The sequence below is a fragment of the Hakea prostrata genome, chromosome 5 (assembly GCF_041222555.1).
Source record: "Hakea prostrata isolate BN-2017 chromosome 5, UWA_Hpros_2, whole genome shotgun sequence".
Classification (NCBI taxonomy): domain Eukaryota; kingdom Viridiplantae; phylum Streptophyta; class Magnoliopsida; order Proteales; family Proteaceae; genus Hakea; species Hakea prostrata.
The window spans coordinates 27934113-28078291 of record NC_142604.1 but is presented as its reverse complement, the minus strand read 5'-3'; the positions used below and the strand labels follow the sequence as shown (position 1 = coordinate 28078291).

The window sequence follows — 144179 nt, the reverse complement described above, 5'->3', positions numbered from 1 at the left end:
CCAAAATTCTGATTCTTGAAGGCCACTGTCTCGGTTGGTCGACTCATTGGTCGACTGGGGCAGTAGACCAATCCAATAGACCAATGAGTACAGTAACCTCATTTTTGGTCTGTTTTGATTGTTTTGATATCTTTCCTTCTAGGTATCTTTCCTAATATGTTGTATACACTTGTTTAGGACTTTCTTCTCAGGTTTAGTCAAGGTCTTACTTGATTCCCTAAGATTCCTTTGCGAGTTATATAAGGTAAGGACAGTTATTTCCTTAATTACATGGATCGCATACTCTTTGGTTTCTACTTTATGAAACTGAGTTTGTTTACTGTTGTTGTACTTTATACTTCTGATATACTACTGTAAGTACAGTAGCACTTGTTTATGTAATCTTTTTCATTATTCATGCTTATATGAATTGTTTATTAATGCTTGATCGGATTATGCTTTTACATTCTCTTTTATATGATGAATTGTTGGGTGTGTATGTCATGATTGATCTGAGAATGTGTTTGATTAAGTATGGTTTGGGACTGGGAAGTGTCCTTTTGACGCTTCTGTCCTTGGACATCGGAGGGAATAGTATGGGATGTTCTCCGAAGATGCCCATCGACGCTTTCCCAAATCATTGGTTGTCATACCTAGGGCTGTCTAGCAGTGTTTGGCTAGGATACACCCCTGTTATATCAAACCCGATTCGGAAGGGTATTGAGACCGAACAACCCGTGGTAGGAATGGGGATTCACGGGCGCTCAAGACCGGTAACCAACCCATGAGAGGACGGGAATCATGTTGTGGGGGCCATCTATTGGAGGGTTGCATATGGCTAGACTTGGGCTCATGGGCGCTTAAGACTGGTAACCAACCCGTGAGAGGACATGAGAGCTTCCCATTTACCATATGTGGATAACCAATAGGGTTGATGAGTCCATAGTCCGGGACTATTAGGACTCTAGTGGAAAGGATACCAGAAAGGATCGCCCGGGGCGAGGAATGGAAGTATTTGGACCTGAGTTGATGTAACTGAGTAGATGACTTGCATTGGGCTAGGCTTTGACCCTGACATGCGCCGGTACTTAGACCAATGGTGATGTGAGAGAACGATGACTTAACCCCCAGCCATGGATTGTCCCGAGGGATGCCGGACCCACTACCAACCGGAGCCGTGTGTGTGACCTTCCTAAAGAAGTACGGTGCTATGACTTAAAGCATTTCTGCCAATAGAGACCAGCATACATAGAGTTTAGATGCATACATACATTATCTGTTTCATATTGCATTGCATCTTGTTATGTTCTGCCACATGTTATTTATGTTGTTATGGATTAACTACCTTACTGAGTTTCTTCGAAACTCATTCCTTTTTGTACAATCTCTTGTTAGACTATTCTACAAGTACTGACTACTATGACGGACAGTACGATGAAGTGCAAGCCGATGAAGCGTACTACACGCAAGGTGTTGGCGACAATCAAGATTACTCTGATGATCCCTCAGGCGATCAAGATGCGTACTACGATTAAAGGCAATGTGGTGTTGGAGCATCTCTGTTGGATTGAAGTCCACTATTTTGAAGATGTCATCTATAGGATATAAGACTCTTAAGTTTAGTTTATCTTTCTTAGTTCCTTTGATTTAGTTGTAATTCCTTTTAGACTTACATACTACGTTCCGCTGTATTTGTGGAGTGAGTTTCCGCCTCTCTCTCTACTCTATTTTGATATCTTCGGATATCTGGTATCATTTTCTACACTCTGATTATATTGTTTATTCATTTCTTGATTTGAATCTTTGTTTATAACATTTAAACCTTGATTATTTCCTGTTTATGATTATGTTATTGTATATGTGGGAGGATGATTTCCTCGATACTTGATCTTCAGGGCTGTGGATCACACACTCGGGTATGCCAGGTAGGGTACCGGCTAGGTGGATGTGACATGTACTATGTAAGGAAGGGATCTCCGAAAAAGAGATCGGGATCTCTTCTTCACCTGCAAAATCATCTAAAACAAACATTGTCCCTAAAGGGTGAGCTCAAAAGAACTCAGCGAGTAGTTCACATATAAATAACAATTACAATCCAATTCAAGAACATAGCATGATGCAATATGATATGAGACAATATGCAATAATGTAACTAACTCTAATAGATGCTAGACTCTAATGGCGGACACGCATTGAGATGGATCACTAGCCTCCTTTGGGAAGGTCTCGTCACTCTGATCCCTTATGGACTGGCTACCTCTTTTGGGATCCTGGGTAAGGGGTCAAGGCATCCTTCTCAGACTATCACCATGACTAGGGTTTAGGTCACTGCTCTCCACACCATTGGTTTGAGTACTAGCACGTGTTAGGGTTATACCTAGCCTAATGCAAGTCATCTACTAAGTCACATCAACTTAGGGTCAGATACTTGCTCTCATGCCTCTCACAATTGATTCTGGTATCCTTCCCTAGATTCATCGCATCCTATGGCACTAACTAGCTTGAACTACGGACTCTTAACCCTATTGGTCATCCACATATAATAAACGGGAAGCTCCCAGGTCCTCTCATGGGTTGTCTACCGGTCTTGAGTGCCCGTGAGCCCAAGCTTGTTATGATGTGACCCTACGAATGAATGGCCCCCACAATTTGATTGTGTCCTCTCACGGGTTGGCTACTGGTCTTGAGTGTCCACAATCCCCATTGCTGCCACAAGCATTCGGCCTCAATACCCAAGCCGATAGGGTGTGATATAATGGGGTTTTTAACCAAACACTTCTAGACATCCTAGGTATGACATCCAATGATAATGAAAAGTGCCAAGGGGCATCATAGGATTGTGTCCCAAACCACCTCCACTAATGTCCCAAGATAGAAGCACTCAAATGGCATTCTCCAATTCACAATCACAACCTAAGAATTCACATTACAATATGATTCCAATCACATCATCATATCATAATTCATTCTCATTCCAAACATTCACATATCTAACAAATATGCATAACATCATTACTAACTATATTCTGAAATTACAGAGGCATAGTAATCACGTCTAAATCACATAACAACAATATAGAACATGCATTCAAGTCCTATTACAAATAAGAATGTAACTAGGGTTATATGTAAGTAAACGTCCTCACTTTTGTTGTTGATTCGAAACCTTTGAAGAGTAGATCAAAAGATGAGTTCAAACTTGTCAAAGAATCCTAACAATATGATGATTCAATGTTAGAAACAAACTCTAATGGTTTGGAGATGAAAATAGGGCAAAAACTAGACACTTGTTTGTCAGCAACATGCTTGGTTTTAGGTTGGCCATGTGGGGCTGCCAAGCCAATCGACCAAGGCTGCTGTGTATGGACAGTAACCCCAAAATCAATAGAAAACTCATCGTTTGGATTTCAAACCACTCCAAAATTAACTAAAAAATTCTGAAATCAGGGTAGGACATTATCTAGTATGGTTTAAGTATTAATCATGGCAAAAGGAATGGAAATCTAACGAATCCTATATTAGGATTCTTCCGAAATCAAACCACAAATTCACAAATAGACTAGAGTGAATGGAGATTCAATTTAGAGTAAAGAGAGTAGTAGAATAAGGTCTAAAATCATCATAGAATATGATCTAACATGGTTTGAAGATTAGACTAATCAAAGAGAATAAAAATCCAATAGATTTATACTAAGTCTTTATCAAAATCATACCGTGAAGTTCACGAAAGAGCTAGAGTGAATGGAGATTCACTCTAGAACATGGAGAATAGAAAAGTAAGTAATAACAGCAAGTATAAATCTTGTAAAAGGTCTATACAGTAGGTAAAAACAAGAGAAAAAGAATAACTAGAAAGAATATAGTGAATGCTAACCTTTTAGAAGAAGAATTGATAAACGGAAAGCCTGACGGATGCTCCCAAACCTTCCTTCACCTTGGAGAGGGTTCTCTAAGAGTCTCTAACATTCTCGACGGCTTTAGAACATAATGACATGTTCTAGAATGAAAAACGATTAAATAGGGCCTCAAAAACCTAATTTCCCAAGAGACAGGCTTGGTTGCCTGGGTTGGTCTCCAGGGCGACCAAGGCAGGCTGACAACCCCTATACATTTGGTCAAAAAGAGAAATTGGTGCTCTAGAAGCTCTAGCTTCATCTTGGGTCCTTTTCCAAGTTATAGAAAGCTCTTACCAGGTTTTATGGGACCATCCACTTATGTCATTACTGTACTCTTGATCCATCTACCAAGTCTGTCAACGTTCGAGTTAGTTATTCTTCCATAATCTAACAAAGTTCCCAACTTAGCATATATCCATCTACTTCTATTGTTTCGAAGTCAAATCCAATGGTTTCAATTCGGATGGCCCACAATTGCCTTCTTCCCACAATCCGGGTTTTCGGACCTACAATATGGATTTTCGGGTTAGGGTTTTGAGGGATTTCACAATAGGAGAGTTATTGCTTAATTAGACAAGGAAGAAGCTCTCAAATGGGGTTGGTTGGGTTTATAAAGATGGTATTCAATTTCTTGGCCCAACCTCTCAATGGATAGAAATTTTCACCCAGTTTTCAGTCCAGACGGACGTCCATCTATATCAGACGGAGCTCCATCTAGGAAGTAGCCGTTAAGGAATTTTTAAACCGCAACGCGCGGCCAGAGCTAGATGGGTGACCGAGGACTCCGTCCGGAGCAGGGCCAAAGTCCCTCTTGGGACATAGGGGGTTTGGGCCTCGCCATTAGCCTCATCCTCTTTGCTGTCCTGGTCATCTTGCTGTCTGTCTTGGTTTGTTCTGTGGGTCTTGGTGTGTCCTGTCTGTTTTCTGCCTTCTGCTGGCTTCTTGTTTCTTTGTCTTCTTGTCTTCTTCTTCTTGCTTTTTGCTTGTTTCTGTCGTTTGGCTGTCTTGCTTTGCTTCGTTGGGGTTGGGTCCTGGTTGGTTTGGTCCTTTGCTTTGTTTGGCGTTTCTCTCTTGCTTGTCTTGTTTGTTATCATCAAAACTAATGGAGGCTGATGTGGCAATGCTGACATGGGATTTTTCAACACTACCTTTTCGGCAAGAGTATTAAAACTGAGTGATTCATTGGGTCTTGTGAGCATCATGAAGGCCCACTGTTATCATGTAGTGGTTGGTTGCATATGTTAGAGTTGGGCTCATGGGTGTCCAAAAGACGGCTTGAGTTTCATGAGGAGGCATGAGAAACATCCGCCTCAACAAATGTAGATGATCATAGGGTTAAGGAATGGTAGTGCAAAAGACGGCTTGAGTGGCATGAGGAATAACATTAGGTGGGAAGGATACACGGACCAAAATGTCACTAGGAATGAGGGAAGGTATTCATATCACATGTAGGATGAGATGTAGTTGACTTTGCATTTGGGCTAAACTTATCCCTAACACACGTCAGTTCTCAAACCAATGGTGTTGGTGAGAGAGGTGGTCTAATCCCTAGCCATGGTATGATGTGACTTGACCCCATTGCCACGAAGAATCCAAAAGACAACTTGAGTGTCATGAGGGAGAGTGACGAGACTGCCTAGAGGAGGCTGGTGTTGTGACTTAATGTGTGTTTATCATAGAGATTACATTTGTTAGAGTCTAGGATCATATTTGCATCATCCTCATTCATTATTTCATTATAATTATATTGTATATAAATGTGTGTGACTGTTGTACGATGTGTGATTATGTTGACCTCACTCATTCCTTTATGTGTATTTTCTCTTAGATTCTACTACAGGTTATGAGGACTCCTTTTACTTAGAGGGTCCATGCCGACTGAGTCCTACAAGGGACCGGTGGGAGAAGACAGGGAGATACACGGAGAATCTTTTTCCTGCTCGGACTGTGCCTATGGAGTCCACCCTTTCTAAGATTGTGGAAATATCATGGGAGAAAGTAATCACCTTAGTTTCCAGTAGTTTTGTTCTTCATTTATTTGTTAGGCAGGGGCGTTTCTTAAACTCTTAACTCTTCTTCAATAACATTTAGACTTCTGTTGTTGAATAAATTCTTTCTTTTATACTCTGACTTTAACTTTGACTATAAATTAAGGATGATTGTAATAACAATTTGATTATGGATCAGTTATTTTCCTTAAGTAGTTTGAGTGGTTATGGATAGGTAATTATGCATTTCGCCTATAAATACCAATATAATGCATTTGTAAAGAACATCACAATCAAATCCAAATAATAATTATGCTTAATCTTTTATCCTTTTTACCAGGAGTAGTTCTTCTTCTTTAGTCATAGTAGTAGGATGGTATAGTTTAATTTAATAAATTGGATAACAAGCCAAAAATTTCCCAAAAAAGAAATTGTAACCTAACATTTTGGTCTTTTAATGTTTAGTACTCTTAAATGAAAGTAAAATCATTTCATCTCACTTGTGAATTTCAAAAAGCAAATGACAAACAAGATAATGAGAACTATAGAAAATGATATAATGACATCATTGTTGCAACTGATTTTCGCCTTTAACTTATAAATATTTTGGGAACTAGATAATATTAAAAGATGTTACAACAATTCAATTCGAATCCATCCAAGAAAAAGAAAAGAATCCCAATTCCCTACATGATTAAGTTTTAAGTTTTGTTCATACCTAATGATTTTTCTAAACTACAAAAAGGAGACTAATGATTAAGTTTCAAGTTCTAAGTTTTGGTCACCACTGATTAAGTTGAGACCGCTTTTTTCCTAAACAGAAAAAGGAGATTATTATAATATACTGATTAAATTGAGAGAGAGAGAAACAAATAAAGTTTGTGCAGTCCCATATTCATGAATGACCAAAGAATACACCTGATGATGTGCAACCATTGGTGAATGTTTCCCAAATCCATAGAGAGACAATTACACCGACAATTGCAAAGAAATAAAGAATGCGGCCACAAACCTTGCTGGAGAAAACAATCCCTCCCCTCCCCCTCCCCCCCCCCCCCCCCCCCCCCCCTCCCCCACACCACCCAAAAAAAGAAAATTCTGGAAGAAATATTAAAAAAAGAAAAAGAAAAGATGATGTCTATATTAAGCTATTGTGTCCTTGCTTTGGAGGTACACTTTGAGAGGGGCCCAAAAATGGATCTCCAAATGGGTTGGTTGGTTCCATTTGCTGCAAAGGTTGCTGCGGATAGAGGGGGTTATATTGGTATGGTAATGCCATGTGTTGCTGGTTTTGCTGTTGTTGCATCATCATCTGTTGTTGCTGCTGCTGACTCATTAGGGCCATTTGTACATTGGGTGGGGGTGCAATGCTGTTGGACATTGAAAATGGATCCTGTGGATTGAACTGGCTATGAGCACCAAAACCAGCACTATAGCCCTCATTCTGTTGCTGCGCATTTACACTGCCAATTCCATATCCAGCATTCTGTAGTTGTAGTTGTCTCCTGGCTGTATCATCCTCATACAAGCTATCAAGCAAGAGCTTGTCAAATCCACCAGCCTAACCCATATCGTATCACCACCCAATATCAACAAAAGGAGAGGTTAGCTATCTACCACAGCTTTACATGGTTTCACATTCGTCTCATCAACAATAATTTGTGGCATTTACCTAGAAAACTAAGAGAGTAAAAACAAATAAGACTAAGTTAAGACTAAGCAAGGAACACAAACCAATTTGCTTTCTGTAGTGGGGCGGGTACTGTTGGTTGGAGCCGTTACGAGCGCTAGTTCCCATCCTGAACCACCAGCTTCTATCATTGCCAGCCCGTTTGTTGATGATAGTGGATCATCCCCTGCAAGTTTCTCAAATTAATGACTTGGTTTAGATAAACCCCAGAATGGCTCAATTAACAGGTTTAATGGAGAAAAGATGGAAATGACTCTGAATTCTGCAAGAAGGCAACATTAGTTATATAAAACAAGGAATTGTCTGCATGTGAAGCAGGAAGGACCAATAGCAGCAGAAGTGAAGACCCTGTTCTAAATTAGATGAATGATAACATTCATTGTTGGAGTGATAATGACAGTTCTAGTCGCAGTAATGTAGAGCACTCATTTGATGTCAGGGATGTTTTGAGTTTTTATCTCCGATGACACTTTTTTACTTTGGGATAGTAATGGGAACAGTTATCCTATTTGTTTGGATATTGAAAATGAAAATTTTGAGATTGACAATGGTCATTCTTTTCTTAGTGAACTAGGTTCTACAGGTCTGACCCAGGAAATCATTATCCCAAAATCAGGCCACTTTTTGTTCTGATGTTGGAATTCCTTTCAACTAGCCATGGAACAGAACAGGTCCTGGGATCAACCCCTACTATTGTTCAGATCTGTTTGTAGTTACGAAAAATTCACAGGAGAAAATTCTCATAGCATCTTCATCTAGTCATTTCTTTTCTTAAACATTCTTTTGCATTTCCCATGTTCTTCCAACAGCAACATTCCATAGGCATGGATTATGAGATGTCCAATCATGTTAAATTTTTGCAAGAAGATGTTTCAATTAAATCATACTACGGTGGTCCTAAATGAACTGAATGCTTAACATTTGTTTCTATTCCATTCTTAGGAATACTGCCACCCTATTTAACTGATATGTACCCAAGATTTCTTAAACTCACCTGATGGTATGATTGCCAAAGCCATTGCATTGTTTTGCTCTAGCTCTGCAGCTTTAGGGTGTATCTCATGCAAACCCTGCCACAAAAATAATAATAAAAATAATTAAATAAATAATAATAATAATAATAATAATAATAATAATAATAATTAATAAATAAATAAAGGGATGGGTATTATAAGATGAGATCAATTTCAAAGAAAATTTCCTCCTCTCAACTGTAAAAGAGAGAGGGGGGGGGGGGAGGACAAAGTGGGAGGATTAAAAACTCACAAGCAAATCTACAGTATCTGGAGCAGACTCTACTAGTGGAGCTTCAACCTCAATCTCAGGCTGAGGCTCCTCTTCTGGTTCTTCAATTGGCTCTTCAGCCTCTATTTCTTCAACAGGTTCTTCAATTTTCTCAGGCTGAGGTTCCTCTTTCTGCTCCACTTCTTCTTTATCATGATATTCCTGGTTAAGAAACAAGGTACTTAGTTACCCTCAAAAATGAGCATTTTAATAGCTAAACATTTTTCTTCTTAAATAGAAGGTTTGACAGACTATGATTAAGGACTGTAATGCAACACAGCATTCTAACGTGAACTTAATTCCCTAAGATAACTTGATGTATAAAAAGACGTAGTTGGATATCTTTTTCTGATGAATTGGTCAAAAAGGAAAGTACGACTTTAAGAGGAGCACTAGTATGATGTAGAATGAAATGGTTACTTGTACCAAGAAATTTGATAAAAATATCTGGATGAATCAAAAGAAAAACCTGATTCTTTTAGAGAGACTTGGTGGTTAGATGATAAAGTTCAAGTGGATATAGGTGATCTATAAAGGTATAACTTTGCTAGAAATGAAGCTAAACAGATGGTGGAAAAGCAAGGGGCAAAGAAGTGAGGAAAGGAAGAGTGGGTAACCCAAAAATGCTAGATGTACTAAAAATGAAAATGATAAAGTACTAATAAGGGTTGAGGGCATTAAGAAGAGATACAAGATTATTTCTGCAGTAATGGCAATGCTATGAGTACAAGCATTCTGAAAGACTGCATTATCTATCAAGACACCACATGACATAGATATAAACGAAAAATAGTATTTGAATTAAAAGAAGCTTTGAGGACGATGAAAGTAGGCAAGGCACTAAGCCAACATATGGTCTCAATATGGCACCTATGGAGATCTTGGCAAGACAAACTACTTAATAAGATTATGAGCATAATGAAAAAACTAGATGAATGGAGAAGCATCACCGTTCCAATTTACAAAATATAGGTGATATTAGAACTGGAACAACTATAGAGGCAGTGACCTAATGAGTCAGACAAAGAAATTATGGGAGAGATTTAAAACATGATCGAGAAAAGAAACTACTATTATGGAGAACCAATTAGGTTTTATGCTTGGAGGATCCACGACAAAGGCATTTACTTTGGAGATTCACAGAAAGACCTAGAGATTGTAAGTAGTCATCACTGACCTATAAAAAGCTTATCATTGAGTCCTTGGAGATTTAATCTGGTAATTAATAGTTATCAGTATTGTTTCAAGTAAATAAATAGACATATTAAACATATGAATGATGATGGTGCAATAAGTGTAAGTACATGAGGTCAAGGTAGTGAACTCTAAATTGTAATTAGGTTGCATCAAGGATAAATATAAGCTCTTCTTTTTGGCATATTATAAATGATTTAACCAGAGACATTCAAGATGAGCTTCCTTGATGTATGCCTTTTTCTGATGGTGTGTAACTTTGGTTACACTAAAACTGATAATGGGTGGTGAACTTTGAAGAGAGGGAGATTCTACAAAGTGATTATTATCTTAGGTCAACTATAAAAAAGAGAATACTACAGAGGATGAAGTTTGAGAGTTGAGTTGGATGAAGTGGAGAGGTGTGCCTGAGGAATTGTGTGATCAGTGTTTTCCATTAGAACTTGATTTATAAAACAATCAAACAAGCAACTGTGATGTATGGATGTAACTTTGGGACATTAAGAAGTATCATGTAGATAAATTCAAAGTAAGGAAAATGAGGATTTGAAATGGATGAGTGGCAAAAGTAGGAAGGATACAGTAAGGATCTAGTAGTGGCTCCAATATTGACATTAGAAGGAAGTCATTCGAAGTGGCATCACAATGTTCGGTGAATGTCTTTGGATGCCCTAATATGGATGAATAACTTGATTCGAATTAAAGGAACTAAAAGAGCTTAGGGTAGACCTAAAAATGACCTGAGAAGAAGTGGTGTGGAAAGACCTGCAACTTAGGCTTTGTATCAAGTATGGCCTCGACTAGAACAGGTTAGAGGGAAAGGATGGCAACCTCATTTAGTTGGGATAAGGCTGAGTTGTTGTTTATGCTCCTGGTTTACGAAACAACTTGATAAAAACAAATATAAAAAAATGCAAAACAACCTTCTGATTTAGAAACCAAACCCAATGTCAAAATAAACATGAAAAACTTGAAAAATAAAACCCATTTTTGTGCAAGCATTAAATTGACCTAGTGGCCAGACATCCAACACATAGAATTGTCCAACTTCACAATTGATAGTCCCTGAATGAGGAGCTTATTCATGTTTAACCAGCTGGAATAACCCATACCTGGGTTGCCAGATGAAAAGGTCCACCCTTATCTTTTAGGGGGAAAACAGTCATTTCTGATGCAGTAGGTTTTCAAGGAGTGGTAGTTGGTCTTCGATTACTCCACCTTTTTTCTCTAATGGCAACTGGCAACTCTTTATATTCTTAGCAGTTTTGCTTCAGTCTCTATTTTGGAACCAATTGGTTTTAATTTTAAGTTGACTGCTTCCAGTTCAAAATGGAAGCTAAGTGGTTTATTGTTGGAAGCCTATGTGATCAATTTACAATACACATAAATATTTGAATAGATGTGCCAAAATCCAAATATATGAAGCCTAATCTTCACCAAAATAATCTTTATTTTTCGGTGTCTTTTTTGGGCAACTATCTTGAAAAAAATAGTAGTAGGAGGAGGTGGATGAAATTCCTTAAAGATGCTATGCCTTATACGACGAAGTTAGGTTCCACCCACCCCTGCTCATGTTTCCCAGTTTGAGTCTAATCAGATTGTGACATGTGTCAAAAATATGGACCATTGAAAAGAGGAGGGAAAATGTGGAACACAAAGTGGACCACATCATTGAATTAAGCCCCTAAATTTGACCATTGGCTGTTTCATGGATTCCTCTTCGCATTCAACAGTTCAGGTTTTCCCACCTCAAATTCCATGTCGAAGAAGTGGGGTGCAGGAGTTGCTTTCCCTATGAAGCTAATTCCTTCTAGCCAAAAACTAGAACAAGGACTTTGCAAGAAGGAAACAGCCTGGGACTTTGCCGAACTTCACATACAAGAGAGTGTATGACAGGCAGAGGAATCTGACATCCTAAAACAAAAGGAGCCAACAACTCCTGCTGCAGAAGGCCTGAAAATGGCAATAATTTTTCATTGAAATTCTCCTTTTTAGAACAACACAACCGACACACTAATATTAATGTGCTACTGATCTTCACTTTTTGTTTGTTAATATTCTTCATATCTTCTTTTCTCCTCATTTTTCTTTGATAAAATTATTACGTATTATTAGTTGTCCCAAAGCTTTTCAATTAATTCATCTTTGACTACTCCAAAATTTGTCACTGATTTCCTATTCTGTTTTAACTAAAAATTCTCTCACTTTGAACTTCAATCAGCTTTTGTTTTAGTGATGAGTTTCAGATTGTAGGTCTTTCTGCGTCAATCTTAAATCAAATTTCTTTCATCACACAATCAATGTCCTTGCCATTTTTGGCTGTTCTATATCTTCCAAGTGATGCAAAGGAACTTTGAGAAGTGTACCATATTTACTCTTAGATTTCTCAAGTTATTTTTCTACTTTACAACATATGTAAAAGGATGTTAAGAAGTTGGTGGCATCATCCTCTGAGTTTTGTTGTAAGGCTTTAAATTTATGAGTTTCAGATATATGATGAGATGAGCGGGGAAATGGTGAATAGGGTGGCTTTCACCAATATGCTAATTAAGGGCTTTTCAAAAGAGGAAGGTCACTAGGGAGGCATTGAAATATTAGAATGGAGTCGACGAAATCAGCCAACTGATCTGGAGTCAGCTGACTCTGTCCCAGTTAATGAGAATTTTTGGCTTACTGAATCTGACCAAGCTAGGCAGAGACAAACTGATTCTCAGATGATTCCAAGTTTTTACACATTGTCTGAATGGAAGGAATACAAGTTTTTGCAACTGAATGAATGTTATGATTAACAACCAAGCCAATAACAACAACAGTCCTTTTCGCAACTAAATGGGGCAGGCTACATGGATCCTGGCCTTCCAATCAGCTCTATTTGAGGTCATACTTGATACAAGGCCTAACCTATGCATATCCTTTCTCACCACTTCTATTAAGGTTATCTTACGTCTCCCTTAGTTCTAATTCCTTCAATTTGGATTAAATCGTTTTTTCGAACAGGGGCACTAAAGGCCTCCGTTGAATGTGGCCTGACTTTCTCATAGCTTATCATTTATCAAAGCTACTTCAAGTCCAGCTCCAGTATGATCCTTCCTTACCTTATCTTTCCTAGTTTTTCCACTCATCCATCTTAGCATCCTCATTTCCACTACATTGTATCTTTCATAGCCTCTTTGATCTTTTTCACTATATCCATTTATATCAACCCCTATGATAATCTTTTTCCTTGATGAATCCATTGCATTAATCCATCCATATTTTCCCAAAATTGTAAGTTTAGACTTTCATCAAGTTCTACTTAAGGTGCATATGCACTAATTATATTTGTTATCTCTTTCTCCATTACAAGTCTAATAGTTATGATCCCATTGCCTAATTTTTAACATCCACTACATCATTCTTTAAATCTTATCCATTATTATGCCTACTGCACTTTTATTACTTGTATCTACCAATGGCATAAAATTAGCAACCCATAATTGTATCATTGTATGAATAAGTTTACTCACCAATCTCTTTTGTGAAACAGAACCTATGCGAGGTGCTTCCTTTATGTATTCTTCCATTGTTGCAAGAAAGGATGGAGGCGGCTGTTTAGAACAAAAAACAAGATGTTAATAAATTATATCGTAAAACACACATACACACAAGCACAAACACAAACACAAAGAAACAAAGTTATTCTCTCTTCTTAAAATATTTCATTATAGTGAAAGAAAGAACCTGTCTCAAAGTTGGGAACTGAAAGTTCCTAGCAAGGTCCAATCCTTTGCAGAATTCATAAAAATAAGCAAGATTTTCAGCCTGTTATAAGATCAAAAGAGAAAAGCAGCAAACTCTCAATAGGAACTTCTAAATAGAGCAGCTTTGTAGAAAATACAAAAGATACATCTGCAGCTATGCTTCATTATAAAGCATTGAGCAGCCCTTAAAGGACTTGAAAAGGGAATAGGGTTCAAAACCTGCTGCCCTGCTCGTTTGTAGGTATTCAGAGCTTTTACTGCATCATGTCTTGACATGTCAAAGAACTGCAATGAGATACAGAATCTCTGATCAACTTAAACGAAAATATATTAATGAAAATTATCGAGTCCAAAAGCTATCCGTTATAATTAGCATGGTGCAGTATAAACCTTACCACATCTACAAGATTGATAATTCCATCATTGATGGCACAGTATATTTTAAAGCTCTCTTTCAGTACCTACATTAGTAACATAACCAAAATTTAGACCATCTTAATCTCCTTGGCACTAAGAATCAAAATCAATATTTTGAAACCAAGCATTGAACTGAAAAAAAATTCTAGAATCTGTTTCATATAACAAGTTAACATTGATAAGAAATAAAAATAAAAATGCCTTGATTCATAAGATCTTTGATCATATTTAGCACAAATCAACCCACAGACCCAAGTCAGTAAAAGCAGGCAAAAACCACTCATCCAATGAAATCCAAAAGCAGGAACAACACAAAGAACCACACAATGCACCATGAAGCCTATAAATGTCAAATTAGTCTATAAAAGTCTCAAGAAACTGAATGACTCTGTTGATAATGGTGAGGAAAGCATGCTCAATACAAATATGCTCCCTATAGAGTATACTAGTGACTGTCAAATTCTTAGGCTTGAGAAAGTGCATGCACACTGAATCCACCCAACCACACAAATAGATTCACAAACAGATACAAGGACAAATAAAGGAAAAAACAATTCAATTTTCATCTTATAGCCCGCAGCTGTAAAAGAAATATATCCTATTCTGAAAATAATTATATAAATTTGAAATAATAAGCAATAATGCTGTTCTCCTTTTCTTTTCTTTTCTTTTTTCTCTTTTGTTTTTTTCCTTTTCTTTTCTTTTCTTTTCTTTTAAATTCTGCAGTTTCATTTTAAAAGTGTGAAATGACAATTGAAATATTTTGCTACAAAAGACAAGTAGGAATGCAAGGTCATCTGAAAGTGTAAAATGACAGTACTTACTCTTATATATATAAGGGAAAAACAAGTAAAGCTATGATTCTTTTTTTAACTAACAGTAGATATAACAAGATTTCCCCTATAATATATGTGTGCTTGTGTGTAAAAGAACAAATAGATTTCCCAAAGCAAAACCCAACATTGCATAGGATGGAGATTCATTAATCAAAGAAAGAAATGGCATGTCCATATACCAGAGCCAAGGCATACTGTATAAGGTAGTTGCCAAAAGCTGCTCCTTCAGGCTGCAAAAAGTGGCAAAGATTAATGAACTCCCTTTAAATATCAAATGACTTATTGATAGAAATTACTCATTTCATTTATTTTTTTACATTCTTCAGACACACACCTCCATAGTCATTAGTACACTTCGAAAGCTAACATTATCAGACACAAGAAGAAGTTTATATCAACTTTTACCTGACAACCAACCAGGCGATATAGAAGCTGCTGTAAGGCAGGCAACTGCTCCAACAATTCTTCACTACCTAAAACCCTCGTTCTGCTATGCCCCCCCTGTCAAGCAGTGAGAGATTTATGCACTAAGAAATACAGTTGTGGACTCTCACTTTATAATAAGCTGAATGGAACCAAATGAAGCAATGCACAACACACCTTGCCTCCACCATGTGAGAATTTACTCATACGTTCTGCTTCAATATCATACCTCAAAATCCTAAAACACTCAAGCCGTTCCTCCAGAAAAAGTGCATATGAACGGACCCATGCAGAGCAATCCCAAGCTGCAGGGAAAAAATTTTCTCCATCTATGAAAGAGGTAAAAAGGAGATGCAAATTCTTGTCAAGGGAAAACCAATTCAGCCATAACCTGCAAAAAGGGAAATGTTATACCAAGGGGGCTGGAGTCATCCTTGAAATTGGATATTTGAAGTACATGTCCTCTCTGTGAGTAGTTTAGCAGCTCCTCCCTGAAGGTTGGATCACCCTCTCTCAATGTTCTATGAAATACTATCAATGTCTTCAAAGCAACCTGTTGACCATAGCCACCAAAAGGTAAAAATTGAGGAGCATAAATTGCTTAATGCATACAATATGTCAGAAGACAGAGTGCCAAGGAACATAAGTTCTATAACTAAAATGTTTAACCAAGACCCATAGAGTACTGCCTCCTTCCTACTCACATTGAAAGAAGAGGAATAAAATGGAACTGGTACTAAGTAAATATCCAAAAGTCTGGTTTGGGTCAACATTAAAGAGCTAATAAGATTTATCAAGATGATTTATGGAGTGTTTGAACAAACGGTTGGAAAAAAATCTTCTGGTTTCTACATGTTATCCAGAGAGAGCCTTAGCCTAATTAATGATGCATTGTAGTGAGCACAAATTTTATCCAACATTACAAGAAGGGAATGAGTAGATAGAGTACAATCCAGTTACGCGTCTTGGCCAATCTTCTTGCAAGCGCATGAATGCAATAAGCAACATCAGCCCGAGGTTGAACAGCAGAGGTAGCAGCAAATATTTCTGAAACATAACCATCAGATTATCAGAACTCAAAAGATAATAAATAAATTAAATAAACAGAAACTATTCCATTAATTTGAAGAACATGATTACATGTTTATAGTCCAAAATTACCCACATTAAAGGAAGCTTCTCATTTGAACAAGATTCTTAACAAAAACCATACAATGGTTCAATCCAGAGGAGAACTAGCACCAGTTCATTAACTAAGAACCATATTAAAAACCAGAGACTTCTTATATATACAAGGATCAATCTTATAATTCAAATTCAGCGAAATGCAAACAGAATAGAAGGAATATATCAAAAGATAAATAATTCAAACTCACTTCTAACGTGTCGTTCCTTTGGAGGGCACTCGACGTGATTCGTAGCCTTTACAATAGCAATATCCAAATCCTTTCCAGCAAAATGAAACCAAATCAAATAAATCAGTCGGGTTCCAAACACAAGGGTAAAAAATGATTGGGCTGATTGGAAAAATGGCTAAGAATCGAAATGCAGACCTTGAATTCACTGTTGACCTTGGCCAGGCCAACCATTGTGGTATCCTTGAGTGCTCCATAGGCTTTACGCCAGCTCTGAAGCGTTCCCATTTGTTGTACAAGACTCTGATCTCTCCTCTTTCGTTTAATCTGGAGAAGAATTAAGGAAAGAAAGCAGAGGACAAGAAAAGATGAGAAAAGAAGGGAGAGATCGTCTCGTCTCTCTGGTTTTTCCAACTGACTCCTCTCTTGCGACAACAAACTGTTTCCCTCTCTCGTTATTCGCGCTCTCTTCTCTTCCCTCCAAAACGTGCGCATAACTAAGAGAGAACCGGCCCACAAGGGTATTCTTGTCATTTTAAATATACTTCAATCATTTTCATTTGCAATTAATGAAAACCACGTTTTTGCATTTACGTTTAGCCGAGTTTCTTGATAGAATAAAGTCAATAAACGAGGAATCTAGCTGTACCCTGCGGTTTCAAATAACTAAAAAGACGGTTCTACCCTCGGATAATTGTGCCTGACTGCGGGCAAATTTAGTTACAAAAAGTGATCTGAATGTCTTTTTCTTATATTTGGTAGACTTAATGATGATTAGAATGTCAAAGCCTTTGCATGCCAAAATCCAAATTCATTGTTTTATGACGACCAAAAAATAAAAAAATAAAAACATTGTTTGACCCTCTCTACAGTACATGCAATAGTCTCCCACCTTCAATATATATAAAATTGTTAGTTAAGAAAATTTTCGTATTTCATTTATTTCGATAACCATACGATTTGAAATGGACCACGATACTCCTGAATTAGGATCTTTTACCCTTCCCGATAAAGGATTGTACCCTCCTCGTACATTTCCATTATATATTTAGGAGGCAATCCATTTTTGTCCACCTTGTCGGTGCTCAGGGGCTTCCCTTCTAAACTTGTGGAAGGATGTGAAGAGTGCACAATTGTCTACTTATTGTGCGAGTAAAGGATCCGAACTCGACACTCTCCATCTCCTTCTATCCATCTTGTCTCTTTGGACCTATGTCTCCCTTTGGATTCTTTTTTGATAACTAAGATGTCGAGTCCAATTTACATGCAGTTCGACTAATACTCATGCATGTAGGGGCAAAAATCTTCCAACGTATCTCTCCATTTGAAATTAGAAAGAAATCAGTGTAAACATTCAAACTTTGGACCAAGCTGTGGTTAATAATCTGGGTACATAGTGTTCCTCTTATATGAATTATATTATGGTAGTTCGGCTATTATCCTGTGGTTTTGGAAGAAGATGAGAGAAGGAATATGAAAAAGAATATTTGGAATCGACGCTTGTTATTAGTAAATGATAGAATTCCATGTTTGTGGTTTATGCACTTTTCGCTTCAATCAATGCATTCAAGATGCAAGGATATGATATTGAGCATCAAAATGAAGCTGTGGACATGCTTCTAGCATAGTAGTGGCAGACTTCTATATAGAGGCAGTAAGACCAAGGAGGTCTTAAGTTTAACCTTTGTTCCTCCACACCTAGAATAATATTATACCAATTTGTCACTCGTCTTTCTTTGTTGAGTTTGGGTGTCTTATATTCTGCAGGTAAATATAAGTATAGTTTGGTTGTATTTGTAATCGGAATAGGTTTTGGGTCAATTACTTGTACAGGGGTTAAATTATAATTATACAGGGATTAGGGTTTTGGATTTCCCAATAGTGTGTGAGATAACCCAAGTACGATGGGAGCGAAGCAAAGGTAAGGTGTGAGAGTGGTGAGGTTTCCAGTAAATGGCGAAATCCTTCTCTCTAAGGTGGACGTAGGCAATCTTGCTGAACTACATTAAATTCCTTATAGTTGTGAGTGTGTTTTGCTTGTGTTCTTCTTCGTGGTTGTGCATCCGTCCCCAACAAGTGGTATTAGAGCAAGATTTGGTGAATCATTGCCAAAGGAGTGCAAAGATCTAGGAAGGAAAGGAACACCAAAAGGATAACCAAGAAGGCTTCGAGGTTTAAATCGAAGGTATGACCCTCTAATTTGAGATCGTGGAATTGTTTTATTTACTCTTTTCAATTCTTTGTATCATGAAAGAAAAACAATCAATCAAAAGGGATCTTGCTACAGAAGGTGTTTTGGATTCTCCACACATTACTGCAACATAGACACATGGAACACATTACGTACACCGGCCAATGATGATGGTAAGGCTAATCAGTATGCAACTAGTCTGACCTTTTCAATGATCTCATAAGGTCTAATGTATCTAGGGCTAAATTTATCCTTGATATTGAATCTCATCACCCCTTTCATATAGGTGATACCTGCAAAAAACCTTTCTCTCCAACTTGGAAATCAGGATCAATCCTTCTTTTGTCTACATCAGACCATTGCTTGGACTGTGCTGTCTTGATCCTTTCTCTGACCATATCGACCATCACACTTTATGGCTTCAATCATCTCAAGACCGAAAATCGGTTGTTCACCTATTTCATTCCAGTACAAAGGAATCCTGCAAGTCTATCCATACAATGCCTTGAAGGGAGGCATGCCAATAGTTGATTGGTAACTATTGCCATAGGCAAACTCTTCTAAGGCTAGGTGTTCATCCCACTTTCCACCCATATCCACCACATAAGTTCTGAGCATATCTTCTAAGATCTGAATAGTTCGCTCAAAATGTCCATCACTTTGTGGATGATGAGCTGTATTGAGGTTCAACTGGGTTCCCAATGCTTTTTGCAGACTACTTCAAAATTGAGATGTAAACCTTGGATCTCTGTCTGATACAATATTGATTGGTACATCATGCAATCGCATAACGTTATCCACATATAGCCTGGCCAGCTTATCCATGTTTTAGTGATCTTCATGGGAATAAAATGTGTTGACTTGGTTAGTCTATCAACAATCACCCAAACCGTGTCATTTCCTTTACTAGTATGATATAAGCCGATGACAAAATCCATGGGAATGTCTTCCCACTTCCAACTAGGGATAGGAACCGTTGAAGAAGACCTGATGATGGCTGTCTAACGGCTTTAACCCCCTAACACGTGCTACATTTGGTGACAAGAACTTCCATGTCATTCTTTATTCCAACCCACCAATGGCTCTTCCTAATCTCTATACATAGGTACTGCCAAGATGTGTTGTGAACACTGACTGATGTGTGTCACCTAGAATCTCCTTTCTAAGTTCTTCAACAGCAGACATACACAATCTTCCTCTGTAAGTCAAAGCACCATTAGTAGGCATGAGGAAATCTATCTCTTCCTATGGATTTGAAAAAATCTTCTTAATCTTCTCCTTCGATTCTAGATCCGACGATTGCAAGGCTATGATTCTATCTCTCAAGGTTGGACGCGCTAACATAGCTGCAAGTATTACATCAGATTCTTTTGGCACAATCTCAAGTTCTAGCCTCAGAATTGCATTTAGAAGCGGCTTGTTGAGAGGGGCCAAATCTATCTCTTCATGGTACTAAGTGTGTCAGCAACTACATTGGCCTTCCCAAGATGATATTGGATATCACAATCATAATCCTTTACCAACTCTTACCACCTATGTTGCCTCATATTTTATTCATTCTAGGTGAAGAAGTATCTTAGGTTCTTATGATCTATAGATGTCTATCCATTCTCCATATAGATAGTGACGCCAAATCTTCATAGCAAAAACCATAGCTGCCAACTCCAAATCATGAGTTGGATAGTTATGCCCATAATCCTTCAATTGTCTAGAGGAGTAAGCCATCACCTTTCCATGTTGCATTAGAATGATAAGTTGATTTCATGCGTTTTATTTTGGATAAAGAATTGGCTACATTTGCATGTGTTTATAATTGTTTTTATATCAATTTACCCTATTATTGTATGGAAACTTATATATTGCACCCTTTCCTTTTAATTTATGCAATTTTGATGATTTTAAATATTTCCTAGCAAATCCTAATTAGATTTATTACTTGTGTTGTAGGAAATCTACCAACTCTGCAGGGTTATTATTGGAAAATTCTGCGAAGAAAATCTTAAGGACCAAACTGGATTTTATTCCACTTCATAAGGGAAAATCTTTTTCATCAAGTTAGAGAGTTCCACACTCTAGAAGCTTCCTCAAGTCAAAAACGTGGAGAGAAGGACTCCTTACATGCTTCAGGGTTTTATTTCCTTTGTGGGAGTAATTTTGTAATTAGAAAGAGACTAGCTTATAAAAAGGGAAGGGACTATAGGAAAATTGTTTTTTGGGGCTTTGGAGGACTATAGAGGATGAATTTGGAGATGAGTGCTGCTTTGGGGCGAATTTTGAAGAGTTGCTCCTGGAGTCTCTTCTTCTTCAACCCTAGAGTGATGTTTCCCTTGACTATTATTTCTTCGTCTTCTTCTTCTTCTTCTATAATGTTCTAAGTTTCTTTTGCTAGGGTTAGATGGATCCTTACATGAGATAATTATTGATTTTATTATCCTTTCATATAACTCAATCCTCCCTTTTGTTTTCTTCAATTTTATTCTTAATGTCTAAATGCTTGATGAACCTTCATGATTCTCGTAGTGTGTTTTAATCATGTAACAATGAAAAATGCATGCTAAACCTAGGATTGAAGAATAACAAATTACATATAATGCGTATTACGTTAGGTGGTTTGTTTGACTTTGTTATGAGTTTCTTGTATTTAATGCAATATATTAAATTGATCCTCTAAGCATAAATGGTAGGGGGTTTAATATGTTAGGGATCCTCATACGTAACAGAAAGGTAATCTAACCTAGGGAATCTTATCGAGGGAGATTAAATTGGTTATATGAGAAGGGGGGGTATAAATCAATAATCTATATCATGTTTGGTGAAATTGAATCCCTAGTAATTTCATTCATTGAATTTGATTTGAGTTTTTGTTAGCAATATAGTTATTTTTGTTCATGTTTTGTTAATTTAACCAATAGTTTAGTTAATTCTTCATAATTCGTTTAGATATATAATTAAGGGTGTTCTTAAAGCTAGTACGTGATTTTTACTCTTTTTGATCCTCGTGGGAACGATAACCTCTACCTTTATATTACTTAGGCGACCTCGTGCACTTGCCAGTATAGACACAACACTAAACACAACCAAGGCCAATCTTCGAAGCATCAGTATAGACTATCAAGCCTCCAAAGTCATCTAGTACTATCAACACTAGGGTGTTTGTCAATCTTTTCTTTAACACTTGAAAGTTCTTCTCACAAGCTTCACTCCAAATGAACTTCTCTCCTTTCCTAGTTAGCTTGGTCATAGGAGCATCTAGTCTAGAGAAGTTCTCAATAAACCTTCCATAATATCCTGCCACTCCCTAGAAACTTTTGATCTCGGTCACAGTCTAAGGCCTTTCCATTCTACAACTACCTTGACCTTATCAAGATCAACCCACATTCCTTCGGCTAATATAACATGGGCTAAGAACACTAACATCTTCGTTTGATCATACATTATAAAATAGCCTTAACTTTATTAGAACATCTTCGTCCCAATCACTCACAATGTCTCTTAAGTCAATCCTTGCAACTATTCACAAAATCTTCATTTTCCCTCTTTGATCATTTGATGCCTCTTGTTGAAATATCTTCTTTATTTTCTTTTCTTTCTTTCTTTCTTTTTTTTTTTACCAGAGCTACTCACATGGCTTTTTGAGGAGGATGCCATGGACCCATTTGTGGTTGAGGCTATGGACAGGGCCATGGATAGGGTATACAACGTCCAGATATCTTCGACACCATTGACATGGACTTCTTATACCACACTTTCTTTAGAGATTCTCTCATTGAGTATGGGAGACTAGTCATCACTCGGGACTTAGAGGCTTTCTGAGTAGAGGAGAGAATTCAGCCTCTAGGTTGGGAGTGTATGTTGAACCTAGACAAGCCTGTCTACCCAAATTTGGCTAGGTATTTCTATAGTAGCCTAACATACCGAGAGGATGATGATGGCCAAAGCAGTTGATGGTTTGTGATCCACATTGGGTACAAGAGACTCCGATTGTGAAATCCCCCAAGCTCCTAACCCGAAAATCCAGATTGTAGGTCCAAGAACCCAGAGTGTGGGTATAAGGCAATTGTGGGTCATCCAGGTAGAGTCATTGGATTTGAATCTAAACCAATGGAAGTAGATGGAGATGATGCTGTGTTGGGAGTTCTGTCAGAGTTTGGAATGAGATCTAACTCGGACGTTGACAGATTTGGGAGATGGATCAAGTGTTCTGTGATGACACGTGTGGAAGGTCCCAAACATCAGGTAAGACCTTTCTGTAGTATAGAATAAGAACTAGGGTAGAGCATGGGCTTTCAAGGCCTTGATTTTGCTTCTGAAACAAAAGTTCCAAGGGCTAGTCGATTGGCCTAGTCGCCCTAGGCAACTAGCCTAGTTCCGTGAAAAATGGCAAAATCAGAATTTTAGTTTTTGAAGCCCTATTTAAGGTGTGTTTGTACTTAAACGTGTCATTATGATCCAAACTCGTCAGAGCTTGTCAGAGAACTCTTCGTGAAGGTGAAGGACGGTGTGGAAGTCATCCGATACAGTTTCCGAACGACCTTGAAGGTTAGTATTGATCTTCTTCTTTCTAATTCTCTTCTATGATTGATTTCACCTATTGTCTAGACCTAGTTGAAGGTTCCTAGTTACTGTATCAACCTAATCAGAGGCATCGGTATACATTGTCAAACCTCCAGAGTCATATGGTATAGTCAACATCGGAGCATTAGTCAACCTCTTCTTGAGTTCTTGAAAAACACTTTTCACAAGCTTCACTCCACTCAAATTTAACTCCTTTTCTGGTAAGCTTCATCTTAGGAGCCGATAGTCTAGATAAAATCTCAAAGAAGTGCCTAAAATAACCAGCCATACCTTGAAAACTTCTGATCTCAGTGACTGTCTTAGGTAGAGACCCTTTCTGCTGGGTAGAGACCCTTTCTGCCACATCTTTCACCTTAGCAGGGTCAACTTTAATTCTTTCTGCTGATACAATATGACCTAGAAAGACAACCCTGGACAACCAAAACTCACTCTTACTGAATTTAGAAAATAATTTCTTATATCTCAACCGCTGTAAGGAAAAATTCAAGTGCTCAACATGATCTTTCTCATTCTTTGAGTATATGAGAATGTCATTGACAAATACTATAATAAATTTGTCCAAAACATCCTGAAATTCTCGGTTGATTAGATCCATGAATGCTGCTAGCACATTAGTAAGACCAAATGGCATGACTCTGAATTCAAAGTGCCCATATCTGGTCCTAAATGTCATCTTACAGATATCACTAGACTTTACTCTAAGTTGATGGTATCCAAATCTCAAATCAATCTTCGAGAACATAGCAGCACCTTTCAATTGATCAAACAAGTCATCGATCCTAGGAAGAGGATACTTGTTCTCAATCGTTAACTTGATCAAACAAGTCGTCGATCTCCACTCTATGGGATGATCGACGATGCTACACCCCGTGAAACAGTGGGCGGATGATAGATTCGGCACGGATCATCGGTAGCATTGTCGGCCGAAACATTATGCCGAAGGCTGGACATCACCATCGGGTCACAGTGATGGAGGCCTTGGTCATCTACCGCATTTACATGGGCTTCTAGATAGACTTATCTTACATCATTCAGCAGGTAATGTTGGATCTGGTATTGCGTCCTAGTATGCGGAACCTTTGCTATGGGAGGCTTCTGACTTTGATCTTTCGGCACTTTGGAGTGAGTCTTGAGGATACACCGGTAGTCACTGGAGCACTGGGGTATACGATCGGGACTAGGACCATCCGACAGATGAGGCTCACAAAGACAGAGAGATCTCCTGGTCCAGAGGGTGAGGATGATGAAACAAAGGAGGAGAGGGATGAGTCTGATGATGGAGGATTAGGATGTCGGTCCTGATAGTGATGATCAAGCCGGAGATGACACAGAGATGCACGAGGTTGAGCCAGAGCATCACGAGATTCCTCCTTCATCACACTTTGAGGTAGGTGGTCCGTCTCATGCAGTTCCAGAGACTTCAGATCTTGGTGCACAGATGAGATCGATGACTTCCATGCTGGAGAGGATGGGAGTCAGACAGGAGGAGATGTTCAGCACCATGGAGATGAGGCAGGAGAGGATAGAGCATCAGGTGACTCAGCTAGCAGAGGAGTTCAGGGCTTTCAGAGACCAGAGCAGATCACCTAGATAGACTATACTTTAGGATTTCCATTATGCATTATCAGATGTAATCATTGTAAAAGCTTTTAAAATTAATGAAGTTCACCTTGTTTCACTTATTATTGTGTATTATGCACTTTTCTTTTATTGCATTAAGTGACATTTGTTAAAGTATAATTATGGTATGTTATTCCAAAAAGTCCAGTTATGCTTTATTGATTAAATTTCTAATCCAAGTGTCATATTATTCACTTCTAAGAGTAGATGAGTCATTTCAGATCTATGTCTCAGGAATGTTCTGTTATTGTTTCTTGTGGTTAGGATTTCCTTGAACTTTGGGCTCTGATACCACTCTGTCACATCCACCCAGCCGGTACCCTACCTGGCATACCCGAGTGTGTGATCCACCCCAAAGATCAAGTATCGAGGTAATCAACCTCCCACATAGACAATAACATAATCATGAGCATAAATAATCAATGTGCAAAGTATAAATGAGAGATCCAAATAAGGAAGGAATAAATCATATATCATCAGAGTACGAAAGATAATCAAAATGTCAAAATCATAAATTAAAGTGAGGCGGAAATCTCACTCTACCAACAGCGGAAAGTAGTTTCAAAAAGAAAGGGAAAGAGATCAAAACTAATCCCAATAACAAGTACAATGAGTGACTAAATCGTTCTCAATCTTATAGAGGACATCTCTATAAGTATAAATCTCAAAAATGGCGCAAGGGCGCTTCCACTCTATTGTCGGACTAAGCATCGTACGCAGCATAACCACCCGCGAAATCTTCAATGTGATCGTCATAACCACATCACCTTCCTGGAGGTATGTCTCTTCTCCTTGCGCTTCTTCATGCGAGCAGTCATGATACTCAGAACCTGTAGAGAAATCTAACAATACATAGCACAAAAGGAGTGAGTTTCAAAAGAAACCCAGTAAGGCAATTAATCCATAATAACATAAATAGCAGTATTTCAAAGCAAAGTAAGATGCAATGTGATATGAAACATATGATGCAATATGAATCTAACTCTATGTATGCTGGTCTCTATTGGCAGACATGCTTTAAGTCATAGCACCATACTTCTTTAGGAAGGTCTCATCACACAACGCCATTTGGTAGTGGGTTTGGCATCCCTCGGGACATTCCATGGCTGGGGTTTAGGTCATTGCTCTCTCACATCACCATTGGTCTAAGTACTGGCGCATGTCAGGGTTAAAGCCTAGCCAAATGCAAGTCTTCTACTTAGTTACATCAAGTCAGATCCAGATACGTCCATTCCTCGCCCCTGGCGATCCTTTCTGGTATCCTTCACACTAGAGTCCTCATAGTCCCTGACTACGGACTCATCAACCCTATTGATTATCCACATATGGTAAACAGGAAGCTCTCATGTCCCCACACGGGTTGGTTACCGGTCTTGACCACTCGTGAGCCCAAGCCTATCCATATGCAACCCTACCAATGAATGGCCCCCACAATGTGATTTATGTCCTCTCACGGGTTGGTTACCGGTCTTGAGCGCCCATGAATCCCCATTGCTACCATGGGTCGTTCGGTCTCAATACCCCTCCGATTAGGGTCTGACATAACTGGACATCCTAGCCAAACACTACTAGACAGCCCTAGGTATGTCAATCAACAGTTTAGGAAGGTGTCCAAAGGGCATCTCTGGAAACATCCCATAATATTCCCGTAGGTGTCCAAGGACAAAAGTGTCAAAATGACACCTCCCCTTTCCAAACCATATCTAATCATTCACAACCATGAATCAATCATATCACAAATATAGTAACTCCCCATATGGAAAGAAATCAATAACATAATCCAACATGTATATAATTGACAAGTAAAACATATATGAACCAATTAGCATAAACAAATAATGCTACTGTAATTAGAGTAGTTGCATCAGTAGTACATCAATATAGAAATCTATTTATGGAAATAAATCAGTGAGGTTCAAATATAGAAACTAAATCATGCAATCTATGTAATTAAGGAAATAACTATCCTTACCTTATATAACTCGCAAAGGATCTTGGGGATCAAGGAAGATCTTGTCTAAACTTGGAAAGAAAGTCCTAAACAAGTATATATATCATATTAGGAAAGAAACCTAGAAGGAAAGAGATCAAATCATCCAAAACATACCAAATATGAGGTTACTGTCCTCATTGGTCGATTGATTGGTCTACTGACTTAGTCGACCAAGCAGTCGACCAACAATGTCGATCGGATCGACAAAATCAGAGATTTCTGATTCAAAATCCGAATTTCGTGATTCAAAAAGACACCAATCAAGAGGGAATATGCAAGAATAGTATATTGGTCTATAGAGGACTTCAAAACCCTAATAATATCAAGTCTTCATGTTACAAAATAGGAAACAAAAACTTACCATAATTAGATCAATCATGGTTCTTGGAGAAATCATGGACGAGAAACTGTAGAGTGATGGATTACTAATCTGATAAAGAATTCATGAAAAGCATGCATACATCTTCTAGAAAAACAGATCTAAGGTTGAAGAACATTGAATCTAAAAAGGGAAAGAAGACAAATACATGGTTTCCTTCAAAAGCGAGTGATGATCTTGATGAAGATCATCCATCAAGCTTTAAATCCTTAGGAAAAGAGAGAAGATGAGTAGAGTGATGGTTGCAACAAAGATGCAACATCAACTCTACTGTCCTCAAACAGAAAAGGAAAGAAAAACAATGAAGAATCAAAGATAAAGAAGAAAGGAGGATGATCACGTACCTTTTTGTGTAAATGCAAGAGATTTGACGAAGATCTGTCAAGAAAATCACCAAGGATGCAGAGGAGATGACTTGAATAGGGCTCTGGTTCGTTCCAAGGAGTTTGGAGGCAGAAAATACGAAGTAGATTCGAGATTGGACTTAAATAGAGAAAGAAAAGACCTAATCAGCAAAACAGATCTCATTGGTCGATTGATTGGTCAACTGGCCCAATAGACCAATCAAGACAGCAAGTCCAAAACAGGGAAATGAAGGCTCATATCAAATCCAAACTTGAAGGGGTTTTGCACACACACCAAGTGGCTTACCTAGTATGTAGAATTGCCTTCGAACCAAGTCAGAGAGTACTCCAAGTCCATCAACTAAATCCATCTTCATCAGAGAGCAGTTTCCATAAATGGAACACTATCATCAACACTCACGGATTCTAAGCCAAACACCAAGTCTTCCACTGAGATGGCCCATAGTTGACTTCTTGCCTTACTTCGGGTTGTCGGACCTACAAACAACAGGGTTTCCTGGTCAAGGTTAGGACTGGGTTTCACAGTTCAGAACAAACATGATGCAATATGATATGAGACAATGATGCCAATATGCTACTAACTCTATATATGCTAGCCTCTAGTGGCAGACATACGTTAAGTTAGAACATCATACTCCTCTGGGTAGTCTCAGTCATCTCCCTCACGGTTCTTAAGCATGTCTTTTGGGTTCTCCGCGGAAATTGGGTCAAGGCATCCCTCCGACATTCCATGGCTAGGGTTTAGGTCATCACTCTCTCACTCCACCATTGGTATGAGTACTAGCGTGTGTCAAGGTTATTCATAGCCCAATGCAAGTCATCTACTGAGTCATATCAATCTCGAAGTCGGATACTTCCCACTAGATAGTCCGTTCCAGTCTCATTACCTCCCTTCCATGTCTAGGCAGTCCATTCCAGTATCTCCCTCCCTAGAGTCATCATATACTATGGCTCCCAACCACTCAGACTATGGACTCTTAACCCTATTGGTCATCCACATATAATAAACGGAAAGCTCCCATGTCCTCTCACGAGTTGCCTACCGACCTTGAGCGCCCATGAGCCCAGGTTTATTATGTGCGACCCTACCAATGAATAACCCCCATAATGTGATTATGTCCTCTCACGAATTGGACACCAGCCTTAAGTGCCCACAAGCCCCATTGCTGCCACGGGTCACTCGGCATCAATACCCTTGCCAATGGGGTGAGATATGACTTGGGTTTCCTAGCCAAACTCATCTGGATAAATCCTAGGTATGTCATCCAATAATCATGGAAAGCATTCAGGGGCAATATAGGAAAGTGTCCCATACCATCTCCACTGATATTCCAAGACAAAAATGCCAAGAGGGCATTCCCCATTCCATAATTACAACTTAGGCAAACACATCACAATATGATTCCATAGTATATCATATTAAGGTCCAATCATAATAGAATCATTCACAATCATAAAAGCATGCAAGTTTGCATAATAAAACATATTTTGAAATTATAGAAGTATAACAAATATGAATAAGTCCTATAACAGTAGCTAACACATGCATACAAGTTCTATCAATATGGTGAATGTAATCATGTCAATTGTGAGTGAACATACTCACCTTAAACATGATTCGAATACTTCGAAGAAAAGAGATCAAAGGGTAAGTACAAAGTCACCAAAGAAAACCTAAACAAACAAGTATTGATCATAAGGAACAAGCCCTAAAGGATCGGAGACGAAACGGGGTGAAAACAAAGAAAGTTGTTGTCCAGGACACCCTTGGTCACTTGGGGCGACCAAGGCAGTCGACCAAGCATACTATGTACTCCTTGTTTGAGTTCCAATCATTCCGAAATTAAAAGGATAATCTGAAATAGCATATAGAGATATCTATCATGATCTAAGCATCTAACATGGCCAACGGAGTAGAAATCTAATAAATCACACAATAGGCCTAATCCACAGATTTTCACGGATAGACTAGAGTGAATGGGAATTCACTCTAGAGATAAGAAATCAGTAGATCATGATCATAAATCAACCTAGGAATAGATCTAGCATAGATTAGAAGTCAAATCACTTAAAAAGAATAAGGTCAAGAAGATCATGCTAGGTTTAATACCAAAATCACATCGTGTTGCTCAAGAAAGGAAGAGAGTGAATGGGGATTCACTCTAAGACTATGAGGATGAAGAAGTAGGTCATTACAGTAGCATAAGACCTTCCTCATGATCACAATAAAGAGTAGAAACAAAGAGAGAATGGATCTAGAGAGAAAGAGATCAATTACTAACCTTGAAGAAGAGGATTCGACGGAGGAAACTCTTAAGGTTGCTTGGGGATCTTCCTTGGCCTTGAAGAGAGAGCTCTAGGGTTCTTCTCATGTTCCCAATAGCTTAGAAGCAAAGTGTTTCGAATTAGATTGGAGTTTGTATATATAGAGCTCTGGAAACCTAATTTTCCAAAAATACCAAATCTGTCTCGAGGGTTGGTCGCTTGGGGTGACCAAGGCAATCGACCAAGCAATGCCAAATGGTCAAAATAGATTTTTGGTCTCTGAAAGCTTCAAGCTTCACTTAGGTCCTTTTCCAACTTAAGAGAGAGTTTTACCTGATTGTGTAGGACCTTCCAAGGATGTCATCATTGTACTCATGGTCCATCTCCCAAATCAATCATCATTCAAGTTACATCTTCTTTCAAAGTCAAACGGGGTTTCCAAAGTAGGAACTTCATCATCAACCTCCATTGGTTCTAGGTCAAATCCAATGGTTTCAAATGAGAGGGCCCACAGCTGTCTTCTACCTTGACTTCGGGTCTTCGGACCTACATCCTAGATTTTCAGATTAGGGTTTGTGAGAGATTTCACGGCAACACAATTGGGAGATATCGTAAATGGGTTTCCTTGTTGAGGCTGTAGATCAAAATATTGTCGAAGAATACAAACACAAAACAACAGAAAATGGCTAGAATATCAAATTCATTAGACTTTGAAAGGTGGATGGGGCATTTGTCAACCCAACGACATTACTAGAAATCCATAGTGGTCGTCATGAGTTCTGAAAGCCATTTTTGGAACATCTGGGTCATGGATTAACACTTGATGGTAACCCGAATGGAGATCGAGCTTAGAAAATTGGGTAGCCCTTTTCAACTCATCTAGTAACTCGTCCACCATCGGAATAGGAAACCCATCATGAACAGTGACGGCGTTGAGTGCTCTATAATCTACGCAGAACCCTCCAAATGCCATTTTTTCCTTCACCAATAGTATCAAAGAAGAAAAGGGGTTGGTACTAGAATGAGTTATCCAAGTGGCTAACATTTCCTTGACTTGCTATTCAATTTCCGCTTTTTGAGAGTAAGGATAGCGATAAAGATGGACATTTAGAGGATCCGATGTCGGTTTCAAGTGAATCCAATGATTTTGTTAACCATGCAGTGGAAGCCACGTTGATTATGCAAATATAGCGTCAAACTTGTGGAGTAGTTTAGTTACCTCAACGTCATCACAAGCATCTCACCTAGTCAACTCAACTTGCATTTCACAATGGCTGCCGAGAGGCACACCTTATGATATTCCGGTTGGACAAGCACGGTGGGAGGGGGCTCTTTCTAATATGTTAAAGTCAACCATTATAATCAAACTGGACTAGACCCAATTGAGCCAACTACTGAACCCTTAAAATAGGATCCTCTCCAAATAAAGGAAGTGTATACACGTCAGTTGTAATGCAATGAGTTGGTAGCTTCACCATGAGTCCTCGAATTATTCCTTCATATTGCTACCAAAACCGTCACTTCTCACACCTCTTCCATTGAAAGAGACAAGGGCTGAGTGAGGCGACTTTGAAGGAAATTGTGTATACTTTCGCCATCCACCAAAATTTGAATCGAGCTCCGGAAAACTACCCCACAAATCGCAATGTTGTAGGAGAAAATTCTCCAGTCAAAGATAGGAAAGAAAATTTTGTAGAAGATGATTGCAGTGGTTCCCAAGTAGAGTTTCCGGTAGATCCGCAATTGGTTTTTCTTCTAGTCTCTCTTCACTGTCACCAATGTCATCACAATCCAAAAGAACAATTGTTTTGACTTACAACGGTGTCCAGGGGAGTACTTCTCCTCATAATTGTTGCAGAGGCCTTTTTAACGCCTCTGTTGCATCTCCAATGGTGGAAGTCTCTTAATAGGAATTGTTGGCTTTGCCACAAGAGCCGGTAAGAGCACTAGAGGGGGAGTTGGAGGCAGCGGGTGATAATTTTGCCCCTAGAACTGCCTGGAAAAGATCCAACGAGTCTCCTAAAGCTTGGCCTCTTGTAATCCTACCATAGACACCCCTTGTGTTATGGACGTCAAATGAAATGCATGTACTTTTGGTGGATCTCTGGTCGAAGGCCAGATAGGAAACAACTTATGAGGAATGTCATTGGAATTGAAAAAATATGGTTAGCCAAAGCTTCAACCCTTCCCTGGTACTTTGCAACTATAGTTGTTTGCTAGAGTTTTGCAGGCATAACCTGTGGATCTTACAAATCACAAGGTCCAAATTAAACTTCTAAAGCTCTAGTAAATGTTGTCCAAGTGGTGAATTGAGCCTCTTAGTGCATCTATTAGTACTATTGCAATGAAAGGTTGTCCATTTGAACTGAGGCAATCAATAAACGTTGTTCATCAATGGATTTGTGATAACCCCTAGGATCCTAACCCGAAACCCTAATTGTAGGTGTAAGAATCCGAATGACCAGTAGGAAGAAATTGTGGGCCATCCAACTTGGGACCATTGGATTAGTACTAGAACCCACGGTTTTGGATGGTGAAGATGTTGGTCCTACTACTTTGTTGGAAATTGGAAGGAGATTCAATAAGAACTTGGATGGTTTTGGCAGATGGATTTCCAACTAGCGAGTGACAGGGTTGGGAGATGCCCTAGTCCAGGTAAGAGTCTTTAAAATGATCCTAGGCCAATACAAGCATGTGGGTTCAACCGGAATTGAGAAACCACTTTAGTACTAAAAAGTAATATGGGCAATTGATTGACCAATCCACCACCCCTAACCAAATGGTCAATTCCGGACGGGCAATTTTGGGATTTTTGCTCCCGAACACCCCTATTTAAGTTTTTAAAATCATGATTTTGTCATTATTTTACTCTAAGATAGTTGTGTGACCTAAAGGAAGTCAGAGAGCACATGAGTGAGCAATGATAGGCATGTTTCACAGAGGAAATCACGTGTCTTCATCAGATTTCGGATCTTAAAGGTAGGAAACCAACTCTCTTCTCTTTTACTTCATTAAACTATTTGTTTTAGAGAGTCGGTGATGGAGAATCCCTTGCTAGAAGCATGGTATGGTTGGGGAACGTTTGTTTTCCATTAATCCCAATCATATCACGCATTAGGAATAGGATCTGTATCTATTCTAACTATGTATTCTTCCAAAGAAGGATCCTTTCCTTTTAGATCTAATAATTAAATTAGGGTTTAGTATTGTCTCTTGTTTGGGTGTTTTGAATAGTTATCTAGAAACAAAGTCCATGACTAAGATCAACCTAGAACCCATCAAAGTAGTGGGATTGATGGTGTGGAATTCAGATCTAAATTCTGCTTGAGGGCACCTGGCGGTTGATCAGGGCGGTCGATCAGTGACCAATTGGTTTAACCAACTGGCCCTCTTACTGTCTTGGTTTTGAAGTTTGATTTTGTCACATCCACCCAGCCGGTACCCTATCTGGCATACCCGAGTGTGTGATCCACAGCCCCGAAGATCAAGTATCAAGGAAATCATCCTCCCACATATGCAATAACATAATCATGAAGAGAAATAATCAATGTATAATAATATAAATAAGAGATCCAAATAAGGAAAGAAAAGGCAGGTATAATCGAGTGCGGAAAATGATACCAGATGTATATAAAATCAAAAAGGAGTAGAGTGAGGCAGAATCTCACTCCACATTTACAGCGGAAATGTAGCTCGTAAATCTAAAAAGAAACACAACTATTCTTAAAGGAAAGTAAAGGAATGAAAATTAAACGAAACTAAGTGTCTTCTACTTTATAGATAATGTCTTCATAAATATAGACTTCATCAATCCAACTCAAACGTTCCCACTCCACATTAGGTCTAATCGTAGTACACAACGTGATCACTCGTGGGATCATCAATGTGATCTTCATTGTTGCCAATACCTTGCGTGTAGTATGCTTCTTCAACTGGCACTTCTTCATATTGGCCTTCATAGTATTCCGTACCTGTAGAGTAATCTAACAAAAGAGATTGCACAAAAAGGAGTGAGTTCGAATGAACTCAGTAAGGCAAGTTAATCCACAACAACATAAATAACATGATTGCAGAACATAACATGATGCAATGCGATATGAAACAAACAATGAATGTATGAATTTAACTCTATGTATGATGGTCTCTATAGGCAGACATGCTTTAAGTCATAGCACCATACTTCTTTAGGAAGGTCTCATCACACAACGCCGTTTGGCAGTGGGTCCTTCATCCCTCAGGACAATCCATGGTTGGGGTATAAGTCACCGCTCTCTCACATCACCATTGGTCTAAGTATTGGCGCATGAGCCAAATGCAAGTCTTCTACTTAGTTATATCAACTCAGATCCAGATACGTCCATTCCTTGCCCCTGACGATCCTTTCCGGTATCCTTCACACTAGAGTGAGCATAGTCCCTGACTACGGACTCATCAACCCTACTGGTCATCCACAAATAATAGACGGGAAGCTCTCATGTCCCCTCACAGGTTGGTTACCGGTCTTGAGCGCCCATGAGCCCAAGTCTACTATTTGCAACCCTACTAGTAAATGGCCTCTCATGAGTATCCACAATGTCATTCATGTCCTCTCACGGATTGGTTACCAGTCTTGAGCGCCCATGAATCCCCATTGCTACCACGGGTCGTTTGGTCTCAATACCCTTCCGAATCGGGTCTAATATAACGGGGTATTTCTAACCAAACACTGTTAGACAGCCCTAGGTATGACAATCAATAATTCGGGAAAGTGTCAAAGGACATCATTGGAAACATTCTATACTATTCCCACTGATGTGCAAGGACAGAAATGTCAAAGGACACTTCCCAATCCCAAATCATACCTAATCATTCACATTCTCAAATCAGTCACCACATACACAACCAATATCTCATCATATAGAAAGATTCACATAAACATGATCAATCGCATATGTGACTGATAAGAATTAAGTATTCATAATCAAAAGAATACATAGACATGATGCTACTATAGTCAACATACTTACATCAATAATAAAATAATAAGAAAGTACATTTTATAAAGTGAATCCAAGAACAAAAACTAAGATTCACGCAATCTATGTAATTATGGAGATAATTGTCCTTACCTTAAATAGAGTTGATGATTATCCAAAGATCAAAGAGTGATGTTCCAAACCTAGCAAATAAACCCTAAACAATCATAGATACAACATTAGGAAAGAAGCCTAGAAGATTGGAGATCAAACAAATCAAATCAAGCAAAAAACAGAGCTACTGACTTGCTTGGTCGATTGGTTGGTCTACTGGCCCAATCGACCACCTGAGTCAATACGAAGCAAAAACATGAATTTTGACCTGAAACTCCATCTACAAGATTCGAAACTCTACGAAACTTGGAGGAAACCTTTAGAACAGTATTCTAAAACACTACCTACCAATTTGAAATCATGATTCTCTAATTTGGAAAAAAACCCTAGTTTTTGATGAAAAATATACTATGAATCCAAGGGAAAAACTAGAGATGATCAGATCTCATCCTAGTAGAAAATAATCAAAAGTCATACACAATTCCATCATGAAAAATAGATCTAATCATGCTAAGAAATTGAATAGAAAAGGGAGATCATGGTTTCATGAGGGTTTTACAAGGGTTAGGGTTAAGATCATTATGTTGATCATAAATCCTTAAGAATGGAAGGAGAGAAATGAAGTGATGGTTGCTAACAGAGAATGCAGCATCATCTTCATAGTCTCAATCAAGAATAAGATACAGGAGGAGTAGATCAATACAACATAAAAGCGATTACTAACCTTAGATTGAAGAATCGGAGTTGAGAGGCTTGAAATCTTGCAAAAGTTCTTCGAATTTACCAAGGAAAGCTTTGAGAGAGTCTTCCCACGTTCTCTGAGAGTTTTGGAGGCAGAGGATACTAAGAAATACGAAGTTTACTTAAATAGAAAGTGAAAAACCCTAAACAGAGGATTTTCTCGGATTTCTGACTCTGTTGGTTGATTGGTTGGTCGATTGGGCCAATCGACCACCCAGTCGACCAAGCCAGTCAGCAAGGCCAAACACAAGGAATTGAAGGCCCAACTCAAGTCCAAACCTAATGAGCTTCTCCCAATAAAACATATGGCTTACCTAGTATAGAAAAATGCCTTCGAATTATGTCCAACTATACTTCAAGTCCATCAACTTGACTCATCTTCAACAAGCTGCAACTTTCTTTCTAGTTTTGAACAAGCCTCCAAGTATGAACACCATCATCAACTTCCATGGGTTCTAGGTCAAACACCATGTCTTCCACTGAGATGGCCCATAGTTGGCTTCTTCCTTTACTCCTGGTCTTCGAACCTACAAACAACCGGGTTTCCGGTCAAGGTCAGGGTTAGGATAGGGATGGATTTCACAAATTTCGCTAAATTAACTTTAAACCCTAAATGCAATTATATGAACAAATTCTTAGTGTCACATCCACCCAGTCGGTACCCTACCTGGCATACCCGAGTGTGTGATCCACAGCCCCGAAGATCAAGTATCGAGGTAATCAACCTCCCACATAGACAATAACATAATCATGAACATAAATAATCAATGTACAAAGTGTAATCAAAAGATCCAAATAAGGGAAGAATAAATCATATATCATCAGAGTACAAAAGACAATCAATGAATCTAAATCATAAAGTAAAGTGAGGCGAAATCTCACTCTACAAACAGCGGAAAAGTAGTTCGAAAGTCAAAAGAAAGATTACAACTGGTTCTAAAGACAGGAAAGAAAGATAAAACAAACTAAGCTAGAGTCTATTCTACTTTATAAAGAACGTCTTCATAAACATAAACTTCATCAATCACTCTCAGACGTTCCCACTCCACAGTAGGGCTAATCATGATAGCAAGTAAGACCACTCGACGAATCCTCAATGTAATCTTCATGGTTGCCAACACCTTGCGTAAAGTACGCTTCTTCAGTTTGCGCTTCCTCGTATTGACCTTCATATTCATCAATACCTGTAGAGTAATCTAACAAAAGATATTGTACAAAAAAGAGTGAGTTTCAAAGAAACCCAGTAAGGCAGTTAATCCATAATAACATAAATAGCAGGATTTCAAAGCAGAGTAAGATGCTATATGATATGAAACACATGATGCAATATGATTCTAACTCTATGTATGCTGGTCTCTAATGGAAGACATGCTTTAAGTCATAGCACCGTACTTCTTTAGGAAGGTCTCATCACACAACGCCTTTTGGTAGTGGGTCCGGCATCCCTCGGGACATTCCATGGCTGGGGGTTAAGTCACCGCTCTCTCACATCACCATTGGTCTAAGTACTGGAGCATGTCAGGGTCAAAGCCTAGCCAAATGCAAGTCTCCTACTTAGTTACATCAAGTCAGATCCAGATACGTCCATTCCTCGCCCCTGGCGATCCTCTCCGGTATCCTTCACACTAGAGTCCTCATAGTCCCTGACTACGGACTCATCAACCCTATTGGTTATCCACATATCGTAACCTGGAAGCTCTCACGTCCCCTCACGAGTTGGTTACCGGTCTTGAGCGCCCGTGAGCCCAAGTCTATCCATATGCAACCCTACCAATAAATGGCCCCCACAATGTGATTCCTATCCTCTCACGGGTTGGTTACCGGTCTTGAGCGCCCATGAATCCCCATTGCTACCACGGGTTGTTCGATCTCAATACCCCTCCGATTAGGGTCTGACATAACGGGACATCCTAGCCAAACACTACTAGACAACCCTAAATATGTCATCCAACAGTTTAGGAAGGTGTCCGAAGGGCATCTCCGAAAAAATCCCATAATATTCCCGTAGTTGTCCAAGGACAGAAATGTCAAAAGGACACCTCCCCTTTCCAAACCATACTTAATCTTACACAAACATAATTCCATCATATCACATATATGGTAACTTCTTATATGGAAAGAAATCAATAACAACATCCAACTTGTATATAATTGGTAAGTAAATCATACATGAATCAATTTAGCATACACAAGTAATGCTACTGTAATCAAGGTAGTTGCATCAGTAGTATATCAGTGTACGAATCTAATTAAGGAAATAAATCAAAGAGGTTCAAATATAGAAACTAGATCATGCAATCTATGTAATTAAGGAAATAACCATCCTTACCTTATATAACTCGCAAAGGATCTTGGGGGAATCAAGTAAGACCTTGTCTAAACTTGGAAAGAAAGTCCTAAACAAGTATATATAACATATTAGGAAAGATACCTAAAAGGAAAGAAATCAAATCATCCAAAACAAACCAAATATGAGGTTGTTGTCCTCATTGGTCGATTGATTGGTCTACTGCCTCAGTTGACCAATGAGTCGACCAACAGAGACAGTGGTCTACAAAATCAGAGATTTTAGAATATAAAACTGAATTTGGTGGTTCAAAAGGGTACCAAACAAGGGGGAAACTACAAGGATAGTATGCTAGTATATAGAGGACTTCAAAACTCATATCAAGTCTTCAAGTTACAAATTAGGAAACAAAAACTTACCATAATTAGATCAATCATGGTTCTTGAAGAATTCTTAGTAAAAATCATGGACGAGAAACTATAGGATGATGGATCACTAATCCGATGAAGAAATCATGAAAAGCATGCATAGATCCTTAAGAAAAATAGATCTAAGGCTGAAGAACATCAATCTAAATAAGGAAAGAGAATAGATGCATGTTTTCCTTCAAAAGTGAGTGATGATCTTGATGAAGATCATCCACCAAGCTTTGGATCCTTAGGAAAAGAGAGGGAATGAGTAAAGTGATAGTTGCAATAGAGATGCAACATCATCTCTACTGTCCTCAAACAGAAAAGGAAAGAAAAGTAATGAAGAATCAAAGATGAAACATAGAAGAGGATGATCACATACCTTTTTGTGTAAATGCAAGAGATTTGACGAAGATCCGTCAAGAGAATCACCAAGGATGCAAGGGAGATGACTTACAGAGGGCTCTGGTTCGTTCCAAAGAATTTGGAGGCAGAAAATACAAAGTAGACTCGAGATTAGACTTAAATAGAGCAAGCAAAGACCTAATCAGCAAAACCAGATCCCATTGGTCGATTGATTGGTTGACCAATCAGGACAGCAAGTCCAAAACAGGGAATTGAAGGCTCAGATCAAATCCAAACATAAAGGGGTTTTGCACACACACCAAGTGACTTACCTAGTAGGTAGAAATGCCTTCGAACCAAGTCAAAGAGTACTCCAAGTCCATCAACTAATTCCTTCTTCATCAGGGTGCAGTTTCCATAAATGGAACATTGTCATCAACACTAATGGATTCTAAGCTAAACACCAAGTCTTCCATTGGGATGGCCCATAGTTGACTTCTTGCTTTACTTCGGGTTGTCGGACTTACAAACAATAGGGTTTCCAGGTCAAGGTTAGGGCTGGATTTCACACTTAGAACCTATTTTGATCTGGTAGAGTACTGGTTTGGGTGAAATAAAGACCTATAGATGGTTTGGATGTTGATTAGATAAGGAGAACAATGCACTTAGGCTTGGATGGTTTGATATACTATTCTTTTGTTGTCTATTATATACTTATGACGTCGTAGCATACTGGAGTGTACTATTTGCATGATTAATATGTGGGAGTTGTTGGGAATAGTTATTCATTGATGTTCATTATTTTCTATAATAGTATAATGATGTGGAATGTATAATTTTGGGTTGGGGATTGCATGAGCTTGTATACTTATTACCTTTCATCAGGGGTTGTGGCTTAGACCATTGCCCTTAGTGTTTTAAGTACTACATATAGATGTTGTTTATGCATAGCAGGAGGTCTAGATGCATGGTTGGATTTCCCATGTGTATGCTACTACCCATCAGCATGGGTATTGAAGCCGAGTGACCCGTGATGATAGTAGGGCGTTGGTGGGCATCCAACAGTAGGTAACTGATCGTGTCACTAACCAATCAAAAATAAAATCCTATACTAATCTAGCTAGCAAAAAGTACGGGGTCGAACTATGGGGAACTAAAAGGCTAAGTTACTAAGATTGAATTCAACAAAACTAAATTTAAATTAAATCTATTAATTAATGCAAACACTTTAACTATTAATACGTGAAGATCTTTGGGATTTCGAATCCCCAATGCTTTTCCCTAACCGATATAACTCTACACTTCAAAGGAAATTAAGGATGGTCTTCCTAGGTATGCCCTATCTTTGCAAGACTATCGTCCTTCGCCGAAGCTTGGCATGCTTAGTTTGCTGAGCTATAGAACATCTTTGGCTAGACTCAAACACAATCAACTAGAAGATATAGAACAATCAAATAATGAAATAAATATGGTTCATCTACATCCCAAAAAAAAGGAACTAGCTACTCATTATCACAAAGTTCATAAGACAAATAAAGATGAAACATAGAGAGAGAGAGAGAGAGAGAGAGAGAGAGAGAGAGAGAGGTGGTCTTCTTCTTGAGCAATGAGAGAGATGAGAACCAAGATCCGTGTTCGCCGTCTTCTCCTCTTCTCTGTGGCTGGCTTCTCTTTTATGTCTCCCGCACACAATGAATCCCCATTCTTTACCCATCAATTCTACCTTTATTCGTTCAGAATTTGGAAAAACTCAAAGCTCAAAAAGTTGTAGATATTTTTTATATCATTCAATAGCATCTTGAATCACCGCAATCCGAGCTCATACGTGAGTGATATACCCAAAATACTGTTGTTTACCCGATTTTCAGATTTATTACCAATTTTGTTCCTTAGACCTCCACCTATTTCCATTTGGCTAAGATCTCACTTTTCATGATTTCTTGGGCAGCAAGATTGAATGCCATGATTTAAAATCCACCAATATCTAATATATTTGCCAACTTACTCCATATTATCTCTAATAACCAAAATCACATATTTCCTGAAAAATACACAAAAATAATCAATTAGCCTCTTTTAATTAACTAAGTATGGAAAATTAAATCAAGTAAATAATGATAAATGCATGCTTATCAGTAACCATCACGTGAGGAGCCACAGGCCTACTGGCATATCATCATGGTAGGGTTGTGGTCGTCCAACAATTGGTAACCATCCCGTGAGGAGACATGAGAGCCATCCGCCCTATCATATGTGGATGACCATAGTTTTACGCGATGTTAATCCAACAATCAGTAGGGATCCCATGAGGATTAATGCTTCTAGGTGGAGAAGGTTACTTGACCAAAAGGTCACTACACATGAGGGAATGTATCTGGACCAGATGTAGTATGTATGTCAATACTCATACCAATAGTTATGGTGAGAAAGTGTGACCTTATAACCATACCATGGTTAGATTGGACTTGTATCCCTATACCTTGGTCGTGTTGCTGATAACTCTACGAAATAGAGTTAAAATTGATAACTTTATACTTGAGATGGCTTGATTTAGGAATATTTTATCTTTGTTTTAGTGTTAGTATTCATTAGATGTTGTCTTATTGAGTCTTAACATATTGCATCTCATATAGGTCATTATTGTCACTCTTACATGAATTTCCTTCAGATTAATGGATGAATTTGATTAATACTCTTTCTCTTGAAAAATGTAGGTGAAGATCCATAATAGAAGAAGAATATGCATGTCCTCTAACTTTGCTGTAGAGTTTGCTGCAGCAATACGGAGCAGAATATTCTTAGATCCAATTCAAGTAGAAATGACCAAAAAGGGCTAACTTAATGGATTTTCTTCTTGTCATTCCATGAAAGATCTTAGCCGTTGATATCAAAAGAAAATGTTCTAATCCTACAAGCCACTTTTAACCTAGCACTTTTGGGGGGAAAGAAGGGTTCAAAGGAGGCAAAAACGTGAAAGGCAAAGGAGAGGAGGAAAAGAGGAGAAGAGAGGAGAGAGGGCTGGAGCTGAATTCGTGGGAGAGCTGCATTGATGGAGAAGACTATATGTTGGAGAAGAAGGCTGGAGTTCTTGTGGAAGCATTGAAGCTCTTAGTTTCTTTTCCATTTTATAACTCTATCTTCTTATCTTCTAGCTTAATGATAACTATATTTATCTCTTTGTATTTGATTTCTGTTATGGGCTAAACTTGTGTTGTGTTGGGAGGATAGTAGTACCTAAACTTGAATTTTAAGATGTAACTATCATGTGTTCTTTAGTTTTATTGCAATACAATTTATTGTCAATGAATTCAGCATGTTATATCAATTAATTTCAGTTCTTGAATGATCTTTCATGAACGATTATTATGATTTTGTTAACTGGAAAGTTAATGCACTCTAGATGTTTGCTAAATTGTGTGAGTTAGCATAATCTTTAATTAGTTTGTGTTATTTAGTAGGTTGGGTAGGAAGAACAATTACCTCACATTGCCATGATTGGGATTGGGTTTAAATTGCATTCATATTTCAATTCTTCATAGGAATATGCAGATGTTGAATTAGGATGCTAAGCATATGTGTATTGAAAAATACCATTATGCCACTTCATTCCAGGTTCTTGATATATTTTGGGTTGTAATATTACTTTAGTATTTGCATTAAAAAATTCAGGGAAAATGAAACTTGATTCCCAACACTCTTTCCACTCATTAAGTTCCTTCTATTGCTCAATCTCCATTTTAGTTCTTTAGTTTAATTACCTGTAATTTGGTTATTTAGTTAGTCAATCACAAATCAATCTTGTTACTCTTGTTTAAATCAATTTTACTTTTACATTGAAAGTTAAGAATAGAATTCTTTGTAGGATCGATACTCTACTTATCATTTATTACTTGATTGCAACATGTGCACTTGGGTAACATCTTGGTACACAAGCAACAGTCGCCCAAAAGTTGATTGAAGGCCATGAGGGACTACCCAAAGGAGGTTATGTCCAACTTAAAGCTTGTCTATCTAGATAGAGATTGACATGGTAAGCATTCTAGCTGCATACCTAGGACACCTCTACATTTTGCATTTTATATCACCCTAGTATATGTGGATTGTTATACCTTGCGAAGTTCTTTGGAACTAACTCCTATGATTATCTTTCTTTTCTCCAGATTATTCTACAAGTTATGATGGGATGATGGCCCAAGAGTTCTATGCCACAATAGAAACACAGGAGGTTCTTAGGGCTGATGACTATGAGGTGTAGGACAAGTTGTGTGTCTGCATGGAGTGCTCCTATGGTTCAGCATAGTAGAAATAGAGCATATATAGTCCGATTTAGTGATATAGAGAATGAATTTAAAATCACTAGCTACTTTTTGAGATATTGAATTGGAATAGAGGTAACCTTATCAGTTTGAACACTTCCACATAATCTCTTCGTTTTTCTTTCTAGTTTTGATAATAGTTAACTGTACTTTAATTAGTACATTTAATACTTGTTCTTTGCTATTGATTTTGGTGTTGTGTATGATGTTTATTTTTGTGGCTATAACCTGATCTTGTGGCTGTGGATCACATCCATAGGTAGTTGGGGTGGATCCAATACCGTCAGGTGGGGTGTGACATAATCCATGATAAGTGAAGATCCTTTATGCCTTAAAGATCCAATCAGTTGGATCCGTGCCATCAAATCTTGGAAAGTCAAGTTGCAACGTTCTTGTTTAGAACTGTTTAGTGCTTGCACTAGAATCGTAGTTGCAGAGCTCGGTTGCGATGCTATCGGACTTCCTATGACTGTGGAGGTATAAGGAGTTTGTAAGACTCCTGTAGTGCCTTGCAATTCCATTGTAGCTATCATCATGCACATCGCATGATCTATTTTACCATCCATTGTTGTAAATTGGTGAACCAGTTTAGTCACAAATTGATGCTATTCCTCCACGTTCGTCTGCAATGTTGCCAATAACATTCCTTGCTCCTTGGAAGTAGGAGTGGAACCACAATGGGCCCCCCTCATTTAAAAAAAAAATTGTATTATTAATTTATTTTTTCTATTTTTATATTAATTCCCTTAATTTTTCCAATTTTTTTCTCTTCCTATATGTGAAATATCACTATTTGCCCCCCCCCCCCATATTGAGAACAATTTTTAAAGGTAAAATAATGGGTATAAATGTCATTCCTAATTAAAAACTAACTCCTCAATCTCTATTTTTTTCTGCCCTCTTTTCTCTTTATCTTTTATTCCTATTTATTCTCTTCTCTTTTTATAAATGTGGGTTAAAGGAATTTTTTTAAAAAAAAATCCTATTAGGTATTCAAAATGTCATTCCTAACTAACTCCTCAATCCCTATTTATTCTTTGCTATCTCCTCTCTCATCTCTCCTCTTTTCTTCCTATTTATTCTCTTTCCTTTTCAATAACTTTGGGTTAAGGAAAATTTGGGAAAACAAATCTTCTCCACAATTAGGTACTCTTTTTCTTTTTCATCGTTTCTATTTTTTTTATTTTTTTTTTTTTTTTTTATTTTTTTATCTGATTTTATATTCTCTATTTCTTTATTTCTTTTGCAGTTTTTTTGTTTGATTTTATATTGTTAATCAAATGTCTATAGTTAGTAAGGTAGCTAACTACCATTGCTTTACATCTCCTACCTTAGAAAAAAAATGATTGCATCTTCTACCAAAGAAAATTTTGGTTTGCATCTAACTTTTTCGGGTTGAAGTCATGTATGTATATTTTTATATTATTGCTTTAATTTACCTATATTTTGTTGGAAAAAAAATCATTATAAATAATTTACCTTTTTTTTCAATTATGAGTGAGCTTATTCTTTAATATAATAAAATAATTCAGAAATGAGACCCACAACGTGTCTTATAAGGGTTTTGTTGAAAACATGGACTGAGGTTTTTCTAATTAGAATAGGATTATGTTTCCTAATAAGTCTAGAGTTTTGTTTTTATTTGTTTTATATTTCTTTTCCTACTTAGTATAGGACTTAACTAGGTTGTAACTATAAATACCCTATTGGGGTCATGTGAATAATGGACTTTAGAGGAGCAATTCTTCACATACAACATGGTATCAGAGCAAGGTTTTGTTTTTATCCTACGGAGGTGCGGTAGAAATTTTTTTGAAGTCGTTATTCACGTGTTTGTTTTCTTTTCGGGTATCCTGGAAATCTATATTGGATGATTAAGTACATGTCTAGGAAAATTTTGTCTAACGAGTCTGATATTTAAGCGTACCGGTTGTATCCCTCCAATCTTTCCTGGAAACTTTCTTAGTGTACTTTGGTTCAACAATATATCAATTGGAGGTAACCTGGGAGATATTTTTCACATGAATTAGTGGGAATTAATTCTATAATCAACAACATTCGTGATAGAAGCAACTGCAGCTTTTTGCAAATTTGAACAGCCTCCGGTACTATTTCGTAATTTTGAAAATATTTCAAGAATTGTTTTGTAATTCTGAAAACTTCAGGGACTTTTTGCAATTTTCAACAATTTTAGGGACTTTTTCGTAATTTTGAAAAAGTTTAGGGGGCTATTTGTAAATTTGAATATTTTCTCCTTGCGATGATGGCTGATCCCATATCTCCTTTATCTGGTACATCTGAAAAGTCTCCCAAGTCTTCCATTCATAAGGATCGTGAGTTTTCTCCGCTTTAGATAACCACTGTGAAACTTAAGGGACAAATTATCTTAGATGGTCTCATTCAGTTTCCCTCGTTGTTGGTGCTCGTGGTCTTAGTGGCCATCTTGATGGGACTTCTACAAAACCTTCCACACCTAGTCTGCAACTTTTCAAATGGTATACAGATGAATGCTTGGTCATGGATTTTCTCATCAACTCCATTGAATCTAGCATAGTAGAGAGTTATCTTCTCCTTCCTGATACGGTAACTATTTAGAAAGTTACTAAAGATACATACTCCAGAGTTGGCAATGATGCACAATGCTTTGAAATTAGACAAAAAATCAATAAGTTACAGCAAAAGGACCTTCCTCTTTCTCAGTACTATAACACTCTTCGGGAATATTACCAGACTTTAGATTTCTATGGGAAATTTACACCGAAGAATGCTGAAGATGCTATTGCCTATCAACAATGGGAAAATAAACAAAGAATTTATGATTTTTTGGTAGGATTGAATACAGAATTTGATCAAATTAGCGCACAGATCCTTTCTAAAGAGCATTTACCTTCTCTAGCTCAAACCTATACCATGGAAGATACCGAGGACAGTCGAAGGACAGCTATGGTACACACTCAAACATCTGATAGATCTACATTGGTGGCTGGTTATGGCAATAATAAATCTAGTTCTAGTAATTTTTGCCCTCTAGTAAAGTGCGAGTATTGTGGAAAAGAGCGTCATACAAAAGACAAGTGTTGGAAGTTGCATGGACGTCCAACAAATTCCCGTGGAGGAGGTAGAAATGGAATCAAAGGGCAGCTGTCACATCCACCCAGGGGGTACCCTATCTGGATTACCCGGTGGAGGATCCACAGCCCAAAAGATCAAGTTTAGAAACGATCATATCCACTTAGCACAATAATTTAATCAAAAGCAAGAACAAATCAAGATTTTTAAGTAATTTAATAATAAAAGTCAAGGAAAGGATCATAGAGAACATCAGAGTGCGAAAATGATACCAATAAAATAAATAGTCAAAGTGTGAAAAGATGGGGAAACCCACTCTACAATAGCAACAAAAGGTAGATTGAAATAAAGTAAAGGTTACAACATGTTCTCAAAAGAAGGGAAAGAAAAAGGTAAACAACTAAGTTACAGTTTCTTCTAACTTATACAATGTTTCCTCAATAACATAATCATATGAAACTAGACAATGCCGAATCCGCAATGACGAATATCAGTCTCGTACTGATAGTCTTCATCAACGTAGTCACCATGATCAGTAGTGTATGAGTCATCAATTTGGTTTTCATAGTATTGACCATCATAGTCAACAGTAGTAGAACCTGCAGATAAGTCTAACATAAGATGTTGCAAAAAGGAGTGAGTTCAAAAGAACTCAGCAAGGCAGTTATTCCACAATAACACAGATATATGATACAAAGCATAGCATGATGCAAGATGATATGAAACACACGATGCAAGTATGAAACTAACTCTATGTATGCTAGTCTCTAAGGTAGACATGCTTTAAGTCATAGCACCATACTTCTTTGGGTAGGTCTCAAATCACTCTTCCCTCAACCATCTTGGTATCTTGGGTTCTCCGGTGGGAATTGGGTCCTGAAACCTTCTCGGACAATCCATGGCTGGGGTTTAAGTCACCGCTCTCTCACATCACCATTGGTATAAGTATTGGCGCATGTCACGGTAAATCCTAGCCCAATGCAAGTCATCTACTCAGTCATATCATGTCAGATCCAAATACGTCCATTCCTCGCCCCGGGCGATCCTTTATGGTATCCTTCACTCTAGAGTCACGGATATTACTCACCGGACTCATCAACCCTATTGATCATCCACAAATAGTAGACGGGAAGCTCTCACGTCTTCTCATGGATATGACTCACCGATCTTCGAGCGCCCGTGAGCCCAAGTCTAGCTATTTGCAACCCTACCAATAAATGGCCCATTTCGGATATCCGCAATGCGATCTATGTTCTCTCACACAGGATGGTTACCGGTCTTGAGCGCCCACAAATTCCCACACTACTACCATGGGTCGTTCGGTCTCAATGCCCTTCCGATTCGGGTCTAATACGACAGGGACATCCTAGCCATACATCTAGACAAGTCCTATGTATGTCATCCAATAATTCGGGAGAGCGTCGATGGGCACCTTCGGAGAACATCCCATACTATTCCCTCCGATGTCCAAGGACAAAAATGTCAGTAGAACATTCCCCAATCCCAAATTATACCTATTCAATCACATTCCCAATTCCATGACATCATATACAAATGATATTTCATCATATAGAAGACATTGAATAAAACATGATCAATCACATATGTAATTAGCAAGAATGAACATTCAATGATAACAAAGGAATAGATAAACATAGCACTATTGTACTTGAAATACTTACCGTAGTCATATATTGTAAGAAATACGATAAAGAAGGAGAGTATACTAAGTTTCCAATCATAAAAGTAATATTCACATAATCCATGTAATTATGGTAATAACCGTCATTACCTTAATCGAGACGAAACTAATCCCAAAGATCACTTAGAATAGTCCCCAACTTAGTACTTGAACCCTAGACAACATATATGCAACATTAAAGAAGAAAACACTCAAATCGGAGATCAAACGGAGCAAATCGAGCAAAGACAGAGTTGTTGTTCACCTTTGGTCGACTGACTGGTCCACTGGTCAGTCGACCAGAATGAAAAGTAACGGGCTGAATAGAGAATTTGGCCCGAAACCGATCATCCGGGGCTTGGATCGATCCGAAACTTGGAGGGAATGATTATAACAATATAAGAACACTACACAACAAGAATTAGCATGATCCAATGGCTGAATTGAAAACCCCCAAATTGAAACCCTAAGTTCTATATGATAAACATCAAGAATTGAAATGGAAATTGTTGCAATGGCAAGGAATGATGGGGAATTAGCTAAGGAATTGATAAGAATTAGTTTAGAACCATAAACCATCAACAAATCAGACCTAACATACATCTATACATCAGTTGAGATCAATAATACAAGTTGGAATGAAAGGAATCATGGAAATGCAATGCTAAGGATTAAGATGAAGCATAGCATAGCAAGAATTGAAAGGAACTAATGTAAATGAAAGGGGAAACACATGACTAGGTGTTTGCAAGGTTGCAGCACCTTAGTCATGGTCTCATCAGGAAGAAAAGAAGAGGAGAGAGTAGATTAGAGAGAGAATGAGAGAAAACATACCTTGGGGAAGAGATTTGAGAAGAGAGACCATGATTCTTGTAGAAGATCATCACCCAAGCCAAGGAGGAGCCTTCCCACGTCCCAAGAGCGTCCCAACAGTAAATGGGGTGAAAACCACAAATTTCCACATAAATAGAACCCAAAATGACCAAAAACCAGATTTTCTCGGGCTTGTATTCCTTTGGTCGACTGATTGGTTGACTGGCTAGTCGACCAAACAAGAACAGCAACTTCGGACAGGGATTCGGAGGGCTATACGAGGGTCAAATTGAGTGGGGTTTTCTCCTACAAGTCAATCAAGAAGTCTAGTTTCGGGAAATACCTTCGGATTGAGCATGGGAGTTTGTTAGGTCCACCAACTAATCTCATCTTCTTCAGGCTGCAGATTCAAAACAATCACTGACAATGCATCCAAGTATGGAGCACCATCAACCATATCCATGGGTTTCGAGTCAAATATCATGTCTTCCATAAAGAGGGCCCACAAGGACAACTTCCATCACTTCGGGACATGGATCTACACTAAGGGAAAGGTCGGACATGACTTCCTAAGGTTTTCAAGGATCGCAACACTAAAATTAAGGTCCAACTTCAAGGTCTAACATTAAACAAGTCTTTCTTCACCCAAAACAAATAGGGTGCCCCGGGCTAGGTTTGGGTTGGGTTTCACAGCAACAATCAAACATTTGAAAATCAAGCCAGTTCTGACACCTTGAGTACTCCAACACTTCTTTCCTCAAATGAGGTCCAGCACCTTCGCCAGTTGATGTCCAGACTTGACTCATCTTCTCCAGTATCGACTTCCAGTGCGAGTATAGCCTCTATCATTGTTCCTTCTATTGACCACAATTCCCCACAAGTATTTTTAGTTGTCACAATGTCAATTTGACTTATCCCTCCTGGGTGATCGACTCTGGGGCAACCAACCATATGACAGGCTCATCTACTTTGTTTCATACTTATTCATCTATCCCTATTGCTTAGGATGTTCGAACGGCTGATGGGTCTCTCTCCCCCTCTCTCGGGAAAGGATCTATTATATGTTCGCCTTCTCTTACCTTATCTAATGTGTTCCTAAGTTTTCGGCTAATCTTTTATCTATAGTAGCCTTACTCGTGATATGAACTGCAAAATAACTTTCTTTCCTTCTCATTGTGTGTTTCAAGACCAGAAAACGGAGCTTATGATTGGCAGTGGTAGAGAGAAAGGGGGCTCTACTTAATGGATGGGTCCCCGTCAACTCTTTCTACGGTCTTTAGTTCCACCTCTCCTGCACTTTTTTACTTTATTACAGTGGCATAGTCGTCTTGGCCACGTTCCTTTACCTATTTTGTCCAAATTATCTCCTGATTTGATTAAAAGGTGTAATTTGAATGATTTTTATTGTGAGGCATGTATTTTGGCCAAACAGACCATGCATGTTTACCCTATTTTAGATAATCGTAGTAAAATTCCTTTTTCAGTCATTCACTCTGATGTGTGGGGTCCTTCTTGGACCGTGTCTGTATCTAGTCATAGATGGTTTGTTACCTTTATTGACTGTTGTACTAGGAACACATGGATTTACTTATTTCATCAAAAAAGTGATGTTTTCTCGTGCTTTCAAAATTCTCATAATATGATTAGGACTCAGTTTGGGGCGACAGTCAAAATCATTTGTAAGGATAACGGAACTGAGTATTTGGGTGGCGTATTCCCTTCCTACTCAGCAAACCATGGCATCATACCAAGGTTCGACATGTCGACCGATGTCGCCGTGTCGGACCCTGGCGACACGGCGACTCCGGCGCTGTCGCGCTTTGGCCGTTGATGGCCAGTCGACATTGCACCTCTTTCTTTCTCTGCTCTCCTCTTCCGATCGGCTGGGCTTCTCGCCTTGTTTCTTTTACTCTTCCTCTTCCTTTCTGCGGTAGCTCCGGGGTCGCGCTGGGTTAACACCCGCGGGACCCTCCGCGGCGCCCCCTCATTGTGATTCGAGCTGGAGTTTTGGGGTTGTGGTTTGGGTTGGTGGCTTCGCATCCCGCCGCCCGCCCCCTTCCCGGGGGTCTCGCTCTCTTCCGGTGGGTTTCGTCCTCTCTCTCCTCGCTCCTGGGTTTCGTCTCGGCTCCGGATGGGTTTCGTCTCGGCTTCCGGTGGGTTTCGTCTTTGCTTCCGGTGGTTTCAATCCTCTCTCTCTCGGCTCTTCTTCATGTGGGTTTCTCCTCTCTCTCTCTCTCGCCTGCCTCTTCGCGGTGGGTTTCGTCTCCTTCGGTTCAATCCTCTCTCTCTATCGCTCTTCTTCATAGTGGGTTTCGATCCTCTCTCTCTCTCTCCGCCTTGCACTCTTCCTGGGTTTCGTCTCCTTGTGGTGTGGAGGTGGCTCGGCTTGGGTGCCGGGGTGGTTCTCGGCGGGTTCGGGGTGGGGGTGGGTCGTCGGGTCGCTTCGGCGACATATCCCGATTCTCGGCGACATTCGCCGCTTTGGTGTCGGTGTCGTGTTCGCCCGTGTCGGCGATAAATCGCCGACACAAGGTACCCTGCATCATACACCAAACTAGTTGCGTCGACACTCCACCTCAAAATGGGGTTGCCGAACACAAGAATAGACATCTACTTGAGGTAGCACGTTCCCTCATGTTTTCTATGCATGTGCCTTTTCGGTTTTGGGGTGAAGCCGTTCTTACTGCGGCATATCTAATTAACCGAATGCCTTCCCAAGTCTTAGACCAACGCTATCCCCTTGAGGTTGTTTTAGGGACAACAGTCTTTATAGTCTCACCTAAGGTTTTTGGATGTGTTGCCTTTGTCCAGAACCACCATGTTCATGGAAAGTTAGATCCTCGTGGGTTAAAGTGCATTTTCTTGGGTTATCCGCCTACACAGAAGGGGTATAAGTGTTTCATCCTAGTTCTCGTCGTTTTTTCGTCTCTATAGATGTTGTGTTCCAAGAACAAATTCCTTATTTTTCCCCTACACCTCTTCAAGGGGAGAGTTTTAGTGAAAAGGTTTCGGTGTTGCTTCCTCCTTTCGATATTTCTCCTAAGATTCCTGCAGATGATCCTCCTTTGGAAGATGGAATGACCGAACATGAACAGCTGGTGGATGATATAAAGGGGGAGACTAGACCTCTGAAGACCTATCAAAAAAAGCAACAAGTGACCCCTTCTGAACCAAGCCAATCAAAAGCTTTGGTTCCTGGCCCTCAAAAATCCGTTCCTCCCGGTGAGTCTGTCTTTGACCCTTCTTCTAATCCTACTTTGGACTTACCAATTGCATTAAGAAATTAGCCTCGAACTTGCATCAAACATCCTATTTCCAATTATGTTTCATATCAGTCTCTATCTCCAGAATTTCAAAGTCTTATTTCCTCTTTGTCCTCTACTTTTATTCCTAACACTTGGCAGGAGGCATTATCTCACTTAAACTGGAAAGAAGCTATGGATGAGGGATTGCAAGCTCTGGAAAAAAAAAACAAAACGTGGGACTTGGTGACTTTGCCCATAGGAAAGCAAACTGTTAGGTGCAAATGGGTGTTTGTGATCAAGTACAAGGTAGATGGGACTGTTGAAAGGTACAAGGCAAGATTGGTGGCCAAAGGTTTCACTCAGACTTATGGCGTTGACTACTAGGAGACATTTGCCCCCGTTGCCTAAATGAACATAGTTCGTACTATTATTTCATGTGCAATTAATAAAGGGTGGAGTTTACAACAATTAGATGCGAAGAATGCCTTTTTGCATGGAAAACTCCAAGAAGAGGTATATATGGATATACCACCTGGGTATTCGACTACAAAAACTTATAGGAAAGTGTGCAAGTTAAAGAGGGCTTTATGGGTTGAAGCAATCTCCAAGAGCGTGGTTTGGAAGGTTCCATAAGGCAATGATATCTAATGGCTATAAGTAGAGCAATGCAGACCACACTTTGTTTATTAAAAGAGATGGTTGCTATACTACTATACTTTTAGTATATGTGGATGATATTGTGATCACAGGCAGTAGTGAGGATGAGATTTCAGTATTAAAGACTTTTTTGGGAACTGAATTTGAGATCAAAGATATGGGAAAACTAAGATATTTCCTAGGTTTAGAGTTAGTATATTCTACTAGCAGTGTATCTCTATCCTAGAGGAAGTATGCATTGGATCTTCTTAAGGAAACTGGAATGCTAGGATGTAAGCTTGCTAAGACTCCTGTTGATCCTAACCTACACTTGGAAGGCAAAGGAAGGAGAACCAGTTGACAAGATAAGGTATCAAAAATTAGTGGGAAAGTTGATCTATTTATCTCAAACTAGACCTGACATCACATTTGTAGTTAGTCTTGTTAGCCAGTATATGCATGATCCCTATTCCTCACATTTGAATGCAGTATATCGGATCTTAAGATACTTGAAGACTACTCTAGGAAAATGAATTTTAATTTCAGCTCATGGACATTTGAAGCTTGAGGCATATACAGATGTAGACTGGGTAGGATGTCCAGATGATAGGAGGTCTACCTCTGGGTATTATGTATATGTGGGAGGAAACCTTGTTACTTGGAGAAGCAAGAAACAGGGTGTGGTTGCGCAGTCCAGTGCTGAGGCCAAGTTTAGGGCAATTGCTCAAAGCATTTGTGGGGTACTATGGCTTAAAGGGTTGCTTCAAGAGGTTGTGACAAATTTGGAGGTTCCTATACATTTATATTCAAATAGTAAGTCAACAATCAACATAGTCATAACCCAATACAGCATGATAGAAACTAAGCATGTGGAGATTGAGAGACATTTCATCAAAGAGAAGGTTGAGGTTGGGCTAATCCATATCACCTTTGTTACTTCAAATGAGCAACAGGCTGATGTGCTCACAAAGAGCTTGAGCACAAAGATATTCAATTACATTATGAGCAAGTTAGGCATGATAAATATCTATGCTCAAACTTGAGGGGGAGTGTTGAAAACATGGACTGAGGTTTTTTAATTAGATTAGGATTATGTTTCCTAATAAGTCTAGAGTTTTATTCTATTTGTTTTATATTTCTTTTTCCTACTTAGTATAGGACTTACTTAGGTTGTAACGGGTCTTGTGAATAATGGACTTTAGAGGAGCAATTCCTCACATTACAACAGGTTCACACTGCGAAAAGCATTAGTGCTTCCCCAACGGGCAGGTTATCTAGACTTTCATTCTTAGGCCCCCATGTTGAATCCTGGTTCGCCCCTTGCTTGGATGTGTCATGCAATTGATTCACAACTTCATCTAGCACCCACAGATGATATAGTCAAGGAATAATGACCTCTTCGACGGGGCCTCCTCCTTACAAGAGAAAGAATTGAGAATGAGATGAATATTTTCATTATGCCCCATGATGTATTCCCTTATAGTATTTAATGTAATATCCAGCCCTATTCTAACCCTGACCCTAACCCGGATCCACTGTTGCTTTTAGGTCCGAAGACCCGAAGCGGTGGTAGAAGAGACTTATGGACCCTTTTGATTGATAATTATGAGTCAGAGACCAAGCCCATGGACATTGACGATGAAACCCCTTACTTGAGTACATTGTCGATGTTCAATGAAAGTCTGCGCATTGGAGAAGAATGATTTAGTTGAAGTACCAAATGAACTCCCGTGCATAATCCAAAGGTATTCCCCGAAACTAGACTTCTTGATTGAATTGTAGAAGAAAACCCCATTCAATTTGACCTTGTATAGCCCTCCAAGTCCCTGCTTGAAGTTGCTGAACTAAACCTGTTTTTCTGCTGAGAAACATTTTGGTCGATCCTCTTTGGTCGATGCCATCGACCAAGGACCATCGACCAAAGTTTCCCAGCCAGACAAGTTAATGATTCTTTGGAATATTCCCTAATCTATTTATACTAGCCTCTTGTTTTGAACCCTATTACAATCATTTTCACTCCTGAGAACGTTGGGGGAGCTTCCCAAAGCAACTCCTAGGCATTTGTGAAGGATACTCCACCAAAACTCATTGTTAATTGTTGTTTCTTGTCTCCATCTACAACTATAAGGTATGATTCATCATTCCACTCTCTATTTTATCTTTTTCTATTCTTTTCTATTCCTCTCTTGCTGTTGAGACCTTGGAGATGGTGCTGCAACCTTGCAACCATCACCCCAAGTGTCCACTCTTGCTTAACCTATGATCCTCTTATCTATCTATTGATGCTATGCCCCCATTTCAAGCCTAGCATATGCATTCTTTGATTTTCTTCTTAACATCATGCCATCTTGTACAAAACTGAGATATATAATATGCTATGTACATGTTTATCACTAGCATATGATCCTAATCGAATTTCTATAAGTTTCCCTAGCTAATGCATGCCTTTTCAATGTCAATGCAATCAATTTCAATTCATACTATGATGCTTGTCTCTTGAACTTAGTAGCTCAATTTGGGGCTTTCTATTTAGACCATTGGATTATGTTAATTCCTTGATTTGTAGTGTCCTCATACTGTTCTTAAGCATTCCTCCAAGTTTCGGATCGATCCGAACCCCGGAAGACCAATTTCGGACCAAAATCCCCAAAACCCACTATTCTATCCTGAAGACATTTTGGTCGATCCTCCTTGGTCGATGCCATCGACCAAAGACCATCGACCAAAAGTTGTTGCTGACAGCAACCTTAGCTAGTTTTGACCCAATTGACATCCAATCTTCCCGATTTCTTCTCTAACTTATTATTGATGTTTGTTTAGGGTCTTAACATTACTTTTGGACCATTTCTTGGTAATTCTTGATTCATCATCAACTCAACCTAAGGTAAGGATGGTTATCTCCATAAACATATAGGCCATGAACTTATGTTTAGTGCTCATACTTAAGGAACGTAGTCTCTTAATTGCTTTTAATTATTAAAGGACTGTTATACATGTTTTAGAACAGTAGTATTGTGAATTATTATATTCTTGTTAGAATGATTTATTACTCTTGCTATTTGTATTTATGATGGATCAATTCGATATTATGATTTAACTCTTATCATGAAGATGTATTGAATGTATGATAAATGATGGACTTGAATATATGATTGCCTAAGTATAACTTGGGATTGGGGAGTGTCCTATTGACGCTTCTGTCCTTGGGCATCTGAGGGAATAGTATGAGATGTTCTCCGAAGGTGCCTATCGACACTTTCCCGGGTTATTGGATGACATACATAGGATTGTTTAGTTGTTGGCTAGGTTTGTCCTTGTCGTGTCAGACCCGAATCGGAAGAGCATTGAGACCAAACGACCCGTGGTAGTGTATGGTTTGATAGGCGCTCAAGACCGGTAACCAACCCGGGAGAGGACATAAACCATGCTACGGATACCCGAAAGGGGCCATTTATTGGTAGGGTTGCAAATAGCTAGACTTGGGCTCACGGGCGCTCAAGACCGGTAACCAACCCGTGAGAGGACGTGAGAGCTTCCCGTTAACTATTTGTGGATGACCAATAGGGTTGATGAGTCCGAAATCTGGGATTTCGCTGACTCTAGTGTGAAGGATATCGGAAAGGATCGCCAGGGGTGAGGAATGGACGTATCTGGAGCTGACTTGATACGACTGAGTAGATGACTTGCATTGGGCTAGGCTTTATTGTGACATGCGCCAGTACTTATACCAAATGGTGATGTGAGAGAGTGGTGACCGATTCCCCTACCATGGTTTGAGAGGACTTTACCCAATTACCACGGCATTCCCAAGATACGGAATGGGTTGAGGGAGAGTGACTGACTACCCAAAAAGTATGGTGCTATGACTTAAAGCATGTCTACCATAGAGACTAGCATTCATAGAGTTAGAATCACATTTGCATCACATGTCTCATATCACATTGCATTATGTTATGTTTTGAATCTGTATGATTTTAAATGATGGAATAACTGTCTTGCTGAGTTCTTTGAACTCATTCCTTTTGTGCAAATGTTTTTAGATTATCCTGCAGGTACAAATGGCACATTCTTCGAGACAGACTTTGATCCCGCATACTACCCTCCCGGTGGTAGCTTCAGTAAAGATCAGAGTTTTGGTTCCGAAGAGGATTACTCTTCGTACCAGGGTTAGCCCCACGATAGTGCGGGAGCGGCAGAGCTGGGCCTTCTTCATCCACACCTATGAGGAGACGATCATTAGGATAAAAGAAACCCTAGTCTAGTGCCCCATTTCCTAGTTTATTATGGAACAATTGGTTATGTAATTAACTTTCTCTGGATTACTTTTGAAACATGGATTGTAACTAACTTGATTATCACTACATCTCCACTGCTTTGAGAGAGTGATTTTCATATACTCTCTCATCTTTATGATTATACTTATATATTTATATTATCTATTTCCGCACTCTGATTAATTGAATATTATCTTATTCATAATATCTATTATCTATTGCTTTTACCTTGATTATTATTGTTCATGATTGTGTTATCGTGTATGTGGGAGGCATGGTCCCTCGATTCTTGATCCTTGGACTATGGATCACATTCCCGAGTATGCCAGATAGGGTACCAGCTGGGTGGATGTGACATTTATAGCCTATGCCCTTGCCCTCGAATGGGCTACAACTAGATTAGTAAAGGTTCCCCAACCATATCGTCTATGAACTCCAAACACTTCCTAACCGACTCACAAGTCTTTACAGGGATTGCACATAGTCAGTAGGTGCTGCTGGTCGTCGACACTGCCTACGTGGCCTTTCAATATCAAGGTCTTCTATGATCAGGGTCGTTCCCTCCTGAACCAAAGTGACCAGAGTATCCTAAGTCGAAGGAATTGAGTTAATGGTCCCACCGTTCATAACAACCCATGCGTAAACTTTTCTATCCAATAACGTAATGGTATGAGGTAAATGTATTAGGTACCATATTGATACCATATTGAATTGATACCCTTGTTTATAAGCTATTGTTAGGACCATTAATTCCACTTTTATCAATAGACCATGAAACTAAACAACTATGTTGGGTTCCATGTTGCAACTGAAGAACACAATGGAAATGAAGCTTATGTCCATCCTTGTTGGTTTTGACTCTCAACTAATGATAGAAAATTAATTTCTTATTAGGAGTCTTGGTATGGTATACAATGGGAGGAAAGCACCACCATTGGAGGATCAGTTCCCAAGAGAGAATACCTAATTGTGAACAAGATTTTGCAATAAACTCCTACTTTAGCTTTTCCAAGATTTTCCTAAGCTGCGCTAGAAGAAGAAATGAGAGAAGAGCAAAGAAATAAGGAAGAAAAGAGGAGAGAATAACTATGGAGAAATTTTAGGGATTTATGAGTTAGTTTCTAATTGGGATTCAATGGTTTCTTCCTTAAAAATAGGGTTTTTATTGTAGAATGACATTTACACCCATTATCTTTACCTTTTAAATTAATTTCAAGTTGGGGGAGGGGGCAAATAATGATATTTCAAATTTGAAAAGAGAAAAAAGGCAAAAATAAAGAAAGTAAATAGCATTTTTTAAAATGTGGGAGGGGAGGTGGATTTTATCAGGTCTATTTATGACAAAGAAATAGACCACTATTTCCCCTTGGATGAATAATACATGTCCATCAGCCACATCCAACGGTTGAGGTAGATTTAGAAGATAGAAAATTTCTTATTTTAATTTAATCTGAACCTTTAGATATGATTGATGGACATGTGTCCTTCATCTTGAGGGAAATCGATAGTTCATTTCTTTTTCATAAATGCATTTGATAAAATAGTCTCTTTCCACAAAGGGAGGGGGTCATTGTCCCCCAACCCCTATGTAGCTCCGCTCCTGTACACAGCATGTTACTGTTAATATCCGGTTTGTAAAAACTTCCTGGTTGTTTGCCTGGGTTTTATGCTCTTGTTTGATTCTTCTGGTAATCTATTTTATTCCCATAAATAAAATAAACAATATCAGAATGTAAATTAAACATGACAAGGGATTGGATTTTGAATAAATTAAGAGGCAATGTAGCGGTGGATAGCAAACATCTTGTATTTAGTAAATGTAGTTTTTCTTCCACACACATGTTGACATTATATGCACTCTAAAAATAAGTACTGATTTTGCAAGGCCTCATCTCAAACTCCATGCATCACCCCCTAGATTGCATAGGAAATTAATTAACCTCCAACTTTTACCAAAGGAGCTCAAATAAAGTATCTAAAATCCACTGAATTTATGGTCAAAACTAGGTGAACTAAAGAATCATGGTGGTTTGGGCTTTAAAGACTCTAGGACACAACTAAAGACCTAGGGTGCATGTTATGGTGGGAGTTGGGGGCCTTGGGGTAGGGGGGTGTGGTGGGTGTATGGGGGAGGGATCTGGGTGTGCAAGGCAATAGGATAGGTGGGTTTGGGTGCAGGACAAGGGTGAGGGGCTTGGCAAGGCCATGAGGGGAGCTAGGGGGTGGGCAGTAACAGGCTTGGGGCTTGGCAAGGGCAAGGTGGGGTGCTTGGCAAGGGCAGGGTTGGGGTGTGTGTGCATGGGTGCTCATGGGAAAGTTGTTCTCTTATTAAAGACTCTCATGAGCAAAACACAGCATTGCAACCACCACACCACCCTCAGAAGTGCTCACCAAAATGCCTAGTTTTGCTCATGGGAGTATTTAAGAGAACAACTTTGTAGAAGAAGAACCACCATTTGGAGGAGGAAGAGCAACACTTAAGGCTCTCTAAGTATGCATTGTTTTAGATAAAGTAATGCATGTTTTGCTTGTTTTATAGATTAGTAACGGGAGGGGATTTGAATAGATCCTTTTTATTTTGCATTTCGATCAGGGGATGTGGTTAAAAGAATATCAGTTTTGTTGTTACCCCAACTCCCCCTGAGAGTAGGATATCATTGAGAACCCAACGAGAAAATTTTGACTTATCTCTAAAAGACCCCATGGAACCTTAGGGGAGAACAAAATTTTTGATTGTGACCATCCACCCAAAGGGCATGGCAATGGGTTTAAACCCAATAAACTCTCCATTTATATCAGGGGATGATGTTTTCTTCTAGGTTGATGATAAACTATAAATGCACTTGTATTTTGTTATAGGTTTTGAAATTAGAGACCAAGTCATCGCTAATGACAGAAATGATACTTGGAAGAGATAAGATGGAAAAAAGTATACAACTCAGAGAATTGGTTAATGTAGAGGTAATTGGCCAATTTGAGAAAGTAAGGGAGAAAATAATGTAAGAGTTCTAATTATTGGAATGAGAGGTGAAACTTTGTTGGGGACGTTTAAGTAAAAATGAACTTTCAAGGGTTGGTTTAATTGGTAAAGGCCAACCCCTTATAGTATGATGTCAAGAATTTGAATCTCATTGGGATTGTGATGGGCATGTCTAAAACAAAAGGGGTTTTGAGTATTTAGGACCTATGCATAAGGAAGTGATAGAAAATTTTCCAAAATTCTACTCTTCTTTTTAACTTTATTTATTTATTTTTTTTTTAATTAAAAATGTACATATATAGATGGGATGGGACAACTCTTGCTTTTTCAAACTAAGGAAAATTTCCTTAAAAGTGGAACCGGTTTTTACTCTGATCAAAACCCTCCTTCCATCAAAAGGAGGCATCGAAAGATCATAACCCTTGTCCCATTAAACCAGTTTCCCATATTGCTCCGTCTCTTCAATTGAGGCTTCAGCTATCTTGAAGGCTCAAATCAAATTGAGGGCGGAGATCTGGGCAAAGGCGCAAATCTTTGAATGCTTAAGATTGGATAAGGCGGCTAAATATTTGAAATTCGGGAGGTTGCTACTTCTCTGAAATTTGCAGTTCTACATTGCGGAGAAAGTTAACCCTTTTCATCAATCTTGATTCATCCGACAAGTACGTATCTTCTTTTCTTTCTTCAATTCCCCCACCCCTTATTTTGTTAGAATTAACATCGGCTTCTATGACTGTTCTCTGTTTCTTGGATTCTTTTACTGATAGGTACTCTCTGTATTTGGTAAATGGTTTTTTTTATATTAATCTCCATGTCAGAAATGTTGTACTCTCTGTAGATGTTTTTCTTATCAGTATCAACCTAGGAACATAAAAAAAAACTGTTAAATACACAGATTATCCTATCCCCTTCATTCGTTTATGGTTCACACATACAGCGGCTACTTATCAAGATTGGCCATGTTGATTTGATACAGAATTAATGCATTAATCCTTATTGTAAAGAGCCAATATGCTGGATATAAAAACTGCCAAAAACCTTACACCCAGTTTGAAAGAGAACTTCTTCCTATTCTGATTTTTTGTCCAAAACTTTAGTGTGTCTCCACCTACATACAGAATGTATAGGAAGCTTGATTCAATGAGTGAAGATTTGCATTGAGGTCATCAAAGTGGAAACCAAACACCAAAGTTGGGTGTTGAAGTATATCGGAAAAAGATGATTCCCCGCCCTAATTCTGGCTTTTCGTGCATGTTGTGATGTGAACCAGGGTCTGGGGTTTCGTTGATTGAGGTAACGCCCTAGATCTCCAGGATCTTCTTCCTGAGAATCAGCAGTCTTCTAGGTCAGAAGTACCCTGTGGCTGAGGGTAATTGGCTGGTTTGTAGGTGCTACGGTTGGGCAAGGTTAGGGGTAGGGTTATGTTCAACCAGGCTTTAGAGTCTTGGATTTTGTGATTAGGTTTAGAACTACGATGCCTTATTAAATTCAGATCTGGAATTTCTAGTTAGGGTTTGCGGAAATAGGGTTCTAGGGTTTTGATCAAGCTAGGGTTAAGGTCGAGTGTTAATTGGGTGTTAGGGAGGCTAAACCTTAAAGGATTCAAAGTTTAGAACTTTGCTGTCTTATTGATATCAGATATGGAATTTCAGGTTAGGGTTTTATAGGAATTAGGGTTCTAGGGTTTTGATCAAGCTAGGGTTGAGGTCAAGTGTTATCGGGTGTTAAGGAAGCTAAATCTAATAGAATTCATAGTTTGAATGGAGGATGAGTGAAATCTAGGATTTTGAAAATTCTAGGTTTAGGGTTTCTTAAAGTGATTAATTGTTGAAAATTCTAGGGTTTGGATGTAGGAAGGGATTGGAACCTAGGATTGAAGGTAGGGGGCTTTGAGGGTACTCTAATTCCTAATAGGGAGGGTTTAGGTCAACAGAATATGGTTCAATTAGAACTAGAAGGGCCCTCCAGATTTGTGGGCTGATGGTTGCGGCTGGAACTCTAGGACACTTGCTGAAATTGAAGAGGAAAGCACTCTAAATCTGCTGTGGCCTTCCCAAGAAGCCACAACCTTGCTTGTCTCCAACCTCTGATAATTTTATCCAATTCAACTTGACTTTACAGAGAGTGTAGTTTTTATTTTATAGCCTCAGAAAATAAATCATAAACGGACTCTAAATTGGAAAACAAATTAGAACTCTAACTGGTTAAGAAGGGTTGATGCCTATCTCATCTCTAAGGCTTTCCTAGTCTATAACGAGTGATGACAAACTATTTTGGCAATCAGTTCCCACCCACTATTGACCTATTCCCATTAGAAGCCTAAAAAGATAATTGGTTGACATTGGAAAATACCTTCATGGCACGCAACTCAACTCCAAGCCAAAGAAAAGGAAGAGGTCGCATAATTGCTAGGTTGTGGGTTTCACATAAGGTGATGATGTGGCTTGTGAGTATCATTCATGGTTCAATGGTGTTATATGGATGTTGTAGGAGAGATGGAGCTTGAGGTTATATCTTTTTCCTTCATTCTTAAGATCATGGATGCTATGGCGCAGATGTAAAATGAAATTCTTTATGCAACGAGTTTAATATGGCTTGGATTATGGTAGTTGTGAAGATGTGGGGTCTATTCAAGATTTAAAGTATCAATATCAAATATTGCATTGGAAGGATCATTTGAGAGACTTATTGGATTGTATAATATTGTATAAGAGACGTATCTTATTAGATAAATATATTGTGCAGTATTGAGGCACATGAAAACATTCAACACATAAAAATACAGCCAAAAGAAAAAAACAGTATAAATAAGCAACATTTATCATGATTAATGCATATGCATTAACATTAAAATGAAAAAGCTCATTTAACAAGTTAAGAAACTCTCACTGATTTATGTACTGATCCTTGCAAATGATCAAGGATGATGCATCAATAATGTTAGTTTTACCTAAACCTATCAATTTATGGCAAAAAATAGGATTAAAAACCATAGTTTAAATTCAAAGGTTAATGAGTTTTTCCAAAATCTACATTTTTCTATGAAATCTCCTTCAATCTTTGATCTGAAAAACAAAATCATACTTTGATAGTCAGTGGGCCTATAATGGTAGTGTCAATAATTGTGAGTTGCTATTGATCGTATTGGCATGAATTGTGATGTATTGGCTTGTACTAGGCCGTGTTGACCTATACATACTTATATTGATACTTTCACACAACATTTAACGTACGTATTGTATTGTATTGGAAGGCATCGGTTTTTTTCGTATTGTATCGGTTCATTGATCTAGATTGGTCGCCAAATTAGGCTTCTTCCCTTAGGAGTAATTCTAGGATTGGATCATATATGTATTTCGCCTTTGATTCCATGGATTTACATTGTACCTGACCAATTTTGATGGGCTTTAAGATATGGGTAGATATTAGGAAACCAGAGTTTATTTCTGATTATTAGAGTCATATTTTGAGTCTATTTCCTTCATTATTTCACTTTCCTAGTTACTTTAGATTAGTTAATAATTAAGGATTAAGTTAGGCATTTCTTTTTTGTACAGGAGCCTATTTTTGAGTTTTTATTTTTTACTATATAAGATTATAATTGGAATGGCCAATATTAGAAGCACAATTGGCAAATTGTGTTTTTAGTTTGTTAATTTTACCAATGAGGTGCATTGGCGTAACATGGTTGTGTGACCATCATCCCCTCCTTCATATGTGATTTCCTGTTCTCCTTGTGTCCAACATGATCAAGATCTTCGCATTCCATTAGTTTTACATCAACAACGGTAAGTTTGAGTATGAATTTCTAGAATTCTTCTCTTAGTCATATCTAATTTCCTGAACCTTATTTTCCCTTAAACGAATTTTCATTTTCTCAAATAAACCTTAATTCCTAACCTAAGTGCTACCCAATCGTAGCATTAGAACCTTTTGGAATTTAATGCACCATCTACCTACTTGCTCACTTGAATGAGTTATAGCCTCACCCTACCTTACTAAAACCCTAAATAAGACTTCTTGCTGGCCGGTTCTATTTAAAATCTTTGGAAGACTAGCATGTAGTTGGACCTATCCACTCTAGGGCTACATCATCCATATTGGTTGATAGTTACCAATCAAGAAATTTTAATTTGTCTAAAAAGAAAAAGAAAAGGGATACTATCGTGTTGCCCAGCCAGTACTTAAACCATGGGTTTGGTTTTCATTTGATGAGGATGAATAATGGTCTCAAAGGTAACATGGTTCTTTGGAGGATGAATTGGCTGTTGTGAAATATTGATCTTATAGAGTTCGTTGGGAAGGAAAAGTTAGGCCTGATTTGAAGAGGAGATTCCTAGCGGTATTAGTAGGGAAACATTTCCTTGGAATTTTAGTGACGGTCTTATATTATCTGCCATTTCTTGGCTGGTGGGCTACTAGGGTAGGATAGATTTTGGAATTCTAGTACATTTCTAAGTATCAAAATGAATTTGGATTTGCATTGGTTTGTTAACACAAATATACAAAAAGACAAGTAGAAAGTTAGATTTTAACAGCAGCCCATATTGATGAATTTTCCAAAATATAGGTGTAAATTTTCATTTATGATCTCCAAACAGAACTGTTTGCAAAATAAAATAACCGCAAGCGCACAGTATCGTGTAGCTAATGGATCGATCTTAGGGAGATATGCCACCTAGAATTCAATTTCTTAATGGTAATGCAAGAGTGGAATGATTCAATTTGTTAACTAATTAATTAAACTAAACCAACGATCCTAATCCATACATCTAATGCAATCGAATTAAAACGAAAAATAAAGCAAACATAACCAAAGCATAAATAAAAGACAGGAAAAAAATGTGAACAATAAAAATAAAAGGGAAGTGATCCGAGTGTCAGCTCTGGATCGAGGGAAGGGGAGTATAATGATAATGACTTTGACCGTGGACCCTTTGCCGTAGCTTATAGTCCACCGATCGGGGGAAAGGATATTAGAGAAAAAGAAATTGCAGAAAGGAAATAACAGAAAGTAAATAACAAAATTGAATTCTAGGTGGCATATCTCCCTAAGATCGACCCATTAGCTACACGATACTGTGCGTTTGCGGTTATTTTATTTTGCAAACAGCTCTGTTTGGAGATCATAACAACACTTCTTTTCTCTAGTACTTGCCAAATTAATGCTCTAGGAACTCTATCATAAGTTTTTTCTAGGTCAATAAATACCATATGAAGGTCTTTCCTACATTCTCTATGCCTTTCCATAAGTCTCGTAATTAGGTAAATAGCCTCCTTTATAGATCTTCCCGGCATAAACCCAAACTGGTTCTCCATAATTGTAGTTAAGTGTCTCAAACAGGTTTCAATTACTCTCTCCCATAATTTCATAGTATGGCTCATTAGTTTAATGCCCCTATAGTTATTACAACTTTGAATATCTCATTTATTTTTGTAAATTGGAACCACGATGCTTCTCCTCCATTCATCTGGCATCTACTGTAATTTAAAAAATTTCATATTGCCCTTCTTTGTCTCAAACTCTAAAAATATTCTACCTTTATAATTTAATAATTTGGATTGCTATTTCTAGGCTTTAAGATCCATCTAACACCATCGCAAATGAGATAAAAAAAACAAAAACTTTGTTGAAAAGACACTGCTGAACACGTCTCCGATGGCAGTGGATCTCAAAATTGACAAAGAAAACCAGACCTATGGCAACCAATCGTGATCCAGACTCCAATTTGTATCCTGGCTCCAGCAAGGATTGTGACCAGCAATCCTGAACATTGAAAGCATCTCTTGCTTATTCAGTTAAGTATTAGTGCAAGCACAACCAGAATACCAAAGGGAAACTTTTTATGGTTATTCCACCCTCAACCCCCTATCCAACCAAAGAAACTCAGGAGAGTTCATAGCAAATCAATACATCCAGTTAAAGCTGAGGGGTGGTGGTTGTTGGGGCAAGGGATGTGGGGGAGCTTTCCGAAAATTGCTCCCAAGCATATAGTAAATGTCACAATGGACGGCCTGAAATTACTGCTTCATCTGATCCCAATTCGGACCAGCCCTAGCCTGCAAGGGATAAACTTTTTGCAACACAATTCCACCACTGTGAAAATGGCAGCAAGATTCACATTTTTTGTCTATCTCAAGATCTCAACGGGTTGGATCAGGACCATCTTGTACTTGTTCATGACGTAGTAACAGAAGAAACTACTCATTATTCAATGAGAAATTAAAATAAAGTTTGCAGGCCCAAGTGTCTAGGAGGCAGAGGGAAGAAGAAAAACAGAGGAGAAAGAAAAGGAGGAGAAGGTGGAGCAGAGGGAAAGAAGGATAGTAGAAGAGAAGTGGACGTGAATGAAACTCTTCGAAATTTTGGAGTAATTTGGAATTGTCACATGGGTACAGCATCAGCAACCAATGTATTTGTTTTTTGGTTTTGAAAAATTTCCCCACTTGTCACTTTAAACAATCATGTGGAGGATTGCTGAAGAGGTCTGTTCCACTTTCCAGTTGGATTACTCCAGCCAAAACACGTCTGACTGTTGGAACCCAAAAGATTAAGGCTATCAATCACTAAAGTGGGTGTGAATTAGCTCTTACTTGGTAATGGGTTGCAGAGGGGTGTTGATGGAGGCAGAAGGGGCAGGCTGTGTGTTCAGCAGACAAGAATTAGCTTGAACTTTGAGCAGAAAACGGCCCCTAGACCATGCAGCAACAAGAGCTGGCTGAGTGCCCTAGAGGGTATTTTGGTCATTTTCACACCCCCTGGGGTTTCATCGGTCCAGTTAGTTTCTCTGTTTTGACAGGAGTAAGGATCTACTTTTAATTTTAAATTTGATTATGTTTTGGTCTAGTTATTAAAGAGTCCTCCATGTGGGAGTCCCCTGTTGGAATCAATTTAAAGTAGGATTCCTTTTGGATAATTGTTATTTTGTTTTAATTACTTTGAGGTCTTTAGATGACCCCTTTCTGAGTTGTTAATTAGCTGTTGAGTTGTAAAGGACTAAAGGGAATCCCAATCCAAAGTGGATTCCCTAGTTAAGAGTCCAAGTTTGTTTCTTAATTAGTTAAGAGTCCTAGTGCCATTCCTCAAGTTTAAGGCTATTTAAATGCCTTCACCTTATAGTAAACAAATCAGTGAAGCATTAGTAAAATTTGAAGACTTGGAGTCTTGGGAAGCTAGTCCACCACCTGGGTTGAGGGTTTGATATATTCTGCAGTTCCTTCTCATCTTCTTCACCTCCTATTAGCCTGCAGCAGCCTTGAAGCTTCACCAAGACCTTCAATAGTACCTCAACTTCCTTCCTCTCCAAGTAAGTTAACCCCTACCCCACTCCCTACCCTTCTTCCTCTACCTCAGGCATCCATGCCCCCTTCCCCCTTCTTATCTCCCACCCACAGGCCTCCCCCATGCCTTCAACCTAAATTCCAGCAACCCCTCCCCCACCGCAGACCTTCCCTTTCCTTCTTCTTTTCCCCTTCTTTAACTTGCTGCAGTCAAGAAACACCAGTACAGAATTTCTAAAAGAAAGAAAAGAAAAGAAAAGAAAAGGAAGAACGAAAGGAAGAAAAGCAAAGAAAAAAAGGAAGAAAAGAAAAGAGAGGAAAGAAGGCAGGAATTTCAAGAAAGGTCAAGAAAGGCAAGAAAGAGATAATAAATTCAAGAACATTAGGACAGCCCCTATCTTCATTGCATTTATCCCCAAAACTTTCCCAAGACACAACGCAAGCTTCACAACCCCGTTTCCCTTTTACCGCAAGACCCTAGCCCTTCCCTTGGTCTGAAATTGATTCTTCATTAATTTCTCAAGTTGATCTTACCCACCTATAGTATTGTTGAGCCCTAATTTTCTCCAAAACCCTAGCTTCCATCCCTAAACCTGAATTTATCTCATTTACTAGTTTCTCATCATGGGTATTCTTAAAACCCTAATTTTTCCCAATTCCATTCAACACCATCCCCAAACTGCTACTGTGGGTTATAATAATTGAAGCACCCTTCCCAAGGATTGGTTATTTGATTGTTGGTTCACAAGGAGAGGATCCTGGAGTGAACCCAATTTTAGGGTTTGATATCAAAATCCATAAGCCCTAGAATCTGGATCTGTTGGATGCATAGGATGGGGATGCTGAGGTCGTAGATGGAGGAGGTCAAGGAAGAAGAAGGGGTTAGGCTAGGTTGGGTTCGGAAAGATGAATATCAAAGGGGTGAAATTATTTGGGTAAGAGTCAGTAAGGGCAAACATGTCTTTTTATATTTATAACTAATGGTGTTAGGCACAGTGGAAGTTTGTATTGGAATAAATTCAGGGGGGGGGCATAGATGTAATTGTTTGCAAACCCTGGAGGTGTATATGTAATTTGCTCTTTTTTAATTCATTTCTGGAGGAGGGACACAAACAGATCAAAATTTTGCTGCCTATTTGGATCATCGGATGTGATTTAGGTAAATAAGTTTCTAGAAAGGAACCGTAGGATATCCTAGAGACATACTGGAAGATGTTTTTCTATGAGTTTATCCAGAGCATATCCTGTGGCAAATTCTGAATCTTACCATCTGATTCACCCGAGTCATAGGGGCAACCAACACTAATAGTACTACCAGAATAGGGGACCTGTGCTTTTTTTGCATTAGGGGTGTCTGTGCATTAGGGCAAAGTTTTTAGGTGTCTTTGAAATTTGCTCTTATAATTATTATCAATTTTATCTTATATTGTAAAGAATTCATAATTATTTCCCTCAGTTTCATTTGCAATTCTTTAGACAATTTTTAAGCGGGGAAAAGAAGAAATCCTGGAAGCAGCTAGAATTTTTGATAGATCACGATCCGCTGATCACTCGAATCCAATTAACTTCTGAGAATTTTGTGCTTCAGTTTTGTTTCTTTTCCATTGTGACAAGGATAGTAGACACAATAGTACTTCTCTTTTTGAATAGAAGATACTATTATACTAGCCTAAAGTTTGAGGAGTCTTTTTAGGAATTTTTTCACGGTATCGCGGAGAAGCTGATGGAGATTACATAGAAGAAAGTTGGCGATAATAACTGCTCGAACGCTCAGCAAGTGGTCGATTCCTTAACGGCTGCTGACAGAGAAACAGAAGAGCGTGAAAGGCACACCCACGAGCTCAAATCTGGGGCATTCATTAAAGGTCTCTCTTTCTTTTCTTTTCTTTTTTTGTTAGGTTTCTCATTGATATTTCATTGAAATCTGTCTTATTTCTGTTTCCTAAGAAGTATATCTGGCTTTTGTTGTGTCTCCATTTTTTCCTCTTTGGTAATTTAGGCTTGAGATAATTTGTTTACTTGGAGAAGGGTTTAAGATATGTTGTTAAAAGTTAGGTATAATGTAAAATGATTAGGTGGTAGTTTGAAAGGGAATCATTCTCAATCGCTGTTATTTTTGTTGGTCGAAAATCAAGATGTATGAATCTTATTTTTTTAAGACCTGTGTTTATTAATATGTTCGGATGGTTGATTTTTCTCACTGAATAAATAAATTATGAATGATGCTAAATTTTCTCAGTAGTCATAAGATGGGAATGTCAAGGTCTGGTCAACACATGAGATCATGTTTTTGCTGAATTGGGAAATATCTCCAATATCAACTTGTTTATGTTTCTCAAGCATTTTTAATGTTTGGTTATCGGTGAAACCTTCAGGATCCTTCTGTAAAAAGCTAAAAGTTTCAGAAATGAAGGGATTTAATTTTCAATATTACACAGTTTAAGCAGCTACCTTCCTGTAGGAACTCAATTCCTTGAGATCTCTGGTTTGGTTTTCTGAATTCATATTCGCTAGCTGTAGGATATACTCAAGCAATGGTTCGATCACAAAGTCAGCCAAAGAGATGTGGAGGGAATCACTAGGTTATATTTTTGAATGCTTGAGGGGCTTAAGGAGAGCACAAATAAGAAGTGAGCAGAACTAATTGAAAGAGAGCATTTATTCACCCATGATTTTTCTGTTGGCTACAGAATCTTGGGCTTTTGGCTACGGAAAATTCCTTTTACTATTGAATTGACAATGCATCAGCATAATGAAAATTTAGGATAAACTTAACTATGGGAAAACAAAAATTGGAACTGAAAATACCAATAACAACTATCTATCACTATTAATATAGTTTAATTTTAAGTTAAATTAACTTACTAGGGTAGTAGGGTTACTAATTAACAATAGAATTGCCACCCGAATATGAAATACAAATATACACTAGGGTGGAATAACAAATTCGTTGTTTGACATCATTTGGAAAGAAAGGATAGAACCTAGCCTATGTTAGGGAAGAGCAAAGCCCAAGCAATCTAAAGTGTATCTTACCCATATAATCCCCACGATACACATAGGTCAGGTTACCCCATGGTACAATAATAGCTAATGTATGGTTTCTATTTTTTATACCTTTTATTCTGATTCCCTGTTATTGTCTACAATTTTGAAGGGCTAGAACAGTCCTTGCTTTTAGTATATACTATTGCTGTCAAGATGCTGCTTCTACCGAAGAATTCCTTGGTGTTTGATTGTTGGACAAGGAGACAGCGTGGATCCTCCTGATTTTTTGCACACCTGAGGGTCCCTTATGTTATATTTTCTGTACTTCATGACCTCAAAAGCAGTTAGAAGACTCATCCCCTGCAATTGTACAACCTACTGCTGCCTCTGTAATTCTTTGGTTGGTTTCTGTTTTTTAAACCAACATATTTCATTCCCAGAGTCTCCTTGCATAATCCGGCCTTTTAACTTTGTCTCAATTTTTAAGCATTCCCTGCTTGTTCCCACTTTCACTCATGTCTGACTTTCAGATTGTCATCCATTAGAAAACCCTTTCACCCCAGAATTTGGCCTCCCTTTTGAAGTCAGTAGCACTTAGATCTGCTACAGAACTAATATAATTTCATCCTTTTGTTTTACTTGATCTTGATACTAACCTATACTTGTTTCCTTCCCCTATAGCCTAACCCTTGTCTAACCCTTCACCTATCAAGACACCCTGCCTTAACCCATTGAGTAGAACATTTTTGCTGTTTCCAGATCATGGTTTTGGATGGGAGATCTCTCTGTTCTGTTCTGCATTAGCAACTAGTGATAATGAAATAGAAAGTTGCAGAAACTGGAGACTTCTAGAAGTTAATGAATCTATAACTGCTAGAAAATAATGAATTTATAACTGCTATACAAGAACAACAAAAACAACAATAAGCCTTGTCCCAACTAAATGGGGTCGGCTACATGGATTCTTGCCCTCCAATCAGTTTTGTTTGAGGCTATGCTAGATACAAGGCCTAAGCTATACATATCCTTTCTCACCACTTCTCCTAAGGTTATCTTAGGTCTACCCCTATCTCTTCTAGTTCTTTCAATATGGATTATATCACTTCTCCATACAGGGACATTTATAGGTCTTCGTTGAACATGGCCGTGCCGCTTCAAACGACTTTCTTGAAGCTTATCACTTATGGGAGCAACTCCCAGACCAACTCTAATATGATCATTTCTTATCTTATCCATCCTAGTTTTGCCACTCATCCATCTTAACATCTTCATTTCTGCTACATTGAGACCTATAAATGAATTTATAACTGCTATTATAGGCATTCATAAAAGTGGAAACCAAAATGAAATCCTGAATTCTCCATGCAATCTGATCTTGGCCTCACAGTTCTTCTAGGAATATTTTTACTAAGTCATTTATGGTGCTGTCCAAACTCCAAAGCAGTGTATCTACATTAATTCCCCGTTGAAAAGTACTCACCCATGACTTCTCTAAACATGAGAATCAGTACCTTCGATTGGCATTCACAATTATCAAATTTGATGGGACAATGATCTAGAAAATTTCATGATCAACGATGATATCTCCAGTTAGAATCTGATTATGGGTTTCAGCACTGTCATCACTCATCAGACAGTCGATCAATTCTTCAATTGCAACCTTGACAGGGCCATGTACTTCAGTTTGATCTTTGCTTTTGTTCTCCACCCTGTTATCAATCTCTGATCCGCCTTCTGAAGATATATCATAGAAGGTTTTATTACATTCAGTAAGTTCCTGAAGGTCTAGCCTTCTAGTTACATAGTTTTTTCTGCAGTTCACTGAACCTATTGCTAATTGAAAGAAGTAAGTTAGATTGGTCAACCTCTATGATGTTGTCGATTGATGGTAATGATGGCAAGATTGTTGATAGAGTGAAATTATTATAAGAGGATATTATCATAATTATGATAAGTTCACCCAAGAGAGTATCATGAAAAGAAAGGGTAGACAGGGAAATAAGTTCAAAATATAACATACATTGGAGGGGATTGGTAATTCTAGGAAAAGGTAAAATGGAAAATTTAAGACTGAAGTCTAAAAGTTATTGACACAAAAAGGAGGGGGTATTGTTGGAAAATGGAGGAGATAGAGGGAGAACTTCTCTGGAACAGATTAGTGGGGGTAGGTGATGTGAACAAGGATCACCCCCGGCCAAGACCCTGCTGTGGCCCCTAGGTCACTTCAAGGTGGCGCACCTAGGGCTGGCCTAACCCTCCTAGTGGGGTAGTTTGGTCCATTCCCCAACTGTCATTTAATGCTGGAGTTAATTTTCAGAAGTTTTATTTCTTAGTTTTCAAAGCGTCTTGATTAGTTAGAAGTCTTGTTCAATTTAAAGATGAGTTATTGAGTCCTTAGGAGTCTTCTTTAAAGATGGACCCTACAAGTCTTTATTTATAAGAAGAGTTCCTTTTATTATTAGGAGGAATCTACTTTCAAGGAGATTCTAAATGTTTTAAGTCTTTTAATTGGATGGCTGAGATTAATTGTAAGGGAGATCCTGAACTAAAAAGTATCCTTTAAGTTGGAGTCTCTAGTAGGCTATAAATAAGCCCAGTCTTTCATTGTATTTTTTCTAAGTCTAGTTATTGAATAAAATTGAGTTTGCGTTAAAGGATCGTGGCCTTGTTGTGGAGGCCATGGTTGAGTAATTGAGAGCTCTTATTCAAGATCAGCAACTCCTTCAAGATTCCAGCCTTCTTCTTCCATCTCCAGCATTCTTCCACAACTGCAGCAACAATCCAGTGCTAAGCAAGTAAGTAAAGCAGCCTTAAACCCCTCCCCTCCCCTGCAACTCCATCAAGAACCCACTCCCACCCAATCTCCCTTCTTGCGCAAGCATCCCCAGCCCCTCCCACCCCTGCAGCAGCTCCTAGTTTCCCTTCCCTTCTCTCTTTGTTGCGACAGCAAGGGACCGACCCCTTCCCTCTTTCTATCTTGCAGTACCCCCCGCCTCCCTTTTCTGTTTTTATTTATTTTTTTAATTTTTTGGTTCTTGCAGCAGTAGTGGAACAGCAGGGGAAAAAAAGAAGAGAAAAGTAAAGAAAAACACTGTAATGGAAGTAAAAGAAAATAAAAGAAGAATAAAGAAAAGGAAAAAGCAAGAAAGAAGAAAGAAAGAAACAATGAAAGAAAGGAATAGAAAGAAGAAATAGGGAAAGAAAATAGCAAGAACCTTCCCATTTCTTAACCCATAAGCTTCCTTTCCCCTTTCTAGCCTACCGCAGGTTTCCTACCCTTCGCAGAAAAATATTAGGTTACCCTGTAACAAACCACATCTCTTTCATCTAATTCCAAATTGTTTATATTGCTTATCCCTTATCCCAGACCCCTCCCATACCCAATCATAGGCTTCCCTTTCTCTTCCCTTCCGAAATTTTTTTATCGAAACCCTAGCTTTTCCCTATCAACCCATATCCCTCCTAAGAGTTTCCAACAGCTTTCTTAGATACCCACGGACATCACATCCCATAATATTAATATTTTGTTTTATTTGCTGGAAAATTCTGGGCAAATCCTTAATTTTTGGGAAACCATCGTAGAGACCCTAACCCTAAAATTGGGTTGACATTAGTAGGGATGGCTTTTTGTTTCTTTTTCTTGTATACAGGGACTTTTTTTTTTGGGGTTTTTTCTCCCCTTTCACATAGTGGAGTCGAAGGGATAATAGGTGGAAGGTGTACTGTTGTCGCCCTATAACAGTGTCAGGAAAGGGTTTTGGAAAGAAGAGGAATGAGATGAGGGAGATGGATCCTTCCGCCATGCTGCCAATTTGGTGCAGGGCCAACAGTTCTGAGAAGAGAGGAAACTTGAGAAGAATCAGTCTCTCAATGGAAGAGGCAAGAAATTGCATAAGGCTGGGGGGAACAAGTGTGTGCATGCCTAGCCACATAGAACTCAAATCATAACAATTCCATGCTATTCAATCTAAGTTCTACTATCAAATTGCAAGCATAGAACTGAATCTTGGTCAAAACTGACTGAGATTTGCAAGAAATAAGTACAAAGAAGATTTGAAAACACAGGCGTGAAACTAAGGTTTGGGTTGCCCTGGGTAACTTTGAAGTTTTGACTGAGATATGGTTGAATCTGAGACGATCTCAGTTTCTGTCTGGTCGAAACTAGTGCCGAATCAGAGATTTAGAACCTGGTTTCAGGGTTACGTGTACCTAAATAAAAAGAAAGCCAACATGACCAGGAAACCTTCTAATTTGGAAACTCAAATTTAGAAAAATAAAACCTACTAGCTATTTACTGCTTAGCTATCAGAATAAAGTATCGCATGCTAATCCCTAAATAGAAATAAAAGAAAATCCAACTAGCCAAAGACCCAAACTTTAGCACTGAACTTAGTTCATCTCCATCTGCCTATACCCAAATGGGTTTGGGGGTCAGCCCCAGGCAGTTTATCGGCTTTACATGAACTGTTCTGTTGGCTACCGTGGTTATTATGATAAGAAGAAAACAATTAGAGTCAATGGCTTAATGACAAAATGGTAAAAGTTTCTGATTGGGTGGCAGTATATTAAGATGGGGAATGTAATTAGGAACAGTAGGTAATGTATGTGGAGGGGCAAATTGGCAATTTATGTTTAACTGAAGGGTAGAATAGAATTGAAGGAACTAGAAGAGCTAGGGGTAGACCTAAGATAACCTTAGGAGAAGTGGTGAGAAAGGATATGTATAGCTTAGGCCTTGTATCTAGCATGGCCTTGAACAGAACCGATTGGAGGGCAAGAACCGTCCGACCCCATTTAGTTGGGAAAGGCTTATTGTTGTTGTTGTTGTTGTTGTGAAGGGTAGAATAGAATAAAAATAAGACAGATGATATCTTCAGTAATACAAATAAGAGAGATCTATCTAAAGGAAATAAATATTAAAGATGAGGGGGAAATATAAGAAAAAAGAAAATTCTTTAAAGAACACAAGTCAGGGAGTTCTAATATTGGAATAGAGGAGAGTTACTGTAACTTATTGCGCTCAACTTGGCTTACACCGCTGGAAACCTGTGAGGATACCTAAAAAAATTGGCAGAAGCTTTGTGAAATATCGACAACCAGAGTGGAATCGGTGGAAGTTCAATTAGGAATCACGTGAAATCCTGATCGATATAGGATTCCAGGGCACAGAATAGATTTGCTCGTCTGTGGTGGAAGTCCAAACTAGCAGGACTGTCCTGAAACCAGGTACGATTTGTTGTTTGCTTTGGTGTCTTTCTTCTTGATTTCTCTTTCACTTGACCTTTTTTTTTCCTCCCTTTTTTGGGGAATTCTGTGAGAAAGGCGAATTGAATTGAGGAAGGAAAAATATGGAAAGGGTGTGGAAGGTTGTTCACAGATTTGACAGTGGGCTTTCCTTATTTTGTTTATGTATTTTTCTGAAACAGACTGCAGTGGGGTGGGAAATTCGGAGCCGTAAAGAGGGCTGGGGTGAGGTTTCAGCAGAAGTTGCTGCTGCAAGGGATGAGATGGGGTGAGGGTTTTGATTCGATTTCTGTTTGAAAAATCATCTAAGAGAAAATATGCCGACTGTTTGTACGGCAGACCAGAAATGGATAAGACATTATAGGGAAGAAGAGAACAAACACAAACGGTATGGGAGAAATTTATGGGCAAGGTAATGAGAGGTTGATGGGCTATGGAAATGGATCAGTCGTCTCTCATGGCGAATTGGTGAGGGCTGATCAGAAGAAAAGATAAACTGCAGGGAAAGGGGAATGTGTTCACCCATATATACACTTAAGTTTTTATTCAGTTTAATTCACTGTCACCTTTGTCAGGTTTTAAGCAATTAATTAATAAAAAGACAAGGCTTCTAGTCAGATTATGAATTTGACTTTGGGACAGCTTGCAATTTGATCTCAACTACATACTTTACAAATAAACTACTAAAATGTATACACAGCTATCAACCCTGTGATACTGCATCAGCTCCACTACAGGTTGACATACAAGAAATGGAAAAGCTTAAGATGACACAAGGTCTGGAACCTGGCTATTTGTATAAAATTTGATGCATGGCTGGTTTGGGAATTCTAGTACAAGTCTAAGTTTTAATTCAATTTGGGTTTGAAAGGTCTACTAACACAAATCGCAAGCGGGAAATCAAATTAGCAGCAGCCATAAATGATAAATTTTCTAAAATAGCTGTGTAGAAAATTCATTTTAGGATCCATGGAGAATTTAATAAAAGATACGTGATAGGTATTGCGTAGTGCTTTCCTTTGCTGTACCGTGAGTCGGAATCCTGTGTTCAGGTGCTTAATCACTATTAAACTCCAAGAATGCATCTATATTCTCTCATTGCTTTAAATTTCTGAATCTCTAGTGTGTTTTAGGCCATAATTCCTTGCAAAAAGTGGGAAAATTAGGACTGGTGGAAAAGGAGGAGAGAGGAAGTGGGTGGAAGCCTAAGAAGAAGGGAAAAAAAAAAAATTTTTTTTTTTTTTAAAAAAAAAAAAAAAAAAAAACAAAAAAAAAGAGGAAAAAAAAAAAAGACAAAAAGAGGGAAAAACCCACAAAAAAAAAAAAATATACAAAAAAAAATTTTTTATTTTAAAAAAAAAAAAAACACTATTGCTTGTGTCTAAAAATGGTACACAAGTGCACGTGTCGCAATCAAATAATATATAGTAAGTAGAGTATCGATCCCACGGAGAATTTTATCTTCAAATATCAATGTAAAAGGAAGACTAATTTAAACAAGAATGATAAAGTGACTTTGTAATTAACAAACCAAATAGACAAAAGACAGGTGAAGTAAACTAGAGATACTAAATGGGAAATATGCAATAGAAGGAACTTTAATAAATGATATGAGTGTTGGGAATCAATTTCCCCTCCCCTGAATTTATAATGCAGATACTATAGCAACACTACAGCACAAAATATATCAAAGAACCTGGAACGAAATGACATAATGGCATTTTCCAATCCATATATGCATTAGCATCCTAATTCAAAATCCTCATATTCCTATGGAGAAATGAAATGAGAATGCAAATTATACCCAATTCCAATCATGGCAACATGAGGCAAGTGAGTATTCCTACCCAACCTACTAATTAGCTAAACCCAAATAAAGATTAAGCTAACCCACGCCATTCAACAATTATCTAGACTCAATTAATTTTCTAGTTAACTAAAATCACAGCATTCATTCATGGATGATCAGTCAATAAATGAAATTAATCATAAACTAATATGCTGAATTCATTGATAATAGATAATATTGCAGTAAAGCTAAATAATATTGGATAATTACAACTCAAAATACAGGTTTAGGTACTCTTATCATCCCAACACAGTAAGAACTTAGCTCATATCAGAATTCAAAAGCAAAGAAATACATACGATCATCAACATAGTTCAGCTAGAGTATGAGATTCTAGAATTATAAAACCGAATAGAAAACTAGGAGATGCTTCCACACGAGCTCCAGCCTTCCTCTCCAGCAGGTCTCTTTCTTCCACAAGCTTAGCTCTCTTCTGCTCCTCTTTCTCTAGTTGTAATCTGCCTCCTTTCATCTGCAGCCCTCTCTCCCTTTTCTCCAAAAATTCCTTCAATCATAGGGTAGAACCTGGGCTGTAGGATTAGAAGATTCCCTCCTGATCTCCAGGGCTGAGAACATTCACGTATTTACAAGTAGAAAGTCCCATTTAGTTAGCCCCTTCTAGTCATTTCTACGTGAATTCAATCTGGGAATATTTTGCTCCATGATGCTGCAGCATCTTTACAGGCTTACAGCAAAGTGAGAGGATATGTTATTTGTCTATTATGGATCTTCACCTACAATGCCAAGAGAAAGAGGGTTAATCAAATGCATCCATTAATTGAAGAGAAATTCATGCAAGAATGACATAAAGGACCTTTACAAGATTTATAATGTCAAGACTCACTTAAAACAACATCTAATGACAACTAACACTAAAACAAAGATAAAATACTCTTAAATCAAGCTATCTCAAGTATAAAATTACCAAACTTAACTCTATTTCATAGAGTTATCAATCATCATAACATTATCCCAACTAAATGGGGTTGGCTATATGAATCCCAAAAAACAGAATGAGAGTAAGAAAAAGAGGTATAGTCAATAGAGCAGCATCAAGCCATCAAAAATCTCCTACAGGAGGTCGATAACATGGATACATGTCCACCAAACAACTCTATTTGAGGTCATACTAGATCGAGCCCTCCACATGCATATCCTTCTTTACTATTTTGTCAATAATCATTGTAGTGATCCCTCTTAACTCTTTTTAACTTCGTTAGATTGAAACTGGTCACTCTTCCTTACTAGTGCATCTATAGGTCATTGTTGGACATGACCATACCACTTTTAAGTGATCCTCATGGAGCTTGTCTTGGATTGGGGCACCTCCCAATTCAATCAATACTAAAATGGAGATGGCCAGAAATCAAGTAAGTACCTGTTGGTATAAAGTGAAGCACTAGTTCCATTACAAAATTGTTCCTCATTGGCTCAGCCAATTCACTGCATCATGCAGTGGTGTAGTGGGTTGAAGACTGCTGTAATTTTGAAAATCAAAGTTGAGATTTTCTCATTTAAAAAAAGGATACATGTTTAAAGCAGGTTTTAAATGGATTCTTTGATTAAAAACATTTTCTTCGATTGCTGTCAAACCAGTTCAGTAGTCTGAATTTTGAACGAGAAAATTTGGTATGACTTTTAAATGCGAATTGACTAATAAGAGTATCTATTCAGGTTTTACTGCACATCCTCAACGTTTTTATCTCCACTACGCTCATCTAGTCATCTATATTAGTCTTCTTAACTGCCCAACACTCTGGCCCCGACTCCCCAGGGCGTAATAACCCAATAAGCCTACTCATACATGACCAATCTTCTATGCTATCAATGTGTGTGGTTGCCGATAAAAAGAGTGGAAAACCATCGAGAGGTCCTTGGTAATTTTCAAGTTGGTGGTGTGTGTGAAGATGCTTTCTTGATTTCACCATTTTAGTATTTCAAGATGCCTTTTGGATTGTACCATCTTAGCGTTTTGGTCAAATATAGTATCAAGATTAAATTGAGACTGTCTAAGTGTTTTGGTCAAATATTGGATCAAGATTAGGATGAGGATAATCTGGCGTAGATGCCCTTCTGTAAATACCATGGAAAAGTAAACTTTATGGTGTGGATGGTGTCATGGTAATGGAAATAGGAGAACAAGTGAATGCCTTATCTTTTTGGGAACGAAAGGGCAATGAATATGTGTGTGTCAAGATACTTTCTAGATTTAACTATCTTGGTGTTTTGCTCAGATAATTGTATTGAGATAAAGATGAGGGCTAATCTGGTATAGATACCCTTTTCTGGATAGGGTATGGATATGGTTAAAAAGTAAAGTTTGTGGTGTGGATGGTGTCATGGTGATGGAAATAAAAGAACAAGTGAATGCTTTTTACATTGGAAGCATAAGGACAATGGGTTCTTGGCACATATCTATTGATTAAACAAGGTCTTATGCGACCAATATGGTGCTCCGAGATTTCATTTCTTTCATGAGAGCCTGCATTGATGAGTGTTGTTTTGGTTAGCATTTTCATTTCTCAGCTGATTATGGTATTGGATGGCATTTGTTCAGTATCCTTGGTGATTTATTGTGAAATTTGTTATTTTTCTTTGTCAATAAAGAACTGTTAGTTTTTATGAAGAAGATTTCAAGGTAATCAAGGGATGAATGAACTAAAGAACCTTTTATGAGTAAATTTTTACCAACTGTAGATTTCTTTTCTTCTTGTTTATGGGTACCAGCAATTATTAGTATCTTGGTTGGAGGCATAGTCATTATGGTTGGGTTGACTATCTTCTGTTTCCCCTCAAAGAATTAAATACTTGCTTCTGGTTGAGGAAGCGATTGTAATGTGGCCATATTATTTTCTCTCTTCAGGATGACTTCCTTAAAGTGATGGGCTTTGGCAGCAGTGGCATGTGCTGAGAGTACATGGCCTGATGAGCCTCATGAGTCATGAGGAGGTGAGGGATGTTGAGTAGGAGATGAAGAAGGAATTCAGGGAAATCTCTAGTTGGAGAATTGGTGGCCTGATGATATAGTCTAGATTGGTAGGAACCAACTAGGAGCCTATTTGGGAGATGGGATGAACCTACACTTGGGTAGGTTAAATTAGGGATTTCAGGTAGGGTTAGGGTTGGAAGACTTAGGGTTTGATGCTAGGTAATGTCAAGGGAGTGTAGGGGAGTATACAAGTGAAATATTTGGGTTTTAAGCCTGGTGGAATACTGCTGAATTTTAAGAAACGGAATACTAGGATTCTGTCAGGGGTTTCTTAAAAAGTTATCCAGGGTTTCTAATGATGAGATGGGAGTTTCCCAATGGGTAGGAGATTCAATCCATATATGCAGGGAACTGATGGTAGGCTTGGGCTGGGTAAATTTTAGGGTTTCCTTGGGTTTTGATGGATATCTGGACTGAATTTTGGATCAAATTATTCAATGGAACAGAAGATGATATTGTCAAAGTTTAAGGTTTCATGGGTGGGTGGATGTAAAGCTATGATGATTTCTCTGAATAATAATGTGGAGGATGAAACTGGAAGTTTGTGGTTTTTGCTAGACAGAAGTGGACCAGCTTTGGATTGAATATCAAGGAGGATAGAGAGTGAAGTTCGAACCTGATTTGGAGCTATTTTAGTGGAGTTGGTCTCTGGGGATTTTAGGTATTGGGAAAATCTTAGAAAAACAAAGGCAAAGTTAGGGTTGGGGCTGTACAGGATTAGGAGAAGTTTGGAGGTTGGGGATGATTCACAGTTTAGTGAAAAACAGCAGAGAGAATATTGGAACATGTCCTTAAACATGTTCACAGAACCTATGGAGTGGGGCTGGTGAATGGAGGAATCTCCACACCTATGGCTGTTTTTTGGTAATCAAAGTGCATCACAGAACCTATGGAGTGGGGTGTGGAGTGACAATTTCTTCATGAGGCTGGAGATAATAGAGTCGTTGAGAGAGAAAAAAATAATCATTGTCAAGGATAGGAAATTTCCCTCAGGCAAGGAATTCTTCTTAAATTGGGTCCCTTTGTTGCCTTTTCTTCTCCTTGTTATGTCTTCATTTGGGTTTGTTTCGGGGGGTCATTTTTTGTTGCTGGCTGGAGGAAGGGGCTTTTGTGTTGCGGTTTGGTACATTTTACTTGCCTTTATGTCTTTTGTATCTTTCTTTCCCTTTTTTTCCTTCACCTAACTCCCAGGTGGGTTCATTAATTGGCTACCCTTTTCCCCTCCAGCCCACTTCCTATATCTAATGGAATTTCTGAAAGCTACACATATATATAGTTTCTTTTGACCTTTTCTCTTGGTTTGCTTCAGGAGGTTTTCTATTGTCAATTCAGCTGCTAATTTACTGGGTTGTTACGAAAGACCAGTTATATCTATGAGAACATGCACGAGGAGGTGAATTGATGATTTGGTGGCTTCGTTTGGGATTGTAACAACAGACATACTTATAATACTAATTCAGGTGAAAATGTTGATTCCAAGCTCTCTTCCTAGTTCAACTGAAGCAGCTTTATGTTTTGTATCTGATCATGTGAAACCAGACTTATTATGTGATTGGTTGCCCGGTGCTGAAACTTGGCAGAAGTGTCCACATTGTGATGGACATCATCAAGATGCATGCAAAAAATCTGATTGTACGAAGGAGAACAAACAGAAAGTCGATGATCACTATTCTTTAATTGAACCAAGAACCTGTTCCGAGTTTTTAACTGTCAACAATATGTGTGCAAGTTCTACACCAAATTTGGTGTACAAGCGAAGGAATCTACAGAATAAGTCTGTTGCAATTTTTGCTGCTCAGTCAGGATCAAACACTAAACCTACAGGCGTTTGCCTTTCCTCTGTAAGTTCTGAGGGGCCTTCACTAACAGCAGAGAAGAAGCATCTTGGTTCTCAGATAAAGCCTGAAATAGGTGCTGACAAAGCTTCTGTTATAGTTGCGGATTTATGCAATGGGGAACTTGTTGGTAGGGATGCATCCACTTGCCAGCAGCCTTACTCAGGAAAGCTGGATGATGTCCCTTGTAAAAGGGTTGACTACAATTGTGGTTTTAATGTTAATTCCAAGGCTGAGTGTGTTGTTCGGTGTTCAGTTGGAGAAGATCAGAGGTTGGACAAAGCAACCTGCGATAGTGTATACAAATGTCCCTTAGAGTACTACAGTGTAAATGATAGCTGCTCATCATCAAAATCAAATACGGGTCTTGGATCCGCTTCCCCGAAGATAGAAGAGGATGATGTTGGGGAATGCTCCTCATCTGATATTCTGGGCAGGGAAGTTCTGACAGAACATCACTTGGAAAAGGAAAAATGTATATCTATTCTCAGAAACTATGGTTTGCTTGAAGGAGCTTTGCCAGCTGGTCCTTGTGCGGCTGTTGAAGTCTTGGGTATAAGTAATGATGGAACCTGTTCTCAGCCATGTAAAGTATGTGATCTTTCAGAAAACCCTCAAAATATGCTAATTTGTGATCATTGTGAAGAGGCATTTCATGTATCTTGCTTGAACCCCAAGGTGAAAAAACTGCCAGTTGATGATTGGTTTTGTCAACCATGTTTAAAAAGAATGCGTAAGCTTGAGAGTGCAGCCAGGAAATCATCTGAATCTCGGAGTAAGGCTTCTAGAGGTGAATCAGGGCCTATATCCTTAATGTTGAGTGACGGACCATACAGGTCTAGTGTTCGGGTTGGTAAAGGTTATCAAGCAGATGTTCCTGACTGGACTGGACCAGTATCCAAGTATGTTCTTTTCTTTCTTTGACAAGTAATGATTTTATTAGTAGTATTTTCCAAGGGTTTTACAATTTTTCAAACTTTTAATTTAGTGTTGTGTACTTATGTCAATGAATGTGAATTGCATGTTTTGATTTGATGGTAAATGTAGGCAGAGAACTTTATTCAGTGCAAAGAATATAGTAATATATATCTTTTGGAAGTATGAAACACATTTAAGTTGATCTGTCATGGATTGTTAATATTCATGTATGACTACTGCTTATTGAAATAAGATAGATTTCCATCACAAGTTTTGGATATGCTGATTTTTCATTCTTCCTCTTTTTGGGTGGATAATTTAAAAGAATCCTACTCTGATAGTATTTTAGAATCTCATCACTAAATTTGATTTGTCATTTTTTTTTTGTTTGATTCTTAAATTTTCCATGAAATGTATTTGTTCTTATAACTGTCATTGTTTTCTTTCTAACTTGGTGAAAAAAAGGGAAAAATTGCTACTCATCCTGCAGAGAAATGAGAGGGGACCACTTTGATCAGCTATAGAGGGATTAATGGTTGCAACTTTAAAATTCTCTAACGATGAAATGCTAGAAACAGCTAAGTTTATATGACTCTTTGGTTCATATAGTTGCCTTGTCATTTTGTTTCGACACATAGTTGTTAGTTGTCACAGTGTGTAGACATCTCCCATGGGGTTGGAGAGGGGTCAGGTGCAAGGTGTGACATCGGCAAGGTGCCTACGTTGCACCAAGGTAAGCAAGGTGACTGGATGCCTAGGTGACTAATGGGGGACAAAAAGTTTGGGGGGGGGGGGGGGGAAGAAGACGTGCAGGATAGGGAAATCCAAGGAGAAGCAAAGTTGCAGGAGAGAAGAAAACATTGAAATAAAAAAGGGGTGGGGGGGGGTGTTGGAGGGAGGGAGTGCACCTGCATACACAAGCTCAAGCTTCATTCTATTCCATACTACATACTTTGATTTCGGGCAGTTAAATAATAAAAGAAACAGACTTCTACAAAATTAGGTCTCTTTAACTAAAACTAACTAAAAACATTCCAACATATTCAAACCAAACAAAAAAATCTGTTTTATGTACGGATCCCAATAAAAATAATAAAATCTCACTGAGAACACTGTTGAAAAGTATTCAAGGTATTTCCTTTCAGTTTCACCAAACATCTTCTATCTTGATTACAAGCTCCACACCATCTATTACTCTCTACTGTGAACTAGCAAAGCTTTAGTGGATGATAATTCTCGGGAACAATCTCCCTTTAATCAGATATCTCAAAGGCAGTTAAATTCCACCATTGTTGGTTGTTTAGGGCAGAAGTTGAGCCAAGATTGATGTGACCTCACCAGGGTGAGGCTAGAATCCAGGAATCAGCAGGCATTTAGGGTTCTGAACCCTGCGATTGGGATTTCCTAGGGTTTTAGGGTTGAAAGGGTGTGGATATATAGGTTTCGGCCAAAGGGTTATAGGGTTAGGGTATTTGAACTTAAATCTGACCTGATTGTTTTCAGTTTCAGAGTCAAAATTCATAGGGTTGGGGTTTTGGAAATTTAGGACAGCAAATGAGTTAGGGTTTAGACTTGGGTTTGGTTGGTCCGATAGGGCTGAAAGCCTGAATTTGGGAGGGAAGGTGTTGTGAACCCGATTATAGGCTTAGAGTTTCCTGGATAATCTCCCTAGAATTTGGATTTGCCTAGAATATTCCAGAAGACATGGGTAAAAATTATGGGAAAGGTTTTGGAATAATTGGGGATGTCGAAGAATTTATGGGAAACCTTAGGGACAAGTTAGGATTGTTGACAAATCATCCACGGGATGGTTTGAGATACCCAGAATGATATGGGAAGAGAAAAATCTGGGATGGAAGGGAATGTGGGATTCCTAAATAGAATTGGGTTTGAGAAGGATTTTATGATGGATATGGGTTGAAGGGAAAAATTAGGAAAACTTTGGGGGGGGGGGGGGGGGACAATGCAATGCATGGGATGGGGTGGAATAAGGTTTTGAACAACTTGGGAAATCTTTCTTTCCTTTCATTTCTTCTTTCTCTCTTTATTTTCATTTTTTCTTTCGTTCTTTCTCTTTTTTTCTTTCTTTTTTCTGTTTTTCTGCTCTTTTCAGGTTGCCACAAGTCAGAGGGAGGGGGGGACGGGTGCTGCTGGGTTTGAGGGAGAAGGGGAAGGGTCCTACAGTGATTGCATGGGTGGGGAAGGGCTTTTGGAAGGTTTGCAGGGGTGTTGAGGGGCTGCAATGGACGGGCTGATTCTTGGTGTTGCGCAAGGAGGAAGTAGAGGGGAGGCTGCAATGGGGCTGGGGAGGGTTTCTTGGTGTTTCTTGATTCTGAAACAGTAGGGGATTGATGTTGCAGGGTAGGGTAAGAGGGAATAGGGGGAAAAGCAGGTGGGAGAAGGAGCTGGGGGTGCTGCTGCTACTTGTTTAACTGCTGACGATGAGAGGACTGCTGATTTGTTGAAGAGAGGCTGCTGCAATTGAATCAAGAAGCTATACATCCGCTGAGGCCCTCCCAAAGAGAATCCCGACTTGTTACACACAAGCAATTCAATGCAGTCCAAAGTCTACAACCATAGGCTGGGTTATTTATAGCTTTATATAAAAAAGGAAGAACTTAACTCAAAGTGGGAGACTCAACTAAGACTTAGAGACCAACTTAAGTAGGGTTTCTTTTATAAATTAGGATACCCTTTTACAACTAATTAAGAACTTCCTAAATTAAAAGAATTCTTCTTGAAATAAAAGACTTAACTATCTATAAGAGTCCTCTTTAAAGGAAGACTCCTCACCTAAGTGAATCATAGCCACTAATAAAGACTAATTCTAATTAAAAACAAACTCCTAAAAGATAGGAACTCTTTTTGTAAAAGAATCTTATCTCAACAACTTAACTAATGAAACCAACTCAATCACAACTCAATAAGAAATTTAAAATGGACTGGGACAATACTAATAAAGCTAGAATTCTGGAATTTGATTCCAGCAGCAAAATAGGGCCTAAAATACCCAAAATACCCCTGTACTAGGGTTGGCTGGCTTTCTTGAGTGGGCCTTTGGGGTTTGCTTTAGGTTTCGACCGGGGGGGCTCAATCTTTGTTCACATCAGAAGGTCACTAGGGTTGAGGGGATGAGGTTCCTAAAGTATGGGAAAGATCTAACAGTTAGATTGGTGTAGATTTGACCTTGAAATTTGGGTCTCTAGAGCATAGAACAGAATTTGGTCGAAACTTGCGAAATTTTGACAAAAAATTCCCATTTTGGGAACCTCGAAACGAAAAACTAGGGGACCGAAAAAAATCTCAGGTTTCGATCGACATCGTCGAAACCTTGAAACCTATTGAAACTTGTGAAAACCTAAGGAAAAAAAATTCCCAAATTTCGTGGGAAGCATGGGAAATTACGTGGAAACCTGCGACTTTTTCTTGCAAGTTTCATAGCTTTCCCAAATTTTCAATTTTTTTGTTTCTTTCATGTTTCCCTAAATACCACGACAAATACCCCTCCATTAGAACTTCCCTATTCAAATTTCGAATTCCCTCAAACCAGTTATCTTAGGCATGTTGATGACCAGACTTGTAAAGTTGCAATTGTCAATTACTTTGACAACCATAGGCATAAAATGTCATGGGATGTCTATGTTTGTTGGTTGGAGGAGATGATGTTATAGGCATAATACTACTCAGCTCACAGGATAGATCCACTAAGGCACTCCTCTTGGCATTGAGTTGTACTTTCCTTTTATTGTCAGTTACTTGTATTTGATGTTTTGAAGTTAGAAATTATATATTGAATGTTATGTACTTAAGTAGTTAAGTTTATAGTGTACTTCTCGGACAACTATAAATGGATGTTATGTACATTGAATGACATATCTACATTGATTTTTTTAGCAAAATGCATGTGCCAATGTGTTCTTTATACTCTAATTAGTTTAAATGCAGAGTCCCACCCTAAAACACTCCCTAAAACTTGTCGAAACTTGCACGAAGTCCTAATTTCCTCGAAATTTCCCAGTTTCCCACCTAGGTTTCCCATTTTCACCTGGTCGAAACTTGAGTTTCCCTCGAATTTTTTTCTATGCTCTAGAGAGGTCCGAAAATTCTAGAAAATTCGAAGAAAACAAAAAGAGGGTGACATGAGAATTAGAGTTGTGGTTTTTAGGGTTTTGAGGAATGAGTGGGGCTGCTTCTAGGGCTCAAGTGTCAAGAAAGGGGAGGGGATGAAGAAGTCCAGAGGGGGGTGACACTTGGTGAAGGGAATAGAGAGCTTAGAACTGGGTTTAGGGAAGAAGAAATGGATGCCGCAGGGATGGGGGAGGGGTTTAGAGATGTTGGGGATGAGGAAGGAGATGGGATATTGGGGAAATTGCTTATGTATTGGCTGTTGAATGTCGTGAATAGAGGAGTTCTTGAGGAAGAATACCACAAACTGCCACAGGGTTTCCTTGCACCTGGGAACCCCAGACAACCTCAAACGCACCCTACCTTGGCTGCAAATCTTCTGAATATTTTATTCATCAACATAAACTGATTTGGTTACATGCCTGAGGCTTTATTTGTACCCTTCAATGAATGACTCAGACTTGGATTCGATTTTGAGATCAAAACAATGGAGGACTTCTAATTTGTTAAGGACTCCCACTCTAATAGGGGCTCTCACTTGGAATGGGAACAAACGAGGAATTCTGTTTTAAGAGAACTCCAAACTTGATACAGCTGCAATTTAAAGACTTCCACTCCAAGAAGGAATCCTTTAAGATAAGATTTCAGCTTAACTACTCCCAACTAAACTTGGACTCTTTCATAACAAGGACTGATTCTAACAAAATAAAATTAGGATGGAGTCGCAATAAGAGTCATAAGACTGATTCTAATAAGACCAAATTGGGCTGCACCAGGGTACCCAAATTGCCAAAATGCCCTCCATATGGTTCGGCCTTCTTGCAAGGCTGCAGGGTCTTGGGCAGCAGCCCTATACTTGCATTTGGCTCTTGGTACTTTTCTTAGGGTAGTCTTTCAATTTCACATGAAAGATTGGCTGGTTAAATAAATACAATTAGATCCAAAATATGGGCTGAAAAATACAATGCAATTTGGAGCTACATTTTAATTTTCAAGGTATCTTGCACCAGTGACTCCTTGGCAATTATAGTCAAGTATGGCATTAATTAGGATTCATGCATTAGTATCAGTTTGGCACTAGACTAACAGCTGACTGCTACGAGATTTCATAAACCATAAGTGGGAATTACTTTATGTTGGATCATAGTGCTTAGTTACCGTAAAATCAGTCATCCTTCTACATCAGGTGTTGCTGGAATTCAAAAGAGAGAGTAGAGAAGATGAAAATACTACTGAACCAGAAACAAGCTACTTATTGCTTGCTCGGCTGCTCTTGTATGTAGTTCTTCCTCTGTTTTATTGCTCTTGGATAATGATGTCAACCTTATCCAGCTTAGGATTGATGAAATGAGGAAACACCTGTTATACCTATTCCTAAGGATGTCATTGTGAAGTATCTGAAACCATCGAGTTTGGATTGATGTCTAGGCAATATCATCTAGACTTACAACACCTCCTAGGATCTGGATTTGATAAACTGCCTGGCTTTTAAAGAAACTCAGGCAGAGGCCTCAGATAATATTTCTGTGATTTTAGTTTATAACAAGGCATCCCATTCTGTTTCCTCTTTTTGGTCATTTTTTTCTCACTTCTTTTTAATTAGTAAGATTAATATTAAAAAAAAAAAGTACAAAGAAGACATCCCTTTAGAACCCCTTTGGAAAGATGGATAAGGAGAATCCAGGCAAGGAGGGCATTACCCTCCTAACCAGTATCCCAAATAGGAAAATTAACCCAATTATAATCAGTAATAAACATGTGCTGCCGCATCCCTTTGTATCAGATCAACTACCTCTCTAGGGAATTGATACCACACTTGTTGCTGCCTGAGCTGAACCACTGTTGTGTAGTCTGCTGGCTTGTACTGTTCCCTCCGCACGACCGAACTTCATCTCTTTCAACAAAGCAGCCTCTTGCTAAATTCTCCCTTTTATAGCTTGATTCTTCCCTTGGATAGTCCCATTAAGAATATCCACTGCCAATCAAGGTAGGATTTTTTGGCGAAATATCCCTGAAACTCTGCGATATTTTGCTGTTTCAGAAGGAGGTGACACAAGAAGTTCCTTCGATACGATATGCCATATATACGAAAAATCGGTGATTTCTCGCCGATTTTTTTAAACATTTTTCGTCTTTTTTTTTTGTCAAACAAATTTTTTTGACGATTTTTTTGTCATTTATGTATGAAATTAGGTCGAAAGGCAAGGTTGATTGACTGAAAACACATAAAGTAAGGTAAGGTTGATTGAAAATTTGAAATGCATAATTAGCAACTGATAAGATTGATTAAAATTATAATTGGAAACAAAGATGTAATGGAAATTATAAAGTAAGGTTGACTAAATCTTTAAATTTATAACTAGAAATCAAATCATAAGGTAATATTTGTATCTCCTAATACGGTTACTATTTATAAAAAAAGAAAGTTGACCGAAACCCCTGCAAATGCGGCTGAAATTTCGTGACATTTCAGGGTGTCACTGGTTTTGCCAGCCAGCGAAACCTTGATTCTCGCCAAAAAATCGCACCTTGCTGCCAATTTAGAAACAGATCTGATGGAGATCTCCAAATACCCTTCCTGAATGCAATTTTTAATCCCTCTTAAGTATAGCTTGCAATTCTGCCAAGACCGAATGCTCTTCCCCTCGACCAGCATATACCATAATAGGACTGCTAGAATTAGTCGTTAGCACCCCACCATATGTAGCTGTTGAATTCAACAATTCTCCATTACAGTGCAAAGAGATCAGATTTGTAGAAGGCCCAAAGCAGGAACAAGCCTTTGAAACCCTAGTCTTCCAAATAACATCAACTTTCCACTTCTCAGCTATATCAGCAGCTTGGCCAGTCCTTAGTACCCTAGTCTTTGTTCGTAATTGTTATTACTTGGGACTCTATAAACATACTAATATTTTTATTGAAAAGGGAAGGCTGAAGAAATAGAAGAGTAGATATGATTTGTGTAATAGCTCATGAAAGCTGAAAGCCCAAACCTTCCTAGCTAGAAGCCTAGATGTGCATAAAGTTCAGGCCAAATGCATCAGCCTGCGTGTAGGCTTGCTTTGCTGACACCTCTATAGCCTAACTGCTAGTCTTATATCCATCTTGCTACTAGTTCTATATCTTAATCAACTGGTGATAAATTCCCAGATCTCTCCGTTGCTTGAGATTGTACTTTGATTCCTTAGATGTTTGTATGCGTGTGGGAAATGTGACCATGACAAGTGACAGTACATAATTTATAAAACTCCCACTCAATTTTCCTCCCAACTTATGAAAGAAATTTCACTTACTGTGTTACTAGTGTTGCTCATACATGGTTCTATGCCAGCAAAGAAACTTCTCTAAATGCTTATGTTCAATTTTTGGCTAGTGGGGATGGGAAGTATCAGATTGATTGTTTGCCATGTAGTTTGTTTATTTATATGTTCTTGATAAAGCACTAATGCTTTTTTCTGGTTATCTTTTATTTGTACTTAACTATTTATATGTTATTCATTTTGCTTTTTGTTCCCTATTGATTCTGACTGTTGCAGTGATTTTGGTTGTTTTGGTGAGCCACAAGAAATAAATCTTGTAGGGGGCATTAGCTCACATGTAAGTTCTCTCTTTGACTTTATGTGAATATGTTGCTCAATTTCTATTTTAATTTTGTGATCCTGATGTATAGAGAGAACTAATTATAACATCTGGAATGTTAGGTTTACAACTTGAACAAACTGACACCCAGCTCCATTGGTAATTGGCTTCAATGTCAAGACGCCCTATACAATGATGCAGGTGAAGCTATTGAGGGAACTATTTGTGGAAAATGGCGCAGGTATATAATGTTTGAGCTTATATTTTAGGTTTCTCTCCTCATCTTGAGACCTAATGACCTCCAGAGGGATAGAAACGTAAACAAATCGAAGATGAGTCATAAATAGCATTATGTACTCACATTTAATTTATGGATTCAGATAGTTTCTGTCTTTCTGAGTACTGAGTTTTTGAATAACGGTTCCTGTAATATTTGTATGAGCACTAGTTAGATATGGATTTACAACAAAACATTAACTGTTTGAGTTGGGTGAGGACTGAGGAGAATTGGGAAGTTGAAACTTGGCCAGGGTTGATGTTGAATGGTTGAGGAACTGAAGCTGCTACACACCATGGTTTATATTGAAAGGTCCTAGTTGAAACTTGAAATTAGACTTTTCATGAATCTATTTCGTTAATTGATTTTTTTTTCTTCCATTTCGACCCATGGTCAAGAGAGAAGGTGCTGGATATATAGGCAAAACACAATACACTAGTATGTGGATCATCACAAGGCAGAGTACACAATTTTAAGGGTGATTAGGAGTCCTTTAATGAGTCAAATTAGAAATTTTATTAGGTCTACACATTCCCCATCAATTGGAGAAGATTTAAATAACGAACATGAGTCGAGGTTTAGTTTTGAGGCCGGTTGCGACCTGGCAAATACTCTTGGTCAAAACTTGATACTTTTTTTTTAAATTTCGACCTTAGGTTTTGGGCCTTGTATGACCTCCATTTCATCTGATTTATTGCCTCGTATCTATTTAAGGCATAATAAACACAATGGAACTAGTATTTTGCCTAAGAAAAACCACTAAAAAGTTATCATTCAATTATACTTACAAATGACTAGTTTCGACTTCGAGAAGTACAAATTGTAATGCATACATGCATAGAATCATTAGCATACATGAATTGTTTGATAGCATGGTTATGTATACAACAAGACAATAAAATACACTGACCAACTAGTATTAAGTGATGGCTTGTTCAAGGCATGAACAAAACAATTTTTTTTTGAAAAGGGAAGTTTGAAACTGTTGGGTATGGCTTGTCTTCACATTCTGTTGCTAACAAACATGGGGGCATGTAGAGGCCTTTTATTACTTTGGGCCTCGGAGTTTCATTTGTAGTTTGGGCTTGGGTCCATGAATAATTGTTGTGGCTTAAGAGGTGTTTGAAGGCAATATAGGAGCAAAGAGCTATTTGAAGGCAAAGGAGTTGCGGAAATAGGGTGAAAATGAGGAGAAATCAGCAAATATGGGTCAAAATCTAAGCTGTGAAACTAGGGTAGAAAGGTCTAAAGGTCTAAAGGTTTCAACCGAGATAGAGGATTTTATAAGAAATAATTGACTGAGACTGGCAGTTTTGGTCAAAGTTTCGGTATGTCTCGATCAAAACATTGTACTGAAATGAAAAATCTGTAAATTTCGTTTTTTATTTTGAAAATTGCAGATATTTTGGTTGAAATTTCGACCATTTCGGTGGAAATTTATTCCATGATAATAAGTATAACTTATTTGTAAGATTTTTGCTGCTGCTGCTGGGCAATGCATATTGGATTGGCATCCCAAGCCTGATTTCTTCTCTCATCTTTTCCTCCAAGAGCACATTCAAGCTGCTATTCAGGGCTTCCCTTTTAACATCCGTGAATTAAGCTAACCCCCTCACCTAATTCTTCTTCTAACGTTCTAATCCCCAAAGCCTAGTGTCTCCCTTTTCAATCTCATTTTTCACATACTCCAACTCATTCTAACACCTCCATAGTCCAATTCAACCATTAGTGTTGTTCCATAACCTGTTCACAGCACATCCAAACCACCAGTGCCACTTGATGCATGCTGCTGCCCATTCCATCATAAAGAACCCCAAATTTCTATTTTCTTAATTTTGCAATTGCTTCACATCCAGCGATTAAATCCCTTTGGCATCCTGAAGATACAATCCACTCGAGCCCCTTGACCTTCAACCTGAAGTAGGTCCACATCTTGGTCAGTAGAAACCCCAACTTCCAAATCCATTCATAACCTGGTTATTCCATAAAATCTGTATCACTTCCAATCCAGCCATCCAGATAGCGATTACATACTTTGCCTACCTTCCTAACAAATTCATTCAACCTATATATATATATATATATATATATATGCATACCAAACCTGGCAAAACCCAATTTACTGAAACTCATAATTCATCATTTCAATGTTATCCGAAAAGATCCCAAATTCTTTGTGATTTACTCCCCATCATTTACTGGTCATTACCATTACAACCGAACCCTAATTCTGTTGTAACCCTTGATGTAAATTGCTTCTAGGGGTTTGACAGGGCCTAGGGGTACTTCCCAAACCCTATGGCAGCACCTAAGTTGATCCAGGAGTATTTTGGTAACTATGAAAATTTCGTGGTGTCCTAGGTTTTGGCCCCATTGAGTCTAATTAAGTGTCAGGATCCTATATCTGTTTTTATTCTCTTATTTGGATCATTGTTTTGTCTTTTACTAAAGAGTCCTTGTCTAGATGTAATTCCTAGTGTGTGTCAGATTCCCCAAATTGAGTCTACTTTTTATTAGGTCTCCATATCTACTCTTAGAATCCTAATAGGATCTCTCTAGAGTGAGTTACAATAGAGTCCTTGTTTAGTTGAGAAGTTGTTAGTTAAGCCAGAGTCACATTTAGAATTAGAGGGTCAGTTTGAAGTCAATAAGGTTTCTCAGTCTTGGCCTTAGTTTGTTTCTTTTAGATGCTATAAATAAAGCCTCTATTTTATATAAACACTAGTTGAATTGATTAATAAAATTGAGAGTTTCGAGGAAACCAGTTGTGGGCTTCCTTGGGAGGTCTGCGGCGGCTTTGCAAGGTGTTCAAACATTGTCTTCAAGCTTCAGTAAATTCCTGCAGCAATTCAACAATCCCAGCAACCTCCTTCGACGTCCAACTTCCAAGTAAGTAACTAACTACAGCCCATCCCCTCCCCATTCCACCCTTCTCCTTCCCCTTCTCCCCTATCAAATTGAAGCCTCCCCCACCCTTCTCCTTGCTTGCGGCATTACCTATCCCCCTTCCTTTCAAACTCTTAATCCCCAGCCCCCAACCACCCCTTCCCCCTTCGAGTTTTCATGACCTCTTCATTAAGGGCTTGACTCTCAACCTCGTCTTCCACTGTCTCAATCCTGTTGTGTTTCTCAAGCTCTTTTGATGTTACTTTAGTAGGTGCAGGCCGCAGCTCTTTATGTTCCACTATTTCAGTAAGATCCTGGTAGTTGTCCAATTGTTCTTCTTAGAAGGGCTTAGGGTTTGGATGAATGGTTAAAGAGAATGGGGAGTTTGAAATTCTAGGGTTTCGGGTTTCTAATGATGAAGATGGAATTGCAGAATTCCCTTGGGTTTAGATGGGAGGGGAGGAGGGGAGGGGCTGAAACCTAGTATAAAGGTAGGGTATGGGGAGGGGATTCTAATTCCTTATAGGGATAGGTCTTGGGTAAGCCCAAGGGTTTAGGTTAAGGTTTTTTTCTGGTTCTAAATTTCTGGAAAACTCCTAGGCTGCTGCAAGCTAGGAGGGGAAGAAGAAAAGAAGGAATAGAGAGGTGGGATTGTTGGTCTAGGGTTGGGGAAGGTAAGGAGCTAAAGAATTAGGGGTTAGGGAGGGGAATAGGAGTTGCCGCAGGGTTGGTAATGATTTGCGATGGGGGGAGGGGGCTGCCATTGTAGATTTAGGGTTAGGGGAATGGGGAAAGGCCTTAAGATGGGAGAAGAAGAAGAGGGTAGGGGCTGGGGTTGGGGTGAGCTTCAGTACTTTTGGAGATCAAGGATGCTAGGGTTTCTTCACAATTCTACAGTAGTTCTTCAAGTCATGGCTGGCATAGGTAAGCGAGAGTGAAAAAGCCGTGGAAACTTCAGAAATTAATAAACTCCGGCAGCCGTGGGCTTCCCTCCTTGGAAACTGATGACTCCAACCAATTCCTTCAATCAATTCTTTATTCAATAATCAACTCTTTTGCTTACAAGGGGGAGATTTTTTTTATAGCCTTTACATTGAAGGGTTTCCTACTAAGACTCAAGCTTAAAAAACAAATCAAACTTGGACTCTTACTTGACTCATGACTCCAACAAATTGAGTAAGGAATTCTATTTTATGGAACTCCTAATTTAAAGAAACTGCAAGAATTAAAAGACTCCTTACTTAAGAAGGAAACCAATTTAAGATGGGATTCCAACTAGACCTTTCCTGTTGGGACTAGGACACATTTCTAACTAATCATAGACTGACTCAAACGTAAAAACAGAAGTGGATATGGACTACTGACAGTACTCTGCGTCCAATAAAAAGTGATTGGGACCCCAAAAGAGATGCCCAATGACAAATTTGCCCCTCCTCAGGTTTGGCCTTCATGGAGGGCCTCAGGAAATTGGGCAGCGGTCCTCCCTGGTTTTGTCAATTAGATTAGAATTTTTTAAATACTACTGTTCAGAACAGTGCGTACTTCTGATTTTCTTCTGTTTATTCTTCTTTTACTTCTCTTGTCTTTGTCTTTTGCTGTTTCTCCTTTGTCTCTGGTAATCACATTAGGCCCTCTTGGCAGTTTTTACCTCCAACCTTCTTGATTTCACCTAAGATTTTGTGCAAAGGTAACCCTTCCCTGTGCAATTCAAGCCCAAAAGCTTTCGCTTTGCTGAATTTTGGACTGTTGAAGAAACCTGCAGTTAAGAAGTTTCCCTAATCTGGTTTCATGTTTCCTTGGCCCTCTTCAGTTGGTTTATTTCAACCACTGACTTGTGTGTAGTTGCAAACCTCAGAATTTTGGAGCAGAATACTTTCAGATAGGAGAAATCCCAGCAATAGACTGAACCCATCATTCGGTCTCAAGGTTGGAGATGATCCAGCTTTCCTCCATTCCCATAATTTCCTTTTTAGTAAGTTATCCAATTTCCATAAATACCCCTTGCTTCCTTTGGCATTCTGTTTGTCCCTCTTTTCATTTAATTCCAAAGTTGCCCCTCCCCCTATTGGATGTTACCTTTCCCTATTATGTTTGGTTTTCTCTTAAAATTAAACTTCCATCTATTTACAGAATTGTCAATCCAAGTGTAAACTTCAGTTTAATAGCCATTCGGCTGTCAAATTTTAAATTTCAGCGCCTATTCACAATTCTGCCATCAGTTGCCTAAGCTTTCAAATATTCATAGTTTTTCCCTCAAAAAAGAAAAATTCATAGTTTTGTTTCTTGTACTTATGAATTGAAATTTCCATTTCTTGTTTGGGCCTGTAAGCAATCGGACAAGGGTAACCTGACCTGGATCGGCATCACCTGAACTTGGCTGGTTGATACAAGTCCCTGGTTTGTTGGCTTCTAGATGATCTCCCATCAATGTAGGACTACATTAAGGAGTCTTCTATTTTATTTTTAAATACAGTTTTATGGGTTGGAGAAAAGTTAGACTGGGTTGTGTTTACTAGAATGATATGTGACCTTCAGTGCTTATCCTTTCTTTATTCCTCTATTTTTATTTTTTATTACATTTTTTCCCCAAGCTCTGCTTCTGGGCAACACCGACACAGCACGAAATTTGGTTGATGTCCTTGGTCCAACATCCTTTGTTTCCAGTTATACCCCTATTCAATTAATCAAACCCTTCTGATATCCTTTATCCTTCTCTTCCTTCTTAATCATTCTGCTTATTTCCAATTCTGCCATCTCTCTATAAACTTCACTTTGTTGATTTGCCTAAATGAATCCAAGAGCATTCCGACCCTGGAGGATGAGATCAGTAACCTTAAAAATCTTATTCTGGATTTACAATTCCAATTGTTTAAGTTGATTACTAGGACTGGTTTTCGATACTGATCTACCTTTTCCATTGAGGTGCTGTGTAAATCGAGATGGATGTGTGAACTATGGTTTCAAAACAAACTTATTAGAGACAAATAAGCTTTAGCTTTGTGTCTTCCTTTGCATTTACTACCTTTAATTCCCCTTCCCTACAATGATCGTTCATGTTGCTCTATGCAATATATGAGTGGGATAAATGCTTAAGTTTCTGATGTCTTAACACAGGGCTCCACTTTTTGAAGTTCAAAAGAATGACTGGGACTGCTCCTGTGCTGTGCTTTGGGACCCCATCCATGCTGACTGTGCTGTTCCTCAGGTTAGTCATTTTTTTTCCTCACTATTTATAGTCATTTCGATTTCATTATTCTCCAATTTTATTAATATTTCTCTGGTGTCATTTCCTTAGTATTTTATTTGGTAAATTTGGAAGTCAATTTGTGTAACATGCTGTGGCATTCTTATCGTGGTTGTATGCAGCAACTCCAAACTGTATCCTAGACACATTGCCTTCTAAACTTTGTTATACTTATAGGGTAGGATGTTGTAGTAGTGATTCTGAAAATACCAAAAATATTGTTAGGTCCATAGCTGTCATGGTGCATTGGTGAAGCAAGACGTTGGGGTCCACCTAAGCACTTAAGCATCATGTTGTAGGACTGAATATGAAGATAATAAGGCCAAAACACTGTTCACATGGACAGTGTCACTGCCTATTGTTTTGCCTTTGAGTGATATTTGAAAATATTGCGGGCCCTAGACCAGATAATGTGAAGATCTTTGAGAAGGGTTGATTTTGTCTTTGACTAGATTTGGAGTTTATTTAGTTTCTATTTTTTATATAGTCTTATGCCAGACTTGGTATGAATATGTGTGGCTTCTGTTTCAATTTGGATTGTCAACTAACCGATATTTGGTCAAAAAAATTTGATTAAATTTTTGGAGAATAAAAATGGAAAAATTCATCTGGTAGTTCAACTTTTGATAATGGATTCTCTATATTTTCTTGTGAAAGATGGAGATGATGGTGTTGGTAGGGTAGTGGTGAGGGGGCTGGGTGGTGCAGATCCAAATGGATTTATGCTGCTTAGGATTCATGTTTTCTCTTCTGCAGAGCGTGAACTGAGATGGGAACAGACAAAATAAGTCGAAGTTAGGGGTGTAAACAAATCGGATTCAGATTGGATAGTGGTAATACCATATTCGTATCCTATTATATTCGGACGGATTTGGATAATATCCTATCGATTTTGGACGGATTCAGTCGGATTCGGATGATAGTCGGATAATTATTTTTGTAAGTAGATTTTTCTAATGGTTATGATTGTAGATTGGATACGAGTTTTCGACTACCTGTTGACATCTTTACCATTTTATTTGTGAAGGTTAGGTTTGAAATTTAAGAATTTAGCAACTTTGATGTTTATTTTAGTAGAAAATCTAGAAAAATTTCACATATATCAAGTAAAAAAAATTATAAAAAATAAGAAAGCAAATCCAAAAAAGTTAACTTAATTAGATAATTTTATCAGACGGATAACTATCAGTCGGAAAGGGTATTATCATATCCACATCCTATTAGTAATCACACGGATTTGGATACCCCTAAACAGATACGGATGCGAATTTAGGAGTGGATATGGATTATCCATTTACACCCACCCCTAGTCGAAATGTCGAACTTGATTTAGGATCTTTGAGGTATTCAACGAAATTTTGACATGGATATGTAGCTATTCAACGAAAATGATGGTGTCTGGAAATTGTGTTTGTTATCAAAGCCAAACATTCTTTGAGGAAAACCTGTGGAAAGCTTCTTGAAAGTTGGTAAGCCAAAGCAATCCAATGTAAAACCTTCTCAAATGGCTAAAGCAAGCTGTTCAGGCTTCTCAAAGGATTTTAAATGTCTAAATCCATGTCATTCAATTCTCGTTAGTGTTTGAGGGCCTTCAATGCATCTTTGTAGTTATGGAGATAAAATGTCTGAGTTGGGTCAGTGCAGATCTTAATCATGATCTAGACCTATGTCTGCTCAAACTAAAGGATCATAATGGTGGATTTTATCTGGCTTAAATCTGCATATATTTTACTCATTGGTTCTTATGCATGCTACAGGTGTAAATGTTTGCTTTTCCAGTCAAATCCTGTAAACGCTTATATGTGGTTCTAGATGATGTAGTTTGGATCTTCATGTCTGAAGCTGGGAAAATGAATGCATGTAAAAACCCTTCGTGGATCTGACCTCCTGCATTTTATGTATGTGCAGACTCTGAGTGTACGCATAATGTATGCACTATATGTTGAGAATTCACACTAATGCAACCTGGAAGAACCAAACAGTTAGTGTTAGAAAATTCCAATTTGACCAGTCAACCATCGTCGATATCAATGTCCATACTGCATTCCAATGAAGATACAGAAACGCGGACGAATGTATTCATAAACACATCCAATTATTGACCTTCCTACCAGTATAAAACCCTGGAATAATAAAATGGATCTTGTGTCTAAAATTGTCTCTAACCTGGTACAAGTCCTGCTTCTGCAAGGTCCTCTGAGGGGTGGGCTAGGGACTAACCTATAGCATGTTTAATGCAAGAATCCACTGTCAGACTCAAGCCACAGTTTTGTCCTTTTTTTTTTTTTTTTTTTTTTTTTTTTTTTGGGGGGGGGGGGGGGGTGGTGGCGGTAGCGGAGGGTTTGTTCCATGTCCAAACTTAAGACTGAACCAGCTAGGCACTCATAAAAGTAAGGTGATATTTCAACAACATTATTCCTATTTATTTACATTTTTTGCTTATAGAAGCATGTATGGCAACACAGTTAGCTTTCCTCTTCTCATATATGTTGATTTTCCTACTTTCTTAGTCATTACAACCATTTTTTTTTTACAGTGTGTTTTGCCACTGGTGTGGATGTTGGGGTTTGTTGTAAATAAACAATTCTGCTGCATATTTAGTTTTTATATTTCTTTTTCTGATGTGATACTTTTTTCAATTCAGGAGCTGGATACTGATCAAGTTCTAATGCATCTGAAATATATAGAAATGGTATGCCCAATTACTTTCTTGACAAGGTCTGCAATAGGCACATGTTACGGTGTTTTGTTCACTTGAATTTGAATTTCTGGTTGGATTTTATCAGTTCTGGTGGGTGGGGGTTTGCCATCAAGCAGTAGGCGCAGGGCCATTGGCTACGTTTTGTTTTTCAGGTCATCTTTGTTCTTCCAGGGTGGGGTGTGTTTGTCTATAGACCATTCCATTGCATGAAGCTTCCTGCTACTGCAGGAAGGGCTGTTCTCTGTTAAAGAGGGGGAAAAAAGTTGGTCTGGATGTGTTTATGATCTTGATCTGGCTATTTGAATCTAGGCAACTTTTAGTTTCATCTTTTCTGTTTATGATCTGACACCTTGGTTCTAGGCAATTTTAGTTTCATCCTTTTTAATGCTATTTGAGGTAACTGATGCTTTAAAGAAAATGAAAAAATGTAAAACAGTAGGTCCAGATGGTATTTCAGTGGAAGAAGTGTAAATTGGCTGTGTAATTTCATGCGCAGGTGTAGGCATTCCCCCTACAACACAGAAACTGTGGGGCTGGATGATACCCTTTTTGAATCTTACTTGGTCTTTTATTTAAGATCTATTTGGGGTTATTATCCTAATAATGTGTTGGCGGCGAATCCTAGATGGAAATCCTGGTTTTTGCTTGAATCCTAGTTTTATATGACTTGCATTCACCTTTTGTGGCTATAAATATAGTTGTACTTGCTCAGTTGAGCTCATGTTGAATAAGAAGAGTTTAGTTGAATTTACTTAATCCAATATCAGCACTCTTTCTAGTTCCTACAATCTGCAGTGACACGATTGTGTCCTTCAATGATACGTCGTTACACAACATATCCTAGCCCTAGCATTAAACCCGTTTTCCTTGGGGGCAACATTAATCTTCTGATGTTTAAATAATAAAGGTAATAGTCTAGGCAGTGTTGTTCTAGACTGGTAGGACACCAACTAGGAGACAACGTGTAGGATCTGCGTCGAATGGTTGAGCTCAGGTCGGTCTAAAACAGGGCGTGCAATCTACTTGAAGGGTAGTGCTGGGTAGAAGTTACGATTGATGGCAGGATTTGACTAGTGTGCTATGGGGAGTGAGGCTTTGGGATTACGCATAGAATGTTTGAGTGCATATCAGAAAGGATGAAAGTCTCAGATTTCAGCTAGTCTAAATGCATCCAAATTTGAATGGTTTGTTAATAGAATGAGGGTGTATGTGATTAAAATATGGTGGGGTCTGGATGGCTGGATAAAAATTATTTAGGCACTATGAAACTAGTAGGTTAGGGCTGTATTTGGAAGTTCAGAGTTCCTGATAGAAGACTTGGACCAAAATTTTGGTGGAAGCTTGAGGGGTTGGAGAGGGTTGTTCAAATTTTATTTGGGGATGTTTGATGGTTAATTTGGTCTGTGACTTAGTGATGGTGTTGGAAAATAAAAATTGAAAGAGAGAAGCTGCAGATTTGGATTTAGAAGGTTAGAAGTAGATTTGGGAGCTGGGGATTGATTCAACTTACTGATGTTAGATGAGGGAGCAACTTAAATGCTTGGAGATCATGAATTTGCAGGAAATTCCAGCAACTATGAAGAGTTTTTATTGGAAATCAAATGTGGCAGCTTAGGGAGACTGAAGAATTGGGTGGAGGGGATGGGGAAAGCTAAATAACTCTGAAATGGCTGGCCATACTTGGAAATGCTTCATTAATCAAGTCATGGGGCGAAATTGACCAATTACATCTAATACTTATGGCCACTCAAACTGAACTGAAAAATTGAAGCCAATAAAACCATGACTCAAAACATATAGTGAACAGTAACTTTAGGAATCCCCTTTTTCAGCTTTAGAACATCAAAGAATGACTCAAAACAACTAATAGGCTAATTAAAAATTTAATAAAATCCTAAACTATTCGAGTGATTTGGTGCCTGGTGTAGGGAGGAGTCCCTATTCATGATTCATGAGGCTGTTTTTTGGCAGCCAAAATGAATAGATGAGGTTTTCCTTCCCGCCCACCCCCCCCCCCCCCCCCCCCCCCCAAAAAAAAAGAGGCAGCCAAACTATATCACTGAGTTATACCATGGAGGAACTAAATCTAATGAGCTTGTACAAAATTAAGGGAGAGTTTGAAATCCACTCAAGGCAAGAAAGAATATTTTGTAGCACCAATTTGATTTTATAGCAAGATCAACGACCCAAGCTATTGTTTGCTTAGAAGACTAACGGAAAGATTTAGAGAATATAAATTGAATCACATATTGTCTTCATTGAATTGATGAGTAAGGATATGCATAGTTTAGGCTTTGTATCTAGTATGGCTTCAAACAGAGTTGATTGGATGGCAAGAATCCATGTAGCTGACCCCATTTAGCTGGGCAAGTCTTCTTGTTGTTGTATTGTCTTCATTCAATTAGATAAAGCTTATGATGAGTCCCTAGAGAGTTGGAAAATGTAAGAAGAAAAATATGTTTTGAGTACACTCAATTGTCATAATAGCTACGAAATCCAAGGCATGACAAAACCAACACGGTATCCAAAGTTTCAACATTTAAGCATCACCAAAGCCTCTTTTGCCAGAAGCTTAAGGTTTTAGTTTCAGTTACAGAACTGAATCACTGTGAGTACACAAAAGTCATCTGACAAACATGCTGCCCTGGAAGTACATCATCTGGATTGTAACCTACATACCATGCATGTAAAATTTTTAAAGTATTTAGTTGATAGGAAGTCACCCATTGGTACAGCTGCTGCTTCTACCATGAAAGGTCAGATAGGGAGCCAGAATGAAACATGAAGTTTCTTATTTTGTTAGACATATGAGCCGATGGCTACTCCTTAATTAGTTAGCTTCTGTAGAAAAATATGTTAATGATACAAACTTGAAAGAATCCTGAGGTCAAGACTGTTGGTGTTTTTGCCTCCACTCTACTTGGGTCCCCCAAATCTCCCCCCTTCTTGTGTCTGATTTTGGGCAGTGACTGCATATGCTGTTGGGTCATTGGTGACCCTTCTTACTGTTGTATGTTGCCATTCTTTCATGATTTTCTGTTTTGTGATTTAAGTTTTTTCATTATTTTTTTATTTGTTTTATTATTTAAGCTTCAGGTTGTTTTTGCCCTTACAGTTTCGGTTTTTTCTTCTTAAAATACTTGTAGTTGAGGCCACGACTGGCTGCTAAAAAGCGAAAATTGAGTCAGAGTATGAATGAAGAGGACAAGAAAGTATAGAATTAGATTTTGATGGTAAGGACATGAATATTATGTTGTCTTTTCATGTATTATGTATATTATGGTTGAATGGTATTCAGATTTCTTATTATTGAGCCATTTTTTTTTTTAACCCCCATGATGTGTTCAACACACTCATACAACTTTCACAATTTTGTATGACCAAGAGTCAACCGATGCTGTAACGAAATGCCTAGTCGATAGCAGTTTTAGTGCTGTAATTATCAACTCCTAATCTGCCCCTTCACCACCGCAGCTCACTGCATATGTCTTTATATCATTGTTTGCCAATTTCATTTCCCCTCGCCAGTTTTCCATTTGAAATTTTAGGACTTGACACAGAAAAATATTGAATATAAGATTGTTTTGGTGTGCTGGAACAGATGGGATAAGTGTATGGAGAAAGAAAATTGAATTTACTCTGAAAATTAGTCTTGAGCTCATTTTTGTTTGCGTCTTGATTAGAGTTATTGGAGGTGAAATCCCCACAGAAATGTTTTTGTTGATGTTATTTGCTGGATGAAACTAAAGCAAAGATATAGACCAAAACTTTCCAAGCAGTTTTCACCAACTTGGGATGTTTAGCAATTACAGCCACACTGTTTGCAACTGAAACAAAGAGGAGTTTCTTTGAAAGGTAAAGAGAGCCATTTGAAAAGATGGAAGAAAGAGAAACTACACATGGGGTATTAGCAAAACATACATACATAACCACCAGCAAGCATGCTTCTATCCTTGACTCCACTTTTCCCTTTCTGCTTATACATACGTTATTACATACTATCAAATATGCATAATAAATCACCACGTGGCCGTCGGGCATCGGCCATTGGTAGGATGGTTGGTTGGGTCAGCCATTGAACTAAGCCACGGTGGTCAGTACTAATGTTGAGAGGTCCTCTCTTGGTCTCTGTTGCTCTCTGAGTCTCTGTCTCTGTCTCTGTGTATTGGAAGATATAGTGGAGGTTTGCATAAACTGATGTAGATAAAACTTCTACTCCAAAAAGAGGGTAAAAAAGAAGTTGTAGTTCCTTTTGCCATTGCTTTGTGAGTTGTAGGTTGCAAATAGATTGAATTGGGTTTACCTATCCATATTTGTTTTTGACTATGGATAGGTTTTGACAGACAGTAACTGGATATTAACATTACCAATACTAGTTAATTATCCTACATGGCTATGAAGGAAGATCGAAAATGGAATGAATTTAGGGGAGAAGGAAAAAAAATTGCTACATTTGGCACCACAAACATCGAATATTAAAATTGGGCCTTTCGGTTGTGAAGCAACTTGGAATTGGACTATGACTATTACCATGCCTAATGGCAACACAATTGCTGTATCTCAGGGACGAAATACTCACCACAGCCACAGATGGATTTGTGTATCTGCCAACTCTAGTGGTTTTGTATTTTTCTGCTCTTTCTCTTATCAAACAAAAATAACTAAATAAAGTTATTTTTTGGCTTTTGCCAACTCTAATGCAAGTGCTTGGTGAACCATGTAAGTATTGCATTTTGATTCTCTTGTGTCATTTTTCTTCTTTGCATTCTGTTATTCTCGTGTTGATTGATATTGTGAAAATGATAATAATCAAGTAGGTAGGTAGGTAGGTTCTCAGTTGGCGGTTCCAGACCCGATTATGCCCAACAGTGAGATCTTTATATCAATCTGAGGGTAAATGTATGTCAATCAGTTTATTTGGTATGATAATGGTATGAGGTAATACGTATTTAAATACCATATCGATACTAACAAATACTAAATTAATATACCCTTAAAACTTAACAAGTGAAATATTATTTGATCGTAGAAATGCCATTCATGTCAAGTGCACCCATCAAAATTGGAACAAATGAGTTGCCAAATCCACTTATCATTGCCGGCATAACCATAAAATAAAAATTTCTCATTTACTCACCAAGAATTTGATCGTTGGATATCACACGTTGTCTGCTTTGGTTGTTCCTCAGTATTATCTCAAATTTTCTCTCAATTATAAGAAGATTTAAATATAATAATAGTCCACAAACCCAGAGGTTGTATATGTAATTTGCTTGGGTAATATTAGTTCAAATTTCGCTGTATATATTGTTCATTTCAATTTACTCTGGAAGTTAATTTGAGAGCAGGAAAATATGGATTTTAAAAAAAAAAAACTATAGCTTAGCATATCAATATACAGGGATATATTTCACCAAAATGACATAATCAGTCAAAATAATTCATTTTTATTCAAGTTGGGTTCTCCAAGTGACAGCATTTGGAAGACAAAACCAGCTCTTGGTTGAGTATAAATACAGGAAATTGGTCTGATATTTTAGTGTGGCTGAATTGCAATACAACACGGTTAGGGAGAATCCCCTTGTCTGAATCATTATGGTAATAAATGCCATAGACATCAATTTATCTTATAAGATAGTAGAGTAATAATGACCCTAGATGGGTGTATTTTTTTCTTCAATGACACTAGAAAAAAAAAACTTTCTCATATTCCTGATTTTCCATCTAGATGAGAATACTTTTCCTTCGATGATGCTAGAAAAACACTTTCTCATATTCTGGATTTTCCAGACTAAGTTACTTAAACTAGTGAGATAAAGGAACGAGTTAGGATCGCAGGTAGAAGACTCTGTGCTCCTCACACTTCTCCACCACTTCTCAGTGCTCAAAGGTGAGGCTCCCTGCGTAGAGAGGTGTGAGAGGAGCATAATCCTCTATCCCCTGTAGGCAAAAGATCAGGACTCCAGAACAACAACCAAACACTAATATATCTGTGTGAATATGAAGAGGTGTCAAAACAGAATGTTTAAGATTCAGTGGTGCCTGCCTCAAGCTCGAATTGTAGGATAAATTATAAAGATGGGAAAAGAAAATAAAAAAAGATGAAGGTCCAAGAAGTTCAGAGTCCAAAATCCTACTTTCTTTCTCTGTTCAGATTCAATTCCACCAGAATATGTTTTGTAATCTTTATACAAGTACAGTTTATAGTTACATGCTGGGTTGTAGTCAGTATTCTGCTAAGAGATCATGGACAGCAATGGAAGGTATACAATAAGATTTCTATTTCTCATTAATTTATCGGCAAAAATTTGTGTTCTCATGAGAGATTATCTGAAATTACACTTTTCCCTTACCTCTGCAACTGGCACATAGATTACCTGTTTTTTACCTGAGATTTCATCTGACACATGAGTCTTGTCCTTCCATGTTCTTGACAATGTCTTCAGTCTTGCAATCTTATTTTGAAGACAACACAATCTCTCCAACTCTGTCAAGTAAAGCTGTTCTTTATTCTTCATCTGATCTATGTTAGAGGTTCCAATTCTGCTCTGGAGTTGAACCCTCTTATCTGTTTTTCCTTTCGAACTGTTTGTTTCCTTCTTCAAATTCACTCCATTACTTATCCGCGGCCTCACCTGCAACATATGATCATCATGATGTGAATAGTAAAAGTGAAACAATGAGCACAAATGCACTCCATTATTTACTCTCCATCAGTTTTTTAGGCTGAACCAAACAGGCTTCCAGCCTGTCCAGTGTCCTCAAGGAAATGAGAGAGGATGACATTAAACAACCAACTAATTGTACCAAAGAAATAACCAGCTAACGAATTTTAAAATCTCAAAGTAACAGGCATTCTGCATATCGAAGGTTTATATAACACTATCCAAGCTGAATCCCACTTTAATGGGGTTAGCAACATGGATCCTAGAAGAAACAATGGAATAATAATAAATAAGGATACAACGATGACACCAACCTAAGTTAGTGCCCCAAAAAAGGTTTCTTTTTGGGGGTTGGGGGGGGGGCATACAGTGTGAACAAATTCTAGGGCATTGACCCTACTAAGCTTCGTACCAGCCCTAGCATTCTACACAAGGTCTTAATTTAAAAAAAAAGGGAATCCCTACAGCCTCAAATTTCTCCATGCATATGATGTTATTAGCAATTTTGAGAAGGATGGTATACATCAATGCAGTACAACCAAGCATGGAAAAGGTGCATATAGAAAAACTACTACTCAGTACCTGGCTGCTGGAGGACAATGCATTTTCAGCTTTCTTATGTCGCTTTTTCATTGAAGCAGTTGCTACAGAAACTGGTTTTTTTCTTTGACGAAGTTTTCTTAAATTTTTTGGTACTCTGATCTCTGTTGCAGATGGGGCCAAGCAACGGTTGTCTGTGGATCCTACTTCATTAACAGGATTCACTTTTACAATTTCTCCATCTGATTCTTTAGCCATTGCATTTCGTGTTGGTTGTATACTTTCTGCCTGTAATTTTTCAGAGAAATTCATTAAGGGAATTTTCTAATTTTGGTGTAAGAAAGAGGGGAAATTAGCTTCAGTTCTAATATGGTGCAAATGGTGTTAAAAGTTACTTATACCTTCAACTTGCAAAGGATTTATGCAGACCAAAAATCAACCAATTCCATCATTCAAATGCTATTTGGAACACACTGAACTCATGTTATACTTGAGAATGAATGTGGACACAATGCATAATCATATCCTAATATTAATAATTTCCTAAATTTTAGGCCAAACTGGTGTTTTTAAAGTTTGACAACCAAAGATGTTGCAAACTAGGATCTACTAATCTACTTGTGTCTAAAAACATTTAGAAGTCACTTTTGCACCACCACCAACATTTAGTTATGGTGAACTTTCAGGCTAGGATCTCTTAGTAAGATCATCTATTGCCCCTCCTTGATTTTGCTTCACTCCTGAGTCACAAACTATAATTTTTCTTTGTGGGAATCAGTGGAATACGTGATAAACAAGGATCAATGAGCTTCCATAACTAAAAAGAGAAAAAAATAACACCAAAATGAACATAAAATGCTTTATAAGATTGGCATATAACAGAAATAAGCTCTTGTAAAGGTTTACAATGCTGACCTTTCTGATTTTTAGAGCGGTGTATCGGGCGTTCTTGAACCATTTACTTACCTGAAAGTAAAAGGGAATTATAAAGCTGGAACTCAAGATTCAGAATAAAGTAGTTAAGTAAAGAAATGCAACTTAGATTAACAGATCACGTCAGACCATTCATCTGACTTCCATGCACTACAGAATAAGGTCAAGCTTTGGCATATTTCAACTGATTTCCTATAACTTTATATATTTCAGATCAAATCTCCAAATTTGATCAAGTATGGAATGTCCTAGGCAAGTTTGACCTCAAGTTCATATTATGTAACCTTGAAGCTACACTAGATAGATTATAAACATTGACAAAATACACTCCAAACATCAATGGATCAGCTAACTTTGAAAGAGAATTGATGTAGTCCATTACCTATTTAGGCTTATTTGCCTTGAAAAAAACCCTCGGTTCAGGTCACATGGGTCATGGGCTCTTGATCCTTTAGTTTTAAGGTGAAATAGGCGTCTTAATTTGTCTGCAACTGGAGTATCTAGGTTATGTATGAAAATCATTTAATATTAGGTTTATTTTTAAGTTAAGGTAATTAAGTCCTTCCCTAGCATTGTAATTAGGTTTCACACCTTCCAACATAAATAGTGTAATGTTTTATATACAATTGGTTTTCCTTTTAATATTAGGACTTTGGACTTAAGGCTGATAAGCCCCTTTACAAACCCCTTCTAAGAAGAATAAAAATTAGACTTTATTTGATATTTTTGTTGTTCGCAGTTGGCTGCTGCCTTTCTTCTCTAGGAGATAACTATCTAGTGTTTAAAGTCTAGCTGAGGCTTCTCGGTGGCTAAAGTCCAAGTGCTGGAAATCCTTGGTGTTTCAAATCCAAGGTGGAAACATTACTAATAACATTCACAAGTATACTTCAGGGTATTTTCTTATAACATGGTCCTAGAAAGGAAAATGAAAACATTCTTGTTATGCAGACTGTCAACAATGATTCATGTTGTCCAGAAAGGGGCAAACCAGAATAGCCAACCTCTATGGTTCAAATTCCAAATTGGGTTTCGAGCAGTGAACTAAAAATCATACAATAAGGGTCCTTTAGTGAGTCGTATGTTAACAGAGTTACCTGTCACTCTGGAGGTTACCTGATGCAGATAAGACAGAAAAAGTGGGTTTTTTATTTACTACATCTAGGACAGTTCCTAATCCCATGTTTTCACTCATTCTCTCTTCAGTTGACAGAGATAGTACTACCCTAATTTTCTTTGACTAGACAAATAGCCTCAAAATGTGTCTCAGACCTAGCCAAACAGACTCAAATGTGTCTCAGACCCTAGAGTGTATGCTGCTTTAAAAACCATTATCAGTAGCAGTTGGGGGTTTCTTAATATCGTGTTGTTGGAACCACTTGTTAAGCCGACCTTACCTGGATCATTACTGTAGGATATGTAACAATTGACCTAGCTCTACATTAATCTGTATTCTGGTTACTAAACCTGTCATTGCAATGCTAGAAAAACCTCCTTATTACTCTCAAATCCCTCATTAGATTGTTATAATCTACATCATTACCTTTTCAGATGCAAGACCCAATTGCTGCGAGAGATTCTCCCTGACAGATCTAGAAGGAAGCTCATTTTCAGAAAAGGCTTCGCGAAGCTTCTGGTAAAGCATACAAAAAATAGTTAGCATAAAAGCTTCAAGATACCTATAACATCTAAAACCAGAAGGCAATAAAGTTGACATTAAGCTGGCTATTTGAAAGATTAATTCACAGCTGTTTCAATAATAAAATCCAGGTTAGCTGTCTAGAGAAGAACTACCTCAACTGCACTCGGGGGAATCCGAAAAATTTTTCTGTCGGAAACTGAACAGGGTTTATTCTTAAATTCGACTGGAACCATAGTCGGAGGCCTGTCCTCATTTACACACAAAGTCATCAGGGCATTGGCCACATCAGATTCTTTTTCTCTACGCTTCCTTCTACCAGGTCCCCAGTCTTCATCTTCACTAAGTTGGGTAGTTTCCTGATCATCCTTCCCAAACATTTCCTGTAAGAAAATAGGGAAATGGTTGTTTTTTCACTGGGAAGTTCCAAAATAAATCCTTGAATCATAAGCAGAATTATAAATGAATGTCATACCAGCAACAGAGCAATATCAAATGAACACTCCACAAATTCTGCAGCAACAATCCTTTGGGAGGACTTTTTTTTTTTTTTTCACAAATTTATTTATGCCTTTGTCTAGGAGCATACAAAGATTTCACATGCTACTGCTATTTCAAACAGAACAATGGTTCGGATTCTTTTTCTTACATTTTTCTTGAAGAAATTTTCCCCTTGGCCTGCCTGTCCTAGATTCTCACTATTTTGGGGGAATTGCTATTCTCATGAGCAGTCCTGAAGTTTCTCATTAAACACTGTATATTTTAACCTTAAATATCATCCCTAATAGTTCAACCTGTACTTTTTTGTTCTCTAGGTTTCTTGATTTCCTAAAACTGTAAAAACTTTTCTTTGCACTTTAACCAGTGATGCACTGAAGGAAAAAGACAGAAGAAGCGGAGAGAAAGATGTCCAAGGGTGAACCAAGATTTTTCCACCACACCATGATGTTACATAACACATAGAGGACAGGGAAAGCCATGCAACTTGGTGGGGAACAATGAAACCAAAACCATTCGGTAAAGACATCAATTAACTGGTCATCAGTTTTAACCCAACTAAGATCATCATTCAAGTTTCCTTGATAAAGTTCAATTGGAATCACTATTCAAGAAACATAAGCCACCAATTGTCAGGATTCATCAGCTACAATCGCTAAGATGAATTGCATGTGTATCACAATAGCAGCTATGGAAAAGAAGGTGTGATCCTTGTACAAACTTGATACGAAGAATGCCATGTACTAATGGATTCAAAAGAAGATGTTCACACAACTAGCCTTCAAGGCTTCAAACTCTCTATTGGACAAGGTGTGGACCATGTTTTGGGGGAAGCATGTCATTGGTTAGAATAACATTGTTATTGAAGCAATCCCCTAGATAATAACAGTATCACACTCTCATATAATCAGAGCCAAGCACATGAATCTCCATTTGGTAAATTACATGACGGCGACGAACAAAGCAATTATTATGTAAATGACTCAATGCAATGGAGATAAATTCTAGGGATTGTGGATGTAGATTAAAGCAAGGTACTTTCATCTGCCAGAAGAATTATTCGCAGGAGTTTTCAAAACTCTTGGATAGTTTTCTTGTGAACTGGCTGCAACTGCCCTTCATCTGAACCCCACACTTAAGAGGTGAAAGAAAATGAAGTGGAAAATACGTGTTATGAGAGAAAAAGTTACAATTTAGTTCCTGCTCACAGTATTGATGATATGATGGAAGGACAAAAGGTCCCATTCAGGGCAAATATATCCACCACTATCCCATATGCAAGAATGATCCAGAAGCCCCTTATATCTTACTTCTTACATATCCTCAACAAGTTTCCACCATCATCAAATATATAAACCCATAACCCACAGAATCATTTTTCATTTAGAATTGATCAGAATCAAATTATATATCCCATTAATCTTTATAGGGAGCACCAAAGACACAGTATGTTGAATCTTTCATGGTTTTACTCCATGCATCTCTGGTTGGAAACATACAGATCCTTGTATCAATTGAGAAAGCTTTTCTTAACAATATTGCAAGCACAAGTCGTACAAAATAGGGAAATCCTAATGTGTCTGAGTAGTTATATAAAACAACAACTTACTAGAATTAGTACAATAATGCACCAGTAAAATATGGGGATAATTTTCCCATCATGTTCCAAGAAAAAGACTGAATTTCCCTTATCAGCAACAGCAGGAAGATTTCATTGAGAGGATATAAGAGAATGTACTAGGATCATCCTATTCTACAATTCTACAACACTTCATCCAACTCAAAGTACGACATGGAATGTAATGGTTTGGGGTATGGTCAAATCCACCAAAGTTGCAGCTTCTACTTTTTTACTACAAAAAATTTGAATCATAGATATACACATAATAGAAGATCCACCTGCCATAAAATCTAGACTCTTTCTGTTAGAAATTTATACACTATCCAGATAACAATTTCACTTACATACGTTGCTGTCATTATTGATATGGTAGAAGTTCATAGTATAAATTCTCTCTGCAAAATTATTGAATTCAGATGTTCGTCTAAATGGTTTACTTTCTTCCTCACTTTGAAGCTGAAAATACTAGTAATGTATGATTTGTTCAAACCCCTATATCCACCTATATCTAGTGAATGGATCCTAATTAGTTGATTCCCATTATCTAAGACATGATGGACAACCAGATCCAACTCCTTGACAGATATCCAGACTAGACAGCTGTACCTGAACCCATCTCACATTGAAATCACTAACCCCTGACCCTATGAATGCCTCAAAAACAGTGACACATGAATGAATGTGCAATATGCCTAATATATGGCTTTCCAGCTAAGAGTTTAATGATACTCACATCATGGAGTTTCTTATAATCAACATCTCTTCGTTGTCTACGGCGGCCTGTAATTTCATCAGAATCCACACTAGTGAGTGAGTCAATAAAGTCGTTGTCAGAGCCCCTGCTTCTATATTTACCCTGAGAAGAGCCACCATCTTGAGGTTCATCATCTCCAGATGACCAAGATAGGAGGCCAGAAAAACTTGCATCATCAGATATGTTCCCTTCTGTGCCTTCTCCACTGCAACTGCCTCTCTTGTCATTTCTTTCTGGATCATAATCATCATCCTCCGAATCATCAGAGGGCCATTCTTCTTCCTGGTTCAGAGATTCAATTCCAGCATCTACCAAAGCAGCTTCTTCCTTGAAAATATCCTATCATGAAACCTCAGAAGAACTTATGAAATTTATTTGGAGAAATATATGGAAATAACTTTACTGAGGAAGTTACTGCAACTCACCTGCCAATTACTGTTTGCTGGGAAGTTAGTTCCAAGATGTGCATTTATTATCTCTAGTATTTCCATCTTACACTCGCAAAAGTTGCAAAACCATCCTTGATCTCCGGGAGGAACTGCATATTAACACGATTAAATCAAAACTTATATTCAACCAGCAGTACTAGGGCAAACTAAGCCAACCACAATGCAATTGTAAACTATTCCAACCAGGAACTGCATGTCCCAACAGATTAAATAGCCTAAAAATATTTTTTATTCCCAGGATTTTTAACTGGAAATGGAGCTCTTTGGCTGCCCAAGGAACAGACATGCTTAATAAGCTACTTTCAAGTCTCTGACCCTATCATAATTTAAGAATGATCAATGAGAAATATTATCAGAGAAAGAGTCAAGCAACCATAGTTGTCAAGGCGTTTGTTAGTCACCGCCTTGACATCCAGGAGCCCAGACAACAAGTGTGGCCTCAACTGCCTAGGCAGGCATTTTGGTCACCTAGTGCCTGGGCCACTTCTAATGCCCAGCTTTCCAGACACTGTGACAGCTATGGGAGCAGCATGCAAGTCATTTTCCAAATGCATTCCCTGGGAGCCCAAGGAGAAATGACATTAAAAATATTGATTCAGAGTAAATTTACTATCAAGTAGAAATTAACATAGAAGAAAATACTAAGGATGCCTTACTTTTTTCAGTTTCCAGCGGAGGCTCCAGACATTTCTGGTGGAAAGCACAATTGCAAGTTCCATCACAGAGTATGATGTCATTATCTGGAAAAGCATCCCGCGACTTGCACTTTGCACAAAAAATCTAGACACAGAAGGAACCTTCGTGAACAAATAAGCAGGTAAATAAATAACAAAAAGAGAATATTTGACATCACTATGGACTACAATCTGAGCCCTGTAGGAAATAAATAATCAATTGATGATTCCAACCACAAAGATCTAATAATCCAAACTGCAATTGATTAGCTGGTTATTTCAATCCCAATATTAAGGGATTTTCAGAACCTTTTATAAGGTTTTACATAAACAGTCAAATGGGTCATTACATTGCAGTAGCATTTAAATCGATGCTACACATGAACTGGTGCTGCTTTTCCATTCATCTTACCATCTGTAACACTTTCCTCCTTTTGTTGAACTCCATTTATATTATAGAACCCTCAAATTTTGAAGTTTCTTCATTTGTAAACAGGATAATAGAGAAGACATCTAAGACATAAAGTTGGATTCTGTTGAAGATATTTAAATCAAGTCATCCCGACTAAGAACATAATAAGGTCATTATATATGTATTACATGTTCATGGAAAACTGATCCATCTGGACCAAGCACAGAGTCTTCAATGCATCCTTCAGAGCTAAGCAAATGCAGTTGGCGAATTGCATCACGAATTCCAAATTTGCACATCACTATTTGTTTCTTGGCTCTCTGCAGCTCCTTTTCTGGCTTAATCTTTTCTCGACTGCAAATAAGAAATTCAGAAGAAAATTTTATTCTCATTTACAACAAAATCTGAGGAGAAATGGTAAAGCCATTCAACATTCACTTTATTGCAGAATAATATGAACCAAAAAAGCTACTACTATGTATTACCTTCAGTGGCTCCATTGCCAAAAATAAATATGAAAATATTTTGCATTTATGATCTCTAAAGGTAGGGAAAATGAAAATTACATCAGTAAGAACATTTAGGAGTTAAGTTATCAAGCAAATGGGGAAGAGAGAAAGAAAGATGACATATTGCATTCATCCATATTTTTATCCCACACTCTTCTCATCTTCTCTCACTCTATTTCTCTTCATTCACCATTATAATATGCTGGGATAGAAAACCGAGGCTCTGATTTCCAAATCTTAGCTATTTCTCTCACTTTTTCTCCTTAGGCAACCATAAATGTGCATTTAACTAATTTCTCATGACGTTGCTTCATACATGCTATTGAAAGCAACCAAATAGGGGATGCATCCTTGCCCAGGAAAGCCAAGCAAGCAGCAGTTCCTCCAAGATCAATAAGATTGAACCAAATCTGGGTATCTTCAGACCTGGCTGTATGTTGAATTTGCAGAACCTAGAGGGGTCTAAATGGTAGGGCCTTAATGAATATGCATGAATAACTATAAACAAGGTCTAATCCAAGTTTCACATGATTTTGAGGTTCTAAAAAAAAAGGAGTAGAGGGACTTTATGAATCCTAGGTAAAAACAACTGGAGAGAGATTTCTAGGTTGAAACTTTTGTTGAAGGATGATAACCTAAGTGATAATGCTTCCTAAAAAGAAGAAACATTACTAAGCAATAACAGCTCACGAAAATTTTTGTCGCAGGTTTTCTGTTTTGGGGTAGTTTAATGGAGGTTTAGGGGACTGAAAGGCTGAATAACGTGAACCAAAATTAAGGGCCAGCAAGTCGAAGGTTAATCAATAGATTAGAGCCTATTTTATTGAGAAAATACAGTTCTTTTTAATTAAAAAAGAAACAACTTGGGGAAAAGGAAGCAGGCATAATGGAGTTTCTTCAACAGAACTGAAGGGAAAGAAAAGGTTAGGGAAGACCTGTAACTGGAAAAACCTTCTTGTATGATGTGACAGGCTGATTCCAAATCATAAAGAGATTCTTGGGCTTCGATTACCAACCTGTCTTCCACCTAGCATACCAGGGCTGAGCTTCAATCATCACTCCCCAATCAGAAATTTTCTCTAAAAACTAACTTTATTCATCCATGATGGGATTTATAAAAAGGACCTAGAAAGGCATGCTTAACAATTCCCATGCGTGGAAAATGAAAAGGGCTACCTGAAATGCAAAGCAGAAATAAAAACCTAATCAACTACTAACAACGCCTAACAAACTCCTAATATTTACTAGCTGTTAAAAGGAGAATAAACATAACACAACTCCAGCTCTTGCATGGGTGTCTGAGTAAGAACCATTTGATCATCATTTATTCAGCAAATAGATGAAATGAATGAAAATCCAGAAAAGATTTGTCCTTTGGTCAAAATAAGATCCTAATACAATTTAATAAAAATAATATCTATTAACTAATGAATGAATATGTAAGAAGACTATTCTAGTCCTAATTTAAACTGGGCCAAAAAGACTAAACTATATGGTTTGAACCATGTGAACCATGGTTTGAAACATAAAAAGAATATAAAAAAATAAAAAAGGGCCAAGTATAAGGCCTATTAGGACCACAGTTTCTTAGCTTCTTCCCCTAGGCCTTCTTGTGGATGTGAACTAATGGGCCTGCATCAACTCTCCATGCTTGAAATAATTAGATGAATGGGTAGATGATATGTGCTTCTCATGAGGATCAAGCTCTTCATATAGAAGGGTCCTCTAGCTGGTCTTCGAAGGGTTCATTCATTGGACTCTTGCAGATGAAATTGGCTGCATATCCAAGCTAAATGTAGGGCCTATGACATGCTTGTCACTCCATCAGCTTCTTCATCACTGAAAGCAGGCAATGGTTGTCATACAAACTCACTATTTCCTTCCTTCACCGGGAGCCACCACTGCAACCTTCTTTTGTGGAACAGTCCCACGCATAGTGGCCCTTTTCTTGGCAAGAGTAACATATATCAGAGTTTATGCTGGTTAGGGAGCCTTCCCTTTCTATTCAGACCAATCCTTGACTGCATGGAGGTATTGTGGATGTGGATTGAAGGGCATTTATGGCTGTTGTGATCATGGTACAAAATTTCGGTAATATTTCGCCATTTCGGTAGTAGGCAAAACGACATATGCAAAAATTCAATGCAAAATCGGTGAACTTTCGACGATTATTCATTTAATCGCGATAAATTTTGGCGATAATCTTGGAAATTCTCTGTAAAATTGGAAATACGAAGGGATTCTGTACTAGAATCTTCAAGTTCAACGGACAATCTTACCAATTTTGTCAAGGCTCAGAAGGCAACGTGCCAAATGTGATAGGGAGGAGAATCTGTCTGAAAGAATTTTTGGAAATAATTCAAATTAGGAAGAGATTTTATAGAGGAATCTTCAAGGTCAATAGGCAATTTTGTCCCAATGATTCAAGCCTCAAAAGTCAACGTGCCAAATGTGGTTAGGGAGGAGAATCTACATGGAAGAATTTCTAGAAATAATTCAGATTACAAAGCGATTTTTTAGCGGGATCTTCAAGGTCAACAGGCAATCTTACCAATTATGTCCCAATGATTTAGGCCTCAAAAGGCAACGTGCCAAATGTGGCTAGGGAGAAGAATCTGCATGGAAGAATTTCTAGAAATAATTCAGATTACAAAGCGATTTTTTAGCGGGATCTTCAAGGTCAACAGGCAATCTTACCAATTATGTCCCAATGATTTAGGCCTCAAAAGGCAACGTGCCAAATGTGGCTAGGGAGAAGAATCTTCATGGAAGAATTTCTAGAAATAATTCAAATTACAAAGGGATTTTGTAGCGGAATCCTCAAGGTTAATAGCAAACTTACCAATTATGTCCCAATGATTCGGGCAAGGTTTAAAGTATCAGTATCGAGTATCATATCGGTCAGGTGATTTTAAGAGACGTATCGTTCTGTATTGAGTATTGTATCGCTCTGGCTAATGTATTTTAGTGTAATTCAATGGAGAGACGTATCGAGATGTATCATATGGGTTGGGTCAAATATGGATACGTATCGGCTAGTATCTTATGGTATCATGGGATACTTTAAACCTTGGATTCGGGCTTCAGAAGGCAACGTGCCAAATGTGGTTAGGGAGGAGAATCTGCATGGAAGAATTTCTGGAAACAATTTAAATTTGCCAACACCCCAATTGATCGAAACACCCCCCAAAATTTTGGGTTTCGGTGGTTACATTTCAGAAAAATGTCGGACCTTGTGACCTTGTAATAGGTCACCTTTCTATGTTTTCTTTTTCTCTTTCTTTTTATAAAAAAGTGTTTGTCGTAGATGCTAATTCGAGTTGGTTATTTATATAGATGATTTTTATTTGATTTTTATTCTACTTAATTTTATTAATTTTATTCTTTTATATTTATTTTATTATATTTATTCCATTTTCAATTCAACAAATTTGATTGATTGATACGAGTTGATTTTTGTTTCGAAAAATTAACAAAACAATAGCCAACCCAATGGCCGCTTCAACAGCATCTGCAATAGCTATAACAAAAATCGAGAAAATATAGCCTTTTAATTGGCGACTATCAAAAAATCAGAGAATGTTACGAAATTAATATTAATTGCATTCAGTATAAGTTCAAGACACATAAGTGCTCTAACCATATTTCGGCTCGTGATCAAATCCATAGATACCGATAGAAAATAAATAAGCATTCAACCCCTCATCAATCTAGATTCATTTCAGTAGGAACAAAAATTCAACCGATTCAATTGAATAGTGGCTAGAAAGGATATAACAAGAATGAAGGTAGGTGTCAGTAAATAGATTGAACCAAAAACATTTTTATTTTTATTTTATGCATGAAAACTTTTTAAAACAGAATGTAAGTAAATATAGACAGAATAAGACAGCTTTTTTCTTGTAAATTTTTATTTATTTGGATTTATAATTCTAATTTTGTTTTTTTTATCTTTTTTGCCAGAAAATGGGTAGGATAGTGAATTTTTGGAAAAATGCAAGTTTGGTGCAAAATGTGAACTAGATGGGTTGGACTATGTTTTGGAGTAAGATTAGTGATCTAAGAATGATTTCAAGTAAAAAACTCATTGAAATCCAAGCAAGAAGAAAAAAATTCAGCAAGAGGCATTTTGGTAAAGAAAGCAAGATTGTGATTTCTGGGAAATTTTGAAATCTTGAAGCATGAATCATATGAGGAGTTTGAAATCATGTTTTGAAGTAAATCAGATGTAAAAGTAGTGGTATCAAACAAAAATTCATATGCATTTGAGATTTGGGAAAAATTTCAACAAATAGGTACCCAATCTGAAATGAATAGTAAAAATTTCATCAAAGAATGTAAGAACTTGATGTTGAAGCATGACATTGAGTGCAAAATGGTTGGAAAGTAAAGAAAAGTAACACCTTAGAGTTTATATAAGAGTTGCTTCACCTTGTGAGCCTTCTCATAGCAGTCCCTAGAATTATGGATGTCAATTGCGCCAATGATGGTGGTAATGTCCTATCTCAAGTCTCAACCCTAACCTGAATCAAGTAAAGACTTGTAGGTTGGTCTCTCTAACACCAGTAAAGGAGGCTAAGGCATCAAAGTTGAGTACCACTGGGAGATGACCCTATGTTAGAGTGTTAACCTATTCCTAGTTTGAGCCCTCAAGTGCTTGGGAAGGTACTTCAAACTAAAGAGCATACCTCAACTCTGCCCAAGAGATGGAGAGCTTCCCTGCATAAAACATGATTTCCCCAACAGTTCTCCATCATTGACGTACTGGGCAACAAGCTGAGCACAAACCACATTAATTTCCTATCCTCAGGTAAGTCATACCAATGAAAGTAATCATCTGCAGAAGGTATCTACTCATAAGCACCTGTGGGTTAGGGACCTCGGGTTACCATCAAATTCCTTGAAGTGGTGCGTGACCTTATTTGTATCTCATTGTCTCTAGCTATTATGGCCTTGATGATGTAAACTCAAGTAAATGAGGGCCAGTTCTTCCGAGACCTTTTAAGAGAACCAACTCATATGGGACCAAGAAAGGGTTCCTTCAATTTTGGGGTTAGGGTGTATGGCTGGTGGTTCCCCAACTGGTTCCTAACTATTATGTTCTAATTCCCTACTTGCGGTTTGGTTTGTTTCATGGGATAGATGGATAAAAGTATAAGGATATTTAGGGTATGAAGGATACTTTAACCCATCTTAGGGGAAGTTGATAAATTCATTGATATGGGGTACATTTGACATAGGATGAAAACTTAGAGGAGTGGGGTAAGACTTAAAAGGAATTTATATTTTGATCCCAACAATCATTCCAAGTTTCAATATTGGGTTTCTTGATTTTGGAGGGGAAATAGGGTGATGATAACATTGATGGGTAAATCTAGGGTTTGGTTGGTCTGATGGGGCTGAGATTGGGACGGAAGGTCACTAGGATTGGAGGATGAGGTTCCTAAAGTTTGGGACAGATTTAAAGGTTAGGTTCGTGTAGATCTGACCTTGAATTTTGGAAGTCTGAAATTCAAAAAAATAAAAAAGTGGGTGACATGAGAAGGGGAATGGAATTTGGTGCTAATTTGTCACTTACCCGCAACACCAGCCTTGTAATGGGGTGTGATGGAGATGGAAAGAAGTAGAGGCAAGCTACAAGTGCTAAGTTGCTTACTCGATCACATGAAGGTCCCTTACCACTGATGAGAAGCTCTACTAGCCTTGCTCTTAGGCAGCAAAACACTCTTTCATAATTATGTGCTTCAATTTTTAATCTGTTGCATGCCCAGGGCTTTATTTATAGCCTCACATAAGAAGTCCTGGTGAAATTAGAAGTTAAAAACTGACTTTCCTAGTTGTGGTCAACATAGTAATCCATATTCAAATAGGACTCTTATAAGTAAACTTAAAGGACTCCTTATCATAGGACTCCTTATCATAACCTAGACTGACACAAACTCTTAAAACTAAAGTAAAACAAAAGAAAAGACTATTCTACCCTAATACCTTATGTTAGACAGAATTTACATAATTAAACCAATTAAACTAAGAAAAAGACCTATTTTCGTACTTGGCCTAAACTCTAAACTTCTTGGCCCATAGATGGCCCATGACCACATAAACCCGCTGAGTAAAGGCCTAACACCCATATCTATCAACCCTAAGTTGATTTCAAGGGGAAATTGGCCAATTTGGTGCCAGACCTGCATCAACTCTCCCCATCTTGTAAAAGTTGGTCCTCAAACTTGGTAATGATGTGGGTGGAGTAACTTGTGTGTATTGGCTTGGACCATTCCTAAGCAAAACTCAAACAATCTAGGAACACTAGGAATGAAGTGCTCATGCTCAAAATCAGTCTTTAGGCACATTTCCAGCTGCTGGCGTTGTTTCAATCATGTCTTTCCAAGCTTTTGTAGCACCATCTTCAGTTTTCACAACCTTTCCATCAAGGCTTGAGCCTCCTCCTTCCTTGTCTTCCGCTGTTCTAGCCTTACTGTCTTTAACTGTCTCTTCTAAAATTACTTTCATTGACATGGGCAGCAACTCTTCCTTACTGTCTTTTTCCTTATCACAATTTACCTTGATCCCTTTAGCTATTTGCTCCTTAAGTCATTCTATGAGAGCACAAGTTTCTTTTACCTTGTCAATACATGCCAATACATCTTGATACAAGTTGGTATGTTTCATAATGTTTTAGAAATTTTCAAGTTTTTTTCTGAAATTGCTCAATACATGTCAACATGCATCGCCTGATACATGTCTGCAATACGACATGGTTTAAATTTTGAATACATTTTTTTATTTAAAAAGAATGTGTGTAACAACCATATCAGCCAATATTATGGGATACACCAGACACATATAAATTATAGAGATGCATGGCATGTAGCATCTCATCTTGGGCCCTATGCCAATGCTCACTGGCTATAAGTGATACTCCAACTTTGAAGGAATTTATGTGGATTGCTTCACACAGAGTTGGATGCATTTGCAAAGATTGTGTTTAAGGAGAATGCTGTGCATTAGTTGATTTCGGAATTAGACAGTTGACTAGTACTAGACACCATGTAATATAGCAAGACGTTGTAACAGAGTTTATTTGACTAGATTGCGTTTAAGGAGAATGCTGTGCATTAGTTGATTTCGGAATCAGACAGTTGACTAGTACTAGACATCAATGTAATAGCAAGATGTTGCAACAGAGTTTATTTGACTTTACTCTGGTTTGACGAGTACTAGACACCATGCAATAGCACGATGTTGTAATAGACAGTTTATTTGACTTTAATCTGGTGGATTTATGTTTAAGGACCTTTAATCATTGATACTGAACATAATTAATTCTATCTTTTGTTACCATGAAGTCTATGATAAATGGATTCTCGAATATGCCATTGATGTTTGAGGTTTAACGGTGTGATGTTAGATTTGGCCCAATACTAGGGAATCTTGGATTGCTTGGTGCACCAGCTTGCCTGCCAATCATGCTTTGAACCCAACACTCAATTGGGTTCGGACACTGGATCGTTACAGAGCTAGATTAGTTGCACAAGTATTTACACAGACAAATGGAATTGACTATTTAGAAATTTCTACACCAGTAAAGTTGTAATGAAGATGAACACTTTGAGAGTGATCCTTCCCCATCAGAAAATCAGAAATGGGAACTCCAACACAACAACAACAAGAAGCCTTACCCCAACAAAATAGGGTAGGCTACATGGATCCTTACATTACAATCAACTCTATTTGAGGCCATACTCAATACAAGACCTAAGTGATGTAAACTGTTTCCAGGGGCTAGGGATACTTTCTCCAAACCCCACGGCCCCAAATAGGGGTATTTTGGTAATTTTGACAATTTTTGTGGACTCCAAGGCTAGTGTGTCACGGATCCAATTGTTATTAGGACCCTAGATCTACTTTTGTTTATTAATTCCCTTGTTTCAGTCTGTTTTTTTGTTAGGATTCCATATCTACTCTTAGATTCCAAATTGGATATTTCTAGAGTGAGACACGATAGAATCCTTGTTTGAATTAGTGTCTTTAGTCAAGTATGAGTCATACTTAGAATTAGACAGTTTGAAACCAAGTTGGTTTCCTAAGTTAGATTCCTAGTTTGTTTTATTTCTAGAGGCTCTACAAGTAAAGCCTCCCATCTTCTGTATTTGCAAGTTGAATTGATTATTCATTGAGAGTTTGGAGAAAACAAAATCATGGGCTTCCTTGGGAGGTATGCGGCAACCTTGTGAGAGTGATTTCAGCTGCTGTCTTCAAGCTAAAGCAGTAACTCTTCAACTCCAGCAGTGTTCCCCCATTGCCACGTGAGTACAGCATACCCCCAGCCACTTCCCTGCCCCCTTCTCTATCTCTGCCAGCACCTGCAAGCATCCCTAGCACCTTCCTCTTTCCTACGACAATGCAGCACCCCTCCCCTCTTAATTCCCTAACCCCACCCCTTTACCTTCCCTTTGCCTCCTAGTTGGATCGCATGTCTCCCCTCACCCCATCCCTACCCTTAATTCCATCCAAAGACCTAAATGCTAACGATTATAAAAGTCCTGCACTTCATCTTCTTCATTACAATTTCGCAATTCATCTTCAACCTCTAAACTAACCCTAGTTCAACCTAACCCCTCAACCACACTCCAAAACCACTTAGGATTAGCCTCTCCTACACCTACTCTACTTCCCCTTCCAAGTCCTAATCCTAGTTGACTTCCCTAAGAGTCCTACTCCCAGTAAGAAACCTCAAATTAAACCCAAACCCTTTAGGATTAAACCTGAAATTATAAAACAACAAGAGTCCCAGTCCTAACCTAACTGAAACCCTAAGACCCTAGTTTACAAACCTTAAGTTATAAATCTAGCTCTGAAACTATAAAACAGCAGCAGCCAACCCTAAATTCCCTAAACATAACCCTAATCTTAAATTTCAGATCTGAAATCTCAGTTACAGCACCATTAAGCTTTAAAACCCTGAGTCCCTTTAACACTAAGCCTGGCTATCCTTCTATGCCTACACCTAACCCTGGTGAAACCTTAAACCATCCAAACACCAACCAAGTAAGGCATTCTGTAACCCTAGAAAGTTGCTGGTTCCTAAGAGAGAGGATCCTGGAGTTAGCTTAATTCTAGGGCATAATTCCAACATCTAAACCCTAGAATTTGGTTCACATCACTAACCATGCATATCCTTTCTCACCACTTCTCCTGACGTCATTCTAGGTCTGCCCCTAGCTCTTCGAGTTCCTTTTGATCTAGATTAAATCACTTCTCTGTATAGAGGCATTTAAAGGCCTCCATGGAACATGGTCATGCAACCTCAATCGAATTTTTCGCAGCTTATCATTTATCATAGCTACTTCCAGACCAACTTCAATATGATCATTCCTTAACTTATTCTTCCTAGTTCTGCCACTCATCCATCTTAGCATCCTCAAATCTACTGTACGAGTTTATCTACACAATGCTTCTTAACAGCCCAACAGTCTGAACCATACATCATAGTTGGTCATGCGATGGTCCTAGAATTTTTATTTGAGCTTTAAAGGAATATGTCGACTACACAAAATCCAGGATGTAAAAAAATGCCTTCCTCTGTGGAGAACTACAAGAAAAAGTATACATGGATATTCTCCTAGCGTTTGCCTCTATAAAAACTCATTAGAATGTGTGTAAACTTCACCGTTCATTATATGGAATAACTAGTCTCCCAAGACATGAGGTTTCATAAAATCATTGTAATCCTATATTTTGACGACATTGTCATCAGTAGAAGTGTAATTGGATTTTCTTCTTTGGAGACCTCTGGAACTGAAAATGAGATTAAACATAGAGAAAATTGAGATATTTATCTGGTTATCAAACTAGCAAAATATCTTCAAGGTATCTCGCTTTCTTAATGGAGAAAACTCCTTATCTATTAAAAAGAACAAGTATGCTGGGATGTAAACCTCCTGAAACCCCAGCTGAACCTAATTTCCAACTAAGAGTTAAGTTGGTGAACCAGTGACTAAAGGCAATTAATAGTGGTTAGTTGGGAGATTAATTTACCTATCTCATATTGCCCCAAGTACTGCATATTCAACCAGTTTGGTTAATCAGTATTTGAAGGCAACTTCAGGAAAAGGAATTTTGATTATCCACATGGTCATTTTTGCATATAGTCCTGGACAAATGCTGGTTAGGTTGGGTATGCAGACGACCAATCTCCTACTTCAGGATACCAAACCAATATTGGTGGTAACATAGTTATGTGGTAAATACGAAGCAAACAATGGTCCCAGGACTAGTGCTGAAACTGAATTTTGAGCCACGGACTGTGAAGATCTGTGTGTTAGAATAAAAATACTTGTGCACCTATACTCAAATAGCAAGTTCGCAGTCCGCATAATTAACAATCATATTCAGCATGAATCTGCATGATCCCACTAAAGATGTAGAGACTGATTGTCATTTTATGAAAGAGAAGGTTGAACAGTTTCTTATTTGCATTCGTTCTGTAATATGAGTCAACTGGCAGATGTCTTTACCAATGGATTAAGTACTAAGAGTTCCATCTTTAACATTGGCAAATTAGGCATGATTGATATCTATTCACCAACTTCAGGGGAACTATTGTAATTTGGGTACAAGGGTAGATTTGTCCATAGGGATTGGTTTGAAAACTTGGCTGACTAGGTTATTCAATAAGAATAAGAGCATAAGAAATTTTCTAAATGTGGAAAGAAGCATTATAGTTCTGATCTAGAAGGGGGGGAAATAATAATAAGAGAGAGAGAGAGAGAAAGAAGAAGAAGAAGAATCAAAGTTGTAATAACTACAGAGGAATAAAACTTATGAGTAATACTATGAAAAAGGAGGGTGTTGGTCAATGGCAAGGTTGTGCAATTGTGACAGTCACTGGTTCGAGTTTGAAAACAGTATTGCAGCAAAAGCTAGGTAAGGCTGCATACCTTATGGCCCTCCTTAGAATCCAAAGTGGTGTGAGCTTACTATGAAACTATGGAAGGGAAACTGAAAACAGCTTAAGAAAAATACTAATTTTTCATATCACAGTTGCATCTAAACAACCCATTAGAAGCCTTGACGCAAGGTAAACTAGGCAACTGAGAACCCCATCTGGGAGACCAACCGAGTTGGATGCCAAGCATTGCCTAGAGGCCCTAGACAATGCCTTGGGCCCTTGACTACTATGTGCTGAATAACCAATATGATTTTATGCTAGGAAGACCAACGACAGAACTTCATTAATTAGGTAAGTAGTGGAGAGAAATAGAGAATGCAAGAAGGACCCATCCAATCTTTGTTGAAATTCAAGAAAAGGTTCTTTTTGATGGAGTCCCTATAGAGTTAATTTGGCAAATGTTGAAGAACAGTGTCTCAACCAAATATGCGAACATAGTTTTTAAAAAAAAGTATAATGGTGTAGTGACAAGTCTAAAAGCTGTTTGTTTTTTTTTTTTGGGGGGGGGGTTATTTTCACAAATCATAAAAGAGCTGACTAGAGACATTCAAGATCAGATATCTTGGTGCATGTTTTTTGCTGATGATATTGTTTGGGGCATGCAATAAAAGCAGGAATAAATACAACCTTGGACTTGGGGAGATCAGCATCGGAACCACAAGGTATTAAAAGAAGTATAATAAAGAGTTATATGGTTTATATGGTGTATTTTTATAAACCATAGGACTGATAATTCAGGTGGTGAAAATTGACAATAAGGTGCCATGAAAAAGAAAATTTTAGGTACCTAGATCCAATCATTGAATATGTGGAAATAGCGAACAATGCTGAAAGAATTAAACAGGTTGGATGAAAAGAGGGTTTGTCAGAGTGCTGTAACATATATGCTAAAATTCAAGGGAAAACATTATAGGACAATCATACAACAACAAATGATGCATGGAGCAGAATGTTTGGTGGTGAATAAAACACATTTAAACAAACTTAGTGCAATAGAGATGAGGATCTTAAGATGAATGAGTAAGAAAGATAAAACAAGAAATGAACAAATTAGAGCTAATTCAGGTGTAGATCTGATCGGAGGTGTAAGAAAGCCATTTAAGGAAGAATGGACATGTGCAATTGAGGAATTTGATGACTCTAGGGGGAGTGGCAAAGAAAGACATGCACAACTTAGGACTAACAACAAATATGGCTTTTAATAAAGTTGATTGGAGAAAAAGGATCCAAGTAGCTGACACGATCTCTTCATTTAGTTGGGATATAGCAGAGTTGAGTTGTTTTCAGAATGAAAGAAACAAATTCCTTTGACATGGAGAAAATGAAAATGAAAATCAGAGTCTATTGTTACATCTCTTCTGATAATGGCAGTTTCTCCCCCCCCCCCCCCCCCAACCCGCACGGGGTCCAGGCACCCCAACCCCTTTCAGGTGGAAGGGACAGTTGCTGGCACATCAATTATATCAACATCAGATGTATACATGATGACCATATAAAACCCAATGTACTGAGACATCAAATTGGGAGTGTCATACCTGACCTGACCAACCAAACCCGATCCTCCACTACAGAGTTTTCATTTTAACAAATTACAAATGGAGAAGGCTCAGGTTGAATGCTTTGTTACTTATCCTTAGTACTCCACCTGGCTGCCGGCTTTCCGATTAAGCTACCCAACCTGATCTTGAACCTATCTTCCCCATGTAAAGATTATCCCATTCCCATTACCAGAATGGGCCATGTTCAGATTGGGAGCTTAGACATTGAATCCGTGGTAAACCAAGCAGGCTATTCCACACTTAACCAATACATTAATTAATTTTGATGGATGGCACTTCCACAATTGAGAATCTTTTCATATGAACAAGACAAAGAAAATTAGGAGTCGGATAAGAGTACCCATATGTATCTCTGATGTAAATGCATTTCTTCTTATTTTCTCAAAAATTGTACCTCATAAACACAGAGCACAAATATTGATGCATACTGGGCATTCAATTAAGTTTGTGTTTTTTGGTTTCTTCAGGACTAGCAATAACTTTATGATATCTCGACAGATCAACTAAGATGCAAACTGATGCACAAATTTTGGTATTTTAGGTGGAAATAGTTAAACGCTCATACCTTTGTCCTTTCCAACCTTCACCAGAGTAAGCATCAATAAGATTCTGCTCCAGCTTCATTTTGATCAGCAAGTACCTTGTTCTTCTTTGCAACCGAGATGGATCATCTTGCTCCACATTTTTCTTCCTCCTTTTCCGTTTTCGCCTTTTGTCTGTCTTTTGATCTCTAACATCCTCACCAGCATTTTTTTCAGGTCTCTTACAGCTAGAAGGTGAGTACTTCCGTCCAAATTTTGAGGTTGGAAGCATCTCAAAAGAATTGGTATCGTAGGATTGATGCTGAGCCACTCGTTTCCTCCAGTTTCTAGCTGCACGGTTATCACCGTCATTTTTGCTTGTAACTTCACTTGCATTTTTCCTTGAGCAGATCGAACTGTTTTCCTTAACATTAAATCTTGGTTTTGGTTTGCATCCCTTCGTTTTGGGTATTTTGGAACCTCTTCTGTTCTTTAAGAAGGTGATCAGTTTACAGTCAAATTCACTCTGTGAACAGCAAGACATACTAAGCCCTTCTCAACTGAATTCACCCTTTTTTTCACTTTTTAAGACCATGTAGCTGCTGAAACAAATGATGGGTCAACCTGAAATATCACAAATGAAAAATAAGGCACAAAATTGGTACATTTATCTGTTCTTCACAGGCCATATACAGAAATTGAATAGAAGAAGCACACTTCTGAAACATATGAAGTTGTTCAGTAGAGATTCCAATATGCTATTTCAGACTAACAATCATAATCTACAAACCTCATTGCAAGTATCATGGGAATTTGAAGTCTTTGGCAGAAAGGAACAAAATTTTCATATAAATTTTGAAGCAGCTAACTTGATTAAACATGACAGAAACTTGGAATTTACGTTAAAAGCACTATCATCATCAATCATTCAAGAAAATTTTTCCAGGCTGCCCTCCATATCGAAAATAGAAGGGGTGAAAGCCACATATTCTGAAGATGCACCATGTTTCTGTACCTAGTCTAAAAGAACTTCAAATCTTACAGGAGAACTGAGATAACAAAGAAAATCCCATTTTCAATAAATAAATAAATAAAAATAAAATAATAAGTTTAACCACGATTCTAATCAGAACTACAACAGGCATAAGCCCCAAGGCAAAACAAGAAATACCTGAACCCAAAAAAATGTTGATTCCTCAGCATAAAAGACATTAAAATCCCATCCTTAGGCAGATAGATCAGGAAACAAGCTCAGGTTTTGGCCACACTGGTTTCTCATTTCACGAAACCAACAAACTCCAAGTGGAAACCAAAAGGACAAACCTAATCCCACAACAGCGGTTCTGTAAATACATAATTGATTTTCTTGAAAACCCAAACGGCAATTCAAACTCCAATCCACGATACTAAACCCCAATTCAACAGAAAATAAGATGCCCGACCATGCCAATCACCAAGGCCTACGGCCATTTCATTACCTCATCTTCGACTGACATAGGACGTATGATGATCCAAGAACAAAATTTTAAGAACCCAGAGAACAAGTTGGAAGTGTACTAAAGGTAATACGAGCATGACATCACTAAAGCTTCACACCATTTTTACACCTCAACCTTTTAGGTACAAAAGGATCAATGATCAGCCAGACCCCCCCCCCCCCCCCAAAAGAAAGAAAGAAATAAATAAATAAAAAGATAACCAGAACAAATTCGAAAAACCCAATTCAGCACTTAGCTTACATTCATTTATTCATACAAATTCGAAAACAAACCATTTGACCAAACAGATGAGAATACCAATTTCGCCAAGAAACCAAAAGCAACAATCCGGTTACATGTTCCAATTTACATTAATCTTAATAACAAACAATATACACTCCTCCAGAAAAGGAAAACAAAAAAAAAAAATACCCGAGTAACAAATGATCAGTTCTGAGAATAACCCTACTCAACAGAGAGATTTCAAACAAAGTGTAGATGTTAAGCTCAGAAACATAGAACAGAGGAAGCAACTGGACTAGTCACCTCTGTGAAAAACAGAGGAAGAAGGAGAGACAAAGATCTTTGTGAGCATTTGAATAGCTGATCTCTCTACATTGAGAATTAAAGTCACCAAAACTAAATCTGGGTTGAGTGGTTCTGGTCAAATTCCGGTCGCCGGTTCTAGGCACCTCAGCAAGGCAACGGTCTGCGTCCCCTCTCCTTCTCTCCCATGGAAAATTGTTGGAAGTTAGAAATTAAAATAAAACCCCTCCCTACCAAATAATTTACCGGAGTCTTTTTTTTTTTTTTTTTTTTCACTTTTTCATTTTTTTTCATTTTTTCATTTCTTCATAAGGATTCATGTAGCCGACCTATTTAGTTGGAACAAAGCAATTCATTAACAATGTTTTTATGTGTCCAAGGTTTGCTTAGTTGGCAAAGACTAATGCCTCATAGTATAAGGTCAAGGGTTTGAATTCCCTCGAGACAAGGGGCAAAACTTTACCTTATAGTTAAATTATATATAAGGAGTCACTCCCTTGAAGATGTTGTTAAGTTGCACATAAGTTAATCTGACAAACCTTAGTTCCAAACGAAAAAAGAAAAAGAAAAAAAAACAATGTCTTTACACATTCATCAACAATAAAGAATATACAAGGGTCAATAGGGAGGACAGAGAAGGCTATGAAGCCGAGATAGCAGAGTTGTATTCACTATAGCTAGGGGTACACTTGAAACAAATGTTGTGATATGTGAGCCGCAAGGCATTTTAGGAGGTCTCCAAGAAGCAATATTAAAGACTATATATCAAACTATGGTTAGACTCCTTGGTTGTTGTCTGTATGATAACGAGGATGTTTAGCACTCCATGGTAAACATTGGGTATTGTGGAGGACATTATGATGGCTTCAGCTACTTTTGTTTGCCGCAACTTTGCCACCAGGCAAGGGAGACGGATAGGTGTGGGGATATTTTTGCTAGCTTAGTTTTAGTGATGTAGAAAATTTCCTTAGCTACTTAGTGTCTCGTGGAGACCCTCCAAGGCTTTGTGCTAGAGGAGGTTCAAGAAAAAAAAAAATCTTTGAGGTTGCATTTGATAATGCTTTGTGAAAAGCGTTTATATATTTTATCTTGTGCAATAATAGAAACACATTTAAATTGTGTTCAGTATAAATATTTTTTAATTCCTAACAAATGAATGGATCACCTTATCTATAGAGTAACATAAGTATATTAAGGAACACCTCATATTTGTTCCATAGAATAGCCTACATTGTTTTAGTTATAAAATTGTTGGAAATATGGTGTTATTTAGGCTCTTTTTGGTATCAATTATCATTATCAATTATGAGGTTTTTTCATTATTTTAAGTTGTTTGGCATGTATTCTCAATTTTATTTTTATTTAAAATAATAGAAAAACGTGCAAAATTCATAATGAATTTTTTGTCTATTATGGATTATGATGAGAATTTCATTCACAAATTTATGTACAAATTTACTTAAAATTTTATGGTTAAGATGAGAGTAAAATAGTCAATACACAATTTTTTTTTATAAAAATCATACTTTTTCTCTCTATTATCACTTGTTCACTATTATTTTCTAATAATTTTTTATTTTGACACCAAAATATTTTTCATTCTGTAATTTATTTTTGACAAAATTCACCAAACCATTTTTCATTCTTGACTAGTAATGAATTATTGTACTTATTTCTTTTAAATAGGCATAATAGAGAATGAGAATTGATACCAAAAGAGCCTTAGAATATTATTTTTGAGAATGACGATCTATAGAATACTTACTTAATAATGTCAAAATTGTTTGATTACTTTGATTTTGTTAGGTGATTCTTCTTGAATTGTCAACTTTTAATATATATATGTTCCAAAATTATAGTTTAAAAAGATGTGTACCATTTCAACGAATCGAGTAGGAAGGGTCCTAATAATTTTACCAACTACTACACATGAATCCTGATATTTATATGAAGGACAAAAACAAAACTCTTTTGTGATATCAGGAAATAATCACTTTATTAAGGCTCTTTTTGGTATCAATTCTCATTCTCTTTTATGAGAATTTTTTATTATTTTAATTTATTTGGCATCTATTATCATTCTCATTTATATTTAAAATAATAGAAAAACCTCTAAAATTCACAATGAACTTTTTATCTATTGTGGTTTATGAGTAAGAATTAATTCTCCTCATTTATGCGGAGGTATACTTGAAATTTTAAAGTGAAGATGTGGGTACAATAGTAAATACACATTTTTTTATAAAAACCGCTCCAAAAATCTCTCTCAAACCTTAACGTAAGCTTAAGAACGAACGACTCTTCTCCTTTTCTCACATCTCGCTCACGGTGAAACTCCAACTTGCAATCGCTCGCGATGGAGTTTCAGCCTGCAATCGCTCGTGGTGGAGTTTCAGCCTGCAATCGCTCGCGGTAGAGTTCTAACCTGAAATTGCTCGCGGTGGAGTTTTAACCTGCAATTGATTCTCAAGGTTTACAAGAACAAAACCCTTGCCTGAGAATGAAGCAGAACTCGGAGTCCTCAGGTTTTTTCCCCTATCTTGTCGCCTGAAATCCCCCATCTAGGGTTCTTGATTCCTCGTCGTTTTCAGGTAAATTCAGAGTTTTTGTCTTCTTTTTTTTGTGGTAAACAAACTGTAATCGAGTGTGATTTTCATTCTGTTGTTTGAGAACCCTATAATCTTTGTGTCGTATTTCATCTGTTATTTGTCAATATTTGTCAATCCGTTTGTTTTTCTAGTACTGGTTGGTCATTAATTTGTATGTAAATGTAAAGGAATTCATAGATTTTGTGTGTCAAATTAGTTGTGTTTCACATGAGTGGTTCCTCCCTTTCCAATTTCCAACTCACAATTAACGATTCAAAAATCGAAGACCATATAGGATGGTTGCTGAACTCCCCCAAATCAGAGCATTTGTTATTTCCTTCTTTCTTCTTAGTAATGAAATTGCCAAACACAATGACCGCCCAAGAAGCAAGGAAAGTGACAAAGAAACAGAGCTTCTTTGATATTTGTGACTGGCTTCAAGTTTTCAATTCTTTATTGCTTAAAATAGTCACTCTCTCCACCTGATTCTGTTGGTATTCACAGAAAACAAGTTTTCCAATTTTACTCTATTCTTCCCAATAAAAATCATAAGCTGAAACTAATGTAGAGAAATCAAATACCCTCTTTTTAATTTCCTTACTGGTTTTCTGTAGCATAACAGTTTTAGCAACCAACCATTTCTAGCTCAGTTAACAATGTTAGGTTTGTTTGAGAACTACCCACTTCCATGTCTAAGGTCGTCAATCCAAATCAAAATAAAAAACAAGCCCCACAATAGGATAAATTTAATGGGATTTTAAAGAAATCACTTGGAAGGTTTGTAATTATATAAAAAAAAATCTGATTCTACACTTTACAAAGCTTTCTTGCAAGAAACAATCTTAAAGGAAACACCAAAATCCGACGGAGGGTTTCCTAGTGAATGTGGAAAGCTCTCATCCTCTATAGTTCACTGGCCTACCTATTTGGTATTGGTGCTTATCAAATCCTCCTTGAAGAAACCAGTTGTGATTGCTAGGTTGAACAAGTGAGGAAGCTTCTCTTTATTCACTTATTTCTTTTGTTCATTGGATGAATTTTTTTAGCAGAAATTTCTCTGACATTCAAAACAGAGGCCTTAATGCATTGATACCCCTTTCTAGGTTTCATAAGCATAAACATCCTAAAGTTGGACTTACATTGGACAAATTAGTGCAGATGATATCATTCATTACTGTTATCCGTAAATGTCTTAACAACCTAGCTAATGATCACCAAACCATTTTTCCATTTAAAGAAGACAATTTTATTTTGTGAGTTTCCTATAAAATGTCAGATGTCTTTTACAGGCATGTCGCTATTTTGGCTTTGGGTGATGATTCACTCAGTGTATTGGATTCGTCGATTCTAAATAGATATGTTGATCTATCAAAAGGGGTAGTGAGGTAGAAAATCCATCTGGTTATTGTTGCCCTTGTACCCTGGTCTTCCCTATATCTTGTGATTTTAGCTAGTTGCATCATTAATTTCTTGTTTGAATCTTCATGATGGTGTCTAAAGTGTGAGATTCTTGCATGTATGTTAACATTTTGGTATGCATAATATTGCTAATCCAAGCATTGGTATGAATTGTTTCAGAAATCCTAAATTTTTTAGTGATTGATTTTTCCACTTGGCCAACTTTATGAGTGTCTTACACTTAACACTGGATAAACAACCAACTAAGCTTGGTAAAACAACCAATATCATTTGCCATATTCTTACCTCAACTAATCATGGAGAAGGCAGAATTGGGAATTGTGGTTGGAATCTTCGGATTGACCTTAAGAGATATCTTTGACTTATATGCCACTAAGCTTGAGATTCTGATTTCATTGTTTAACCTAGTATTATTTCCATGAATGACACCTTTGTGTTTGTGGTTTGGGTTTCATTTTTAAATGCTCTTTACTTTTGTTCTAGTTATAATTTATATGTGTGTCAGTATATGTATTTGAAGACATAATTAATGTAGAGTTACAGACAAAGTAAAGTAAAATTTCACTCAAGAATATCATTGGCTTGTTGTTGGTCTTCATTGTAAAGTGTTCACAATGTTGTCTTCCTTTGTGAAAGCATGATTATTTTTCTTTTCGAACCATTTTATACTTAATTATTTATATTTAAGTTATTTCATGTCCATGCCCCTTGGTGGCAAAGAAGACATTCTTGTAGTCTTTATTACATCTTACTTGATTACTTCAATTTATGGATCTTTAGCTCAATTGGTAGAGCACTTGGAACATGAGCATGTTTCAAGAGGATGGTGGTTCAAATCCACCAAGATTCTTTTGTTTCAATTACTAACATAGATTGTACATGACAAAGATTAGATTGCTTATTATAAGTACCTTTTATGGATTTTAATATGAACCTAAGTACTTGTAAAAAATGGGAAAAAACATTCCTTTTTCGTGCGAAGCATATAATTTTTCGTATTCTTTGCGTAACAAGAACATTCTTTTTTCCGTGTAACCATACATGATTTTAGCACTTAGAAATAGGAAATTCTTACCTAGAAACAATAAATCGAAATGGAAACGTTACTGTATAACTCCTTATTTTTCTTATAAATATTTGGTGTAATTTAATTTTAATAGACATAACACTGGAGTTATAGTGAGTGTTGATGCTTTCTTGCAAGGCTGATATTTTGTGTGGAAACCGTACACCTGATATTTTGTGTGATGCAATAATCTTATAATTATTTATTTATTTATTTTATTTTGATTAATATGGCATTTTTTTTTTATCATTCTTCATTTTCATTTTCCGACAAATTTTCATTTTGACATACCAAACTTATTTTTTATTCCATAATTTATTCTCGACAAAAGTCACCAAACCATTTTTCATTCTTGACCAGTAATGAATTATTGTACTCATTTATTTTAAATAGGCATAATAGAGAATGAGAATTGATACCAAAAAGAGCCTAAGAAGCATGACAAAAAGATTACATTAATTCACTCTAGAATCACATTCTTTGACAATCAAAATGGTTGTTGGTTTTTACCAAAAAAAAAAATGGTTGTTGGTTGTTGGAATTCAATAATTTTATTTCTTGCATTTTAAGAATGACCTAACTAGACATATTGTCTAGTCTAGTGTTAATGAAATATGGCAAGAAAAACTTTTAATAGTTATGAATCTTATGATAATGAATATGAAACATGGCAAAAAATACTTTTGATAGTTATGAATTCATATTGTACACCACAGATCAGCAGATCGACATCTTCATTGAGTAAAGTTGGAAATGAAAAATTAAATATGGAAGAAAAAAAATCGACACGAAAGGAGAAATATATTATGTTATATTAAATAATATAGAATGAAACTGCAACGGGCTTCCATTATGGAAGACCTTGCGATTATAGAGCAAAGCAAATACAAAAGTGGCTTCCATTGAAATTATTAAAGTTCAACAACAATTGGCTGATTTACAAGCTTCCAATTCAGCCGAAGATACAACCGTTCAGGAGGCCGAGTTGTCAAAGAAATTGGCTTCTTTGATACGTGAAGAAGAGAGATTTTGGCAGCAACGGGCGAGGGTGCGATGGTTGAAGGCAGGGGATCAAAATACTTATTTTTTCCATCAAGTTACCTCGCAAAAACGACAGAGAAATCGTATCTCCAAACTCAAGTCGAGTACTGGACATTGGCTGTCTGCGGAGTCCAATATCATGTCAGAAATATGGACTTATTTCAGTAACCTCTTCACCACTTCTCAGCCCCAATCCCCTCTATATTTCTTATCAAGTTTTGCACATTGTGTGTCTTATGATGATAATGTTAGATTATGTAGAGACTTTTCTAGGGATGAGATTAAATATGCTTTGTTTCAAATGAAAGGGAAAAAGTCTCCAGGAGTGGATGGGTTTCCAGCTCGGTTTTATCAAAAAAATTGGGATATTATAGGGGAGGATTTTGTTAAGGGTATTCAACATTTTTTTTCATAGGGGATTTTTATTAAGAAGTTTAAACAACACCATCATTTCCCTTATTCCCAAGAGGAAACACCCACAAGAAGTTGGCCATTTCCGACCAATTAGTCTTTGTACAGTTCCTTATCGAGTTATTGCTAAATGCTTAACAAACCGATTGAAAATCATTTTGCCAAACATTATTAGTGAAACCCAGAGTGCTTTTGTAGCTGGTCGATCCATTTCTGATAATGTATATTTGGCTCATGAATGTCTTCATTTCATGAAGAAGTCTACATCCAAGCGTGGATATTTTGCTTTGAAACTAGACTTATGTAAAGCATATGACAAGTTAGAATGGGGTTTTATTGAGGAATGTTTAAACTTTCTGGGGTTTCAGGCAAAATGGGTAAGGTGGATTATGCAATGCATTACCACTGTCACTTTTCAAATTAAAGTTAATGGTCAATTATCGGAAAAGGTGGTTCCAACTAGGGGTATTAGACAGGGCTGCCCACTTAGTCCATATAATTTCATTCTCTGTCATGAGGCTTTATCTCGGAGATTAAATGCAAATATGGGTATCCCTAGGCTGCCAGGATTGCGCATTTCTCGCAATAGTCCTGATATTAACCATCTTTTCTTTGCTGATGATTGTATGATTTTTTGTCCTGCAAGTGAATCAAATGCTCATCATATCAATTTTATTCTTCAGGAATATATGCATGTTTCCGGGCAACATATTAATTCTGCTAAATCTTCTGTGGTGTTTAGTAGAGGTACAGTTCCGACTGTTCGAAGAGCTATCACTTCTATTTTGCAGATTCCTGAAGTAAGTTCCCATGGTACTTATCTGGGTTTACCTTCTACTTTTGGTAAATCTAAAAGTCAACTGTTTGCTTATTCTCGTGATAGAATGGCTAACAAATTGGCTTATTGGAAGAGTAAGTTATTGTCAAGTGCGGGCAAGGAAATATTAATAAAGGCAGCTGCTCAAGCTCTCCCAACCTATGCGACGTCTATCTTTTTACTACCGAAATAGGTAACATATGGACTGTCTCAACAAATTCAAAAATTTTGGTGGGGAAGAGGTTCTCAGCCAGGTATTTCCTGGGTTTCATGGGAGAAGTTATGTATATCAAAAAAGCATGGGGGTTTAGGGTTTCGTGATCTTTACCTTTTCAACAAAGCCTTATTAGCTAAACAAGCTTGGCGAATGCTGCAGAATCCCCATTCTTTGTGGGCACGAGTTATTAAATCCAAATATTTTCCTAATGATGATTTTCTTGATGCCAGATGTTCGCGGGGATGTTCCTGGGGATGGCGGAGCTTACATGAGGGGAAGACAGTTCTTAGAAAGGGTTTGATTCGAAACATAGGTAATGGTCATCAAACAAAGGTATTCTCTGACCCTTGGATTCCTGATTTTCCTTTACACCGTATTTGGAGAGATCCATCTCCTGGCAGTCCTTTATGGGTAGCTGAATTAATTCATTGGCCATCAAGATCCTGGGACTATTCTAAATTGCAGCAATGGTTTTCATTTCATGAGATTAATGCAATTCTTAAAATTCCGATTATATCTGAGACAAGGCCAGATAGATGGATATGGAAGCATACTCGAACAGGGAATTTTACTGTTAGATCTGCTTATTTTGTTGAGTTACATGATTTTTTAGGCTTATCATCCAGGGGAACTAGCTCAGCCTCTTTATCTTTTTGGACTTCCATGTGGAAAGTTCATACTTTGCCTAAAATTAAGCTATTTATCTGGAAATTAGGACATAATGCTCTTCCTACAAATTTAAATTTGTTTCTAAGAGGTAGTTGCTACACTCCTTTGTGTTTTTATTGCAAATGTGCCCATGAATCGATTGTTCATCTTTTATTTCAGTGTCCTTTTGCAAAACTTTGTTGGAAAGTCTCTCCACTTCGTTTGGATACAGATATATTTCGCGGCCGTGACATTGTGGATTGGTGGAACTTCGTTGAATCCTTCTATCGGCCTAATGGTAATTTAGATTGGGTGCATGCTATTTGGAGTGCAGTAGCTTGGTTAATTTGGAAGGCAAGAAACGTTCTTGGTTTGAAGGGATTGCACCTAGTTTAAGTATGTTTTCATGGTCCCTAAATGGTCTATTGCAGGATATTCATGGTCACTTTTTTGATACTTTATCTTCATCGGCCACGACAGGAGTGATTGAATCTCATATGTTGAATGATTCAACTTTTCTATTTAATACTTTGAATACACAACTGATAGCTATTGATGACACAAATTTCTTTCATATTTTTTCAGATGGTTCATGGGATCCAACAACTTCTCATAGTGGTCGTGGAGGGATTATAAAGACTTCTTCTGGATCTTTTATAGCTGCTCGCATGAAAGCAGGTTGGGCTTTATCTGCACAGCAAGTGGAGTTGGAAGCGATATATGACATCATTCAAGTGGCATCAGCAATAGGGATCACGAAAATTAAGCTCTTTTCTGATTGTCTAGCCGTGTTCTCTAGTCTACATGATCAGTCTAGTGCTTTAGATTGGTACTGTCTCAACTTACTTCAGCTTATTAAGACCTCTTTGTTGAGGTTTGACAACTATGTTGTCTTATATATTTCTAGAATAGAGGTCTTGATCCTTTGTGTTGTGTTCCTGCTGGGAGAATTTCCCCAGACTTGTTTCTTTGAATGCATTTTCTGTGTTTGGCCAAAAAAAAATAATAATAATATAGAATGCAAAATAAGTTACAAAGGATAGAATATTCTTCCTCGATGCTCAGTTGCCTAGGTTTATGATGATCATCATCATTTGGCTTGATTATGGCATCAATTGAAATGTCAGTTTATTAATTCTTTTATAAATGCTAGATTTTGTTAACTTTTCATGATAAGGAAATCAATTAAACGTGCTTCTAAAAATACACCAATTTTATTGATTAGAATACCAATTTAGGGATTTAGAATAATTTGTTCACCAAATTTGATTATGGATTTGATACGGAGAAAATATGATCGAACCTGGTTCATTCATGGTTCGACCCTCGACTCCGGTCAAGACGAAGGGAATCGACTCGTTTCCGAACGAGCCGGGTTCAGGAGGTAGCTTGCTGAGGAAGAAAACTTAATCAGCCACAAGCACGCCCTAATCCAAATTATGGATTAGGTTAATTACCCTAATGATGGCAGACACAACTTGGCGGCTGTCACTTATCACTATCGAAGGGATAACCATCAAATAACCATGAGGTTATCCTAGGAGTCTTCTACTAGTTCAAACTAGTAGAAGTCTATCGCTCAACGGATCTAACTGTTAGGATCCAACAACTATCCGAAGAAGGCTCAAGTACATCCAACAAAGAAGATTCGAAGGTACACTCTATATAAACATCACCTACCTACAAGGTAAGCAGGACCAAATCCATACACACATATTTGGACGTACACACTCTGATGCTTATGATCTAGATCGTATTCCAGTTATTCATTCCTTAGCTCTGCGCCTCTAGCAGAGCCGTTTGTGATTAAGTTCATCGACTGACTTAGCCTTCGGAGGTGGACTCCCGACCCCAGCGATCGGGCCACATCGACACTTTTGTTTTGTAGGTCATTCTAAGGAGATCTAAGGGCTAAGCAGATTTTGGATGCATCATTTGGCGCCGTCTGTGGGAATCGATTCAGAAAGCTATGGTGACTAGATCAGCAGCAGCAGCTACTGCACAACGCGATACTGGTGTCCAAATCCCTGGAGTAAACAATCCAGATATTCCTCAGGGAAGTTTGCCACCTCTCGAAGTAGATGGCGATCAAGGGGGAAACAATCCTCCAAGAGACACTCCGAGTCAATTGGATCAATTGAAAATCCAACTTTTGGAAGTAAGTCAGGCACTCCGTGTGCTAACCAGACGAGTGGTATTACCACAAGAACCTGATCATCGCGATGCAGGGAGGCGTGTATTACCACGGGATCAGAGATTGATTGAAGATTAGAATATCGGTCAGAACTTTCGTGAAGGTGACCAAGTGCCTAGGAGAGTCGACGATCTACCTAGGCGGGATGATAGGTTTGACAGACCGCAAGGAAGTACAACCGATTCGAATACGAGGTTGGTTACAGGAATGAGAACTCACTCACCAACTGTTAGACGAGCTGTTCGTGATGATCGAGCTGTTCGTGATGATCGGGCTGTTCGTGATGATCGTTTTGTTCGAAGTCATGATATATTTGCAGGGGATCATTTAACTCATATTGGTCAGGAATTGACCAATATTAATCAAAAGCTGGGACAATTGGCTAGAGGGAGGATAACTGATGATATCTATTCAGTTATTTGAAAGACTCCATTTGCCGAGCCAATTGCGGGATACCAGTTTCCTCAGAATTTCCGTTTACCAACTTTTTCCACATTCGACGGCACCGGAGATCCTACGCCCACATCGGTTATTATCAGAAGACTATGGCAAGTGCAGGTAATTCTGATGAAATTCTCTGCAGGGTTTTTGGTTCATCTTTAACCGGAGCGGCACAGAAATGGTTTTCGAACCTCTCATCTGGAAGGATCATAAACTTTGATGAGTTGGCATGCAAATTCATAGGGCGATTCCAGAGTGGAATCCAGATCAAGAAGACCGAGGAAACCTTGTTTACTATAAGACAAGGGAAGAGCGAATCGATCCAAGAATATCTGAAAAGATTAAATAGAGTTACAATGGAGATAGAGAATCTAGATGAGCAAGTAGCTAAAACTGCTTTGTTCACTGGACTCACTAACCGAAGACTCTTGGAGTTATTACTTCAAGATATGCCTACAACTTATGCTGAGTTGGTACAAAGATGCCAAAAGCAGGTGGAAGTCATGGAAATCTTAGATGCATGCCAGGGGGACAATAAAGCCTCCACCAAAGAACAAAAGGCTCTTGAGAACAAGCAGAAGCCGAAAGGAGAATGTTCGAGATCGAGTTGGAAAGCCTCAGGCATGGCGGCAGAGATCTCTCGGTAAAAGTGAGTATACTCCATTAAATACTCCTCGGGCTGATATTTTAAATATCATTAAAAAGCGAAATATCTTGAAGTGGCCTCCAAAGCTTCCTTCAAAACCTGGGGAGCAACAGGATCAAGAAAGATATTGTCGTTTCCATAAGAATTACGGTCATTATAGCAATTATTGTCATCATTTGAAGGCAGATATTGAGAGATTGATATCTCAAGGACACTTGTTGTGAAACCCAGCCTTGACCCTAATCCGGAAGCTTTGTTATTTGTAGGTCCAGTGACCCGAAGTAAGGCAAGAAGTCATCTTTGGGCCATTTCTGTTGAAGACTTGATGGCTGGATTGGAATCCATGAGTGTTGATGCCAGTGTTCCAATGGTGGAAACTGCACCCGGATGAAGATTGGATTAGTTGATGGTCTTGGAGTGGTCTCTGTATTGATTCAAAGGCATTTCTAACTCCTAGGTATGTCACTCTAGGTGTGTGCAAAACCCTTGATGTTTGGACTTGATCTGAGCCTTCAAATCCACATTTTGAAGTTGATGTCTTGATTGGTCGACTCATTGGTCGATTGGACCAATCGACCAATTGATTCTGTTTTTGAAATTTGAATCCTGTCTCTTCTATTTAAGTCTAATCTCGGGAATACTCCGCCTCATCTGCCTCCTAAGCCTCTGGAACGAGTTAGAACCCTAATCTAATCCATTCCCTTGCATTCTTTGGTGATTTCTCACAAAGACTTGAAGAATTCTTCATCCTCCTACACAAAGAAAGGTATGATTTCACTCACTCTTTCTTCTATCTCTGATTTTCTTTCTTTAATTCTGTTCTTCGTTGAGATCAGGAAGAAGATGATGCACTCTTGCAACCATCTATTCCATGATCTCATCATGTTCTTTAAGATCCATGATCATCATCATGATCTTAACCTCAGCCAGTGGAATCTTCGAAACCCTAACCCTAATCCTTTGAAACCCTAACCTGTGTGATCATCTGGAGAACTTTTGGTAACCCCCCTTGTGAAGGGAAACCTCTTGGGTGACATTTGTGTTAACCTAAACTTCATCATTGAATGACCCTTTTTGTTATTTTTGGCTAACAATTTATCTCCCTTCATCCAGAGCTCTCAACTTTTCCGAGGGGAACCAAAAAGGGTGAAACCCTAATTTTTCTGGAATCAAACCAAGAACCCCTAGTTTGATCATGGTAACCCAATCAATGTGTTTTCCTTACTATATCTGTAATCTTCATATCCTAGTTCTTTTATCTTTTGATTATAATATTTTTCCCTCATAATCTATGTTTAACCTAGTAGGTTAACTTGGGAACTTGATTTGATTTATGAATTGATATCCTCTATACCCTAGAATACTACCATGATAATTTCCCTCTGATTTGTACCCTTTTGAACCATCAAATTCGGTTCTTGATTCTCAAAATTCGGATTCTTGTAGGCCACTGTCTCCATTGGTCGACTGGTCCAACAGACCAATCAATCGACCAATGAGTACAACAACCTCATTCTTGGTCTGTTTTGATTGATTTATGATCTTTTCCTTTATGCATCTTTCCTAACATGTTGTATGCACTTGTTTAGGACTGTCTTCTCAGGTTTAGTCAAGATCATACTTGATTCTTTAAGATCCTATCCAAGTTAGAAGGTAAGGACAGTTAATTCCTTAACTACATAGATTGCTTATTCTCTGGTTTCTACTTTATGAAACTATGAGATTACCTATTGTTGTTGTACTTTAATTTTGATCTCCTACTGTGGGAACAGTAGCACTTGTTTATATCATCTTTTTCATTATTCATGCTATATGAATTACTTATTACTGTTTAATCTGATTTTGCTTTTACATTCTCTTTTATATGATGAACTACTGGTTGTGTATGTCATGACTGATCTGAGAATGTGTTTGATTAAGTTTGGTTTGGGATTGGGAGGTGTCCTTTTGACACTTCTGTCCTTGGACATTATCGGAAATAGTATGGGATGTTTCTCAAGGTTGCCCATCGACACTTTCCCGAATCATTGGTTGTCATACCTAGGGATGTCTAGCAATGTTTGGCTAGGTTATACCCCTGTTATATCAGACCCGATTCGGAAGGGTATTGAGACCGAACGACCCGTGGTAGCAATGGGGATTCACGGGCACTCAAGACCGGTGAGTTATATCCGTGAGAGGACGGGAATCACATTGTGGGGGCCATTTATTGGAGGGTTGCATATGGTTGGACTTGGGCTCATGGGCGCTCGAGACCGGTGAGTTATATCCGTGAGAGGACATGAGAGCTTCCCGTTTACCATATGTGGATAACCAATAGGGTTGATGAGTCCGTAGTCCGGGACTATTAGGACTCTAATGGAAAGGATACCGGAAAGGATCGCCCGGGGCGAGGAATGGAAGTATCTGGACCTGAGTTGATGTAACTGAGTAGATGACTTGCATTGGGCTAGGCTTTTCCCTGACATGCGCCGGTACTTATGCCAAATGGTTGTGAGAGAGTGTGTTGACTTAATCCCCTCCCATGGTTTGTCCTGAGGGATGCCGGACCCACTACCAACAGGAGCCGTATGCGTGACCTACCCAAAGAAGTATGGTGCTATGACTTAAAGCATGTCTACCATAGAGACCAGCATACATTGAGTTTAGATGCATTCATACTTTATTTGTTTCATACTGCATTGCATCATGTTATGTTTTGCCACATGTTATCTATGATGTTATGGATTAACTACCTTACTGAGTTTCTTTGAAACTCATTCCTTTTTGTATATTCTTTGTTTAGATTTTCCTGCAGGTACAGATTATTATGACAAGCAGTACAGTGAAGCGCAAGCCGATGAAGCGTATTACACGCAAGGTGCTGGCGACGATCAAGATTACTATGATGATCCCCCGTCGGATCAAGCTGCGTACTACATTTGAAGGCAGCATCGAGTTAGAATGGATTCATTGGATTGACGAAGTCCATAC

General features: G+C 38.0%; 3 protein-coding genes across 7 annotated transcripts; 1 reads left to right on the top strand and 2 right to left on the bottom strand.

The window, feature by feature from the left end:
- Positions 1–6952: 6952 nt before the first annotated feature.
- Positions 6953–17171, bottom strand: LOC149015783 (putative clathrin assembly protein At5g57200). Its single transcript, XM_089155240.1, has 15 exons — positions 17001–17171; positions 16824–16893; positions 16397–16494; positions 15862–16000; positions 15625–15752; positions 15430–15525; positions 15204–15254; positions 14167–14232; positions 13991–14056; positions 13752–13832; positions 13538–13618; positions 8820–8999; positions 8548–8623; positions 7598–7719; positions 6953–7424 (listed from the first exon to the last, which is right to left on the bottom strand). Exons 1-15 carry the CDS (start codon positions 17088–17090, stop codon positions 7002–7004), a joined length of 1767 nt encoding a protein of 588 aa, XP_089011366.1. The 5' UTR covers positions 17091–17171; the 3' UTR covers positions 6953–7001.
- A 43223-nt stretch (positions 17172–60394) lies between these two features.
- On the top strand, positions 60395–103987 carry LOC149015782 (RING/FYVE/PHD zinc finger superfamily protein). Of its 2 annotated transcripts, XM_089155536.1 has the most exons (9): positions 60395–60718; positions 69031–69202; positions 81717–81867; positions 81988–83144; positions 90822–90882; positions 90987–91105; positions 97142–97232; positions 99916–99963; positions 103119–103987. In XM_089155536.1, exons 4-9 carry the CDS (start codon positions 82126–82128, stop codon positions 103188–103190), a joined length of 1410 nt encoding a protein of 469 aa, XP_089011662.1. In that variant the 5' UTR covers positions 60395–60718; positions 69031–69202; positions 81717–81867; positions 81988–82125; the 3' UTR covers positions 103191–103987. The 2 variants fall into 2 exon arrangements, with proteins under 2 accessions (XP_089011662.1, XP_089011661.1); XM_089155535.1 differs by having other exon boundaries at positions 81717–83144; positions 103119–103986.
- Positions 103988–105788: 1801 nt separating this feature from the next.
- Positions 105789–129909, bottom strand: PRHA (pathogenesis related homeodomain protein A). 4 transcript variants are annotated; one of them, XM_089156043.1, is made up of 11 exons: positions 129605–129909; positions 127739–128318; positions 114343–114508; positions 113725–113848; positions 113045–113157; positions 112599–112958; positions 109902–110129; positions 109651–109740; positions 108093–108143; positions 107220–107465; positions 105789–106607 (listed from the first exon to the last, which is right to left on the bottom strand). In XM_089156043.1, exons 2-11 carry the CDS (start codon positions 128236–128238, stop codon positions 106299–106301), a joined length of 2187 nt encoding a protein of 728 aa, XP_089012169.1. In that variant the 5' UTR covers positions 128239–128318; positions 129605–129909; the 3' UTR covers positions 105789–106298. The 4 variants fall into 4 exon arrangements, with proteins under 4 accessions (XP_089012169.1, XP_089012168.1, XP_089012170.1 ...); XM_089156042.1 differs by having other exon boundaries at positions 129719–129909; XM_089156044.1 differs by lacking the exon at positions 129605–129909 and adding an exon at positions 128866–129306.
- Between the last annotated feature and the right edge of the window lie 14270 nt (positions 129910–144179).

Excerpts from the sequence above, each read along its gene's own strand:
- LOC149015783 (XM_089155240.1), bottom strand. The coding sequence starts at position 17,090 with ATGGGAACGCTTCAGAGCTGGCGTAAAGCCTATGGAGCACTCAAGGAT. Across the intron at positions 16,894-17,000 it reads AGGTCAACAGTGAATTCAAG|GATTTGGATATTGCTATTGT; the intron begins GTCTGCATTTCG and ends TTTGCTGGAAAG. Across the intron at positions 8,624-8,819 it reads CAGATACTGTAGATTTGCTT|GGTTTGCATGAGATACACCC; the intron begins GTGAGTTTTTAA and ends TTTTTGTGGCAG.
- LOC149015782 (XM_089155535.1), top strand. The coding sequence starts at position 81,874 with ATGTTGATTCCAAGCTCTCTTCCTAGTTCAACTGAAGCAGCTTTATGT. Across the intron at positions 83,145-90,821 it reads TGGACTGGACCAGTATCCAA|TGATTTTGGTTGTTTTGGTG; the intron begins GTATGTTCTTTT and ends TGACTGTTGCAG. Across the intron at positions 97,233-99,915 it reads CTGACTGTGCTGTTCCTCAG|GAGCTGGATACTGATCAAGT; the intron begins GTTAGTCATTTT and ends TTTTCAATTCAG.
- PRHA (XM_089156043.1), bottom strand. The coding sequence starts at position 128,238 with ATGTCTTGCTGTTCACAGAGTGAATTTGACTGTAAACTGATCACCTTC. Across the intron at positions 113,158-113,724 it reads TCCGCTGGAAACTGAAAAAA|TTCCTCCCGGAGATCAAGGA; the intron begins GTAAGGCATCCT and ends GTTAATATGCAG. Across the intron at positions 108,144-109,650 it reads TGGGTCTTGCATCTGAAAAG|GTAAGTAAATGGTTCAAGAA; the intron begins GTAATGATGTAG and ends TTTTACTTTCAG.